Source organism: Silurus meridionalis, chromosome 20, assembly GCF_014805685.1.
Source record: "Silurus meridionalis isolate SWU-2019-XX chromosome 20, ASM1480568v1, whole genome shotgun sequence".
Classification (NCBI taxonomy): Eukaryota; Metazoa; Chordata; class Actinopteri; order Siluriformes; family Siluridae; genus Silurus; species Silurus meridionalis.
This window is the reverse complement of record NC_060903.1, coordinates 9369227-9486272: the sequence shown is the minus strand read 5'-3', so window position 1 is coordinate 9486272 and position 117046 is coordinate 9369227. Positions and strand designations below refer to the sequence as shown.

At 36.8% G+C, this 117046-nt stretch overlaps 5 protein-coding genes and 1 pseudogene across 9 annotated transcripts; 3 read left to right on the top strand and 3 right to left on the bottom strand.

Moving 5' to 3' along the window:
• Positions 1–14910: 14910 nt before the first annotated feature.
• ap1s3b (adaptor related protein complex 1 subunit sigma 3b) lies at positions 14911–25590 on the top strand. Its single transcript, XM_046876694.1, has 5 exons — positions 14911–15058; positions 19911–20089; positions 23862–23970; positions 24354–24491; positions 24827–25590. Exons 1-5 carry the CDS (start codon positions 15056–15058, stop codon positions 24860–24862), a joined length of 465 nt encoding a protein of 154 aa, XP_046732650.1. The 5' UTR covers positions 14911–15055; the 3' UTR covers positions 24863–25590.
• Positions 25591–25808: 218 nt separating this feature from the next.
• scg2b (secretogranin II b) lies at positions 25809–28702 on the bottom strand. Of its 2 annotated transcripts, none has more exons than XM_046876692.1 (2): positions 28547–28702; positions 25809–27941 (listed from the first exon to the last, which is right to left on the bottom strand). In XM_046876692.1, the coding sequence occupies exon 2, from the start codon at positions 27934–27936 to the stop codon at positions 26182–26184; it is 1755 nt and encodes a 584-aa protein (XP_046732648.1). In that variant the 5' UTR covers positions 27937–27941; positions 28547–28702; the 3' UTR covers positions 25809–26181. The 2 variants fall into 2 exon arrangements, with proteins under 2 accessions (XP_046732648.1, XP_046732649.1); XM_046876693.1 differs by lacking the exon at positions 28547–28702 and adding an exon at positions 28075–28223.
• Positions 28703–52404: 23702 nt separating this feature from the next.
• gbp2 (guanylate binding protein 2) lies at positions 52405–63624 on the bottom strand. 2 transcript variants are annotated; one of them, XM_046876740.1, is made up of 12 exons: positions 63529–63624; positions 62301–62428; positions 60023–60219; positions 58162–58289; positions 57768–57877; positions 57497–57690; positions 55568–55810; positions 55183–55460; positions 54842–55054; positions 54595–54697; positions 53670–53863; positions 52405–53016 (listed from the first exon to the last, which is right to left on the bottom strand). In XM_046876740.1, the coding sequence occupies exons 3-12, from the start codon at positions 60207–60209 to the stop codon at positions 52795–52797; spliced, it is 1872 nt and encodes a 623-aa protein (XP_046732696.1). In that variant the 5' UTR covers positions 60210–60219; positions 62301–62428; positions 63529–63624; the 3' UTR covers positions 52405–52794. The 2 variants fall into 2 exon arrangements, with proteins under 2 accessions (XP_046732696.1, XP_046732697.1); XM_046876741.1 differs by lacking the exon at positions 62301–62428 and having other exon boundaries at positions 63529–63605.
• Positions 63625–63855: 231 nt separating this feature from the next.
• Positions 63856–72029, top strand: LOC124403130 (guanylate-binding protein 1-like). Its single transcript, XM_046876742.1, has 11 exons — positions 63856–63990; positions 65335–65539; positions 65935–66062; positions 66357–66466; positions 66547–66752; positions 68484–68726; positions 68850–68998; positions 69110–69241; positions 70000–70212; positions 70327–70429; positions 70634–72029. The coding sequence occupies exons 2-11, from the start codon at positions 65356–65358 to the stop codon at positions 71023–71025; spliced, it is 1860 nt and encodes a 619-aa protein (XP_046732698.1). The 5' UTR covers positions 63856–63990; positions 65335–65355; the 3' UTR covers positions 71026–72029.
• Positions 72030–75677: 3648 nt separating this feature from the next.
• LOC124402697 (guanylate-binding protein 1-like) lies at positions 75678–84092 on the top strand. Of its 3 annotated transcripts, none has more exons than XM_046875855.1 (11): positions 75678–75941; positions 76787–76984; positions 77756–77883; positions 79178–79287; positions 80209–80420; positions 80593–80835; positions 80942–81090; positions 81685–81825; positions 82112–82324; positions 82531–82633; positions 83467–84092. In XM_046875855.1, exons 2-11 carry the CDS (start codon positions 76801–76803, stop codon positions 83901–83903), a joined length of 1920 nt encoding a protein of 639 aa, XP_046731811.1. In that variant the 5' UTR covers positions 75678–75941; positions 76787–76800; the 3' UTR covers positions 83904–84092. The 3 variants fall into 3 exon arrangements, with proteins under 3 accessions (XP_046731811.1, XP_046731809.1, XP_046731812.1); XM_046875853.1 differs by having other exon boundaries at positions 76784–76984; XM_046875856.1 differs by having other exon boundaries at positions 75680–75941; positions 76784–76984; positions 81685–81816.
• A 13210-nt stretch (positions 84093–97302) lies between these two features.
• LOC124403246 lies at positions 97303–116316 on the bottom strand (annotated as a pseudogene).
• Between the last annotated feature and the right edge of the window lie 730 nt (positions 116317–117046).

Sequence of the window (117046 nt, the reverse complement as noted above, 5' to 3'; positions counted from 1 at the left end):
GCACATGTCCAGGCACGTCTTAAATTTGCCAATGACAATTTGGATGATCCAGAGGAGTCATGGGAGAAAGTCATGTGGTCAGATGAGACCAAAATAGAACTTTTGGATCATAATTCTACTAAACGTGTTTGGAGGAAGAAGAATGATGAGTATCATCCCAAGAACACCATCCCTACTATGAAGCATGGGGGTGGTAGCATCATGCTTTGGGGGTGTTTTTCTGCACATGCAACTGCACTGTATTAAGGAGAGGATCACCGGGGCCATGTATTGCAAGATTTTGGGGAACAACCTTCTTCCCTCAGTTAGAGCATTGAAGATGGGTCGAGGCTGGGTCTTCCAACATGACAATGACCCGACGCACAAAGCCAGGATAACCAAGGAGTGGCTCTGTAAGAAGCATATCAAGGTTCTGGCATGGCCTAGCCAGTCTCCAGACCTAAACACAATAGAGAATCTTTGGAGGGAGCTCAAACTCCGTGTTTCTCAGCGACAGGCCAGAAACCTGACTGATCTAGAGAAGATCTGTGTGGAGGAGGCCAAAATCCTCCTGCAGTGTTTGCAAACCTGGTGAAAAACTACAGGAAACGTTTGACCTCTGTAATTGCAAACAAAGGCTACTGTACCAAATATCAACATTGACTTTCTCAGGTGTTCAAATGCTTATTTACAGCTGTATCATACAAATAAATAGTTAAAAAAATCATACATTGTGATTTCTGGATTTTTTTTTTTAGATTATGTCTCTCACAGTGGACATGCACCTATGATGACAATTTCAGACCCATCCATGATTTCTAAGTGGGAGAACTTGCAAAATAGCAGGGTGTTCAAATACTTATTTTCCTCACTGTATATACCACATTATATATATAAAATCACATATATAACCAAATACTCTTTGCAGGAGAACTCCAGATGTTTTCAAATATTTATCTGAGGAAGAAACCAGGAGGTAGTTTCATTGTACATTAGTAATAATCATTTTTGCCTGATGTTCCTCTACATACGCTTAGATACAGCAAGATGGATATTTCATGTTCTGCATCTCAAATTAGAAGTTGCTTCTCTGAGTGATACATTATGTATACAATTAGACAAGTGACGCAAATAGGCATTCTAATAATAACACCTTTAATACAGATTTTAAAAGAAATAAAGCCTGTGCTTCCCATTTTAACACTCAGAGGGTAGGGAGCATTAAGCTAAAGAGAATTGTATTAAACTTTTACTTTCTATCAATCCACTTTAACGAGGAAAAATGCCCCGCTGCCAGGTTGGATGTGCTAAACGCGTGAGAGAACAGCTTCTGTTCGACTCTGTTGCTAAGCAACATGTGGCCCAGAGAGCCACAGGGTGACTGCTGGATATCAGAGAGTGATGATGATGACCTTTATCCAAACACTCGCTCTCAACCTTTTCTCTGTGAAAACTGAACAATCACAGCATCTGTGGATGTACACGTTTCTCTTCTTTAGAGGCAGCAAGTTGTGATGACGTAAGTCTGGGCTAAAATACATCCCAGCATCCATTTCTCCATGATGCACCAGGTAGATGTAGGTGGATTGATATGACAATATATAATGTTATAATAGTCTTTTTTTATAGCACTCATAATATAGGTACATGTAATGGATTAATAATTGATGAATGCATATAGTTTTTCTAATTTGTGTTTTCCCATTATTTGAAATGTAAAGGAGTTATTATGGGTTTTTTTAACTAGCACAGTTGTCTCCTCAACTCTGGCAGATAGCATCATAATTATATATTGTTTAGAATCGCAAATCTTTAAGAATGCAAAAATCACCCAAGATCTGTCTGATCCAAGCAACACTGCTGCTCTGCTTACTCTATATCTAATCATAGAAAGGTTCCTTGATAACTCAGAATTAAATTACAGTATTACTGGTTTGAAAAAACCCTCTGGCATGATGGACTTGGCTGAGCGTTTGCAGTCGCAGTGCCTCCTTTCTGCCTGATGATGAGGGACAGGCTGTAAATGGCTGAGCAGTAAGTGGACACACTCATCTGGCTTGCAGTGTCTCACAGGACCAAATCCACAGCCAGTGGGCTTTTCTTTTAAGGTGAGTGTGTGCAAAATAAAAAAATAGTGTGACCATAGTCCATGGAAAATAAATTTTAAGGCTCGAGAAGATTAATTACCAAATGTTCTCTTAACTTCCTTGACTTTCCTGACAATAGGGTTTCTCCTATACCGCTTGGGAGTCTAAAAATCAGCTTTTTCTTTGATAAAAATCTCAAATCACTTCTTGAGAAACTTATGTATTTGCTGTTTTTTTAACATAGCATGAACTTTAGATCCCAAATTTAAAACCCTTATCAAATGTTAGCACATATGGTCTATTAGCCAAAGACATCGCATGTCATTTATCTTCAATAAGTGCTGCATCCTGGCCAGATTTGCAGTAGATCTCGGGCCCATCCCACAAACAAGCGTTGTGAGGTCAGAATGCACCTTGGGTGTGACCACGATAAAGCAGAGAGTGGTGGATGCAGAGTATGATCCTGAACTCCTTTTGCTCTAATGTTTTCTTCTTTTTTGTATCACACCGTAAAAAAACACGCTGTTATATGGAATGTCTATTCTAAATTGCTCATGGTTATGAACATGTGCATGTTTTCCTGTGATGTATTGGCATCTCATTATGTGCTTCCATGTTGCCGTTTTTTATATGTCATATCATAGACAAATTTCACATGATCAATAATATGAAGAATTTTTTTTTTCAATACTTTGAATTAAGGATAATATTTACAGGTTATCCAAATTGTGTTTCATATCGGAGAGCAGAGTCAGCTCACCTGCCATTGGGGTAGACATACATCTCCCAGCAGGAAATCCAAATCTTCAACAATCTGCTGGAGTTCCTCACCAAGACCTCTCAACTTTCTGGGGTAACACCTGATTCCTGCTCAAGGTGGCTGAAGGTCATGATATATGCTCCACTTACTTATTTCAGGTTTTTCATACGTGTTCTGTAACTGTGCAACTGTGGATTCATTTAAAGGAAAAAAATATCTAAAGTTATTTTAGGAGTAAAACGAAAATGTAGGTAGAAAAGTGGCAAAATACTGTACCGTATTTTAAACTTTATTAAGGACACATGGTCTATAAAAAATATATATATATTTAGCAAGCAGAATAAACATAGCAATAATTATACAAAAAACAACTCAAACAAACAAAAGTCTGTATTTACATACAGACTAAAAGCCAGTATTATATATATATATATATATATATATATATATATATATATATATATATATATATATATATATATATATATATATATATATATATATATATATATATATATATATATATATATATATATATATATACTAATTAATAGAAAGAATTAATAGTGCTAGCGTTAGCTGCTAACCAGGGTGTGATAAGGATTCAAGATTCAGGATTTTACTTTGTTTTTTTAACTTATATTTCACTGAAAGTTGTATCCTTATATATATATATATACACTGAGACATGGCTGAACCCAGCGGGACCAGACCACGCCATCCAGCCGGCCAAGTTTTTCTCGGTTTACTGCATGGATAGAACACTGGAGTTGGGAATGTCATGAGGACGTGGAGTGTGTCTGATGGTAAACAACCACTGGTGTGATAGCGTGAGCATCATTCCCCTTTTACCCTCCTGCACACCAAATCTGGAACTACTGACCATGAAATGTCAGTTTTTCTATCTACCTCGGGAATTCAGCTTTGTCATAGTCAGTGCCATTTATATTCCACCTCTAGCGGATACGGACACTGCAGTATGGGACTTACATGAATCAATACCACTTCACCAAACACAGCATCGGGACGCTGCACTCAATGTGGCGGGAGACTTCCAACCTTCAGCGTGCACTACTGAACTTTCAGCACCACATCACCTGCCCCACCAGGCGCAAAAGGACACTGGACCACTGCTACACACAATTTAAGAACAGCTACAAGGCACAATCACGTCCACCGTTTGGGAAATCAGACCATGCCTCTATCTTCCTCATGCCTGTTTACGAACAAAGGCTAAAACAGGAAGCTCCGGTTCAGAGGGAGGTCGCGCGCTGGACTGACCGATCGGTGGCCGCTCTGCAGGACGCTCTGGATGACGCAGACTGGGACATGTTCAGGCACAGCTCTGATGACGTCAACATGTTTACGGAAGCGGTTGTGGGATTCATCGGGAAACTAGCGGATAATACGGTGCAGAAAACCACCATCAGAACATTTCCCAACCAGAAGCCGCGGGTGGATAAAATCCCGCTCCACTGCCTACAACACGGGGGGTCGTGGACGAGTACTAAGGCTGGGTTACAGTGGCTTACAGTGTTTGCTGAGCAGTGAAGGATGCAAAGCGGCGCTACGGGAGGAAACTAAAGTCACAGTTCCAACATGGTGGCTCTAGGAGCCTGTGGCAGGGACTAAGAACAATCACGGACTACAGAACAGCATCTTCTAGAATGGGGAATGTGGATGCTTCTCTGGCAGATGAGCTAAACATCTTTTACGCTCGCATCGAGGCTGCAGCTAACCAAGCTAGCGGCGCTAGCGGCACAAACAACATGCACGCCAAGAAAGCCGGAGTTGTAAACACGTTCACCACCTTGGAGCATGATGTGAGGAGGGCATTCAAGAGAGTAAATACCAGGAAGGCAGCAGGACCAGATGGCATCACAGGTCGGGTTCTGAAAGCCTGCGCTGACCAGCTAGCACCGGTGTTCACTGAGATATTCAACCTCTCACTGGAACAGTCTGTTGTCCCCTCATGCTTCAAACAGTCCACCATTGTTCCTGTCCCGAAGAAGCCCCAGCCTGCCTGCCTCAACAACTACCGCCCTGTAGCCTTGACCTCAGTAGTGATGAAGTGCTTTGAGAAATTGGTCAGAGACTTTATCTCCTCTACACTACAATGAGCCACCTGGACTACAAAAGGGAATTATACAAAGATGCTGTTTGTGGACTACAGTTCAGCGTTTAACATCATAATTTCCTCCACGCTCACCTCTAAGTTGGAGGTCCTGGGACTAAACCTTCCGCTGTGTCAATGGATCTCTAACTTCCTGACAGACAGACCACAAGCCGTACGGGTGGGAAAACACATCTTATCCACCCTCAGCACTGGAGCACCCCAGGATTGTGTTCTGAGCCCCCTGCTGTACTCACTGTACACATATTTCTGTGTGGCCACTTCCAACTCCACCACCATCATCAAGTTTGCTGACGACACTGTTGTGGTAGGCCTGATCTCCAACAATGACAAAACAGCCTACCTACAGGAGTTTAAAAACCTGGAGAGATGCTGCCAGAAGAACAACCTTCTCCTGAACGTCAGCAAGACTAAGGAGTTGATATTGGACTTCAGCACAAAGCAGGAGCGGTTATACTAACCGCTAAACATCAACGGGACTCCAGTGCAGAGAGTGGACAGTTTCCGGTACTTAGGTGTTCACATCACACAGGACCTGTCCATCACCTGGTCCTGTCACACCAACACCCTGGTGAAGAAGGCCTGGCAGCGTCTGTACTGTCTGAGATGCTTAAGGGACTTTAAACTACCCTCTCAGGTGCTAAAGACTTTTTATACTTGCATCATTGAGAGCATTCTGACGTGTAGCATCACTTCCTGGTTCGGGAACAGAACCATGCAGGACAGGCGAGCCCTCCAGAGCTCACTGAGCTCCCTAACCTGCAGTACATCTACAGCACGGGGTGCTGGACAAGAGCCAAGAAGATTGTGAAGGACCTCATTCATACCAAAAATGGACTCTTTCCTTTGCTACGACACTTAGATCACTTTATTCTCTGAACTGTCACTTTAACTGTAGACTTGCACAGCACAGTGCACTTTATACCACACAATACCACACACGTTCACTTTAAGGACAATCACATCAACCACCTTAATTTTCTACTGTTTTACTGTTTACTGTCATAAGCATCCTTGTATATACAGTTTTTTTTCTCATATATATATATATTTATAAATTTTTTGTATTTTATATAGTTTATATGGATGGGCAATCCGCTCTGTACAATCAAGGTCATGCTGCAAGCCCTACATGCCTTAGATGCCTTTCAAGATCCCGGGTTCCTGTCTCAGGGCCACATGTTGGGAGTTTCCGGTCATCGCGTAACACTAACAACGAATGCTTCCCTCACAGGTTCTGTCCAAGGTCTGTGGAGAGGGTCCAATCTGCTGTGGCACATCAATTGGACAACAACTTAGTTGTCTTTTATATCAACCACCAGGGGGCTAAGACTCAGGGAATGGTGGCTCCACCCTCAGGTGGTGTAGCAGATCTGGGAGAGGTACGGCAGAGCTCAAGTAGTCTTGTTCGCAACTCAAGAGACGTTGCACTGTCCCCTTCTGGTTCTTCCTTCAGCTCCAGACCCTCTAGGACTGGATACAATGGCACACCCTTACGCCTTTCCCCCGACAAGCTGCTTCTGGGAATTCTGGAGAGAGTTCGACGGGACAAAGTTTGCCTCGTCCTGGTGGCCCCACAGTGACCGGGCAGACCAGGGTTCATGGACCTGGTAGCCCTTCTTGAACACCTAGGAGATTCCTCTCAGGGAGGATCTTCTCTGTCAGGCAGAGGGCACAATAGTTTACTCCTGCACAGAGCTGTGAAGACTGTGGCTATGGCCCCTGAGGGTGCACAGCTCTGAGTTTCTGGTCTCTTAACCAAGGTGGTAGAGACCATTCTCCAATTCAGAGCTCCCTCCACGCAGTTGCATGCCGCTAGATGGCACCTGTTCAGTGTATGGTGCGATTAGTACCAATTGGATCCAGTTAACTGTTCAGTGCTGCAATTCCTTCAGGAACAGTTTGCCAAAGAATTGGCTCTGTTCACCCTTAAAGTCTACGCATCCACCATTTCGCCGTTGGCCAACGCATCCTGGAGGTTCCTCATAGTTAAGATGGTGTTCCACCTGGCCATTTCCTCACTTCAGGCCCTCTCTGTGGCCCCCTCATTTCTGGAGTTTACTCCAGGCATGGCCAATGCCTTCCTATACCCTAGAACAGGGTACGTCTGTAAGGTGCCCTTAATCATCCAACAACCTGTTATGCTCCCGCCATTCTATCCTCCTCCTTTTCAGGCCCCAGACCAGGAAAACCGGCTGTGTCACTTGCTTGCTCATTAGATACAGTATACACTTAGAAGGGATAAACTTCTAAGCACAAAACTTCATAACTTTTTTATCTGTATAAAGCTGCTTTGAGACAATGTCCATTATTAAAAGTGCAATAGCAAATAAAACTTAATTTAATTTATTTGAGTACTACATTTACATAGTCAAAGCAGGAAGCATTTCACTTTAACCACTAAAGTAAACCATAGTATGACTGATATGCTGATTTATTGACATACCGAAATACTGACTTAGTCAATACTAAATAATTCACTGACTGACTTATTTTGTGACTTACTGATGTTTTAATTACGTATTTACTGATTACATATGTACTTGCTGATATGCTTATACTGAAATAATATCTGACTTATTGGCTCTCTCAATCAACTAATACCAAGAAAAATGCTAATTTACTGCTTCATTCAATGACCATAATGGAAAAGCTATGAATTTCAGTATGAATAAGCCATTAATAACCACTCTGGGGTCTGTGCTGTTCTGCAGCAGAGGAAGTAAACACATTGTAAGGATATAAAAAATGAAACAAAGAAAAGAGCATTTAATACACACCTAAAAAAAAGGCAACAGATCCAGGTGATATAATGTACTATATTATTTGACTATTAAAAAAGAGTTTTGGACAGTTGTTAATGACTTTTGTACATGTAAATTATCAGTGATTACCATAAATAATATATAATATATTCCAATATACAAATGCAAAAATGCAAATAATGGCAATTGTCAACATTTTTTTGTTTTTGTTTTATTTTAATGTCAGTTATAATTGTAATTATTAATCATGTGGCACAAAACACAAATTTAGGTATTAAACATTCTGTTCAAGGGTAACAGTATACATACTGTTCATAACAGCATAATGATTGACACAAAGGCCTCACTGTGTAACTGTTATACCATCTTCTGAAGTTTCAATGTCATTTGATGCAAGAGTTGTAACATTTTGTTTGTCTTTATTGCATCTGCAGGCTTCTGGAATAAAACTTCATAAATGTCATTAGTTTTTCTGCTGTCACACAGGTTTTATGCACGTGTCACGAAGCTCTATGAAAATCAGGCTCAAGTGACTTTATATTAAGATTTCTACTCATGATTTTTTAAAGTAAATCCTTACCTTACCCAGAGTTTTAGTGGCAAATTATTTCTCCACACTATGACAGGTGACTTGTGTCTGTTCAACATACAACCAGCGTTATTGATCTAAAACCGAGGAGGAAAAACATTCAGCAGCTTTTATAGTCACATGCGAGACTTTTATAGTCTTTTATGTGAATTATAACTGCTTAATTTCCCAATTGCATGTGCATTATTGTTGCATTTTACAGCTTGTGCTCAGTGTTTTTTTTTTTATAGCAGCAGGACCATATTACTTTAACTTTTTCTACATTGTTTGTTATTCCCCAAATTCTCTTAGATGAATATGTTCTCCAGAATCAGATTTATTGGCCAAGTGTGTTGACACACACAAGGAATTTAGTTCCAGCTGTTTGTTACTCTTAAAAATACAGACATAAATAAAAACCTTTACATGACAAAACAGACACGACAAGACAAAAACAGACTATACAAGACAATACAGACAATAATAGACAGTGTGTGTAATAAATAGGGATACAGACCAGTAATGTACATAAAGTGTGGGAGTGCATGGTAGTGCAAATGACAGTATTGTGTGCCAGGTATGATTAGAGAGTTTACTATAAAACTTTCTACAGTATATAAAAGCAATAGTGTGTGCAACATATACAGATAATGTGATGACTGACAGTTCTGACAGTTCCAGCAATCCATCTCATCAATGTAATTCACAGTGTCCTACCAGAATGTTAAAAGATGAAAGTTCCTTCCTGAACAAAAATCTCAAAACTTCTGGGATGTAGATTTCCTAAAAAAAAAGAACATTAATTGAATCATGTTGTTCCAGCACTGATATTTTAATGTTTATATTACTACATCATTAGCAAGCCAAAAAATAATGACATTTAATAAAATCTTTTACAAAACAATCATAATGTCAATATTATGTACAAAAACTAAAACCTTTTGTTCATGAACAACAAAATAAACCCAGAACCTCCTAATCTTAATCAATATACCCAAAGAATATAGCAAATCTGTGAAGCATTACGTGTTCTGTACAACAGCACCTGTCTCCAATTTAATAATGCTGTAACAAACAACCTGCAAATCATGTGCTAATGAAGATTTATTTATTTAGAGATCTTTTAACCATATGGGCTTTTAATCAGGGTCGCATTAAAATGGAAATTGATTGCCATTTATATTATTAAGAGAATGCTTACATTCTAGAAATTTGGAAAGTAGAAATTTTAGAGTTGCTGCTATACTTACGATATTCAAAAATGTTTTTGCAACAATTCTAGAGGTAGGATTGTGATGCTTTTTACAAAGGACATAAATGTTATGTGCTTTTCATAATTTCTAGCATGATTAATCTCACTTCTTAGTGAAACTTCAAAAATTGATGATGATTTATCCTCGTTCACGTGGGTTGTACCCCCAAAGTATCCCGGACATTATTATTGGTATTGCATTTTTTTATAGATTTGTAATAGAATTGATAGGTTTATATCAGGATTAGTAGTGTTATTATTCAGTAAGCACACACTGTTCACACCCTCCCTGATGATATCCTTTTAGGGCTGCTACAGCTCTATCTTTATCATGGTGCACCAGGTGGATTGTTCCATTTCAAAAGAATTACAGAAGATAAGAAGATAAGAATCAGCATTTCCCAAAAGCTTTGTTTCATCAAGTTTAGATCAAATGCAATGGTAGCGAGAGCAAGTGATATATGCAATGCTATTTAACAATGGTCTTTGTGCTGCAATGCTTTGGGACGTTGAGCTCAGAGGCTTTCTCGGAATAAATCTTAAAATCCAGATTTAAATATCAGTCGAGAGTCCTTTATAAAACATATTTTTGTGCTTATTTAATTTAAACATATGTCTGAAATTCATCTTTAAAAAACAGATTTTTTAATTTTTACCTGTGATGTAAGATTGGACCATTAAATATGTGTTCTAAACTACGAGCAGAGTAGATCATATATTAATAAGCATGCAGTACAAAATAACTGAATCCAAAACCTCAATGGATTTTAATCAGAGGTGGAAAGTAAAGAATTACAAATACTTTGTTACTGTACTTAAGTGGATTTTTTTGGTATCAATACAGTACTTTACTTCACTATTTTTTTTTTTACTTTTTACTTTCACTCATTACATTTTTTACATAAATATCTATACTTTCCACTTCTTACATTTTTAAAACAGGCTTGTTACTGTTACTGAAATGTCGATATTTTTTATTTATATGATAATAATAATAATAATAATAATAATAATAATAATAGTAATATTAATGCATTTTATTTAAAGGCACCTTTCACAACACTCAAGGACACCCTACAATAAAATGAAATCATAAAATCAATGAAATGGCTTCTTTTCACTTAAGTACATGTCAGAGCCCAAACTTCATTACTTTAACTTAAATAAAAAAGTGTAGTCAGTACTTCAACTTTTACCCGAGTATTTTAAAACATAATTTTAATGTAAACTGTTTTTTTTTTTTTTTTTTTAAATAATAGATAAAGCTCAGGAAGCAAAAATACTTAAAAAAAATTATTACTTAATTTTTCATAATAAAAAATGAATTATTACATAATAATTTATTAATTAATTGGTAGAAGAATGCTGAGGATGGAGCCACCAGGAAGGAGGAACAGAGGAAGCCCAAGGAGGAGGTTTATGGATGTGGAAAGGAAGCGTAGCGGGTAGTTGGTTTGAAAGAGGCAGATATAGAGGACAGGGGGGTATGGAGACTGATGATCCTCTGTGGCGACCCCTAATGGGAGCAGCCGAAAAAAGAAGAATTAATTATTTAATATTTTTGGGGAAAAAAACTGCCTCTTGCTCTTAAATTTGTTACTTTGTTGACTGTTATTTAGATTGATTTTGGTGTTAACCTTCACTCCAATGTTATTACTGTTTCAAAAGATGAATCTCACAAATAGAGGAACTAATGTTCCTATTTTGCCATGTGGTTTTTGCAGGACAACAAATCCAGGCTTTTTTTTTACATTCTGCTTCTCATCATTAACAATTATTTCTCAACTGTACAGGTGCATCTCAATAAATTAGAATATCATTAAAAAGTTGATTTATTTTAGTAATTCAATACAAAAAAGGGAAATTTGTATATTATATAGATTTATCACACACAGGTGTTTCTTTTAATTTTTATGATTTTTGGCTCACATTTAACAAAAAAAAAAAAATTCCACCAATTCACTATCTTAAAAAAAATAGAATACTTCATAAGACCAATTAAAAAACATTTTCAATGAATTGTTGGCCTTCTGGAAAGTATGTTCATTTACTGTATATGTACTTAATACTTGGTAGGGGCTCCTTTTGCTTTAATTGCTGCTCCAATTCGGTGTGACATGGAGTCTGGAGGCATGAAGGTGATCAGTCTGTGGCACTGCTGAGGTGGTATGGAGCCCAGGGTTCTTTGACAGTGGCCTTCAGTTCATTTGCATTTTTTGTCTCTTGTTACTTGTTTTTGTTCACAATACCCTATAGATTTTCTAGAGGGTTCAGGTCTGGTGAGTTTGCTGGCCAGTCAAGCACACCAACACCATGGTCATTTAACCAACTTTTGGTGCTTTTTTTGGCAGTGTGGGCAGGTGCCAAATCCTGCTGGAAAATGCAATCAGCATCTTCATAAAGCTGGTCAGCAGCTGGTTCATTAAGTGCTCTAAAACCTCCTGGTAGACGGCTGTGCTGACCTTGGACCTGATAAGACACAGTGGACCAAAACCAGGAGATGAAATGACTCACCAAACCACCACTGACTGTACAAACTTTACACTGATCCTCAAGCAACTTGGATTCTGTGCCTCTCCTCTCTTCCTCCAGACTCTGGGACCTCGATTTCCAAACGAAATGCAAAATTGTCTTACCCTGTCATCTGAAAAGACGTCTTTGACCCACTAAGCAACAGTCCAGTCCTTTCACATGAAATAATAACAATCTCAGATAACTGATTATTATTCAATTATGTAGTATTAATAACAAACCTAACATTTCTCAATATATGTGCAATTTTTCAAGTGTTAAAAATACAATTAAAAAGTAATTTCACATCATAGATCCTTGCTAGCTTACCTTCTATATTTCATAAAAAGGGATGAAAGCAGTTCATTTAAGTATATCCTGCAAATTACTACTGGGTGTAAAGGGTTACAGTGAGTGTTCATTTGTGTTCTCAGTCCAGACCACACATGATTTCCTGAAGCGAATTATTTGTACTAAGCTGACTAGGCACATCAGTGAATACAGCAACTGCCCATAGTGTCCATATATATATATATATATATATATATATATATATATATATATATATATATATATATAAATAGTTTTATGTAAATAAATAAGTAAACAAATGAATAAATAAATGCCTCAAAAGCAGGAGAAGTATAAATGATATTACATTATTATAATATGCAACAGAAAGCAATGTTTATTTCAAACTTGCAAGAGAAATTATGTCTCTAATTTTTTAACAACACTAAGTTGGACTAGACTCTCAACTCTTAACTCCTTGCAAATGTATTATTATTATTAACAATAATAATATAATAATAGTAGTACCTGACATACTTGTTGACAGCTGAGAAGATCATCTGAGTCTCTCTTCATTCTATCACAGACACTTACTAGGAAATCGGTTGTTCGGCTGAAATCGGCGTGCAGTGAAAAGAAAAATTAATATTTCACCAAATCAGTGGATTAAAACTAAAGTAACGAGCTGGTTTTGAAAATGTAAGAAATAAAAAGTACGGATATTTGTGTAAAAATGTAATGAGTAAAAGTAAAAAGTTGTCTGAAAAATAAATAGTGGAGTAAAATACTGATACCAGAAAAATCTACTTAAGTACAGTAACAAAGTATTTGTACTCCGTTACTTCCCACCTCTGTACTGAGCTGCTACAAATCTAAACTCAAACTCAAACACACACTCATACTCATTTCACACACATTCATGCCTTTAACACCACCCATTCTATATTATTTTTTTATTATAACTATATAACTGCTTACAGGCTGTTTTTTTCACATCTATTTACTGCTGCTCTAGCTGTTTTGCACAATATTTTGTGTTTACATTTTGTGTTTACTCAAAAGTACACTACTGTATACAGTTCTCCTTTGCACATTGTACTGTATAATATACAGTGGGTTTACCAGTCTGCACTATTTTGTGTTTTGTGTATTTGTCCCACACTGTCTTTTGTTATCTGTTTGCACTGTCCTTTGTCTGCACTGTTTGCACTTGGTTGCACACGATGCACCACATGTGGTGAGGACAACTTACTTTAGTCATTAGCTTTGTGTTCTCGTAGCTCTATTTTGTTTTCTGTTGTTTTCTGTAGCACCAGGGTTTCTGGAGAAACATTGAGTCATTTCACTGTGTACTGTGTCAGCTATATATTATTGAAATGACAATAAAGCTTTTTGACTTGACTTGTCCATTTCTTTGGCAAACCACACAATGTTACCACAGATAGACATAAGCCCAGTTTCTTTCCACAGTGCCTGGCCCAATCTTACAGGGTCACAAACGTCTACTGTAGTTTTGACTAACGCCCTCTAGAGGCCACACAATGCCAGCTACTTCAATTATATACTGATGCTTATATTCAGGTAGCTTAATTTTCTAGACTGTTGTAACAGACAGATGATTAAATAATAATAATAATAAAAATACAGGATAAGGAGACTAATGAACTGATTCCGTCATTTAAATTGTATATTCAGATTCCATCCTTTTTCTCATTTTCTCTGTCAATGTAGATTGCATTCATTTTGACATTTTTCTGTCTACTAATTCAAAGCAAAAAGACCTAGCAACATTAAACTTTAAAATCTTACAAGGAACTGTATGAGCAATGTGATGTATGACTCATTTTCACCTGATGAGCTTCATGCTGTGTGATGAATATTCCATTACAGCATGAAGCAGTGTTTGGTGAGGCCATTGACGCCATTAATTGACAGCCGAATAAATCACTTTAGGGTATAATATGTATGTAAACATTAAAAAAGACATTAAAAAAGCATGCAATGTAGGTCAATGTCCAGTTTAAATCAGTGTCTTGCAAACAGAAGTGCTAAATACCAAATAGCAACAACAGCAACAACAAATGATAGTTTAGCACTAACAACTAAAAAACAACAACAAAAAAGTCTATAGAGAGTAATAAGTAAGTATAATATATGTGTGTGTGTGTGTGTGTGTGTATATATATATATATATATATATATATATATATATATATAGAGAGAGAGAGAGAGAGAGAGAGAGAGAGAGAGAGAGAGAGAGAGAGAGAGAGAGAGAGAGAAGAAGCAGAAGAAGAAGAAGCAGAAGAAGAAGAAGAAGAAGAAGAAGAAGAAAGGTTCGGTTCGTTTGTTTTACCTGAAATACCGCCGCCCTCCACACCTTTAAACAGGTGCAGCACCGGCACCTCAATGACGCAATAAAGCGTGGCCGCGTTCAAACACCTTCCTCTATCCTACACACGCGCGCTACATAAATCATACAATCCCGGTTTGACGCCCTATGTAGCGCTCTTTAGTATCCAGCAGGGTGTAGTTTGGAATAAGGCTCTGGACTCTCGTGCAGAGGAGGAGTTCCGCACTTTCTGTTTGAAGCATTCTGGGAGAGAGAGAGAGAGAGAGAAAGACAGCGATGTGTCCGACAGAGCAGCGCTTCATCAGAGCCGACAAATGAACTAACTTTTAACTTTACTTTGTGTATTTTTTTTTCCAAAATGGTAAGTAACTAAGCTCTTTTCGACATTTATAGTTAGTTACTGGGGTTTATTATGTATTTTCTGACTGTCTTCAGCCTGCACCTGTTCTTACCAGGTAGCTGTTGATTTACAACTTCCGGTTTTATTTAGTCGCAGATTTACGAATGTTTTATTTATGAAAAGAAGTTCATGTAATCCGTATCGAGATTAGATAAAGGAATAAGTAATTATTCTGAGTGTATTATTAATGACTGGATCTTGCTTTTTTTTTACCTGTGAGTAGGAGTAACAACACGCTGCAGTAGATAAACGCTTCCGTGAACTCAGCACTTTTCCAGTGAAACTGGTTCCATCATATTGGAAGCCTTATTGATATTAGTGCTATGGGACTGAGACAACTTCAGCATGTCCTGCCTTTAGCTGATCTCCTAAACATTCATCTCAGGCCTTTATTTATCTTCATTTTTATCACTATGAAGTTCCATCTGTCCGAGAAGTAACGCTTTTTTTGTGTTATTTTTATTTTTGTTAATAATTTATTTTTGTTGTGATCACTTGTTCATATTGCTTGGTTTGGGCTGCAGGTCTTCTGAGTAAGGTCATTTTCTTACACTGAAATTCTATACTAAGTGAAAAATACTATGTTGTTCAAGTGACTCTTAACCTTTAAATCAACATACATCTATAGCTGATGATTCTATGGCTTATTGAAGACCTGCAACTTGTATTAGATGCTCACATACTTTAGACATGACAGGTAGCATCTAATTTGAGGATTTTATATGAAGAACAGTCGATCACCTCTGCATATTGCGTTAAAGTATAAATAGTAAAATGTTGGTTATAATATAACATTTTAATCATTATTATTATAACTTGAGATTTCACATGCATCATCATACACACTGGTGCCCATTAACAGTGTGTGTGCACATACATTTATTTGTGTGTGTGTGGCTTTAAACGAAATTCCTTCATCAGCAGCAGCAGATTGTGTACCTGACTGTAGAGTACTGAAGCACACTCCAGTTCTGCTTTATACAGGATTGTCAAACTCTCCTGAAGCCTCCTAATGTCAGATTTACACTGTATGATGTGGCCTGATGTTACAAATCTGGTTCAATGCCATTATGACCAAAGACATTCGACAACAAAGCTCAGTGTGAACACTGCTATGATAGACATCACTCACCACATCTCCTAAATGTTTATCCCAGTCTTGTTTTTTTCTTAAATTTTTAATCATTATCACTAATCACTTAGTGATCACTTAATCACAATCACTAATCACTTAATCACTATTAATTTTATCTTTAATAGAAGTCACTTTTTGGTTTTTTATTTTTTTATTTTTTTCAAACATCTGTTCTTATTGCCTGGTTTTGGCTGCAAATCTCCTGAAGCCTGCCTTAGCCTGTTATTTTATCATTAAGCTGCTCTGTGTGATTGGAAAGAAGTACACAATGTATGGCCAAATGTTTAACTTCAACAACCAAAAAAATCCAACATCCCCCCCCCCCCTTCTTTTTTTTGTCTTCAAATAACCTCTACTTTTCTGAGAAGGCTTTCCAATAGATCCTGGAGTGTGTCTTTGTGTTCACCAGAGCATTAGTGAGGTCAGCCAGTTACTGTATGTTGAAAGGACACAGCAGTGACTAAGAATTGAACTTACTGCCATTATGCATAACATTCTGCCAGAGGTTCTGAAACAGCTCACATGTGCTTTTGCATTCAAAAACACAAAAAGTATGAGCAAGGGCCATTCTATGATCAAATGAAAGACAGTTGAAGGGCAAAAGCCAGTACAAATATTGCTGCTTGTTTTTGCAACTGGATCCTCCTCATGTCTTATAGACTTTCTATAGATCTCTATGGACATGATAGTAAGGTACACAGCCAGGTGTTGAGGTTGAGCTTTGTGCGTTTCAGTTTTTCAGTCGACAACAAAAAAAAAGTGTGAGCACCACTATGACCATCTTAAAACACACCAATATAAGGACGTCATGTGATCAGACAAAACGCAAGCAGCTGTTTACTTGTTTCAGAGCTCCATTTTTCTTTCCGGATCATGACCTACTGTAGCAGAATGGGGTTATTTTGAATGTTGTTTGACTATCATCATCATCATCATGTTATATGACCTGAAGAACATGCTATTGCACATGTAATCTGTACAGTACTGTAAATAGAAATCCTAAAAGAGAGCTCAAACCACAAAAAATGCATTAGATCCAGTAAATAATAATTATGAAGAGTTTTCTTTTGTTAAAGTACTATTATATTTAAGCTTCTGAGCTCATCAGAGAAATGTGAAGTGTTCTTTGTTGACTTCTTTTATTTAGAAATCCTTTACTCGTTAATTTGCAAACTAAGCCAGGATGTGTAAATCTGTGTGTTTTATTGTGATAAATTACTGTAAGAAAAGGCACTGCATGGGCATGTGGTCCTTCTGCACATGTAAGCAATTTTTAAACAGCGTGTGCGTGCGTGTGCGTGCGTGCGTGTGCGTGTGTGTGCGTGCGTGTGCGCGTGCGTATATAAACAATAGAGGAAAAAAGGAATTGAGAACTTTGTTTATAGACAACACCGTCACTCCCATTCAAAGCATTTACATGTGGGCCATGGTGTAATTTGTTTATGCCTCCGAAGACGGAAAGCTACGCCAAACTTCTCTTCCTCTTGCCTGATATTAAGCTATAATGTCCTATTTAGCTTTTTGTCTTCTAAAAGTGAAAGACTGATGCCTGTGTGTATTTTTTATCTTTTTTCATCTCAGTCCATTGACCGAGTGTGGGCCGTCTTTTTTCTTTGAACATATATATTATTTCAGTTGATTTTTATTCGATTGCCATCATATTGCCCTATTGCTGCATCTGGAATTAATGTAATAGAAATTCAAAGTTCTTGAGGCACCTTTGAAAATAGTTTGTTGAAAAAACAGTGGCGGCTGTGAAACCACTTATTTAGTTAATGCATAGTGAATGAATGGCCACTAAACGTTCCTGTTTATTTGCATTTTCCCCAGGTTTACCTAGTACCTAGTAGTCTAACAATCATTAACAATAGTTTCCAGCCCCCTCCTCCAACCCCAGCCTCAGGCTACAATGTATAGGTTTAGGTGTGCCAAGGGTCTTTCAACTGCATTGAAAAGTCTGTACAGTCTTCAGTTTTTTGTTGCTAACAGGATATCACTATATTCGTCTGTCCGTTTGTTTAACTTTAGTAACTACTTTAGTTTGCTCAGGGTCACTGTAAATTGAGAGCCTATTTTATGAGGACTGGTCTCAAAAGGTGTAGGTTTAAGGTTATTTCGTCATAGGGCACTATGCATGCATATTCACGTTTAGTGCCACACTGACCTACTGACATGTTTTTAGTAAGAAACTGGAAATAGATGACCGATGAACTCAGGATTACACCAGGAGCAAGGTGCTGTGAGGCAGCAGTACTCCTGTACCACAGTGCCACTTTAGAATTCTTTTTATATGATCCCAATAATATACATCTTAATAGAAAGTTTCATTTAATCACGTGTTCTTTATGTAAGTCATATGGAGATCAGTATCTAACAGGTTCTACAGCTTCCTCCTACCTTCCAAAAACAGGACACTAGAATGATTTGTTATATTATATTGGCCGTAAGTGTTAGTTTGTGTATACATGGAGCCCTGTGACAGACTGGCATCTTATCCAGGGTCTATTCCCCAGATCATGTCTAGTGTCCCCAATATAGCTCACTTTGACCCTGACCAGAGAGTAAAGGAATCAGTAAATTCAGTTTTTTCTTCTAGCAAAGTCTTTTTCATTTTGCTATATATTGCCACAACAATATACTACACTCATTGGTCATTTTAATAGGAATGCCTACCTGGGTCACCACAAGGTCAAGATTCAATTACTGTTCACATTTAAAACAGATTGTGGGGGGAAACTCTGTGACTTTAACTGTGGCATAGTTCTTGGTAAAAGATGAGCTGTGTGTTTTGAGAAACTGCTGATTTAGAACACACAACATTTTCTACACAAAGTTAACACAAAATGGTGCAACAACAACAAAAAACATCCTGTGTGTGGAGGATCTATTTATATGAATTGCATCTTTCCTGACAATTAAAACCAAAGTGCCCATTTTCCTCTGGCCTTTCTTATTAATACAGCATTTTCATCTACAGAACTGTCACTCATGCAGAACGTGTTTTCAGATCTTTCTTTATAAACTCCAAAACCTGTTTGTGTGAAATGGAGATAAGAATTTTTTTGAAATACTCAAACCAGCCTGTCTGGTACCAGCATCCATGCCACAAATGTCACACTTTTTCTTTATTCTGATGTTTTATGTGACTGTTAACTACATGTTTTCTTTTCACTGCTGACACATGATTGGCTGATTAGAAAACTGTGTGAATAAGCAGGTGTATAGATGTTCCTAATAAAGTGGATGGTGAATGTCTACCAGTTTTCCTATAAAGTTTTTCTGTGAACCTTAAGATTTTTTCAAAGTAACTCCAGGACTGTTTAAAGCCTTAGCAGCAGTGCTTACTCAGTGCTTTGCTTTTTTGGTTACCAGATGTTTCACAACTCCTCCTCTCTGTGCTTAGTCAGTGTATATAAGCCAGAATTCTGCATTATCCACAACTCGCCTGACAGTGATGGCCACTTGACTTTTACTTTAATAAAAATAAAAAAAAAGATAAAATGCATTGTATAACTTCTTGTATTAATGAATGAAAGAATTGATTGTTGAAGTTTATCAGTACACAGCACTCATTACACACGTTCAAATCACAGAGGATAAATAATGACCTGTATAGATGTTTCTTAATTTATTTGTCAATATATTTTCTTTTTTGTCTTTATGTGGTGTGTTGGGTAGATGCGTTTTCTGCTGCTCTTTAGTCGCCAAGGGAAGCTACGGCTGCAGAAATGGTTTTTGCCACTGCCTGAGCGAGAGAAGAAGAAGATCATACGGGACATGACCACGATGGTGCTGGCTCGAAAACCACGCACGTGCAACTTCCTGCACTGGCGAGATCTGAAGATTGTATATAAGAGGTGAGGAGGATCCAGTTGGAAAAACAAGTAACAATGTCTGTACTGGCTTTGTTTTTAAAATGTCTTTCCATTTTTTAAAGAATGGCCCTTTTTCATACTTCTGTGTTTTTGAATGCAATAGCATATGCTGTAACGTTTCAGTTTTATCAAACAATAGCAGTAAATTCAACTCTAGGGCAAAACTAACGTTGCCCATTTTACTTGGGTGACGGGAAGCATTTTGAGAGGCAACATGTATCCAGCATTTCAAAGAGGCTGACTAAAACAACTGGCCATAAATAGGCCCTCTCAGTTTGAATAAACAGGTTAAATATCTGTTGTCCAGCAAAACGATTTTGACAAATATATAAAAAAAAAAAAAAAAGTGTGTGTGGGAGACCTGACCTGTTGCTATGCCTCTTTTACATTAAATGAGCGAACTACTATAGATGCAGTGGTTCTAGAAAGTCTACACATTCCTGTTAAATTTACAGGTTTCATAATGTAAGAACTGAAACCAAGATGAATTACCTCTCATCGTTTTCTACTTTGGTGTGATATAACAACCAACTGAAACCGTTTAAATGGAAAAACAAGTAGATGAAACGGTGAAATAATCTGGTTGCTTAAATTTGCACATCGTTTTAAAATGAGGCATGTGACCGTGTTCAGAATATAAAAACATTTAAACTTAAGCTGATAAGCCCGAAATTAAGATTTTCTGGTTTTATTTGATTGCTTGTCTGCTAAGAGCATGCATGTACAGGATCTCAGTGTTGCAAGGTATAAAACGGCCTAATGGCTGTCATCATCATTTTTGCACAAAACCTGCAGGCCACAGCTGAAATATGAAAAAAGTTCACCTTCGTGCAAGATAATGATTTGAAGGAGAAATAGCAAAGGAATCAGTGTAGAAGTACAAGGTCACTGTTTTAAAATGGTCCAGTCAGAGCTGTGCTTTGAAAGCTGGTTTGGTTAATGTTTGTTTATTGCTCCTGCCAGTCTGCCCCTTTTAGAGAAGTGGGTAACTTTGAGATGTCCAAATAGCTGTTGTAAACCACTAGTGACAAAAAGCATTTCTCAAACACAAAAGTAAGAGTAATAAGACAAGAGTACAAATAATAATCCAGTTAACTAATAGCCAAGTTTGTTGTTTTCCATGAAGCCAATTCAGAAACTTGGCTCCGATGCCAAGGCCTGACATCATGGTAAAAAAAAAACAAAAAAAAAAAAAACACACTCACAGACCACTAAGAATCATTGTTTTTTTTTTTTTTTCAGAGCTGACAATAATCCCTTCATGTCCTACACAGCCTGCTCTCTCCACTATTGTCCTCACCACAGACACACATTATAACTCACTGCTCTCATTTGTAGCTGTCCCAGGATGAACTTACTATTACGAAATATTTCTACAACCTTAATCCAGTTAGTGGTTTTTGTATGATAATGGATGAGTTGCTTTTTTTTATTTGTACAGTATAATGTTTTCTTCTTTGAAAGTATCTTTTGTGCAGTGCAACTAGGCATCTGTAATGACAATAGTAGCTGTTCATAGTTGTGACCAGAATGCTCAGTATTATTTTTACATCTTTTCAAAGTTATTCTTGTGTTTGTTGCTCCCCTTGTTGCCTTTTTCCTGAAGTGTGTTATTGCTTCATCAGAGCTTGGAACTGTCATGTTTAACCTCCAAGCATTTGAGGTACAATGCATACGTTTTCCTTTTGTAAACAACAAGCATTTAACTGTGATGAATGAATGCACTTACCTTCTCAAAACAGTGAACTGTTTAGTTAGTGTTATAGCTATACCAAGTTAATATTTATTTATGTTTATTGATCTAAAGCAAATATTAAAGATACAGAATAACTTAATTAATAGTAAGAAGCAGAACTTTGTTTATCGCTCATGTTGCCAGCAGCCTTGACATCACATCCTAAACTGTTTTTCTTTCTAGTTAGTGCTTTATGAGATATGATCTTTTGCATGAATGAAAAAACTTGTAAAAACGATTGTCTATTTTTTTTCTTCATATTAGACATGGATCGTGTTTTAATTGACCCTCAGTGATATAGGAAAAAGATACCAGCTGGGTAGAGGGAGGCCACACATGCTCTTCTTTGACATCACATGAGTCCAGCCATAACTGAGTCAGAGGGCAGTCACTTGGAGGAATGAGTTATCCAGCCTTTTTTAGCTAATAAAGCTGCGAATGATTAGCAAGCGATTTATTCAGACTCAAGTGTCTTAGAAAGAGCCTCTATCGGAGCCATTGTGTATGAGGACATACAGTTCAGAGCCACTTCTTCTGGCTGGTCAGCTTGGAACCTTCAGCTTATGTTGCAATAAACCAGAAATCCTGCCCAATATGAGGCTTCACAGATGGCCTGATTCATTTATTTGAAGTTAGTGTGGGTGGTAGGTTATTTGCTCACTAGGAGGCTCTCAGGATGTGGCTGAATGAGTGAGTTACTCATATGTCTAGCTTTCAGATCATGCTGTTAAATTAAATTTAGCTTTTGATTGGTACAACAGTCTAAGCTTTCATCCTATAATCAAGAGTCCAGGTAATATGTTGGCCCCTATGACTGGGGGTCTGAGACTACATAGTTAGACTTGTTCTCTTGTAAACGATACATTAATTTTAATATTTATTCTTGCTGTTGTCTGTATTGAGGACAAACCTGTGGCATTTTATTTGTATTTTTCCTAATGTCAATGGAACGAAAGCATTGACCAAAGAGCATACATAAGTGCACAGCTGCCATTCAGGGAAAAAAATTTCTCAGCATCATATTGATATTACAAGTAAAGACAGAAGACAGCATTCTGCTGAACCCGTGTTGAAGCTGCCTGAGGGTTTTTTTTTCGTCTTCCTGTTCACTTTTGATGTTCCATTCATTCAAATGAGACTCTCCAGGCTGACAAGTACAGGAAAAAAAGTATAATAAATACTGCCTAAATTTCTCTGTTTACCATTCTCCTGCTTCTTGTCAGACATTCAATATTACACACTGTTTATTCATTAGCAGTCTGTAACCCTTTTTCCTAAACACAGCCAGCGTGTGGTCACACCCTCGCTGCCACATGTTGATTTTTGCCACATCTCAACTCAACGAGCATCTAACATTTGTTCATTAAAGCCTGACAAAGTTTTTGTAAGAGTGTACTTTGCCTATAGACATTTACTGTCTGTTAAGTTGATCAGCTAGAAATACAGCAGTGTGTGTTAGGGCTGGAACGTATAACTCGAATACAAAAAAGCATCAAGTCAAACCATTTGCCTTTGTGCTTCATTTAGTCCATTTAACTACACACAGAGCACTGTGTTTCCCCATGGACCATTCTTACTGATGCTCCATCCAGTAAACTCTGGACCGCCTTGGGGTCTCATTTATAAAAATGGCGTACGGACAAAACGGGGCTGGAAACGTGTGCATGCCACTTTCCACGTAAAGGTTGTGCCTTCTGTATTGCCAATTCCCTTCTCGCATTCTGTGTTTCCACATTGTGCATATGAAGGGCTGAGTTCACTTACAGATGTGCACTTTCTCCTGTCAAGGGTTTTTTTTTTTTTTTTAATAAATCACAACCTTTGCATGGAAAGTGGCAAAATATTACTGTTGTGTTTACCTGTTCAGGCGTCTCATTTATAAATGTGGCTTACGCACATTTTCAGCTTTGTTTTGTGCGTTCCTCACATTTAAAAATGAGACCCATGAACAGGTAAACACAAACAACAGTAATATTTTGCCAGTAATGCATAATTTATAATTTGCTGTTGTGTACACAGGTATGCCAGTCTGTATTTCTGCTGTGGTTTGGAGGACCAGGACAATGAACTATTGGCTTTGGAAGTGCTGCATCGATATGTTGAGCTGCTGGATAAGTACTTTGGCAATGTAAATACATTACTTACTGTTATGTAGAATATCACCATGACCATCCACATCTTCATACAACATATGAAGTTATTTAACCTAATGTATGTGAAAATAATACTAAGGATTTTAAAGCAGAGATGCATACCCTTTTCCTGGATTTACACTTTTTCACAATGTAATTCCTGTCCAAAGTCCTGAAAATTGACCTTTTATTAATCACAAGACCTGCAAATGTGCAATTGCCTAAAACATTTTAATCAGGATATTCTATTCAGAAGATTGTTCTTCTTCCTGGGAGGGAGTGGCACATATCAGAGTGATGAAAAACAATTCTCTTAGCTTTGTATAATAATGTATAGTTTTGACATTTAAGAAAAATTTATTTGCCCCTCTCCCCACAGGTGTGTGAGCTGGACATAATTTTTAACTTTGAGAAGGCGTATTTTATCTTGGACGAGTTTCTGATGGGGGGAGAGATACAGGAAACATCGAAACAGACCATCGCTAAATCCATTGAGGCTTCAGACATGCTGCAGGAGGTGAGAGATTCACTTACGCACAGATCTCGCATCGAAGTGTAACGGTCCTGACAGGCTGAAAATGCTTCACAATGCCTTGGAAAAGACCTCAGACCACATGCTATTTTATTATTTTTTCATTTAAATATTTATTTATTTTTATGTGCAGCATGAATGCGTATACTGTAATTGAGCAAGACTGCTTTTTTATTAATACTGGCTTAAGGATTTCTAAGCAATTACTATAAATGGTACACACCCACTAATGAGTCTTGACAAAGAGCTTAATGCAGCTGGACGATTGTAGAACGTTTGTGAATGTGAATTTCACTGCAATGTTAATTTCTTCTCTCCAGACGATGGAAGAGTACATGAGCAAACCGGCCTTTTAGCATCTTCTCGATGGAAACAGCACTCATCAACGCAATGAAAGGAAAAATACAGGTCTCAAACTGTAACACTCACAAACAGATCATGGCTTACACAAGTGGTTGCACTTTGCCAATAGAAGACAAGAGGATATGAAGATGCTGAAAAATGTCTGTATGTGAAGGAAATCTCTTGCTTTAATACATCGGGAGGAAGCCTTTTCTGTTTGTCTCCAGTCACATGTCAAATTAAAAAAAAAAAATAGTTCTTACTTACATTACGTACTTCTGCAGTGGTTGTTTGGTATATTCACGACTATAACACTTTTTTTAACCCTGTAGAGATCATTTGTTACTTGAATAGGTTGATTTAAAGTCTTATAGATTTGGGAGAATTTGTGTAAGGAACACTGCACAAGTCTATTAGCAACAACTTACTGTTGTTTGTTAGAAGACGTTTGCACGGCTTTGCAAGAAATTTCATTATACACGTTCACTTTATCCTAGGTACTAAATTAATGGGTTGAATAGCAATAATTCTACTAAACCTCAAACTAATGTAAAGTGCCTACTTTGTGATTGTCTCCTACACATTTTTAATGGTTATGGTGTGTCTTATCAAAGAAGTTATAGAAATTTAAAAAGGTTTGAAAAGTGATTTTATATGCAGTGACTTGATTACTTGCAATTATGCTCTAAGGAATAAATGATGAAATCTGTTCAATATTGAAATTAAAATGTATTTTGATACATCCCTGTTTTCGTTCTCGTTCATGCCGGAGCTGTCCAAGTGCTGACATGACGTAATGCAGTGATGCCGAAAGAAGCTTTCCATTCATGTTTTCACGGCGGCTTGGTGTTGAAGAAACATGGCGTCACGTTATAGGATACTGATATTTATCATGACATTAAATTTGAAATGGTATTAAAGGCTGGTCGTGGTTAATAAGTTAACACAATACAGCGAGAGGAAAAATAATACAGTAATGCTTTATTAATCTTTGCGTCATTTCACACTTCAGAACAGGTACAAAATGACATCACATCCATCTTTGTCTAATAATGATATAGCTCTTACGATAGGACTATACCAAGCTCCGGAGTGCTCAATATAAGGGCACATCATACTAACGCACGGTGCAAAAATACACTTGAAACACTAAGAACCCAAAACAGACAAAAAATAATAATAATTTACTCTTGCACATTTGTATAGGATATATTATGTACATCATATAGAATTTAATCCTAAAGCACTTTACGTTGGTTAATCTTGAGGAAATCGAGGCATTTGTAAGGAGAAACGTGGGGAATGTTGTTCCCATGTGGTTTATTCTTACCCACTACATCCCAGAAACCAGTTTGGTATGATGCTCTTTCTCTCCTTCGGTTACAGACTCGGGGATCTGCTGCTCAGACTGCTCCTGGATCGCGATCTCGGTCGGTGTTTTTTGCTGCACTTCCGCCTGGTCTTTTCCCTGCGTGTCTCTTTTGGAGGGCGCGCCCTTCCCCGTGTCCACCTGGTCGAAGAAATCTTTCATCGCCTCCTCGTAAATGTCGTACGGAAACGATGCGTTAGAAGAGTCCAAAGCTCTTTTGCGGTCTGATGAACTGCTGTCAGGGTACTCGGTTAAAAGTTTCGCGGCGAGAAAGGTGGCCACTTCATCTTCATCCACCGCGTCGTCGTAATCGTCCTTCCGTTTGCTTGGCGCTCTGTTCAGCTCGGACACCGAGAAACTCCCGCGTCGTCCGTTCGGAGTGAAATATCTCGATATGGGCGTTTTATACGGTCTCGGTTTGACGAAGTACTTCGCGTTCTTGTTGGCCAGGTTTCCCAGACCCAGGACCTTCAGAATGTCTTCGGTTTTGACATCAGAGGGAATGTCGCCGACTGTGACTTCCGGTTGGCGCCCGTTATAATATTTGATGACGCGGCTCCGGTAGCGAGGGACGCTGGGTTTTCTCGCCACCTGCTGTTCGGGTAAACGCTGCTGCTTCCGAGTTTCCTCCATAAACAGCATGCCGACCAAATCCTCAGGCGGGATTTGGAGCTTCATAGAAACGGCTGAGAGCAGCTGCTTGATGGCTCTTGGGTCGAGCAGAGAGGGCATGTTCAGCAATCTTCTCCTTCCGCTCTGCGCGTCTGTCAGGTCTCTCTTCTGCGCCTGATCGCTCAGTTCCATCACCTTCAGCAAGAAGTAGTCCACAAGTTTGGTGTCGTCATCTGCATTATCGCTAGATTCGAGTTTAGGTGCGGCTCGTCTCTCGATCGCTTCACGCGCCTCCTCGCTGTCTTCTAAGCCCCTGTCAAACTCTTCGTGACTGCCCTTAACCATCTCCTCGGTCTCGACCTGCTCCTCTAACGGCACCCAGTCCTCTCCCCCGGTCACGTCTTCATACGCCAGGTTCCGTGGTCTGTACACGCCCTCGTCATCTTCCTCCTCATTCTCCTCCTCTGTCTCGTCTCTCTTCAGGTTTTGAGTAGACAGTTTCCCGAGCTCTTCAAAGATAGAGCGCATGTTGGCCAGACTCTGAGGTGTGTACTGCTCGTTCAGGTCCTCAGTGGCTCGTTTGTTGCCCCGGACGTTTTCCTCGTCCTCAAACATTAGTGGATATTTCTTGTGAGGTCTTACCACGGCGCCGCTCTCCGGCGCTGGACTTTCGGCTTCAGTCGCCGGCCGTCGGCTTTTGTGAAAGCGGCGCTCGTTTGTGGTGGCCAGCGCTCCGTCTGAGCTTTGCTCCAGGACCCTGAGCAGAGCTCTAACCCATTCTGGTGCTTTATTATCGGGCCAACTTGCAGCGTCTTCGCGTAGCGGCGTGTCCTCGTCCCGAAGTGAAGCGAGCTGCACCAGAAGCCGGAATTTGTCCACTTCGTCGTAATCTCCAGTAGGACCTTCGGAGTCGTCCGTGCGACGTTTCAGACTCTCAATGTACTCCAAGGCTTTGATCATGTCAGAGTTTGGGCTCAGGTATGCATCTTGGGTGCCGGTTCCGCCTCGCAGCCGGTGATGACGGGTGACGGAGGCGCCATGCACGGCCACGGAGTGGAGGAGAGAGACCAGGACAAGCGCTGAGAGCTTGCTTAATGAACGCGTCATGCCGCCTGAATGAGAGAAAAATACAGAACAAAAAACAAAACAGACTCAATATAGTTACAACGTCAACAAGCACAACAGCAGGATCGTGAGAATACAATCATTTTCAGAAATTCACAAAAATCACAAATCAGTACTCACTTCAGGCTCCTAACAGCACCGCTCAGTATGAGTGGTGTAAAAGATTTATTCCCTCTCCACAAGACCAGGATCCTCAGAGCAACACGACTCAACCGTGCATCATCATAACATGTTTATAAGCGACTACAGTAGCCTGGTGGATGACTCACAACCCCCTCCCCCCGCCTCTCCACTTATCCCCCCCCCCCCCTCCGGTTGTCAAGGTAACCTTTTACTTGTGGCTACCGTCATTCAGTTAGAGCGATATTTTTGTTCACGTTTTCTTTCACACGTTGTCAAATATTATAGAAGAATAAATCAATCAATAAGTCAAATTAGTGTAACATCAATACACAGTAAAATCGCAGCTGAGCCACAGTGATACAATGAAAACAGTAAGGTAAAAAAAAAAACAGGAGGTTCTCCATCTTTGTTATGGCTACTTGCATTGATCCTTTTGCATAAATCAGAGTCACGACGTCGATCTCCTTACCTTGGTTTTTATTTGTTATGAGTGGTAGGAGCTCAGAGTTTGGATGAAAGCAAAAAGAGCATTTCCCCCGCGCGCGTCTTTGGCGTGTGCCTGCAGGCTCCGGTTTCAGCACCGGGACAGCTCCCTCGCGCGCTATATGAGGCAACACCTGACCGCGTGCGTCATAGCCATCCACGTAATGCACGGCCCGGTCCCTATCTCTCAGAGTGAACCGAGAGAAAGCTGAGGAGCCGCTCTTATTTTAAGCTTTTCAGAGACTTTTCTCCTTTTCTGTTGCTTTATTCATGAAGGTTTGCTGCTATTTTTGGTTTCAAGCTGCAGAAACAATGCAAAGGAGGGAAAGTGAAGGGGAAAACTGGTTTTTCTTTAAAAAACGTGACAACCATGCATGCAACTGGAGAAAAAAAAATGTTTGACAATGAGGAGTTGTTGAAATGACAAATCCCACACAAGCATGTCTAGTGTTTCTTAACAGCACCTCGGTTTTTATTTTGAGAAGAGCCATTTTAAGATTGTGCAATGCGTTGTGTTTTCATTCTGACGCGCGGGAGTCATGGAGTTAAATCCTCTGGCGATGACTCACACACGCACACACACAGAGGGAGCGACAGAGTCTTTCTGGCGTATCCATCCTCCGCAGTGAGAAGAAAACGACTGATTAATGCTGTGGTGATGACAGAGTCTCTCACTCTGTCCAAAGAAATCGACAGAATCTCGGCATGGATCAACCAGACAGTTATTGCGCAATCCTCAGGTCGAGGTCAACAATGTTGCACCCCAGGAGAATAGCCTCAGTTAAAATATCTGTACACTCTGCAGAAAAAAAGTATTTATTATAACAGAACCCCCTCCTTACTGCTTGCCGTAAATACGCAATGTAACATACAATTTAATAACCAAAAGAGCAGGGCAGGTTGATTTGTAGATTGCCGCTGCACAATTATCTGGCTTCCTCCCATCACAAAAACGTTCCTGTAGGTTATAGGTGGACTGACTATGCTACATTTCCCCTAGGTGTGAATGAGTGTGTTTGTGTGTGCGCAAATGTGTGTGTGTGTGTGTGTGTGTGAAAATGATAGGGTTAATCAAAGAAGTTGAGTCCTCATGCTGTGTGTCAGGTGCAGAAGCTGCTTCAAAAACCAGAAACATGAATGCTGCCAGCTTTGCTTTAGAGGCAGAAGCAGAAGGTCCGCTTGTCAATGCTCAGACCATACGCCTCACGCTGCAACAAGTCTGTTTGCATGGCCATTGTCCCAAAAGGATGCCTCTTCTAAAGCTGGCTCACAAGGAAGCCCGCAAACAGTTTGCTGAAGACACCCTGTTCAAGAGCATATATTACTGTAACCCTGTCCTCTGGTGTGATAGAAATATAATAAAACCTCAGATGGTTTGGCTCAGATGGTATCCAGCATGTGTGGTGACACCCTGATGAGGAGTACCAAAAAAGTTTTATCTTCCTGCAGTCAAGCATGGTGGTGGTAGCATCATAATGTGGGGCTGCATGAGTGCTGCTGGAACTGGGGAGCTGCAGGTCATTGAGGGAAACATGGATTCCAACATAGACTGGGACATTCTGAAACAGAAACAGACCCCTAAAACTGTAACACACAATGTGACACTATTCATAACTTTTAAAACATCATGCAAACGCATACAATAGACATAACAAACAGAGTATTTGCCATATTATCGGCAAACAAAACTATATATGCAGCATGCCACTTTGCTCCTCTGATCCAACATTGTATCCTTGTTAGAGCAACATTCCCCACAAACCAACAAACCTTCCTAAAAACAAAAAACTGTGACTTTTTGGCCTATATTAATAACGACGGCCTTTCGGATGGTATTTGAAGTTGACTTGTTTGACTTCTATCTACAGGTACTAAGACATGTTGCATTAATTATATATTTTAAAGCTACTAATATCACAATATAATTAAATATTTTACTAATATTAAAAAAATGTTTTAATTATTCTAATATAATCATACCTTAAATGTTAGACTGTTTGTCAAGTGTTTCACTTAAGATCGTTATTATGAATTGCGTTATTCAAAACCTTTCTGCATTTTGCATGCAAGACTTAATTTACTGTTATTGCACATTTGGAACAAAAGCTCAATTCTTTCCGTTATCAAAGAAATATGATTGTATATCTGCAGAACTACATTTCAATATATTATTATTATTATTATTATTATTATTATTATTATTATTATTATCATTATTAATGATAATAATAATAATAATAATAATAATAATAATAATAATAATAAAGTAAAATGGTTATATAAGCCTATATCAGTCCTATATGTATTTTATTATTGAACAGAATTAATAATGGTTCAAAATATGCAGATCTATTCATGTACTGTGCTATCTGGCCATTATTTGGATTATTCTGCTTAATCACATTGCAATCTCACGTCTCTGAGATAGTGTCAAATAGTGTACAGTTCTTTTAACAGTTAGAAAGCAAAAAACTATAGAAATCACTAAAAGAAAAGTGATATGGTAGACATTTTTTACAGCCTTTTAATACAATCTTCTTCAACACAAAAATCATGCCAAGCCTTTCTTATGGTTAGATAAAGTAGTAATTTCAGCATTTCTGCATACACTTGTTAGCCTTTTGCACTTGCATGTTTGTTTTAAATATTTAGTTGAAAGGCTCATTTTGATACAGCCAAGATGTGTGTGAACTGTTTGAAGCGAAAAACAGATGGAAAGGATCACAGTCAACATGAATTCATTCTTAAACAAAATAGCACAAATTATATAGCAGTAAATTCAGCATAATACTTGAAAAAGGCAAATGTGTTACTTAATGAAAATGAGATGATTAAAAAATAATAATAATTTACAATAAAATGTCTGATTACAGATATAGCAAGTTGGATGCCAATCAATTTAATCAATGGCAGCACCTCCTCCTGCATGTTGTTATGCATATCTGTTTGCAGTATATGGTCAAACCCAGTTTGAGCTATCTGAGCTCTTGGGATGAGTGAAAAAGGTAAAGAAATTGACATGACTCACCAGCGCAAAGCCCTGAGACCAATCGCTCTTCAGCAGGGGGATTAGAGACACGGTTAGAAGGTTGCTTGAATGGGGCAGGATAAATCTGTTGTGCTTGAAATAATAAAAAAAAAAGTCTCATTGACAACAGCGAATCAGTGCTTCCTTCCAAAGATAAGCCTGATTTTACTCAAAACCTGATTGTATTTCACATGAATAAAATGTGGTACAATCTAATTGTCATTTGTAACATTTCCTGAAGTGGTGCAAGTTTACAACGGTTTTCTGTTTTCATTATTTAAATGGAGTATAATTCACTCAGAATGGCAGATGAAGCCGATGAGACAGATGCAACTGTATGAGTACCTATTCCAGGACCCCCATGAATGCACACATTTACTCAACCCAAATCCTGACGTTTATTACACCCTTTAATCATTTGTATGCATCAGTTTAAAATTGCCCTCATGCCCAGTCAGTTCATTTCCAGTGTAAATCATGGATATGAGAATGACTCAGAGGCATTGTTCTCAATGGAGCTGATTATAAATAGCTACTGTGGAGGTGTCGTTGTTGTCATGTTTACTGCTTTATTTCTTTATTATTTTTTTACACTCTAATGCATCTGATAGGCAGAGATGTATGTGGGTGGGCCTACTGGGGATTCTCTTAACACAGCCAAGATTTGTGTTAACTGTCTAAAGCAAAGAACAGATGGAGAAAGCTGCAGTCTTTTCTTAAATAAAACCCTTAAAAGGAATTTCAGGGTGATTAATTACTGTCACTTGCCAGCAGATTACAGGGTGTTGATTTCTCCAAACACAGACAATGACTAGAAAAAAAATAGTCTTAGTGACTGAGCATGTGAATTACAAAAAGGAGATGTTCCAACACATAACACCCAGAGCTATCAATCTAATCTTTGTTCGAGAGAGATAAGCTAGCTAATTAACAAGTACACTCCGCAGAGGCTGTAACACTGTTGTCATGGCAACACCGTGTACAAGTGAACCCTTTTTACATATCAGCACAAGTGGTTTTTTTTATTTTTTTTATTTCTATTTTTTATTTTTTTATTTTTGTTTTTACAAAAAAAACTAGTGTGAAGAACAAAGTAGTGATTATCCCTGACAATCCTGGAATAGTCATTCCTAATCAGTCCTGTATCCGGGCTGTATCAGCTGCATCAGGTCATAATTGGCAAAAAAAGGTTTTCTTGTGTATGTCATACTCAATGGTCCATAAGTCAAATGTCATTAACTTTAGGCACGAAAAATTTCCATTTGCACTCATGGACAAAAAGGGCATATATGTCCTTAACAATAAATCCTTGGTAAGAAAATGAACTAGAATTGAACAAACACATTTCTGAGATCTCCTGTGTTAACATTCAATTATTTATTTTTGCTGCAGTGAACATTTGAACATTATCTTCTAATGATTATGTTATGGTTTATGTCTTGGTGTTTCACAATTACTTATTAAAACGATTTGCATTATGATTTGCACAAATGATTTGTATCTGCTTCTTCTAAATCTAAATTGGGATAAAAGAAATGCTGTGTGGTTATGTGCCATGCCTGATCTGATTTCATCCCAGGCCTGATAACAACGTCAGCAGGGAGCAGGGAGAGATCAGTATTTGATTAATTCTTGTGCAGTAGTGTACATGGTGACAGATGAGAGCAGCAGAGAGAGAGATAGAGAGAGAGAGAGAGAGAGAGAGAGAGAGAGAGAGAGAGAGAGAGAGAGAGAGAACATGTAAACAAATGAAAATGAGAGAGTGGAAATGGTCTGATATTATACACTTTAAAGTGCACCTCTGGCTATATTTAAGTACTGATGTGCAAAAGTTTGCATCTTACTATGTATGCTTAACTTTGAATATGTCATATGTAATTCGGCAATAGGGCAATCTGATATCACTATTATTGATGTATATATTATAATGTACAACCTCAGTTTAAAAAAGAATGCAATCAATTGTAAACCTCATAAGTATTTTATTCACAGTAAAGCATATCAAATGTTTATACTGAGGAAATGCACTCTTTCTAAGAAAAACATTATCTAGTTTTGGATTTGATGCCTGTAACATGCCTCAAAAAAGTTGGGACAGGGGCAACACAAGGATGGAAAAGTAAGTGTAACTAAAAAAAAAAACAGCTGGAGAAACAAACAATCTGCAAAAAAATACATGTGCAAATTATAGAACAATTTCAGAATAATGATCCTCAAAATAAAATAAAAGACTTTGAATATCTCATAATCTACAATATCTGGTATTATTTAAAGATTTTAAGAATCTGAGGAAATCTCTGTGCGAAACGGCAAGGACAAAAACCAATATTGGATGCCTGTGACCTTCCTGGACAAGCATGATTCTGTAATTAAAATCACTACATGGGCTCAGAATTACCTCCAGAAATCATTGTCTGTGAACACAATTTGCTGTGCTGTCCAAAAATGCAGGTTAAACTTAATTAAACTAAATAATACTAAGTATTAAACTAAATTATTCAGAAAAGAAGCCATGGCATGTCTGGCTTTGTATAAGAAGAGTCCAGGTGCTGAACTGACTTGCTTGCATTACAGCCCTTTTACCAACTAAAAACATTTGCCACATCATAAACAAAAAATACAGCAATAAAACTCAGGACTGTTGAGCAGCTTGAATTCTGTATCAGACAGGGCAATATTCCTCTCCCAAAACCCCAGCAACTCCTCCTTTCTCATTTTCTTAAGATGCTGCAAGTCCTCAGCTTAAATATGCGATATATATTTTCTATGTTCTAATGTGAAGAATTCTGGGATTTGCAGATCACTGCATTCTGTTGTTATTTTTACATTTTACAGATTCCTAAAAAATTTTGGGGAATTAGGACTGTGTTATGTTAGAAACAAAAAACATGATAGTGAATCTAATAAAACCAGCAGTAAGGCTTTAACACCACCATTTCAACATCACAGGTAAAAAATATCCAGCACCCAAATAACATCTGGTCGGCTGTATTCACCAGGAGAGTGTTTCTCTGATGCCATGTTGTGTAGTTATGCTACGCTGCCCACGGCCTCATCATGCATCCCCCTTGCTAAGGCTGTTTCACCCTTTTTGTTAAATTAAATGATTTGTCTTTGTCTCTCTTCCATTTTTTCTGTCTCTCTAACTTCCCCTTTGTTTATGGCTCTGTCTTACTCCCTTTATTTCTCCTATTTAATTACTCATTCAAGTTAGACCTTTGACTGTGGGGTTCATGATGTGCTTCCTGGAATGTCAATTAAAGACAACCATGTAGCATTCAACAAATGCTTCCCATATAAATATCAGCATTCTATAGGTACAACTGAGCTTCAGTTCAAGGCTTTGTGTTTATGCAACAGAAGGAGAGAATGAGAGAAAAGGGGTGAGGAGAGAAAGACCAAATTATAAAAAAAATACCATTTAGTGGCGATGACTCATGGCTAAAACATGAGCAAAAACATGAGGGATTGTATTTTGTGCTTGTGGTACCTGCATTTGTGTGTGCTAAAGAAAAATTAATTAACATGACATTATATTTATTATACAAACAAATAGATGATTATGTTCCTGGACAATCAGCAAAACAGGCACATGCAGCTTATCAGCACACACACCTTTCTGCCCTTCACTCCCTCTACATGCCTCCCTCTTGTTGCTGTCTCCATGGTGATCCCCATCTTTTCTTCTGTTTTCTATCATCTTTTCACTCATTGAGAGGTGAACTGAAAGACAGCAGCAGGTGGATTCTAATGAGGAGACTGACATTCTCTCTCTCTCTCTCTCTCTCTCTCTCTCTCTCTCTCTCTCTCTCTCTCTCTCTCTCTCTTATAATTTGTTTTTGTCTCTTTATTATTCTTTGTACCTCACCACAATCTTTGTTCTCTCTTTTAGTCATGTGGGAGACAGACACCATAGTTGTTATAATGTAGTGTCAGATATTTAGTAAAACATTCTGTCCCTCATGTAAACTAATATTTTCAATTAAAGTTTCAAAGCTGCCACTTTTTTAATGAATGTTTATTCCTATTATCTTATTTCTGTCATTTATATCTTATGCATGCCTTATGTTTAGATTAACCATTCAGTGAAATTAAATTAGTAAATCAAAGTAGATGTTAAGTGGTCACTTTAAAAACAAAGGTCCTTTGCATTCATACCTTCATGCAGCCTGCTTCTGTCTCTCTCTATCTCTCTCTCTGACTCATGGTCTGTCTGTGACGCATTTCCTTACGCATGTAAGAGAAAGAATAGAGAGAGAGAGAAAGAGAGGGAGAGGAGAGAGAGAGAGAGAGAGAGAGAGAGAGAGAGAGAGAGAGAGAGAGAGACTTGAGAAAAAACTGCCATACTGTCATTCACCTTGACAAACAGCCTTACCATCTCTTTAATAAGGTGCAATGATTCTCAGTGACCAGTCTAAACCAGCCATGGTTTTCTGTTCTAATGTATGATATATTTAAATAAAAAAATACTGTAGAATACTCATACGCTTTAGCACCCTTTAATATTGTAGATATATTTGGGAAAGTGTTGAAATCTGCAGTAGTTTGTGAGCAGTTCACAGTCATAAATTAAACAAAGATAAGATTAAACAGATGCCTTGATCATTTATGGATACCAACAATGTTGGAATATGTTATATAGAGTTTTCAATGTTGATCTTGAGTAGAGCATCAGAAAAGCATTTGCAAAATTAGTAGGGTTGGCATACTATCTCATCTCTGTCAATATTTTTAACAGCAATCATGGATGCAGTTAGTGATTACCTTAACTGAAAGAACACGAATTTACAATTTGTAAACTATAAGCATGTCTCTATGAAGCAGAGCAAAGCTGTAATAAATCATTGTTATCACTATTATGTTGTCCATCAATATATTGATGATGAGCTAAACCATTTTCAGCTCCACTATGTTTCCCTGCACAGTGCAATCACTGTTCACAATTCAGAATCAGTTCAGAATTATTCTGGTTTTGTTCTTTCTCTTTGTGCCACGATAGTTCAAATGGGATTTCAAATATGCTCTGCCTATTAACATTACTAGTTCTCATGAAAAGATGAATTGAATTTAAAAGCAAGCAAGCCATTATGAGTTCCCAAAGCATTTTAAGATAGACACATATATAAAACAGATAGAAAAAGGATATCCATCCTGGATGAGGCATTCAATACTTTTTCCATGTTTTATGTGATATAGCAAACAACATATAGTAAAAATAAAATTATTTTAGGAATATGTAACCTGGTTGCAAAATTGTAAACATCCTTTTATTATGGGCATGTGACACTACTTAGTATTAACCACATTTAAACTTATGTTTAAGAGTAATGATCATATACTGTAGCTGTCCTGAATAAAGTAGATCTTATTTATCCCAAATAAATTCTTTACATGTGACAAAATAACATCTCTTGTATGATTAACGTCTGGGCTATGAAGTAGAGTGGCGAAACCTTTCTCATAAAAAACACTTCAAACATTCACTACAAAATAATTTCTGACAAGAATAAAAAACATAGTTATAGAAGTGTATTTTGCAGAATACTAGCAGGCCTCTGTTATAAAATTGTAGATCTTCCAGCATATTAACAAAGTAAGTCAACAAAAGAATGGTTTCAGAAGAAAAAAATATATTGTAATGGACAAGACAGACCCCCGATTTAAATCCTTTTGAAAATCTGTTGAGTTACTTTGATAATCCTGTGCACAGGAGATCTCTATGCTATAGATCTGGACCATTTTTTTGGCAAGTTCCTTTTTCTTTCCTAAAATGCTTTAATTGGTTCTGTTGTTGCTATTGTGGATGCTATTTTATTTTACAATGATAAAGATCTAGAATGATTGATTTTGCTTTTATTGATTTCTACACTAAGAAAATCTGCAATTTTAACAGAGGATAAAATAAGTTTTTTGGTTGCTGAATTTCTTTTAATAATGATAAGTTCTTGCAAGCACGACTGATTGGTCTGGCAAATCATTTTCAAGGTTAACTCCCACTCAGAAGTTCAAGAACACGTGCTACCACCAACACAATACACTGCAGAGAAAGTAAGGTTCTCATTCCTGTCAGAGTGTGAGCTAGAAGGATGTTAACGCCAAATCCATTAATGACGCATGTTTCATTCTAAGTAGGTACAGAGATGGGAATATACAGTGAGGCTTCCTTCAGTATCCCATTACAAAACAGAGTTCCATTATATTCTACTCCAAATCAATAACTTTGTGAATGTGTTAAAATTGCTCTGTGCTCTTTAGCAGATCAACAATGACCCAAGCCAAGGCATAGATCTTCTAATTAAATATTAAACAGGGATTTTGCAAGAGTCCATTTATACCATAGTGTGTGATTGCATATATTGTTTTCATATCTTGAAATAAATCTGTTTTTATAAACTATTCCCTTTTTCTCAGATGCCACCTTTTTGTCATATTATGTATGAGTATATGTGTATATGTTTGCACTTGTGTGTGAAGCTATGTGATGATGCTGCTTGCCTGTAGATCCTTTGCCTCTGTGCCCCCTCCTTTCCTGAGGAGTGGCTATAAATACCTCACAGTGATGATTCATCTACCAGACGTAATAATCTCCCCAGCCACACACACCCTTCTTTATGCACAATCAGACTCAGAGTAGTCCTTATTTAGGCATGCTTTACACTGTGTAGAGGTAAACACCTTGTTCAATAGAATCCATCAGTAGATGCAAATCATGTGCTTAAATTGGGTGTAAACATACTTTTCTTAATAAAGCTATTTCTGATTCTGATTCTGATTTTGATTCTAGTCAGGAGACCAGATAGATCTGCATTTGTATGGGTGTATTGACAATGGGAGCAATATTAAGAAATAATGGCCACCTATCCGGACTTATAATTACCATCTTTTCCATTGATAACAACTGAACAGTGCAAATACAATTTGTTTATTTGTCATCGCATTACTTAGGTCATTTGCAGATGTGGTCAGATGCATTCTGTTGGACGTTCTGTTGTCTGGAGGCCAAATTCTGGTGTGTCTCACTATGTGCATAGCATTTGACTGTGTGGGTGGATTGGTAGTTGTGGTAGATTTGGCAACCCTACTTCTGACGTAGAGTGATCACTACCGGTCATTGGAGACACATGAAAATGCCAAGTGTGAATGGTTATCAATCTCGGCTGGAGCGTTAAAAGCCATGTGTGTGCAGTTGCTATTGCCATTCAACAAAGTATGTCACAGGATTCTTGCTCCTTGCTGAAAATGTTAGAATGTCATTAGATGTAACCCACACAAATGATGTGATCTCATTAATACAATTTTGAAACAAATATTGAAAACAATCTCTAACATTTTTCAACATCATTATGAAATTATAGATTTTTTAAAATATGTTTTTTCAGTTTGTATAATGATATAAAGAACATTCCAGTGGCATTAGAGAATGGTTAGAAACGTCCATAAAATGCTTAAAAAAATTACTAGTGACATTTTAAGTGAACAATAATGGATCGTTCTACATGAGAGCCATTAGTTGAATAGATAATTGTTTTCTGGGGGTAATGTACAGGTCATGTGATCACTAGTTTTTCCAGAATTTGATGTGTAGCTATATGACGCCCCTACTCCATGCATTTAGAAGGAAAAGTGAAAATGGTAAAGTATATGCCTAATACACCATAACTTAATATTAATTAGAAATTTTCAATATTTAGAAATATATTTATATATATTTAGAAATATTCCTCAAAACACTCATCTAAAAATGTTCATGTGCCTTTTTTAATGGGTCAATCTGAAAATTTTCCAGATATGAAAATTTACATCTTAAATTAATGTGCCTGAATGTATTTTAAATTAATACAAATTTCTTTTAAATCCATATGCCATGTGGAATTAAAAGATTCGCCCCTTTGTGAGTAAGATCAGAGAAAGCTTAGCCAAAGATTTAACACTTAATTAATTAATTTAATTTAGTATCAGAATGCATTTATTGATAGAGTTGATCTTCCTGATCTGTAATCTTGTTACATTCTAATGCACAGCTTCGAATCACACAAATAGAATAAATAATCTCACAATCAGCTGCTCAGCTGTTCCATGGGCAGGTGTGTTTTATCCCTTCATGATTTTACTTACAGGTAAGTTCTAGAGTTGATTTCCAGTTTGAAATTAGTTCATTAACTGGTGCACTGATTCCTCTTTAGGGACACAAAACCCCCCAGAAAACAAATGAAGTGGATGACAAAAAAGTTATTTCCTCTTTAAAAGAAACTACTTCATAGCAGTTTCACAGATCAACAACATTGTAAATAAAGATGTCAATATATATATATATATATATATATATATATATATATATATATATATATATATATATATATATATATATATATATATTGTTTCTGCACATTTTTCATTTTTCAATTTGCCAATTTGCACAATCCTACAATTTGCACCTGCAAAATCTATCTAATTCTATCTATCTGCTAGTTAACCTCTATAGCCATCTATAGATATTTTGTCTATTTCCTATCCTATAAACAAATATATAGTATCAAATTGCAGCAGAATGATAGGAAGATACAAATATGAAGAAGAAAGAATTTGTATTTTGTTTATGTTCTCAATATAAAGGTGACAATGTCAACATTGTACTGAACTAATAAGAATTATAATTGAAATGAATCTTTCATGGCCTGAAGTATTTCACCTGGTCTAATAGTGTATGTCTTTGTCCCTATCCAACTTATTTAATGTACCAATTTTGGCCTTAAAACTGTGAACCTGGCAACCTTGTTGTGACTCACAGGGGGTGTGTATGAAGTCACAGCTGCTTATGTCAGTATCACTGTCTTTTTTCCTAAATCCTGTTGTTCTCAACACTGAGTCTCATTGTAGTATCTCAATGCATGTGTAAGGTTTATTTTACAGGAATGCAGAAATGTGTTGTACAGCGTTTGAGGGAGTCTAATAAAGCTGTTTCACATGGAGAGACAGACCATCATGTGCTGTGTGCATCAGTGGCTGTGTCCTATTCTCTAAAGTTGAAGCACAGAATAAGGCTAGCATGAAATCAACGCAGACTGATGATTGAAGTAAGAAGCTGGAGAACAGCACAGCAGAAGCACTGAGTGCTATACAGTCTGTTAACATTTGGTATGTTGGTTTAAAAATACTTTTATTCTATGCATTCATATCTTTTTTCTCATGAATGAATTTTTTTTTGTAATTTATATTTATACAGTACAAAGTCAAAAGACATTGTATGTACAAATCTGACTTGGATTTGTTTAATTTTTTAAATTACAGAACAAAGCCAGATACATGAAAAGGCATTTGATTGTCATCTTATTTAAGTACTGATGACAAAAACATGTATAAATACCCATTGGTCCAGCATCAGGCTTAGATTAAGGTGATGCACAGGTAAATGAGTCCCAGCACTGCAAAGCTTCCAGTGTTGGGTCTTCTAACAAAGCTCGTCACTCTTTTACGGCATTCGGCAGATACTCTTATCCAGAGTGACTTACAGCTGATCAGGGAAGATTTAAAGACCTAGCAGCTTGCAGTGGTGGGGTTTGAACTAGAGACCTTCTGATCCAAAGTCCAATGCCTTAACCACTGAGCTACCATTCATTCTGCTCCAGGAGTCCAACAAAATAGCTGACCCTGTGCTCTGTCCCCAACTTCTTACCAACCTAGGCTACTCGAAGAAATTAATATCCCTGTGCTGCACTGAATATGTGACAAATAAAGTCTGTTTCCATCAACATTAAGGCTCCAGGACATTAACCAGGTTTTGAACATTTGCGTAAGTTACTTATGCATTTAGGAACAGCGCAGTGAAGTGCTGTCATTGCTCATGATCTTATCAGGACTTTTTGAAATGCTACTATACTGTACAGTTCAAAATGTGAAAACAGGTGTAACACTCTTTACAGTGTTTACATTTACAGCTGCACACACACTGGTTATAGATGTGCAGCTTAATGCAAGTGTGTTGAAAGCAAATTATGACATTATGATCACACCAATTATTATTTTTACCACATTACCACAGGACTACATACTGACATTTATAGAAAAATGTATTACAGCATTTTGTCAAACAAGATATTGAGATATGTTCTGCTATTAAAGCAATAATTACCTTTTTTCGTTATTATCTTTTTGATGAATAAACCAGAAATTAATTTAAAGGAATAAAGATATTTATACAATCACCACTCATGAGACCAGGTGGCATGTTAGAATTCTCAACTAAAGAATTTAGATAACATTGTAATTTATTTTAGTCTATTTCCTTCTCACCTTTTAAATTAATTCCTGCTACCACCAACACTTGACATGTTCCTAAATTGTATTTAGAGGAGGGTTACAGTCAATATTATTGATTAATATCGATGTAAGCCAGTGTTTAGCAGGATGAAGCAGCACTACAGAGTGGCCTGTGAAGAACACAGCCGATTACTACTCCACAAATGTGCTGTAAATAGCGTTAAAATCAGTACAATAATGTGTATGTGGTGTGAATAAAGCATATCTATAGACAACGTGTGACAAAAAGGAGCCAAACAGTAATGTTCTGTGCCATTTAATTACATGAATCACAGATGTGTTGATTACTGCTTTCCTCCCACTTCTGTGTTTCAATATGTTCAAACATTGCTTTCAGGAGCCAGCAGAGTAATTTCCATGCCTCACATCACGGCTGATGTTGATGAAGGCCAAATGGTGTTAAACATGAATCACTGTTGATAAAACTAATTATATGGTATCAATTTTTCACCACCCAGCATTCTTTTCCTTCTGTATTTTCTTTTTTCTTTAATATCCATGCCATTGGTGCATCTTGATATTCTCACCAAAATGCATTTACTGTCAGCATGAAGCCTTCGTTACCATGGACACTGGGACTTGCTCAGAGGAGCATCTTGTATGATGGGTGAGAGTTGGGTACAGACTCACTCTGTCAACCAAGGTCACGCATGATGTGCAGATGTATTCAAATCACTGCATTTTATGGCATTTCTTATGAGATTTGATTTCATTTGAGATTTCTCGGTGTATAGATTTTATACACTATATATCCAGGATTTTTTATGCAAACAGCATGTGTGGAATATTTTGTAAATAAAATTCTTAGAAAAATTGTTTAAACACCGAAATGGTTAACTAAGAAAACTACCACAGAGTGGACAAAATCAAACAGATAAAAAGCTGCTACATGTCTGTCTTTCTACATTTTTATTACACAAACCCAAATCTTTGAGATTAAAATTGATTTAACTCTGAGACTAAGACTGGAACATCAGTATGTGAAGTTTGTAGAAAAAAAGTTCACATACTGATGTTCCAGTCTTAGTCTAATTTTTTCCCTCAATTATTCAGCACCGGGAACTCTCCATGTGCTTTTATTTCCAATTCTCAGGTTTCTTTAAATTTCATATAATGCAATTGAAAGAAGCCTGAGAATTGGGAGGAAAAGCACATGGAGAGTACCCGGTGCTGAATAATTGAGGACAGTGAGGTCCTGACTGACCACAGCCTGACTGTGCTGTGCCAACATATTGCATAGTTAGAGAAAAATGTTAATACAACACCAAAAGCAACATTGACAGTTTGAGATGTTTAAGACCACACTGAAGATTTGAGACTTTTTTGCTCATTCAAAATAGCGAATATCAGAGTTTAGAATTTTTTATTTTCAAAAGAATAAATTTAAATGTTCAATCATACACACGCCAGACAATCCTGCTCTATCTATGGCCGTGAAACAAACTGTTGCTTGTTTCCAACTGTTATCACCAGCTACCGATCATGCTTATTAAATAAAAAACAAACAAACAAACTAAAAAAAACCCAGCATAAACTGTCGAAATAAGGTGATGGGTCACAATGGGCTGCCAGTAAGTTTCTATGCATCTAGGGATAGATTTTATGAAAGTCTTTAAAGATGTACTGTATTAAAGAACAGCATTTTTTCTCAAATATATTTTAAAACTTAGTGTTGCAATGACAGTAAAGGGTGCTATCTCACACATTGCTCCAAATCTGTTTATTTGGGCTGATGTCTGCTGACTGTGTATATGTGGATATCATATGATTTCAAATCTTTTCATACTCAACAAACAATTCCGTAATCCCATGTCCCAGAGGATGAAGCATTTGTGGGGCATTTTTTTTTTTCTGGAAAAAACAGTTTAATACAGCATAAAAATGTTTCATCATAATACAAAGGTGATACATCAGAATAATCATCATATAATTCATCAGAATTTGTATTAATTTGCGGTGATCTTCAATGTACAGCAGAGATTATTTGATTATAAGTGTATTGTTATATTGCATTGTTTGATTGTGCTTAGTTTACTTATGCTACATTAATAAATCATTGTACATCTGGTAAATAAAAGATTCCGATTCTGTATTATTCGATATGTTGGCATATTCTGCCCTCTAGTGGCATTAAGAATGTAAGATTTATAAGGGTGGTGATTTTAAGGACTTGCAAACTTAAGCTGTATAAAAAAAAAATGTATAAAAAAACTATTACTGACCAATTCTTCATACTGTATATTCTATATACTCTACAACTACATACTGACCGTGAATTAACAAAACGGTTCACTTCATTATAATTAAAACTGACACACTGTAATATGAGGGGTCACATTGTGTAGATCAAATGTGTGCTGATAAAAGTGACATAAATTTTTTTATTGCAATAATAATAATAATAATAATAATAATAATAATAATAATAATAATAATAATAATAATAATAATATTATTATTATTATTATTATTATTATTATTATTGTCAAATGAATTACTTCTGAAAAATTACTTCCAAAACAGAAACTTTTAAAGTGTATGTAAAGAAGTAAGACAGATCATGGTAATTCAGGGCAAAACAATTTATACAACAATAACACATGTTACACAGTTCCCAAAAAACAATTGATTATAATTATTATGATATAGTAATGATACTAAATAATGCTCATTCAGCCACAAAAGCAAGCAAAAATTTGCATTTTCATTCTTGTCATTCAAATAGACTTGCTTATATACAGTGAGGAAAATAAGTATTTGAACACGCTGCTATTTTGCAAGTTCTCCCACTTAGAAATCATGAAGGGGTCTGAAATTGTCATTGTAGGTGCATGTCCACTGTGAGAGACATAATCTAAAAAAAAATCCAGAAATCACAATATATGATTTTTTAACTATTTATTTGTATGATACAGCTGCAAATAAGTATTTGAACACCTGAGAAAGTCAATGTTAATATTTGGTACAGTAGCCTTTGTTTGCAATTACAGAGGTCAAACGTTTCCTGTAGTTTTTCACCAGGTTTGCACACACTGCAGGAGGGATTTTGGCCCACTCCTCCACACAGATCTTCTCTAGATCAGTCAGGTTTCTGGCCTGTCGCTGAGAAACACGGAGTTTGAGCTCCCTCCAAAGATTCTCTATTGGGTTTAGGTCTGAGACTGGCTAGGCCATGCCAGAACCTTGATATGCTTCTTACAGAGCCACTCCTTGGTTATCCTGGCTGTGTGCTTCGGTCATTGTCATGTTGGAAGACCCAGCCTCGACCCATCTTCAGTGCTCTAACTGAGGGAAGGAGGTTGTTTCCCAAAATCTCACAATATATGGCCCAGGTCATCCTCTCCTTAATACAGTGCAGTCGCCTGTCCCATGTGCAGAAAACACCCCAAAGCATGATGCTACCACCCCATGCTTCACAGTAGGGATGGTGTTCTTGGATGGTACTCATCATTCTTCTTCCTCCAAACACGCTTAGTGGAATTATGACCCAAAAGTTCTATTTTGGTCTCATCTGACCACATGACTTTCTCTCATGACTCCTCTGGATCATCCAAATGGTCATTGGCAAAGTTAAGACGTGCCTGGACATGTGCTGGTTTAAGCAGGGTAACCTTCCGTGCCATGCATGATTTCAAACCATGACGCCTTAGTGTATTACCAACAGTAACCTTGGAAACGGTGGTCCCAGCTCTTTTCAGGTCATTGACCAGCTCCTCCTGTAGTTCTGGGCTGATTTCTCACCTTCCTTAGGATCATTGAGACCCCACGAGGTGAGATCTTGCATGAAGCCCCAGTCCGAGGGAGATTGACAGTCATGTTTAGCTTCTTCCATTTTCTAATGATTGCTCCAACAGTGGACCTTTTTCACCAAGCTGCTTGGCAATTTCCCGTAGCCCTTTCCAGCCTTGTGGAGGTGTACAATTTTGTCTCTAGTGTCTTTGGACAGCTCTTTGGTCTTGGCCATGTTAGTAGTTGGATTCTTACTGAATGTATGGGGTGGACAGGTGTCTTTATGCAGCTAACGACCTCAAACAGGTGCATCTAATTTAGGATAATAAATGTAGTGGAGGTGGACATTTTAAAGGCAGACTAACAGGTCTTTGAGGGTCAGAATTCTAGCTGATAGACAGGTGTTCAAATACTTATTTGCAGCTGTATCATACAAATAAATAGTTAAAAAAATCATATATTGTGATTTCTGGATTTTTTTTTTAGATTATGTCTCTCACAGTGGACATGCACCTACGATGACAATTTCAGACACCTCCATGATTTCTAAGTGGGAGAACTTGCAAAATAGCAGGGTGTTCAAATACTTATTTCCCTCACTGTATCTATTCTAGCTACTGTAGATTTTTGTTTTCTAAACATTACCCTTTGTAGTCCCAAAAAGTCTCTTTTTTTGTCTGTCATCTATGTTCTTTTAACTGCATTCCCTCCTTCTTACAGCTCTCCATATTTCACACTTTTTAATATATGGTTCTTTCAACTCATTGCTGTACAGGGCTCTCATCATGACTTTTCTGCTACTCCTTTTCTGTTATCACCTCACTTTGGTATAAGTCTCTAAGCAGGTGTGAAATGTCTTCTTTCTTGTAATGGTGTTCTCTTTTTCATCCTTAAGCAAATCACTTGCTTAATGCTTCTGCAGATCGAGCTGTCTGCCTATTTCTATCTGTCATTAAGGCCTTCTGCTAACAAAATAATTTTTTTAATGTAGGTTTTGCTGTAACACACGAGCACACAGTGCACATACACACTAAATACTGTATAGCAACAACCCTATCTATAGCAACATACATACAACAAATAAATGCATTGCAGTCTTCATTAGGACAAATCTATTGAAACTACTTAAAGAAGTGTGTGGAAGAAGGAGACAAATGACATCAAAATTTTATAAGATGAGCGACATTTCTTTCATCTTTCAGCATAATCAAGTTTGTTATTGTTTATTTTTAGTCTTAAATCTGATGTTAACACAACTGGGGTTGTGTATTGACATTATAGAAGTACAAGGTGGAATCCTTAAATTTTCATCAGCAAATAACAGAAGATTACACAGAAATAATTCAAATTAGAGACAATACAGGTAAACTAAGGAAAGGGTTTAGATTACAAATATATATATATATATATATATATATATATATATATATATATATATATATATATATATATATATATATATATATATATAGGTCTTTTTGAATCAATTTGGAATTTCTTTCGGCGAGCGCATTTATTTTTTAAAGGGTTTCTGAGAATGGTTGGTAGTTTTTGGTGGCACATTTAATTCTGAACAGATTATTATTGAACTCTAACTATTTCATCATTTTTTTATTGTTTTATTTATTTATTTTACCATCAAATAATTCATGATCTGACATAGGGTAGTATTACCTCGATAAAAGTCCATATGAAAGCTGCAGGATCAACGTTGTCTCATTGATATTTTAGCCAAGTTGGCTTATTCCCTGAAACCCTAATACTTTGTTCACATGAGGTAAAATGAGGCAAATCTTTATGTAAAACAAGCTAAAAAAAAAAAAAAGTGAATGTGTGTGTGTGTGTGTGTGTGTGTGTGTGTGTGTGTGTGTGTGTGTGTGTGTGTGTGTGCGTGTTTGTGTATGTGTTGTACCATGTTCTCTGACATTATTAAGGGAAATTAATTCAAAGCGATTATAATGGTCAGTCACATTAAATTATAATTAAGCAAATAGCAGAACAATGGCACTTTAGAGTGCATGTATGGTATTTGAATGCATTTTACCTACAGGCAGTAGCATTTCTTTTCTTTTTTTAACTTAAACCCATGTGTAAAAAACATAAGCAAAGCAGACAAAAATGTAAAGCCTATATTGGTTTGGTGAGTAGTATTAAATAATAGTTTGCTATAGTGAGTACTATTGTAAACACACACTTATAGGAAGGTATTTGGTAAATCTAAAGGTTACATCAATATTTATGCACTGAAATAATTTGTAGTCTTCGGCTTTACAGATCGTTGTAGGCTTTCCATTCAGATTATCAAAATCTCCTGTGTGTAATTCAGGCTTATTTGGAATAAAATAAAATAAAAACATTGTATGGAGCTGTGCAATTCTCTTGTATGCTTATAGGTTATTGAGCAAGTAATTATATCACACTTAAATTACAATGTTTATCATAATAATCTCTTCAGTTTCAGATTCAACTGCACTATTTTAAATGCACACTAACTTTACCTGATTACTTTGAAAACTCTATAGTTAAATTCAGAAAAGTAGTCTAAGCTGAGTACACGCATTGCAAATAAATATTTAGTACAAAATTTGGAAATACAAATGAATTCAAAGTCAATTTTACGGTTCTTTGTTACGCCCATTAGCTGTGATCATTAAGGTAAGTAATTCAATTATTTTACATACTGAATTAAATTGACCATATACAGTACAGCCAAAGCCAGTGTTGAAACAAAACTATGCAAAAGTGCAAAAGATAACACAATGCACAGCTTACTTATATAAATGTTACTCTTCTCAACCTGAATCAAAATGCCTGTAATATGAAAATGTGTTATGTTTCGAGATCGTTTGGAAAATCATAATCAACATTAATTGTTTGTGTCTCACATTTATTGCAAAAACTATTGAGGTTCATTACCTGACAACTGCCAGGACCATTCTTAAAATATATAATGGTTATAGTATATTCTGCAAAAATGCTGGATGACTTATTTTGTATTCTATTTGGTACTGATAATTTAATCGAGAATGGTAGAATGGTAGAATGTGTGTGCATTTTGTTCTTCACTTACTGTTGATGGCAGTTTTCATTTTGCAGTCAGTATCTCAAAATTCTTTCTTAGTTGTTAAAAAGTAATATAGTATCTACAGTAAGCAGCTGTCATAGCAAAATAATAATAAAACTTAATGTATATAACTCAATAATAATTAAAGTTTCATTTGTGCAAATGTAGAGCTCTCTGTCTGCAGAAACATTTTCACTTGCAAATGTGTATTAATTAGCTGTGAAAATAATCATACAAAAAGCTTTAAAGTCGGTAAAGGCAGGCTGGGTTCTAGTCCCATTTTTAAAACGACACACTTAAACTAAGAACTAGAGGATACTGAAATTAAAAATGAATACAAACAATATCAGCAAACTTGTTTTTTTATTACGCCTTCTTCCAGGTAGGTTCAATCCCTTGTATTTTTTATCCATGTTGCATGTTTTAGACATTAATTGTCTTTTTTTGCAGAGAGTGAGCTTTAATTTCCATATGTGTTTTTATCCAGTTTTACAAACTACAAGTTTGTTTGGTGTATCTGCTCCTGTTGCTCGAGACTTCTTCTATGTTAGCACGGCTAAAACCTGGCTAGAGGCTCAGAGCTACTGCAGAGAAAAACATACTGACTTGGCAACTGTAGACAACATGAGAGAGATGCAGTCATTGATAAAGCAGGTAGATTTTTTCTATACTGGTGATGTGTGGATTGGACTGAAAAAGGGAGAGGGGTCTCGTTGGGGCTGGTCTATGGGAAATTACACTGTTCAGCAGTACACTATGCTTCAGGGAACAAAGACATTGTTTATAAATGAATCTTGTGGAGCCATCAGTCCAGATGGATACTGGTATTCTCTTAACTGCATATCCTTACAGCAATTTATCTGCTATGATGGTGAGTTAAAATAGACTTTTTAAATAGCACACTATCTTTTTCAAAGTAGGTTTGCATGGTTTATAAAGTAACTTAAGTCTTGTATTTCAAGGTCTACGTGTTAAAACAGAGTGGGCAAATTATTTGGCATAAACATGCATAAACATGTCATTATTACAACAAAAAAAAGTATATATATCTTAATATACTTAGGTAGGTTTCCAAGTTAATACTGTGGCATTTTTTTAAAATAACAGAGTTTTAATACAACATTAAAAAAAATAAAAAAAAGTGTTGGCTACATCATGAATTACTTATAATTACATGACAAGTTTAATAAAATGAAATTTTAGTGGAATTACATAACGATAAAATGTTTGTTTTACTGTTTACAGTGTTAGTGATCAATTAACTGATTCTTTGTTTGCTTTGCCATAAATTGTGGCATATTGGATTTCAAGCCACCTTGTACATCCTTTTTGGAATGCTGGCTTGTGCTTGGTCTCAAATTTACTTCATTGCAATTTATTTTTAAAACCAAATATCACAGATTACACGTTACAGAATTATGTATTTACTTGATGTTGCTCTGTGCCTGTGTCTGTATGTGGGCAGACTACAACCAGGAGTTCTATTCGGTACCATACAAATTAATTTGGAGAGAAGCTCAGGATTATTGCAGATATTGGTACACTGACTTGGCGGGCATCCACAGTGCATCTGAACAGCAAGCGGTCCTTAGCCTTGTCCCCAGAGATTACCTGTGGATCGGCTTGTTTAAAGATGACTGGAGATGGTCAGATGAGACCACTTCCTTTTTCCGATACTGGGGAAAAGGAAAACCACTTAGCCTGTTTAACATCTCAAATTGCGTTGTCATGCAGATGAATGATAACGGGATGTGGGATGATTCACTCTGTGACAGAAAGTTGCCATTTGTGTGTTACAAAGGTCAGTTGTGTGTTTTGCTACTATTAAGAGAAAAGTGTATTTTCTGTGCACTTGGATATAAATGTCCACTGCCACTTGAATAGAACCGTCATTGTCAGTATAAATGTTTTGCATGTGTTAACAATAAATGTTGTAGAGTATCATATCTATCATGCCTCACCTTAATTCGAATTATTCATTGTTTTTTTTATGACTTTACAGTTACTACACCTAAGAAAATACAAATAGTAAAACTTAAGGTGAGAACACAAAAAATGACAGATTTGAATGACGCATCCATGAAAGCAAACATTTTAAAGATGGTGAGTTACAATGCACCCCACTTTTATTTATCTATTTTCCCTCTCAGTTATACAGTAAGAGCCTAGAGAATAGAGTATTGTAGAGAAAAGTTCAGTTAGTGATTATATTACTAACACTGTAATTACACAACCTTTGTGTATTGTCTGCAAGACTGTAGAATAGAATGTGTAACAATATGCATTTATAATTCCTGTATTTATTAGAATTATGTCCTTTAAGAAGTTGGTAAGCAAGTTGCTGTACACTACATACCCTGATCAAAATGGTTTGAAATGTCAAATGATGTTTTGTAATACATAATGTAAGACTTGATTGTATTTTCCTTGTAGTTTGAAGGAAAGTTGGAAAAAAAGAAAATGATCAATTACACCCTTAGCTGGAGAGAGAATGATGGAGTCGTCTTCCATCCAGAATCCGATAACACACAGCAGAAGAATATATCTGATGAGCTATAGATAATTTTATCATGTATCTGACTCATTGCTGTTTAATATTGTATGCTTTTCTTGCAGTTTTAGTTTTTCCATATTTACTTGTAGCTTATAGAGTTCTAAGGACATGTGAGTGCATTTGGCTACAGGAAACATTCAGTTTTGCACTGAAAGAACGCAATTTATTTGCAGGTATAATATATATTTTTTTTACAATACATAATTATCATATTCTATACATTCTGTAGATTTATTAATTCATTTATATCGCTTTTAATAATATACCTTGTCCCAAAGCAGATTTACTGTGATAAAGAGGTTATGAAACCAGGGAAAAGTTTAATAATGCACACAAGCTGTAATTAATAGTTTCGTATTGGAATTACATTGAAAATGTGTAATTTAATGTATTTGTAAATTGTGTTTCCTGTCGTCTAGTATGATTTATAACTTATTATTATAACTTATTTTATTTAATATATTGCGTATTGTTAATGTACTTTTTCGGTGATTTCCTAAAACTAAAAAAACTAAAAAAAAAAGTAAGAAGATAGTCGACATATGAATGTTTCATTTTGCATAATAATAAAATAATGCAAATGGGGGAATTGTTTTTGTTGTATACATATTGAATATTAGTAAGTACATTTATTAACTATAGTAATATGAGAATTCAGACAATCAATAAAGGCATTTATTTTGTAACTGACAAAAAGCCTGAATCATTATCATAAAATTTGTGCCTTCATGATTATGAATCAAGGTAATCTGAATGGAAAATCTGTAATGAATTTAGTAAAGTTAATAAAATGTACTTTAGTACCCAACATTAATTCAAATTACCATCAGACCAGATCACAGTAAACCAGAATACCAGAAGTAGAGTAAATAAAGTGTAAATAGAGTATAAAGAAATAGTATAAATTAATTGGAAATGAATTAATAAGAAAAAAAGGTATATCAATATGTCAACAGTAAAATGGCTCTTGGTCAATAAAAACCGTGGATTAAAGGAAAAGACATGAGGACAGAAAGATTTTAACAATGTTGTGTGTCCAGAGTATCGTAAGAATTGTTAGTAAGAATAATTACTTATTTATGATAATTATTCTTATACTTTTTCTCCATTTCCCAGAACAAGATCTTAGGAATAGATTAGGCTGAAAAATAATTTAGAAATAAAACTGGAATTTATTTTGTAAATAGTAAACAAGCACTGCATAAAAAAAGAGTTACAAATATGCTCAGCAACCTAACAATTAACAATCAAGTATTTTGGGCAGATTTGAAGCACCCATATGATGGGATGATAATATATACTGCTGGACAATAAATGAGCCAAGCTCAAAAAAGCTAAAAATGAGTAAGAATTGAACAAACACACATCTGAGAGCTCTTGTGCCACTATATTCACGATTACTTTTGCCACTTTGATCTGTTTGTCTAAACAGACCACAAAAAAAAGCTAAAGTAAAAAAAAGCTGCAAACAAATTTTCCTAGTTTAAAATTGGACAGCAAATAATCAGAATTGTGTGCAGCACAGTGTTAAAAAAATAATTATTAAATATATCGTGAAAGAAAAGATATGCCAAAACCAGCAGCTTTTGGGATGAAGCCAGGAAGGAACAGACTTGCTGCAATGCCTACACCATCTACTATCTTACTGAGTGTAGACCGATTTGACTCGTCCTCGCTCTTCATCTCTTCTTTCAGACTTTCAATCTCTTTATTCATTTGATCCGCTCTCTCTGCAAATTCTTTTTCTAACAGAGCCTTTTGTTCCTGTAACACACATGCACACACAAAGAAATCTGAATAAACACATACATTATTGATTTAATTATTTATATTTTCTATTCCTCAAAAAATGTGGCCATTTACTTTATTCACGATTCTTCTGTGGTTTACTCCTACATATCTGCTTGTGCTTTTTTTGATTATACCTATCCTTGCCCAAGGTGATTCAACTGAAGGCATGGCTGGTGATTCAGTAAACTCCCTGCTAAATCTCAATGAATCTGCATCCATGATCTTTGGAGAGGCAGATGACAAACCACTTCTCATTCAGCACAATCTTAACTGAACAGTGCCCCACTGAGGACATTTTGTTGACTACACTGAAGCCACTTTATAAAAATCCAAACATTCCCTATTTAAAAACCCCATTTCACCTGTTTTCTAATTAACTAGCACTTACTTTCACTACATTTTTATATTTTCAACCGACATACATTTTGTTTTATATTTATGAATGCCTTTTTATTTTCATTCAACTTTGCTCTGTCAACTTTTTGTTTGTGATAAAGAACCTAGTGTAGAAAATAAAAAACAAACAAACAACAGAACTATTAAGGTTTGCAATGAAAATTAAAATTTTAAGAAAAAGAGGCAGTTAAAGTTGTATTCTGATAATGCTGATGTCTATTATAACTTACTTTTACTTTAGCGTTTAGCACTCGTTCGTTGTCTTCCTTTGCCCTCTCCCTTTCTTTCTCCAAGCGTTCCAGCAGCTGGTTCATGTGCTGTTCATAGGTATTCTGCTGGTCCTTTAAAGCCTGCTCCTGAAGTTCCTTCATTTCCTGTAATGATTTGTTCTTCTGCTCCAAAATCTCCCTTCGCAATCTCTCCACTGAGAAGCACATAAACAAATATGTACATAAACACTATATTAGTTATAGTTCTATATATTAGTATGTTAGAATGGACATCTATCTGATATCACTGAATATCTGTTTATCATACATTCAGTAATCTGAAAAACAATTATTTTACCGAACAAACACTGATAAAATAATAATAATAATTGTAACTGTAAAGTAAAAACGTTTGCCAAAAAGAATTCAGAAGAGACTGGTATTTGACCACAAACAATAGTGGAACTCTCTGACCGAAGCAGAAAAAATATACATGAACAAATGGACGGCAGGGTGTCAATATGACATGAACCAAATCTGATAAGGATTGGACAAAACTAGGATGAGTAGCAATAATGACGGTTAGATATAAGAATTTTTGCATATTATTGTAACTGGCATATGCTGCAAAGAGTCAATCGCTACATTCTTTTGTGCACAAGATATATCCAAAATTTGGTGTTGATTGCTAAATTGGTGTTGTAGGAGAAATTGCAAAGAAAAGCACTAATTAAATGAATCTAAATGGGCAAATATATACAAAGTAATATAAAACTTATATTAGCAGCAGTGGCAGCACTTGGACCAAATGAAACCCTAGTGGGCCAAATTTTGTGCTATAAGTCTGGTTTAGACCTGTTTAGTGTGTGTATTTTTTGCACTAAAACGTGCAGTCAGCATAATCACAACATGAGGCATGTGTTTGTGTGTGTGTGTGTGTTTGTACCCTCTTTGTTTTGCTCTGCATCTGTGAGGCACTGATCAGCTAAAAGAATATTCTCCCCAAACTTCTCCTTCTCATTCAGAAACTGGCTCAACACTTCCTCACTCTGTAAAACACACACACACACAACAACCCCCCACACACACACACACACACACACAGAGAGACTTTCCTCATGCATTGCTTAAATAATTATTCACATTTTTCTATTTTTGCTCAAATGAGAAAGAGACTGTATTAGAAGTCATACCATCATCTGTTTGTGTGTGCGTGCTTTGTATTCATTTGTTAAGCTCTGTAGTTGATCACGGTACTGTCTGTATCCTCCAGGGCGCATAAAGGAGCCGTCACCTATAGCCTCCTCCAGAGGAGTAAACACTCGTTTCAGCTCCAGCTTACAAGCATTCAAACATTCCTCACGATTCTGACCACACAGATCCTGATACACAACCTGAATCTCTTCCTTGAATAGGATAGTGTGTGAGAGAGAGAGAGTGAAAGAAAGAGGGGGGGGGGTGTTTACAGACTACTTTAACTGTTCTGTATGTATTTGTGTGTGTACTGCATGTATGCTTTATGTTTGTAAGGTACCATAAGCTTCAGCTGTGCTTTTTGCTCAGTGTCATTGAAGGAAGTCCTGATAAAAACATCAATAGCTGCTGTCTCTGCTTTTCTGTGGATGTCTGATAGCTCAGATGGGTCAAGTGGAAAGCACACTAACTCAAACAGCTGACTCTGGTAAGCCTGCAAGCCCTGTTCTACTGCCTGTTTATTCTGGATCTCAGCCAAAGTATTCACTGCATTTTCCAGACAAGGAATCTGGCCACTGCAAATTGCCTCCACATAAACCTCAGCCAGACTGCCCAGAGCTGACAAAACAAACAAAACATACTCACATTTTAGAAACAAACATTCACAACATAACAAAAAAATGTGCTTTTTATACAGATTGCTGTTAGAATTGGTGTTTACTGACCACTGCCACTGAGCACCCGGCCTCCTGTTAAGGTTTTTGGTTTGGTATTTCTAAACACATAGCTGCAGAACTCCTCAGCACGAAGCAGAAATCGTTCGTCAAGATCTGTGTCGGACAACTCCTCCATCCTTGACAGTTCACTATCTCCAGCTGGCCGTGGGAATACAAAACATCGCCGTTCTGCGAAAAAGTGACGCAAACACCGCCTGGGCAGGTTGAACTTCTCAACTTTTGATGAATTACCTAGAAATTGAAAAAGGTTTAAAATTAATTTGTACATTAAGGTATACATTATACAAAGGTGTAGACATGTTCAAAAAATCTGCTTCTTCCATTCATTTTAACATCTAAGTTAGCATGAGGTAGTTTTAATCACAAACATTTTGGAAAGAAAAAAATGTGTCATTTTCTGTCCCCTAAGAGTAAAGCACCTTGGATTTAGTCAATACTAATATTAGTAGGGTTTAGAAATACTAAATATAAATATTCAATAGATCACTTTATTCATCCCATGGAAAAATATACTTTTTAGTTAGATAAAACAGCATAGAATTAACATAAACATAAAAAGCTTAACTGCAATGTAGACCGTTGCTATTTATGTTTTAAAATCTGATTATTTATGTACAGTATTTGTAACAACATTTGATGATTTTGCTCACAAAACTGACAAACATTTCAATTATTATGTCTGTTCATCATTAGTGAATGCCGAAATGTAAATAGTTAGATTTAAAGGTAAATTTTTTGGCCAGTTGGTACAAATCCTTTTCTCCTTCCTTAGTGTCCAACTTCAAATACAGCTCCTCATATTCCTTTGCCTTTGCTTTTGCCACATCCCTCTTTACCTGCTGCCGTATCTCCTTGTACTCCAGCCTACTTTTCTCATCTCTCTGCTGATCCCAATTCTCTTTCTCCTTATGCTCTCCTGCACTTCCTCATTCCACCACCATGTCTCTTTGTCTTCCTATCTATTTCCAGATGTCACACAAAGTACCTTTCTAGCTGTCTCCCTTATCAATTTTGCAGTAGTTGCCCAATCATCTAGCACCTCTTCACCACCACCAAGTACCTGTCTGACCTCTTCCCTGAATTTCACACTACAGTCTTCCTCCTTTAGTTTCCACCATCTTATTCTTCTTTCGGTTATCAATCTCCTCTTCTTCTTTACTTCCAAAGTCATCCTACAGACCCCCATCTGATGTTGTCTAGCTACACTGTCCCCTGTCAACACCTTACAGTCTCCAATCTTCTTCAGGTTGCATCTACTGCATAAAATGTTGTCCACCTGTATGCACCTTCCTCCACTCTTATACGTCCCCCTATGCTCCTCCTTCTTATTAAAATGTGTTTTCAAAACTGCTTTTTCCATCCTTTTAGCAACATCTACCACCATCTGCCCTTCCACATTCCTCTCCTTAAGGCCATACCTACCCATCACCTCCTCATCACCTCTGTTCCCTTCACCTACATGCCCATTAAAGTCTGTCCCGATCACCAATCATTCATTCCTAGGTACAACTTCTACCACTTTATCTAACTCACGCCAGAATTTTTTCTTCTTCTCCATCTCACAACCCACTTGAGGAGCATAAGCACCGATGACATTTATCATCACCCCTTCAACTTCCAGCTTCACGTTTATCACCCTATCAGAAACTTTCTTCAACTCCACTACACTCTTACTGTACTCTTCCTTCAGGATCACTCCTACACCATTTCTCTTTCCATCCACACCATAATAAAACACTTGAAACCCACTGCCAATGTTCGTGGCCTTACTTCATTTCTCCTACACATCTCCTTTCCTTGCTCCAAAATAAGGTAAATAAATTACCTACATAAAATTATAGCAGGTCAATATCTTATCCTTTAGAAATGACTATTGATTCAAAGATGTTTGAAACCATAGCACCTATCTTTGCTCACCAGCTTTAAGCTCCAAAGCACCTTCCAGATATTCATCAGCTGTGATGGCCCTGCCTTCCTTCTCCAGCCTTAGTGTGAAGTCTCGTACAGTCCAGATGAAGGAAGGAAAAACTCGCATAAATTCTGCTGAGTCATCATGGTCCCTACTTTTCGTTGCTTTTACTCTAATGTTCTCAGTCAGTTCTGTCACATAGCTGCAGGGTGCATTGCTCAAGAAAACGGCATTATCGTGTGATTGTGTACTGTATGCGTGGTATTCACTAAAGGATACTGTAGCTTTTCAAGTGCATTGTTGTCAATAACTCCCAGACTGTTGTAGACCAGAGTGCTACTGAGCAGGACAGCCAGGCAGAAGATCCATGTGTCATGCTTTTCATCACCCTAAAAAGTAATTTTAAAGGTTATTGGTGTGCTTTAATTATTTTGTCACAGCTCATCAAACTCTATAAATCTGGTTCTTTTTCTTCAACCATCAGTAGATCCAATCATTCTATATACTGCATATATACATATATATTTACACAGATATATTTGAATATACAGGATTACCATTTATGTGTAAAAACTCATACGAAAAACTCATAAATCCAGTTTTAAAAATGAGGCCCAGTCTTGTCACAGCGGATGGTGGTGGTATTGTTGTGCAATTAAGATGATAAACATACCTTGTGCACATCCCCGAGTCCCTCAGTGTCCAGTAGCACAAGAGTATGTCCTTGTTTAATGGGGTGTGGAACACACCACATCCAGATGCCTTTAGTTTTTGACTCTATAGTGCTGCCCAGAGCAAAGCCTAAAATGATCACAGAAATATTTCACACACAATAATTACAAGAATTTCCATTTTTATTACAAATCCAATGAGGGGAATTTCTGCAATCAGAAATGCCTTGTTAATGAACAATCAGAAAAAAATGACTATGCTGGTTTGGGCTGACAGGAAGTATATGGCTTGTGTAGTGTGGTTGTTGAAATTTCTGTTCATTCAGCCACAAGGGTATCAGTAATGTCAGGTACTGATGTAGGGTGAGGAGCCCTGGGGTACAGTAGTTCCAATTTATCCCAAAGGTGTTCAATAAGGTTCTATAGTATGTACATGGAGCTGGCGTTGTGCACTGGGGCATTATCATGGTGAAACAAGCTTGGGACTCCTAGTTCCAATAAAGGGACCACAACCAAAGGCATCCTATACCATTGTGTGAACTTTATGGTAACAGTTTGGAATATAACAACATTTGGGGTAAAAAAGTCAGGTTCCAATACTTTTCCCACTCTTTCACAATTTGAGCATGAAGAATCCTGGCATTGGCATCTTGGAATATGCCAACGCGATCATAGAAGAAAAAAAATCTATCGATGGATAAACCTGGCCATGGCCATTAGTTAGTCAGCTAACCTCAATTTGTGGCTAAACATAACATTGCTAAAACTAGACCTGACCAAATAAAGCAACATTCATTCAAAAAACTGGCTACACAAGCTTGTACAATAGACACTATTCAGAATAGGTGCATCACTTTATCTTCAGTAATGTCTTCTTATCCTAATATACCAATTACTTTGAAACAGTGTAAATCTGTACTAATCAGACCACATGGTCTTTTACCATTGCTCCAGAGTCCAACCCTTATGGCCCCTATATATTTTTTTTCCTGATTAGACTCACTGATAAGTGGTTTCTAAACACATCTGTTTAGTCCCAAACCCTTTAGTTTTTTTTACACTGTTAGAGTGGAAATGCTCTTGCGTTCATTATTAAACAGTTGTTCATTGTGAGTTGTACAGTTTATACAACTTATAGTAAGAAGCATCGATTGCATTTTACTTCAGCAAAATTTTTATCAAATAAACTCCAAACAATGACTTTGCTATATGCTTTCAGTATCCTACTTTGTTCTCTGCCCCTGACAGTGTATTATTTGTATTATTTAATAGAGACACTTGTTGTTGTGTCTCTTGGTCCCATTTTCAGTTTAAAAACAAGCGCTGAGCTATTTAAACTTGATTTCTAATCTCTTTATCACACCTGTTAGCTAATGTGCACCTAATTTTTACATCAAAACAGCAAAATAATGTGATTTTTCTTTCACACAAACCCAATTGTCATAGAACAAATTAGAAAGAGATCCTAGATAAATAAAAAAACATTATTACATTTTCCCAAAGTGATTGGCAGGCACAAGGAGCAAGGAAAAAAAAGCTCCTCTTTTAATCTAAATTGTAGTCCATAATTCACTTATTACAGAATTCAAGATTTACTCACACAGGACAAAGGCTAAACATGCAACATATTAGGACCAAACCTGGTATCCTGTAGTTGTTTTTTATTTTTTATTTATTAATTTTTTTTTTACACTGTTTGGAATTTACTTAGCGTTGCAGAAACTGCTAAAACAGTCACTGCACAAGTTTTCTGGCAACTTTCTGTTAATGTAAACACAAGGTTATAAAAAGAAGTATGTGAACATTTTAGGGTAAATTATCCTGTCAGATGTATTATTCTATAATTCACATTTTAATTCTTACCGGTTTGTTGTCCTGCTAGGCGGTTCATGAGGTAAGACTTTCCTGTGCGGTAAAGTCCCACCACAGACACTACAATAACTGGTTGAGTGATCCCCTCCAGTATCTCTTTAGATTCCTTTACAATACATAGGCGTCCTTCAGAATCGCTGCTAATGAGGCATACTGGCCCTTCCATGGCTTTGGACATCTGAACCTCACTGCAAAACAACACATGAAAATAATTTTTGATTCCAATACAACACCAATCTACCAAAAGTGCTCCAAGGAAGGAAAAGTGTGAAAATATAGAGTCATGGTCAAATATGTAAAATATATAAATGTACAAAAACATATAATACACATAAATGTTTTTTTAAATAATATAACAAATAATATAAACCATATGAACTTATATGTGAATTAATGATAAATAAAATTGCAGTTGATAAATTTTAATACTGCACATGAATTGCCCTGAAGGATACAGTGGAAATGGTGTCTGCACCCATGAAGCCAGTTTGGCTACATACCTCTTCATTGTCACACCCATTGCTGCATATTTCTGGAAAAACATAGTTGCTATATAATAATCTAGGCCAGGGGTCACCAACCTTTTTGGAACTGAGAGTTACTTCTTGGGTACCGATTAATGTGCTACCAGTTTGATACACACTTCTAAAATAACAAATTTGCTCAATTTAACTTTAATTATGTGTTATTATTAATAATTAATTATATTCATCTATATCTAGTCATCTATATTTTAATATTGTCATTTTTAAATTCACACCAATGCAAGTGTGATTTTGTCAGGGAACCACCAGCCACACCTCCCTCCAAGGCTCTAACTCTCTCTCTCAGCCTCGCCCTGCTCTAATCACCTACACCTGTTCCCATTACCGTTCCCCTTTATAAGCTCCCGATTTCACCTCACTCACTGTCGTATCTACTTGTTGCCATGAGAGATCTACCGGACCTCCATGCTCCATGCTCCAGAGGAAGCGCTCAAGATAGGTTTGCCTTTAACGGTACACATTGCCGATCATCCCTTGACTACCTGCATTACAAATTATACCCGCATTAGGGATTATACCCGCTCTCCAGTTCATACTTCTCCTCGACTCTGCCTTGTATATGTTCAGACTAAATAAAGGAAAGTTGTTTAGCCATACTCCGGTTTCCGACCTTGGTCTATTTGTGACAGATTTAAAAAAGAATAGCAACAACAAAAATTAGCACCACTTACCAGTGAGCTGCATCTATAGTGAACTATTTTTTAGAAAAAGCCCGCGGGCGACTCATGTGGTCCTTGCGACCTGGATGAAAGTTGTTCTAGGCTTTTCTGATCAAATCCTATGTGCATTCATTTTTAATACAGCAATTTTTACACTGGCTTAAATGCTATTTTTAAATGCTATTCTAAGATGGATCAGGTCAAGACTGTGTATTTAATAGTGAAAGTACAAACAACAATAACAAATTCCTCAAAAGAAATTGAAATGTATAATTATAGCTAAAATGATTACTGTAAAAATGTTTTTAATTAACTGTAAATAAATTAACTATCAATTAACTGTTATAAGTAATGTCTGCCGTCATGACTCCTCCTTGGGCACTCTTGGCAGCAGATAACATTACACAGTTGTATGTTAGGATCCTTGCTAAAAGATTTATGTCATTCTTATCCTTGGTGTCTGATTGCTTTACATATAATCAACTGCTCTAATAATATTTCTTACAACTTCAAATTGCACACTGAGAGAATTGTCCTGGTCATCAAGGTCCAGGCTCCTTCTCCTTTCTTTCTTCCTTTCAAAGTCGAGAAGTTGAGTACAAATCAGGACAAAATTATAACTAATATAGTTGTGGAGGCATTAATGAGCTGTGTTTTTCTTTTTTTAAAGAAGTAGAAGATTAAGAACCAAGCATGAACTTTTGAGTTGGCACAAGTGAGTCCAAGTGATTCTGCCTATTGATTGTAGACATCTTAGTATACAAGCTGGTGGGGCCAAAGATGGACAAAACATTTTATAAATAGATTTGGAGACACGTTCATTTCACGAACGTCAAGAGATTCCTTGAGTGACGTACTAGTAATTCCTAGCTCTCTGATTGGACAGGAGGCGGGTTTTACTCACTACTCACTCACTGTAATCTCATATTTGCCCCGGAGCCGGTTAACAGCACAGAGAGTCAGTTGCCACGGTGATGTACCCAGAAAGTGGAAAAGTTACCTCGCTAACAATACAGTCCTGAACCATCATGTAACACACGAGATAAACCAGATGTAGTAACTCACATATGATTGCAGGGCAGTTGGGATCATTCACAGCCAGACCCGGGTTCAGACTTCAGGGTTCAGTGTTTCCGCTCTCTCTATCTGACTCTGATCTCGCTAGGTGCAATGTGTGCGGGGCGGAAGTGAAACTATGGAAAACCAAAAAGGTCATAAAGGAAACAAAATTTCTACAAAATAAAAAAAGCCCCATTAAGGTGTTTATAATGCGTCTCTAATCCTTTTAGATGACCAAAACATTTATTTATGTAACTAATGTGTATGATACTGTTTAAGGTTGAATATTGTGGCGAGGAACAGAAAGAATTAGAATCAGAAAGAGTTTTACTGCCAAGTATGTTTGTGTTTATACTACACCAGTGCATCAGTGTTTACATGTACAGTATTTATTACAGTATTATAGCGACAATTCATTTGCACTAATAAACATCTGTACTGGTCGGTGTAGCAGTGCCACTGTGCCTATTGTCTGTTTTACTACTACTACTACTTTTATTAAACTAAATCTAGAACTGACCTGCTGGCAGCAGCATGTGTAGATAGACATCCTGTGATGTTTATTAATATAACAACATGGTTACAATTCATTTTTTCTTATGCAGTTCATAATGTGAAAATAATAATTTTCATTTTCTTGAGAATAAATAGAAAACACTTTGGTCAGTAATTAAGGCTGATTCGATTTTTGCAAATAGTAGTAGCCCTGCAGTTTTTTTTATATTCACTAGTGCTCATGGTTTCACTGCTGCCTTGCCTGCCAGTCTATTAATGTGTGGCAAAGTGAAGCTTGATTTATTATAATTATTTTTTATTATTATTATTTTTTTGGGCTTGTAGTGTGTGCGTGGAATAGTCATATTTAATGTCCTTTTTATTTATTTGTCCTTATTGATCTTTGCTAGATTTAGTAACTTGCAGTATATATCCTGCAGACGCGACATGCATCCTTGAAATAAATGTTTGGTTGAATAATCGTATCCTGGTGTATATAGGAGTCACGCAAATGAACACAGTAATTACAGTATATCACTAATCCATAATGCATGAATGGAAACTAATTTACTCTTCGGAACAATCTGAATGTATTTGAAATGATAACATCGTTATATATATATATATATATATATATATATATATATATATATATATATATATATATATATATATATGTGTGTGTGTGTGTGTGTGTGTGTGTGTGTGTGCTATTATTACTTATAAATCAATCGCTTACCTCGGCAAATGTAGCAGTCGATGCAGCGCTTTTTGTTTGGTGAAAGAGTCTGTGTGCAAACCAACTGAGCTCCGTGCCCCTTAATATAGATAGCGGTCTCAAAGCGAAAGTGAAAGTAACGTGCTCGCTTAGTTACGATTGGTTGAGGTTTATTATAAATAATAAAATGTCTATCAGTAAAAAGCATGCGGTATATTATTTACGGAAAGCTTCTCAAAGCGTGAATACTTTTTCTCACCTAGATGTTGAAGCCATAAAAAACCCATTCTGTTTTGTTTACTGATGCATAAGGACAGGATAATAATACCTCACCAGAGCTGATTTCCCGGAAAACCAGGATGTTTATTGGAACGTTTGGGCGGTTCGATCCATGCCAAAAGTTCACTCTATAAAAAGCCCTCCTTCTCTGTTTCTGTGTTTATCCAGTGATCTAAACAGCTTAACAGCAAGTGAAAGCAGAAGGTAAGTCTTCTTAGTTGTTGTTGTTTTTTTTTTAAATAAAGATTGTTTAAATACATTTTATTGTGCATCCTTAAAATCTGTGAATGAGTTAAAGGAGCAATCAATATTTAATACAATTATTATTTTCCTATAACCTAAATCAAAATAAATGATCATTCATGTGAATGAATTGGTCATTTTAAACAGAATTTAAACAAATACAATTTTTTTTTTAAATTAAATGCTTTTGTATGGTTGCATAACATTTAGATGCAAAATGGCTTCAAATTGGATTTATAACATACAGGAGATAAATAGAACATTTATATAATTTTTAATATGCAAATATGCACTGCTTTGGGACAATGTCCATTGTTAAAAGCCAAAAAAATTGAGATAAATATATTGAAAAAAAAATATTTTATTGTTTCCTACTTTAACATAATGGAATGGCATACTGAACCAGATTATCAGGTTTCTATTATAGACTAAAATCAGAATAGGGAGAAGTTTCTGTTTCACCTCTCCTACTGTATCTGCCTGCCTCACCTGGTTACCGTCTTGTGCGTGTGCACAGACAGATATTTTCAGCAAAGTCACACAGTCAGATTTGTTATTTTGGCATTAAATTCTACTCATAGGCATTATATAAAACTTTGCTCCTCTTTATTGCAACTTCCCCAGCTGTTAGAATGTCTAAGATAATACATTAGTTATATACATACACTGGCCAAAAATTCTTGGACACCAAAATGTCTTAAAGTGGCAGTACAATTTAAATCCACTGAAACAGAGGGTTCTGATCCAAAGTGCACAAAAGCAAGTGTAATTCTAACAGCCATGTTTCAGTGGAAAGATTTTTCAGAAATGTGAAAACTGTTATAACAGCAATAAGGAGAACTTTTTAACCAATAGTTTTGAAATGGGATGTTCAAAAATCACATATGGGTGTGTAATCAGGTATCTTACAGGTGTCTTATCTTATAGCCACGCAGTGTATGTGTTGTTTTATAAACACTAGATAATGGTCCATTCATATGGAACAAGCATCAAGCTCAATGAGACAATTGCAGCCAACAAAATTAGCGAGGTGGAAGCTCAGTGGTTACGGCATTTGTCTTTGGATCGGAAGGTCACAGGTTCAAATCTCTCCACCATTATGCAGCCACTGCTGGGTCCTTGAGCAAGGCCCTAAACCCTTCCCTGTTCAGTTGTAAGTCGCTCTGTATAAGGGCGTCTGGCAAATGCCATAAATGTCAATGTAAATGTAAAATGATTCATATATACTTTATATAAACTGTATATAAACAAAAGCAGTCAAATTTTAGCATATTATTACAAAATAATAATATTTATGATTTCTAGACTCCACAGCTAGATAGAATCATGTGCAGCCCAATGCAAGAGCCTATGTGTTTGGTGGAAAATGTGAATGGTTCACTGAATGTAAATGAGGAAGCCAGTAAATACCTGTCCAGGAACAACCAGCCAGTGGTGGTGGTGTCTGTGGTGGGCCTCTATCGCACAGGAAAGTCATACCTCATGAACCGCCTGGCAGGAAAATCAAGAGGTAAGTTTTGTTTTTATGGCTTTTTTTTTTGACTGCTCTTATCTTTTGATTAGATTTGACCAGTTTCATCAAATGGTGCTGGAATTATATGTTTATGATGTAGAACAAAGTTATTTGTATGACAAATAAGCAAACAATAAAACCATTGCCAATACCAATAAATGGGGAATTTAGCAAGAAATCACAATAGCACATGTACAGTAATATTGTTAAAAATTGCCACAAGTGCAAATATAAGAAGTACAATTAACATAAAACTTGGTTATATACAAACAGAATGGGATGTTCACAAGAAGGGTGGGATCCAAATTGGCTTAATGTATGTGTGCACATCTGTCTGTCCAATTCTTTGTGTGTCAATAATGATCAATAATGACTACTGTGGATGTTTACAGGCTTTGCTCTGGGTAACACCATTGAGTCAAAGACTAAAGGTATTTGGATGTGGTGTGTTCCACATCCTTATCAACAAGGACATACTCTGGTGCTGCTGGACACTGAGGGACTAGATGACATTGACAAGGTGTTAACAACATCTCATTAGCATCACAGTACATGCAATTTCCTGCTAAAATAAATAAGCACATTATACATTTGCATCCTTATCATATTACAAGGCAACGCAATACAGATAGGGAAAAAATGCGCTGGTCATATATAAAAAACAACATGTAATAATTGCAAACGCAAGCAATAAACAAAAGACTTTATGACAGTAGCTAAGTAATTAAAGCTAGATTTTTTTTAAAGCTAGAACATTAGCTCTAATCTATTCGAGTGCATATGAATGTAGAGTATAATGTTTGATTTGTTTTAGGGAGACTCTAAAAACGATGCCTGGATCTTCTGTCTGGCTGTTCTTCTGAGCAGCACTTTAGTCTACAACAGCCGAGGAACCATTGACAACAATGCAGTGGAAAAATTACAGTATCCTTTATGCATAGACATAGTCTGTAAGTCAGTACTATATATTTAGTATTTATGCATTATTCCTTAGCATGCTGCAGCTATGTCACCGAGCTTTCAGAGCAGATTAAGATCAAATCTTCTTCAGCCAAAGAAGTCGAGGAGGAAGACGAAGAATTTCAGTTTGTGCAGTTTTTTCCTAACTTTATCTGGGCAGTGCGTGACTTTTTACTGGTGCTGGAAACTAAAAAAAAAGGTCCAATGACTGAGGATGAGTACCTGGATTTTGCACTGCAGTTGAAGACAGGTACTGAAAGTCTGAATACTGAATGAACTATATCAGTGATCCCCAACCCCCAGGCCGTGGACCAAGAACAAAGCGACAAAGAAGAGAAAAACTTGGATATATTTTATAGTCAATGTACATCTTGTATAGCAGTAAAAAACTCAACATACAGCCATTATTGTCAAAATAGCTTGAACATGTCAAAACTATGTTCAAAGTGTCAATATTTTGTGTGAGCACCATTGTTATCTAGCACTGCCTTAATACTTCTGGGCAGGTTCTTGCGGGGATCTTTTTCCGCTCCTCCATAATGACATCACAGAGTTGCTGGATGTTAGACACATGGTACTTCTCTATCTTCTGCTTGAATATGCCCAACAGGTGTGCTCAATAGGGTTCAGATCTGGTCAAATACTTAGCCACTCCATTACCTTTACCTTTAGCTTCTTCAGCAAGGCAGTTGTCATCTTAGTGGTTTGTTTGGGGTTGTAATTATGTTTGAGAAGCTTCAGAATGTCACAGTACATGATGGAATCCATGTTTCCTCAATGAACCACAGCTCCCCAGTATAACTCATGCAGCCTCGGACCATGATTCTACCACCACTAAGCTTGAATGTAGCCAAGACAAAATTTTCCTAGTAATCCTCACCAGGGCATTACCATGCATGCTAAACACCATATAAGCCAAACAAGTTTATCTTAGTCTCAGCAGACCTCAAGACATGGTTCTAGTAATTCATGCTCTTGGACAGATTATCTTCAACATTCTTTTCCGCTTCAGAATGGCCTTCCTTCTCCGATGACAGCTATGCAAAATTACTTGTTGCAGTGCGAGGCTTATGGTCTAAACACTGACAGGCCGAGCTTCTGCTTCTGCAACCTCTAAAGCAATGCTGGCAGCGCTCATGCATCTGTTTTTTAAAGCCAGCTTCTGCACCTGATGCACAGCATGAGGATTTGGCTTCATTGATTAACCCTTAAGAAGGACTGTTCCGAATGGAAACTGTCTTGGAAAACCTCTGTATGACCCTGGCCTTACCGATCATCTTTAAGCCTAGGCCATCTTTAGGAAGAGCAACAATTCTAATTCTCAAATTCTCATATGTTCCTTGCCATGAGGTGCCAGGCTGAACATCTAATGGTCAGTATGAAATAATTGTTCTTAAAGTTTTAACTGCTCTAATACTAGATTTTTATAATCAAATAAAAATGTGTATGGTGCTGTCAAGCAGACAGAAACATAAACACGATAAATAGGACATTTGACTTTGCATGGTTACACAACAAACAGCTGTTATCACTTAGTGTGTACTCACTTTCATTGCCAGCTATTTTGACAATAATGGTTGTATGTGGAGTTATTTTTAGAGGAAAGTAAATCTATACTGCTGTACAAGCTGCACATTATGTTTGATTAAGTTGATGACTTTGACTTAGTTGAGTCTCTTCAGTGTGAGCCTGTTCCAGCAATTATTTGTGCAGCTATCACTACCTGCTGTAGAGCCTTACAGTCAATTGCTGCTTCCAAACCAGACTGTGATGGAGGTGGTGAAGGCGGTTTTGATAGCATACATATAGAACCATACATATAGAACCATTTAATTATCGTGCAAGAAACTGCTATATACATATATATATATATATATATATATATATATATATATATATATATATATATATATATATATATATATATATATATATATATATAAAACATTTTTTTTTTTTTTTTTTTTCTTTTGCATTACAGGTCTTGGTACAAAGATCACCAACTACAATCTTCCAAGGCAGTGTATTAGATACAATTTTCCAACCCGGAAGTGTTTTGTTTTCCCGTTTCCTGCATCCCAAGACAAAATTGTTCATCTCAAGAGCCTGGATGAGAACGACATTTGTCCTGACTTTCTGACTGCCACACAGCGTTTTTGTGACTATGTTTTTAATGTAAGCAAAGTTAAAATGGTTAAAGGAGGATACAAAGTCACAGGGAAAAGTGAGCATTGCATTATTTCTCTCTTAACATTATTTTTTATTATATACATCTTTATTAAACTGATCTGTTAATGTTAATGGTGTGTGTGTGTGTGTGTGTGTGTGTGTGTGTGTGTGTTAACAGTGTTTGGTCACCTTGTGCACTCATATGTGGAGACAATCTCTAGTGGGAATGTCCCTTGTCTGGAAAATGTTGTGCTAGCCATGGCAAGGATAGAAAATGAGGAAGCTGTCCAGGAAGGCATTAAGCTGTACCAGAGTAGTATGGAACAGGTAAAGCGCACACACACACACACACACACACACACACACACACACACACACACACACACACACACACACACACACAGAATCTAATCTAGTGTCATTAAAATCTTTATGCAGGTGAAAAGTTTGTTTCCTGTGAGTTTTAGTGAACTTTCTGCAGAGAACAAAAAGATCAGTAACATGGTCAACACTGAGTTCATGAAGCGCTCCTTCAAAGACAAAAATGGCGAATACTTCAAGAAACTGATGGTGAGTTTTGGACACACACAACCCAAATCCATGCTTTACAGTATAATTTCTGTGCTTGGGTTACTTCAGTTTTCTCCCACTAATGAAAAACATGATAGTATGAATATTGTCTGTTTCCCCTACATGTAAAAATATATTGTGTGTATGGTGACAAGGACTAGTGACCAGTGTCACCAGTATAAGCACTGAAGCCAGCAGCATAAGGCTGTTAATGACAATGACAAAAAAAAATAAAAAATCAGTAAATATTTACAGATATTAAATAGGCACAAAATTAGATCAAGTCAAGTCAAGAAGCTTTTATTGTCATCTCAATCATATATAGCGGACGCAGTACACAGTGAAATTAAACAACGTTCCTCCAGAACCCTGATGCTACATTAAACAACATAAAACAACAATCACAGAAACAGAAAAACACAGGGCCAAGGACTAGTAAGTGTCCTCGCCACATAAAGTGCATGTGTGAAACCTGGTGCAAACAGTGCAAAGACAACACAAGACCGTGCAAGACAACACAGGACAGTGTGAGACAATACACAAAACACAATATAGATCCACCAGTAAACCTTTTGTAACGAGATAAAGTGAACAGTAGCAAAAATGTAAACAAAATATTTTGCAAAAAAACAAATAGCAAATAAGCTTTTGTTGGCCCTGATGTACTGTTTGTACCGAATGTACTGGATGTACTTGTTGGCCCAGATGTACTGTACTCCTCTCATTCTCTCACTAAATTAAAACTACTGTGTTTTCAGATGGCAGTAGACAAACATTATGCTGAACTAAGTGTTCTGAACATGGAGGCATCAGAAAAGAAATGCCAGCAGATTCTGTCTGATCTATACAAGGAGATAAGTGAACGTATACAAAATAGAGACTTTTTAAAACCTGGGGGATATAAGCTCTACTGTACACACAGAGACAATATCATCCTACAGTATCACAGTCAGCCAAACAAAGGAATCCAGGTAAATGCAACATATCTAAAAATACATGTATGCACTTGGCCTGGGTGTAAAAATCCAGTTCCCCACTAAAAAGTAATTTGGTGCTATATGCATGTGTATGTTTTCTGGGTAAAGGCTGATGAAGTGCTAGCGAAGTTTCTGAGTGGGAAAAGTGAGGAGGCGAAATTAATTCTCCAGACTGATGAACAACTGACTGAATTTGAGAAAAAGATTCAAGGTAAGTTGAGTATAACCATATAATTAATAAAAATCTATAACATACCTGAAATATTGTGTTTTAGGACTTTTTAGTGTTGATTGATTATTTGATGAATTGGTTGATTTTAACTGGTTAGATTCTGGTTAATAGATTGAGAAAATATCCTTTTCTATACTTTAATTTCTTTACTTTTTCTTTTTCTCCTTTGCTGATGATGCACAGAGGAGAAAGAACAAGCAGCTTTTTTACAGCAACAGTGCAGAGTAGAACAGGAGAGAAAGATGGAGGTGGAACGACTGTTGCAGGAGGAAAAAGAGCACCATGAGCAAATGGTACTGCAGCTGAATATAAAACTTGAGGAGGAAAAGTTTCAGCAGCAGCAGGAAGTGGAGAGAGCCATTGAAAGCAAACTAATTGAACAGAAAAAACTTTTGATAGATTTTGAAGAGAAAGCCCATCTAATGGGTCTGGAGATTGAACAACTTAAAAAAGAAAAGGAGGAACTTTCTCACAGTTTTTATAAAGATTATTTCATTCAGGTTCTGTCGATAGCTAAAGAATTGTTTTTGATGTACATGCAGTATAAAGCAATGCCAAAACAGATATCAATGTAAGAAAATCATACTTTAAAAAAGACCACTAACTAAATATAAGCAACACCAACATTCTGTAATAAACTGAAAAATATTAGAAACAGTAGGTTTTTAAAAGTACATCTATATAAGCACATATATATTTTTTAAGTATATATTCTGTATATTTTAGTACATTGCTTTTAATAATTCTTACCTGTAATTCCTGCTTCCTATTCAAAATGACGTTTAAACAAAAATAATATAAAATGCACTGCAAAATTGTGTTTACTTATAGATGGATAGAAAACAAAATGTTTGTTATCTTGTCTATTTTTTAAAGGCAATATTATAGTTTGCACTGGTCGTGTAATTCATATAATAAACTTTCTTTCGGCTTTTCCCGTTAGGGGTCACCACAGCGGATCATCCGTATTCATGATCCGCATGTTCGTTTTGGCACATGTTCATATAATGAATCATATAATGTATTTGTTTAAGAGGACAAAATCCAAAATATTTTATGTCTGTTGTCTGGCATTAAATAAAACCATGTTTATATCAAACACCAAAATGGAAAAAGATTTTGATCTCTGTAACTTTGACTATGGCATGATTGCTGCTGCCAGATGGCCTAGTTTGAGTATTTCATTGCTGATCACCTGGGATTTTTACACGCACATTTCTCTAGACTTACTAAATACAGACAGTTTAGAAAATCATACACACAGTGAGTAGAAACAGATTTTGGTGACAGCATCATGAACCTTAGGACCCAGCTTGCTTTGTATCAGCAGTTCAGTCTGAGCTCATCTAATGGTTTGAACTGGAAATAGATGAAAATAAATTGAGAACCTCATTGTGTCCACAGGCTTCCATGACTGAAACAAGTGCCTGACTTCATCAATGCTTGTGGTTGAATGCCACATTTAAACCACAACCACATTCAAAACTCTAGTGGAACCCTTTTTCAGCTTAGTATATTTGTAAAGCGGAACTAAATCTGGAATGGGATGTTAAAAAAACCACATGGGTGTAATGGTCAGGTGACAATAAAAACTTTGGCATACTGCAGTGTAATTGTTTTTATTTTATTGTTCGATAGGGAAAGTTGAGGAAAATTAAGTAGAGAGCCACATTCTTTCCGTGTCTTTACAGAGAATCCTATTCCACATATGTAATAACCAAATTATTTTATGTTAATTGCAGTGAATTTGTCTTTAATAAGTGTATTTAAGGTCACCAGAAAGAAAACTTTTTCATCAATACTCTCACATTATTCTTACATTTACAGTGATAAAACAATGAATATATATATACAGTGGAACCTCGGGTTACGAACGCCCCGGCATACGTATAATTCAGGTTACGAATCGCAGTTCATCAAAATTTTTGCCCCTGGTTACGAACAATATATCGGGATACGAACGTCGCTCACCAAAAAATCGCAGGCAAGTTGGTTGTTTTTGCTCTATCCACGCAGCTCGTCACATCAGTTAGCGTCCTGTGTCCCTAGCGAGAGCATCGTGTTACTTATCCGCTTGAACTTTTCCCGGCAGCAGCGTAACAACTCGTTAGTTGATGCTCGTGGAATGATGAGATGGACAACATTAGCCGATGCATAACCACTTTACTTGTTTTTATGAAGATAGATTAGCAGGGTTACAGTCTTTTCCGAAGTACAATACCCATAATGAATTTCACTCTGGACTTCAATACCAACTGATAGTAGCCTTAAAGAAACAGCTCTCATTTTCCCTCTAATGCAACAATTGTCTCAGCGTTCGTGTTAATAACACTGTCTTTAATATTCTATAATATAATATATAATAATATATAAATAATATAATATAATAAGATTCTCCTTCCAAACAATAACTCTCCCTCCTCCCCTTCTACGAACGTCGTCTCCTGCAGCGAGTCTTCTCAAAGGGAAAGTACCCGGTACTTTTATGTGGTATGATTTTAATATAACATGTTAAAAGTAAATAATATTAGTGAATATTGGCTTTATTTTTATTTAAGTAATATTTTTGGTTGTCCAGAACGAATTACCGAAGTTTCTGTTCATTATTATGGGGAAATTTGTATCGGGATACGAACTTTTCAGGTTACGAATAAAGTACCGGAACGAATTAAATTCGTAACCCGAGGTTCCACTGTATATTATAACAAGTAAATAACAAGTAAATATTCAGTTTAATGTGAAAGTGAAAATAAAGATGCAGATTGCAAGGATCTACACAAATATAACTGATGAAAGTGTGCTGTTAATAGTTCATGGAAACATCATAAAGACATATGTCACATGTTAAAGATAACATAAATGCAAGCTTCATTTAAAAAACATTACTTATTTGGTTCTTTTTATTTGGTCACTCTAAACAGGGTACTGCTTTTAGATTAGAAGATGCCTTCTGTGCACAAACTAGTTGTGGCTTATTTGGATGCTATGATTTTCTAAACTTTTCTTTTACTTTCAACTTAGTGTTTATTTATATGTATAGTGTGTGTGTTTTAATCCTGATTCTTCAAATAGTTAGAATTGTGGTTGTAGTACTTAATAAGGCAAAGGAAATAATTATGCACTACAAATTTATTTGCCTTGCTCATGTTCCCCTTCAGGAACTTGAGCTGCGTCAATAAGGCTTTGGGAACGCTTCCGCATTGTCCACCCTCTGAATAACGTGTGCAATCCGGCCAATATAAAGAGTGGTGTCACAGGGGGTTGATGTCATGACCAGGAAGCTAAAAAAAAAGCACATGGAGTGAAACGGGCGCTATCTTCTGTTTTTTTTTTTTTTTTTTCAGGAAGCGCTCTGTGTGTTGTCCTTATGGTAAATGGCAAAAAAAATTAAATAAATGAAGCAACTTTCGTTCATGCATTCCTCCCTGCCCCAAATCGGCTGTGCAGATTGTGCTCACATGTTGATGATTGATCGTTTCGCTCCTCATTGTTCTGGCCCCGCTTTCGCTAAGGCAAAGCGGAGTTCAAGGACCTGGGGTAACTAACTTTGGAGCTAGTGGGCAATGCTTATGTCTCAACAGGTCAAGCCGCAGGCTGTCTGCACACTATGCTGTGCTGTAGGCCGCCTGGAGCTGACCTGCTATGGTAGCTACACGTGGGAGACATGTCAGGCTGTCAGGAGGTCCAATGGCTCCCCTGTGCGAGAGACTTAGCTCTTAGGGCAACTAAAGAGACCGCTAGGGCCATTAGCCAGTCCATGGCTGCTCTTGTGTCTACTGAAAGGCACCTGATATCTCCAAAATCGCTCTCGCCCAACCCAACCTTGCAAAAAGCAGTATGCTTCCCCTGCTAGGGATCCTGTGTGACTCTCAAGGCCATAGCCCTGTGAGCTTACAAGTCTGAGGACTGTCACCTTCAATAAAGGAGCTTCAGCCAAAAAGTCCTGATACAGGACTATCTGGGGCCTCTCAGTATACAGTGTCTGCCCCGCCACTGCGCTATCAGGGAGCTGGTTTGTTAACCCTGCAACTTTCAGTACTTCAGGGCATGGCCAGCTCCAGCAAATGCTCTCCTCGGGTCCTCCCGGTAACGTAGTGAGTTTGCTAGCTTGGAGGAGGCCCCTATAGCTGCACCAGGGCATACCAGAGGTCAGTCTCAAGAGACTGATTTCCTTCAGAGATAATCTAGCAGCCCAGAGGTTCCGCCAGACATGTCTCGGTGGGTCCTGCTCACTATAGACAGAGGCTAGTCAATTCAGTTCGGGTCTTGTCTGCCCCGGCTTATGGGGTGTGCCCCACCCTGGTGGGGCCCGAGCAGGCTCTGGTCATTGAATTAAAAGTAGATACTCTTTTGTGGAAGGAGGCCATCGGAGTGGTCCCTGTATCAGACAAAAAGCCCGGGTTCTACAGCCGGTACTTCATAGCTCCCAAAAAGGACGGAGGGTTGCGTCCTTTACTGATCCACGTCAGCTGAACTGCTCACCTTTAAGACTCAGGTTCAAGATGCTGACCCTGAATCAGGGTCCCAAATCAGGTCAGAGGACTGGTTTGTCACAATAGATAAAAAGGTATTTAAATTTGAATGTACAGTTTATTTGAAGTCTCCATTAATATATATATATTTTAATGCAGGTTCCCACTACCTTGAAGCAAAAACAAAGAAGAATTTTACAGCTTTATTTATGTACCCTGAAAGATGGTAGGACTATTCGAACAGTGGTTGAGGATTTGAGAGAACAGGGTATAAGAATAGTAAAGGAAAGAGATGTCTGTCCACTTTGGCTTTGAGCGTCAGTGTTTTGAATCTGATGCAGACAGCTACAGGAAGCCAGTAAGGTTATGTGCAAGAACCCAACAAGGATTCCTTTTTTTTTTTTTTTGTTTTGTTTTTTTTTTCCCCAAATGTTATTTTCAATAAAAAGGCAAAAAATAATGGCAATTTTTTTTTACTATTAAAATATTAATGCATTGTTCTACTGTCTATTATCTGGAAGTTAACTGAACAGGATTGGGGTTTTATAAACAACATACTGTAAAGTCAGCATTAAAGGTAGTTGATGTTTGCTTATGTTTGCATGCACTCTGCACGTGTTTAAGTGTGCACAGGGGACGCAGTGAAAGCGAAAGTGAAAGTTGCCTGCGAGGGTTTTTTTTTTTTTTTCATTTAAAATAAAACTAATAAAATGCGTTGCAAAGTTCAGAGAACGAATCAACTATATGGTAAAAGCAAATTCATAAATAGTTATTAAACATGATACAAATACCAGCATTATCCATACGGAATTAAACCAATGCTGCTGGACCTTTAGATAAGTTTATGTCTGTTGTGCACCCGAGACCAGTATGATTTCTCGGAAATGCACGAATTACAATACACAAAGCCATAAACGCCGGATGATTGGGAGTGTCCACACTTACTTTAATACTTACTGAGTGCATCTCCACAACAGTTTGGTTTGCATCCCTAGAGCAAGTCACGGCTGGACAATAAGGTACGTTCCTTTTTGGTTACATTTATGAATAAATACTTTATACAGTAAAAATCTTATAAAATATTATAGTTTATCATTCAGATTTTGGATTTTTTTCAATTTGTCTGAGGAAAAATGGTTAATGATTTCATGACAAAAAAGTAAATAAATAAATACAATTATCAACTGTATAACAACATACACCTACATGTATCAGGAAAAGTAATTAAAATTAATGAAACTTAACTAAATGATTCATACATATAATCCACTGTGTGTCTTCAGATGGATTAAATCCTTTACAAAGATCACTGCATGCCTACTGTATGTGCCATGCCTATGTGAATGCCATCCCATGCCCATAGCAGCACAAGAGGAAAAATGACTTAAAAATGACTTTAAAATGTTTTGCCTATTCAGGGTTTTCAGATACAAAAGAAAACTACATCTTACCACTGGTGTAATAACTTAATATCTAGTTTGAACTAATTTGCCCAGTGACAAGGACTTCATGATATTTCTTCAGTCTGGGATTTGGCACTATTGTGAGAAAGAAAGGTTTAGGAAATAGTCATTTGAAAGGAAAAATGTCCTTTATTAATGGTGCTCAATTAGTTTCACTTTTCAGTTGCACTTTGCACACATAAACACGGCTGTCTGTGTTCTGCTTTCTCTTAAAGGTCAATCCATGTTTGTAGATTTGATTTTTTCATGTATTAACAACTTTACCAGCATCCTCCTGTAAACCTAATCTATTCAAATTTGGGCTTTAATAATGGAGGATTTAATCATGCTTACAAATGAACTGCTTTGTGCATTTGCAATTTTGAAATTGAAATGTGAAATGTTCAAACTCTATACAGCAGAGCCTGAGAAAATCATGTGCAGCCCAATGCAAGAACCTGTTTGTTTGGTGGAAAATGTGAATGGTTCTCTGAGAGCAAATGATAAAGCCATTCAGTACCTGTCCAGGAATAACCAGCCGGTGGTGGTGGTGTCTGTGGTGGGACTCTATCGCACAGGCAAATCATACCTTATGAACCGCTTGGCAGGACAGCAATCTGGTGAGATTTGTTTTAAATGGCATTTTCATTTGCAGTTTGCTCAAATTTTTATAGACTTTGTAACTGTTACTTTCCCACCTTGGCTAGGCCTAGGGGAGTGTGGGAACAATAAATCCTTTTAGTTGTTGTGAGTTGTTTGGACAAAAATCAGGACAAGAGTTTAGAGTAGTTATTGCTTTAATGGTCAAGTGCAGTAAGGTAACAAACAATTTCTAGAAGTATTTCACATAGTCAAGAAGACTAGACTCACACCAGCAAAGTACCATGGACATGAACATAAGAAAAAGGTCTACTCTAGGCTGTATTTTGGAAACTTAACCCAACTAACATACAGCAACAGACTAGCTGACTACACTAGGCTATCCTACCAGAAAAATACAATGGGTGGCACCTGACGTCTACCTAGGGTGTCTAAACAATGGCAAAACCTACGTGGTGGAATGTAGGTGCGCGCACATTCTTACCTGTTCTCAAACCAGGTAAGCTAGTATAACAGAGACAACTAGCAACTAGCACAAATAGCAACCAGCACAACTAGCAACACCTAACAGTAACACTGTCTTGCAGGATTTTTTTGTTTTTACTTTTTTGCTGTTTGTGAATTTGTGTGTTAATTTAAACAAAAACATAGTATTTCTTTAATAGGTCATACATAATTTGTAACTGTCTGGACTAGTAGAAGAGTGCACTCTCAGCCCAAAATGTCTAGCTTATAAAAATATATTTTGTTCTTTAAGAATAGTAAAGATGACCACTGTTTACCTTTTTTAGGATTTGCTCTGGGCAGCACCATTGAGTCAAAGACGAAAGGTATTTGGATGTGGTGTGTTACACACCCTCGTAAAAAAGAGCTTACTTTGGTGCTCCTAGACACTGAGGGACTGGGGGACGTTGACAAGGTGAGGATACCAATAGCAACACAGTACATGCACATTCTTTTGATAAATATATTGCATTGGCTGTATATTTTAAAAGCCCTTTTGTAAAAATGACGTGCTGGATGACCTGCAAAAATAATATTTAATCTATTATCGCCTATTTTTTTTGCATTCAAGGATTCAGGTCAGAAAAACACATAGACCTGAGATATGGGAAACAGAACACAAAGTTTTAAGCAATAAACAGTCATATGTTTGTATAACTTAATAAAAGATTGAATCATAAACACAGCCAAACGATACTGAAGAACCATGTTTACTGACAAGAAGCTGCTAAATTAAAACAAAACCTGCCCCTGGGGGATGAGAAATATGCATTCTAGAGAGATTATAGGAATGTCGTTAAATATAAATTATATTTATATATCTTCTCAAGGCACAATAGTATAGAAATTAAACTTTAATGTACTTTTGGTAGCTAATTTGACAATAATGGCTATATGTTAAGTTATTTTCAGAGGACAGTAAATCTGTGCTTCACATACAAGCTGCAAACTGACTACTCTAAAATATATACAAGTTATTCTAAATTAAAATAGGTATATTTCTAAAACAGTTTTACCTTAATCTTAAACTGTATTGGTCATCAACAGTGCAAAGTAATGGAGATTGTGTTAGAGAAGTGAAGAAAAGAGTGCAGGCAGGGTGGAGTGGGTGGAGAAGAGTGGCAGGAGTGATTTGTGATTTAAGGGTACCTGCAAGAGTGAAAGGGGAAGTTTATAGGACTGTGGTGAGACCTGCGATGTTGTATGGATTAGAGACAGTGGCATTGAGTAAAAGACAGGAGGTGGAGCTGGAGGTAGCAGAGCTGAAGATGTTAAAACGAGTTTATTAGTGGGTCTGTGCATGTAGGACATTTTGGAGACAAGATGAAAAACACGATTAAGATGGTTTGGACATGTGCAGTGGCGGGACATGGGGTATATCGGTAGGAAAATGCTTAGGATGGAGATGCCAGGAAGGAGTAAAAGAGGAAGGCTAAGAGGAGGTTTATGGATGTGGTGGGGGAAGACAATGCAGGCAGTTGGTTTGAAAAAGGCAAATGTAGAGGACAGAGTAGTATGGAGACAGATAATGCACTGTGGCGACCCCTGAAGCAAGCAGCCTAAAGAAGAAGAAGATTGGTCTATAAGTACAATAGTATTCTGTTAGAAGAATTTAGTTCTGTAATTCAGGCTTAAGTGATTCATTTGGATGAGTATAATATTCTATAATATACACATATCTGTCATGTATAATGTTTGTAATGTTTTAGGGAGACTCTAAAAATGATGCCTGGATCTTCTGTCTTGCTGTTCTTCTGAGCAGCACTTTGGTCTACAATAGTCGTGGAACCATCGATAACACAGCAGTGGAAAAACTACAGTATCTTTTTGTATAAAACACAATAAACATATATAGACATAATCATTCAGTCAGTACTAAAGACAGACAAATATAGTCATGTGGAGAAGAACTTTTCTTAATACTGTGCTTTCATTTTTGGGGGCCTAAATAACAATTCTGTGGTGTTCATAAGCTTTCATAAACATAAATGTAATATCACATCCAAAACAAACAAAAAAGCGTAATCAATTTCCAAAAAAAAAAAAAAAAGGAATACCAACTTTCAGATATTTACATGCTATAGTTAATGTAGGTGAACAATCAGCAACATTAATTTGAAATACAACTTATTTCTGTATGAATTTCAGATTTTCTCATCCTGTTGTTGGCCAACTCTTCTTCCAACTGTGCATCAGTATTGATGTTTTAGGGAATTAGTTTATGCCACACCCGATAGTCATTGAAAATACAAATCATTAGATTTAAGCAAGTAGAATTTGGTGTGAACTTAATTGGTTGGAATGAAAACCTGCACCCACACCAGCCTTTTGTATTAAAAATTGGACACCACTGGTATAAGGGGTTTGGGGTGATCTACTGTGGTTTGGCATTGTATATTCCAATTTTTTTTGGAAATAAATGCATTGTTCAGTGTAGAAAGCCAAATATTAAATTGATGGTGCTTACCCTTCACTTCTTTCTTCCCAATTGGTTTTTAAAAGTTTTTAGGGGGAATAAATTCCCCATGTTAAAATCTGTTTGAGATGTTTTTTTTGTTAACAAAGGTTATTTATTGGATTATAGTTTTTTGTGTGCACACATTTATTTATTTATTTGTTTGTTTATTATCTTTAATAAACAAGAACATAATAAACAACATAATTGTCTCTTTAAAAATTATAATATTTTTCCCCCAGAAAGATATCGTTCATTGAAGCATCATTCCTTAACGTGTTGCAGCTATGTCACTGAGCTTGCAGAGCAGATTAAAATCAAATCACCAGCATCCGAGACAGAGTTTGAGGAGGAGGAAGAAGAGGACTCTCAGTTTGTGAGTTTTTTTCCTAACTTTATCTGGACGGTGCGTGATTTTTCTCTTGAGCTGGTGCTTGAGAAAAGAGGTGAAGTGACAGAGGATGAGTACCTGGATTTTGCCTTGCAGCTGAAGAAAGGTATAAATGACATTTTTGTCTGAGATATTAAAAGAAGGTGTCCCAATGTCTACTTTGTAATAACTAATGTTAAATGCTAAAAGCACTAAGGCACAAAACATTTACTTTAAAACAATTATTATATACTGTATGTAATATAAACAGAACAAATGATTATTGTTCTCTATTGCAGGTTTCAGTAAGAAGGACACCAATTATAATCTTCCTCGGCAGTGTATTCGAAACTATTTTCCAACCCGGAAGTGCTTTGTTTTCCCGTTTCCTGCATCCCAGGAGAAAATGGCTCAGCTTGAGAGTTTGGATGAGAGTGACATTTATCCCAAATTTATGAATGTTACACAGTGTTTTTGTGACTATGTTTTTGCTGCAAGCAAAGTTAAAACAGTCAAAGGAGGACACAAAGTCACAGGGAGGAGTGAGCATTAATTTACTTTTCCCTTAAAATTGTTTACGTGTATAAATGTTTTCAATAGTGTTTCTTTTTTCAAATGTGTTTTTTGTGTGTGTTTGTTTGTTGACAGTGTTTGGTCACCTTGTGCAGTCATATGTGGAGATGATCACTAGTGGGAAAGTCCCTTGTCTGGAGAATGCTGTGGTGTTAATGGCAAAGATAGAAAATGAGGCAGCTGTGCAGGAAGGGATCAAGCTGTACCAGACTGGGATGGAACAGGTGACAAACAAATCATACACAAAGGATGCAACAAAACACTTTTTTTGTTAAGAAAGCATTATATATTGGGGGATTAGGGGTAGGGATAAACACTTTTCCTTCCTTGGACCACTTTTGATACTGACCACTACAGATCAGAAACACCCCACAAGAGCTGGAGGTTTGGAGATGCTCTGACTCAGTCATCTAGACATTAAAATTTGGCCCTTGTCAATCTCACTCTAAATCCTTGTGCTTGCACATGTTTCCTGCTTTTAAAACATTCATTTTTGAGAACAAAATGTTCACTTGCTGCCTAAGATAGCACTTTTGCATGTCGCTCTGGACAAGGACGTCTGCTAAATGCCGCAAATGTAAATATAATATATCCCACCCACTAACAGGTGCCATAATGAAGAGATAATCGGTGTTATTTACTCACCAGTCATAATGTTATAATAATAATAATTTTATGTATGTATGTTTGTATGTGTAAAAGCAAGTTTTGTGAAACATTAAAATATTGTATGTTCCTGAACCAAAGCCTAATATATTTTTGTATGCTCTGAATACAAAATAATTGCAATTCTTATTCTGATGTTAATATTATTACAGGTAAAGAACTTGTTTCCCCTCACTGGGAATGCACTTTTTGTTGAACATCAGAAGCTCAGCAACATGGCCAACACTGAGTTTATAAAACGCTCCTTTAAGGATGATGAAGGGAAATACTTCAAGAAACTGATGGTTTGTTTTGCGAGTGCACACACACACACACACACACACACACACACACACACACACACACACACACACACACACACTCTCTCTCTCTCTCTCTCTCTCTCTCTCTCTCTCTCTCTCTCTCTCTCTTGCTCTCTCTCTCCAGGTAAAATCAGATATGTTTTTCATTGTATACTGTATGTGTTTCTTTGTTAGATTTTATTTTAATAAAATCATTTAACTATGTCTGGAGTTCCAAAATGTATTTGTTTGTTGGATGTTTTTATTACTTCTGAATGTGTGTTAACTGTGTTTATAGGAGGCAGTAGAAAAGCACTATGCTGAGCTACTTTGTCAGAACATAGACGCATCAGAAGAGAAGTGCCAGAAGATTCTGTTTGATCTTTATGAGGATATGAATCAGTGTGTGCAACAGGGGGAGTATGCAAAACCTGGAGGATACAATCTTTATTGCAAACACAGAGACAACCTCTTTGCTGAGTACCACAGGCTGCCCGATAAGGGGATGCAGGTAATAAACACACACACACACACACACACACACACACACACACACACACACACACACACACACACACACACACACACACACACACAGTGCAGATACAGATACATGTGTGTCTTAAAGTGTACATCAAATTTCTAGGAAGTGATCAAATATAGTTAATATAATGGCCACTAATACAGGTGTATGTACTGTATATTTTCTGTCTGAAGGCTGAGGTGGTGTTGGAGAATTTTCTGAGTGGAAAAAGTCAGGAAGCAACATTAATTCTCCAGACTGATGAACAATTGACTGAAAGTGAGAAAATTATTCAAGGTAAGCTGGAAGCTGTAGTATTACCAAATGTATAAACGAAAGTATATATATATATATATATATATATATATATATATATATATATATATATATATATATATATATATATATGACCAGCTATGCAGTTGTTAGAAACATGCCTACTCTCAGTAATGCTGGACTTAAATATGGTTTAAATACTGGGAGGTGATTTATCTTCTGGAGAACATGTACAATGGTTATGTGTGGATATTTTGTTAGAGGATGGATGCTGGATGGTTGCAATCACTAGATAATGTTATAGAGAAACAATATATTTAAGTCCTGCCAAAAACCTGTCACTTTGCTTTGTAATTAAATTATTGTGGTAGAGTGAATGGAATGATGGATAAAGAGTTTTTTTTATTATTATTGTTACACAGGGAAAGCCAACCATAAAATCAGATTTCAAAATGACACTCAGCCAAATAGATGAAGTTAGCAACATGTAGTTACTATAATGTTAGCTGGCAATGTTCCATGATTTCTAGTAGTTAAATGGATAAGAAAAAGCATTAGCAGACAAGCATGATTTTCTTTATTTGTCAGAAATCTGGACTGGTTGTTTAGAGAGAAGTTTACTAATACATAAGTTATACATTTGCACATTAAATGCTGCCTATTATAGTTTTGCTAAATCAATGTGACAATACAAGAAAAATATAATACAAAGATACAATAAAATGCAGTTTCATTCTACAAAGCACAAAGCATACTAATAAACTAGATATTCACTCGTTTAAGTTTTCTATTCTTTACTTTTTTAATTGACTCTGTCTTTCTCTTTCAATGGTCCCTTTCATGGTAATGCACAGAGGAAAAAGAGCAAGCAGCTCTGTTAGAGCAGAAGTATAAAGTGGAACAGGAGAAAAAGAAGGAGGTGGAACAACTGATGCAAGATCATGAACAGCACTATAAGCAAATAGTACAACAGCTGGAGAGGAAGTTTGAGGAGGAGAAGATGCAACAGCAGCAGGAAATAGACCAAGCACTGGAGAGCAAACTGAAAGAACAGGAGGAACTTGCACAGAGAAAGTATGAAGATAAAGTCCAGCTGATGGAGCTGGAGATTGAGCACCTTAAAAAAGAAAAGGAAACACAGTCTAGTGATATTTTTAAGGATTATGTCATGCCTCTTGTAGACACTGCCACAGGTGTGTTTTCTACAGTCCTCCAGTATAAACTAAAGAAAAGCATCTATAAGAATTCAAAGACCTCAACCCAGATTCCACCACAAGCTGAATCAAAATGAAGTCATCCAAAAAATGTTTTAAATATCTCAAACGTAATTATGGAGTTAGTTTGGAATTTAATCATCTCAATATACTTTGTCTTTTTGGTACTGTTTTGTGAGATTGTTTGCACATCTCCTTATTCTTGCCTTTACGCCTTTGCCTAAAGAGTTATACTGCTTGTTTATTAAAGACTGGATTTTACCGCACTTGTATCTGTTTGTTTGAATTTCATGACAGTTTGTTATAGGGTTCCTCAAATATAAAAAAAAAATTATCCCTGGATGTTTATTGTCACACACACCACCAAAACATTTTAACAAAAATATATGATTAATGTCAGATTGCAGATGATAAGGTGGATTTTATCTACATGTATAGAGTTTTTAAATCAATTGGTCAAGCCAGTATAAACTTTTGTTGTAGAAAACATGATCTCCCTAGTTTATACATGAGAAGTTAATTCATGAGTTTCTGACAGGTAATTACTGTTAGCACAGCAGTATGAATAAGGACTAATGAACATGTTCATCATGTAGCTCCTATGCACCTATCACATGCCCCTGAAACAGTTATTTATGGAGTCTGTGAGGAAATGTTTCTTTAAATCTCTATTAATTTAGAAATACTGCCCATTAGGAAATTGAAAAAAAAGCCTTAAATATTATAAGCATTTGTCTGTAAATAGTGTACAATGTTTGACATTTTATTGTCCATAGTACAATGCATTTTCCCTCAAGGAACCAGAGTCTGAATCAATGCATGGCTGGGCTATAAAATAATTTATGAATTATTAATTAATTATTACATGTGTTTGGGAAATATTTAATCAAATCTGCATATGGATACAAAACTATATACACAATTAATAATAAAATAAATGAATAAACAATAGTTATCATTATTTAGATAAGTGTATTGTTAGAGTTAAGATGGACCTCATACTGGTTCTCTAAACACATTCCTATGTTGTTTGTTCAGTGTCTATAGGGTCTTTATGACGTGAGTATGTAAGGTATACAGGAAGTCTTTATCTGGGCTCACACATCTCCAGTTATTATGTCTTCTTGCCAATCAGGAACAGTTTTAGTTTTTTTCCAGTGTGTATATATAATTGTCTGTTATCTGCATTAAACTGAAAAAGAACATATGATCCATTCTGTGTGCTGTGTGTTTCATGGGCATCGTAGATCGCATGGAAAACCTCTCCAAGAATTAGGTTTTGTTTGAGCGTAATAAAAATCTATAACATCAAATATAGAGGGTTTTTTTTACTTCTTTATCTGTTTAATATGTGAATGTGTGTACTCAGGCTTGCAAATATATTCAATATATATTCATATATTCATATGAATCTATCTATCTATCTATCTATCTATCTATCTATCTATCTATCTATCTATCTATCTATCTATCTATCTATCTATCTATCTATCTATCTATCTATCTATCTATCTATCTATCTATCTATCTATCATCTATCTATCTATCTATCTATCTATCTATCTATCTATCTATCTATCTTGGGGCACTGAAAAGTCCATAAGTCATACGATGTCTCAGGTTACTTGACTGCAACCCTTTTCTTTGAAAAAGCGCAAAGGAGATGCTGCGATTCATTAATGCTAGCGGAACATTCTTCTCAACCAGACTGCCTGTTAAGCATATGAGTAGCATGGGAGCCCAGACAAGCCCGGAGTAGCATGCACATTTAAACTATAGAACCTAATAAACGCGTGCAGGGAAGACCTGCCTGAGGTGTCACATACTTGCTGTATTGGGACACCTTTTGCTAGAGCCTTGGGGGAGGCAACACCCTGGTTGAATGGAGCCTATCTCCTAGAGGTGAGGCTTGACTGCACACCTAATAAGCTAGGGCAATTGCATCCCGCACCCAATATGACATAATTTGCTAAGTGGCAGTCATACCCAGGTACCCCCATAGCATATGACAAGCTGCTCTGACTTATGCCACTGACTATTGTGGTGGATGTAAATCTAAAGAGCATGTACTGAACACAATAGGCAAGGTCTCTCCTGGTCTAGTGTCGTAAAAGGCGGAGGGCAGAACGTTTCAAGAATGACTGGATGGATAGATGAAAGGGAAACTTTCAGAAGATAATTAGGGGAAGGATGTGGAATAGCTTTGACCAGCCCATGGGGAAAGTGTAAGCAGGATGGTGAGACTGACAGGGTGCACAGGAAAACTATATACCCCTGTGCCTTTGTACTAGAGATCAGCTCCTGCAAAATACTGCCCCTCTCCTGCAAATTTTTTTTTTTTCTCTCGCTCACACAAGTTTTGTAGAGACCTGTGCATAAGTAGTTTTTATTTTATTATTTCCTGCTTCTTTTTTGTTTCACTTGATTCCCTTTTGAATATATTTTTAATGTTTAGTTTTTAATTGAGTTTGACTTTTTGTGTAAATGATAAACATAGACATGAACTAAAATGATATATAAAAAATAAAAAAAACAGGCCAAGGTTTTGTTGTGTTGTTATGTTCCTTTCTTAAATAATAAAAAAAAAATATCTGTAGCACATAGTGATTCTCCACTGTCATTCGCTTCAGTCTACCATGCATAACCCACGTGACCAGTTGCCATTGTTGCTTTTGTGCAGTAGATAGAGAACTTTTTTTTTTTTTTTCGGTTATTTATTATTTTTGCTAAAACAATTTTGCAGGAGTCCCGTGAATGATTTTGTTCTCCCTCAACCCGCACACACAAGACTATTTTACCGCACGCACCCACATTCACCAATTAAATCCCGCACTGCACTGGTTTGTGTTCGGCCCTGAGTGCAGGTCTCTACTTTGTACCAACAAATGACGAATAAATCAACATTGTGGGTACAAAAATGTGAGATGAATATGGTTTATTCTATAGAGAGCAGGATAAAATAAGAGGGGTCAAGATTGGGGTCCTCCCCTTGGCCACCCAACAGAAATCTGTAGTCCAGCTTGGAGCGTCTGGGGTTCTCTGGCTCCTCATTTAAGTCAAGCCTTATTTAACCCTGGCCACCACACAAGTCACCATTTTAAGTAATTTCTCAAACATATTGCCATTACTCGAGGATTGTTCAGAAGTGGCAGTCTCAATCTTCATATTGATGGAGGCAAGACAAAATCGTGTCTTTGGCTCATTCTGAAGAAGTGATGATGTTGCAACCCTCCTGCCAGGTCCTCCTTGCTCTCCAGTACCGCCAGGCTGACTCTTCGCTGTCCATACCGCCCCTAATGGCATTAGCATTAGGATCGATTGCACTTGCTTGTGCTTGGAATGGGGCCCGTTGTTACACTGTATATGAAGTCATTTGCCTAATTACATTCAAACAGGGGCTAATTTTAATTGGACATAATAAGCATTAGCATAATTGAATAATATTAGCAATATCATGTGTCAATGTCTATTTGGATTATTTGACTACCATAGCAACTTGCCAATTATTATTTCACTGACCACAACATGCTTATGAATGTTTGATATTGAGATATTTGATATTGATATTTGATATGCAACAAATGGCTTTGGTTATGCGTTTGGAATACTATGTCTCTGGTATCTTTTTAGCCACAATCTTTTTTTGGAAAATGCGAATACTGCAAACAAAAAACTGAGAAGAAGGACTCTTCCCAGACCGTGCTGGATGATTCACCGAAACATTGCGAGGGTTGAGGCAATGGTGTTTCAGCACATCACGGAGACGATTTTAAAAACAATATATGCCAAACTCAACCCTCTAGGTGAGTTGGTACATACTTACTCTCAACAACTGGAGAACTGCAAGACTCTGCTGGATGAGGCCGAATGAAGAATCACCTCAGCGGAGGAGTTAAAGTTACAGTAGCTGAAAGTTTGAAGGCCCATGTTTTTACTGATTACGTAGACGATTTAGAGAACAGAGGACAACACAAAAATATTCACATTCTCTGGCTATCTGGCTAAAAATGGATCCTGGAGTTTCTTCACTTGCAGATAGGGTTGCCAACCGTTCCTTATAATACAAAATCATCCCGTATTTAAGACATAAAAGCAGTTTGTCCCATATAATCTACATGTAGTGTAGAGGTGTATAGTGGCTAAATGTGCAGTTAATGTCTGTGCAAGGTATTGCTATGTACAGTTGCTGAATTAAGGCGTGAACTTATATATGTACAAGAGTTGTGTGTGTGTCTGTTTATGCATGTCTATGTATGTGCGCTTGTGACAGAGAGAGCTCTCTGTCATTGGGTGTTGCTATGTTACCTGGATGCTAGCTAAGCTGACATCGTGGCTGTGGGAGGTTTAAGAGATAGTTTAAACTCTTGACACAACAAAGGAATCTGTGCAACTGAAACAGTTGTTCCATGTCAGAAGTTAAGTTTTTTCTTTCTTTTTTTCACAACTGGGACTAGTTGCCATCTTGAACTACTTGCTGTAAAGTTAAGCATCTCCAAGCGCTCTAGCTTTCTGTGCCTGTATTCTAATGCCTTCCGTCTGGAGGCATTTTCAGCTTTAAACTTTACATGCAGTCTATCTTCTTCTTTTCTTTCTATTCATGCTTATAAGCTTCTGCTTCTTGTTCTGATATTCTCCTTTTCTCTTTAACCTTAAGTCTTTGGAGTTCCTCTATTTCCCGTTATTGCTGTTGTATTGTATTATTGTATGTTGTATTGCGACATAAGTTATATTTCTAAAGTCGCTTTGGTTGCAATTTCTATAGCGGATTTCGGCTTCTTGTTTCTTAATAACATTCTTGTAACACTAACATCTTAGTGATTGCAATTCTGCAATACGTCTTCAGATGTACTACATCGTTGTTTCCCGATCAGGCTATGGTAACACTAAACATATTAGTAGGAGGACCAACAAAATCTATCAAGCACTGCTGATTCAACACTTTATTGCTTAAAGATAGCAAGTTTCTTTTATTTTTAATTTTAGAATTCAAGATATTTTGGTCAATTAATTCAGAATTCCTTGTTATGGGACTTGAGTTAGGGTTAGGGTTTAGGGTTAGGGTTAGGGTTACATCAGCCTACATCAGAGGACTAGCCATATCTTTTCTAAAACAAAAATAATGAAACAAGTAGAAAAGCAGGAATGCATAGAACTTGAACTCAAAATAGCTACCTAAAAACACTTTCTTTCGGCTCCTCCCATCAGGGGTCGCCACAGCGGATCAAATCTGTCAATTCTCTAAAGTTTCCCATTGTTGGATAAAATTCGTAATTATCTAATTAGATGGTCAGATCTTCCTCTTTCCTGGCTTGGATGGATTGCAGTTTTTGAGATGAATATAATGCCCAGGCTTATCCACTACAGATGATACCCATCTTATTGCAGACTAAAAGAATAAGATACAGGTACTTCTGGGGGCTTGGATTTGCCAAATGATAGAAAATACCAATTGGTCTGTCAGCTAAGATTTATAGCCAAATGGATTAAAGAGGACCATAAATCTATTTGGCTTGACGTAGAGCATTCACTTTGTTCTCTACAAAATATATTATTTGTTAAAAGTTTCAAGGTAAGTAAGGCATTATGTGACAACAGAATTGTATGTGGTACATGGAAAGCCTGGTCTATTATACCTTAGATAGAGAACAGAGCTGACTGCCTTTATTGCAAATGGGGGTTAGGGAAGAACACCAGTCAGCTCTGTCAGTCAGCTTGGTGGTTTGTTTACTGCAGGTAAAGTTTACTTAAGTCTTTTGAAGATTTGGTTATTAAATATAAACTGATCAGATTTAATTTCTTTAGATGTCTTCAAGCATGTGCCAAATCAAATATGCGGATCACAAATCAGAAATTCAGACCGGCTCGGTCAAGGCCCGGGTTACCAACGACCGCCACAGGTATTGTTAGCCAACAGGGTAACGGTGGAAATTGGGCTACTGTTGGCTGAAGGAGGAAAAGGAGATTAGGAAGATGTCTACAGAGGCGGCAGGAAAAGGAGAAGTGTAGGGGAGGAGAGGTTTGGTTGGTACTTTAAATGTTTGTATTATGACTTGTAAAGGAAAAGAGGTAGCTGATATGATGGAGAGGAGAAGGGTATATATGTTGTGTGTTCAGGAGACCAAGTGGAACTGGAGTAAGGCCAGGAAGTGGGTTTAAACTGTTCTCTTATGGTGTGGATGGAAAGAGAAATGGTGTTGGGGTTATTCTGATGGAAGAGTACAGTAAGAGTGTAATATAGGTCAAGAGCGTTTTTGATAGGGTGATAAACGTGAATTTGGAAGTTGAAGGGGTTATGATAAATGTCATCAGTGCCTATTCTCCACAAGTGGGTTGTGAGATGGAGGAGAAGAAAAAAATTTGGAGTGAGTTAGATGAAGTGGTAGATGGTGTACCTAGGAAAGAACAATTGGTGATTTTGACAGACTTTAATGTGCATGTAGGCGAAGGGAACAGAGGTGATGAGTAGGAGTAGGTGATGAGTAGGTATGGCATTAAGGAGAGGAATGTAGAAGGGCAGATGGTGGTAGATTTTGCTAAAAAAATGAAAATGGCAGTGGTGAATACATAATTTAAAAGTAAGGAGGGTCATAGGGTGACATATAATAGTGGAGGAAGGTGCACACAGGTGGACTATGTTCTATTTAGGAGCTGCAACCTGAAGGAGATTGGAGAAGCTAAGGTGTTGGCAGGGGACAGTGTAGCTAGACAGCATCGGATGGTGGTCTGTGGGATGGTTTTGGACTATGTGTGTAAATGAGAGGGAGCGCAGTGGAGTGATGCAGTTGCAGGGAGAAAAGGTGGAGAAGGTGGAGGAGTACCTGGGGTCAACAGTGCAAAATAATGGAGAGTGTGCTAGAGAAGTGAAGAAACAAGTACAGGCAGGGTGGAGTGGGTGAAGAAGAGTGACTTTATAAAAAAATCATATTTCACACACAAGTGATCTTCATTACAAGGCTATAATTTAAGGCTTTGTGGACCTACACAGAGCACTACTAAAGTCAATTAATTTCTTCATTAACTACACAACTCATAGCTACATTACAACACTGTATTTCTGTATTCCATTTTATGTTGTTTCTCCAATTTGCCCCCTTAGAAAATAATCACAACAATCAAATGTATTTGATGGGAACACCTGCTCTTTGTGTAATAACCAAGTTATTTGCAGTTAAGTGCAGTGAATGTATCTTTAAAAAGTGTATTTGTGTTGGGCAGCAGAGAAAAATACTTTTTCATCAATATTTTGTCATTTATTCTTACATTTACAGTGATAAAATAAGTAAAAGAAAGTTTACCGTTTACTATTAAAACCTGATTAAAGCAAGGACAAGCAAAAGAATAAACAAATATAACTGGTTCTCAGACAGGATTACAATGGTGCTTTACATAAAAGATTGAAGAGTGCAAATGGAAACAACAGGCTATTTAGGTGCTGAAGGCCTGACACAAAACAGCCTGAAATAATAGAATAATCTCAACACAGGCTCCCAAAAGAATACACAATTCTAGCATTGAATGGGACACACACTGTTCCTTTTACAGTACATGGGCAAGCATTTAAGTAAGAGCAAAACAGATTTCAAACAGATTTATTGACAATGTGAAATCAGCTTAAGAATCAGTTCTCAGAAGAGAACTGTGACATGATGAAGGGTATAAAAGCTTTGCATATTGCAAGTAGAGCATCTCCAGGATCTGTTTTTTACTCTAGACTCTGCCTTTTGTACACAAACTGTTTGTGGCTGATTCAGATGCTATGATTTTCAATACTTTCCTTTCACGTCCAAACATTTGCCTTGCCGATGTATTGCAGAGCGGATATTTTTCTTTTTCTTTGTACTTCCTTAAATTGACACAGCAAAATGGCAAATACAATATGGCTATCTTTAATGATACAACTTAGCTTTGCCTAAAAATGTTCAGACTCTTTGGATGGTTGATACAATAAACAATAAAGGCAGGATAGTATTTAAACAACCTTCATGTTAATGTTCAGTACTATGAATCAGTCTCAATGTTTACATCTCGGATTTGTTTAGTATAGGGTAAATGGTCCCACCCTTACATGTTTACTTTCAAGTTTTTCCATGATGGAAGACCTAGCCACTTTATGTTTCAGGATGTTCATTTCCTAATTTAACATTATGGCCTAAAAATTGCCCCTCAAAAGAGGCAATTTTAGCTTTTAGACTTCAAACAGGTTTATTGACATAAAGTAAAAATTAGCATAAGACTCAAAAGAGAACTGTGACATGATGAAGGGAGTCGCAGCTCTTCATACTGCAAGTAGGGTGTTGGCCTGTTTAATGTGAAAGTGAAAATAAATATGCAGGCTGCAAGGATCAACAATAAAATTACACTGATTAAAATGTGCCGTTTATTGTTCTAAGAAACATATCATGAAAATTAATTCAGAAACAATACAATTACAAGTTTCATTTCATTTCATTTCAAACTTCATTAATTTGGATAGTGTAAACAGTGACTGCTGTTAATTTAGAAGATACACCTTTTGTGTATAAAATTGCTATGTCCTATTTTTCATGCTATTATTCCCTTTCCTATCACTTTCAAGTACAAGACAATTATGAAACAGGCTTTCTTTTAATGTTCATTATTTAGAATAAGCCCCAGTGTTTGCATCATGGATTTGTTTATTCAAGAGTACATGTTCCCCTTTTTAACCTTCTGGCTTTTTCATTGCATAGCTAGTCAGATTCCCAGAGACAATGTAGAGAACATTCAGTAAATAACTACAGCATAGTAACTAATTCTCTGTGTTCTCTTTCTCTCTCTCTCTCTCTCTCTCTCTCTCTCTCTCTCTCTCTCTCTCTCTCTCTCTCTCGTGCTCTCTTTTTCTTTCTCTTTGCCTCTCTGTTTTGTGTTATTGTTCTCATTGTTAAAAGCACAATAGGAAATAAAAGAACGAGACGTGTTGAAATCGATCCTCAGAACACTGCATATACCCTGTATACAGGATATACCCTGTATTTTGAAGTATATTATAGCTATAGTATATTAGGACTTTACGTGAAGTTCATTCCACCACCTTGATGCAAGAACAAAGAAACATTTTAAAACTTGTTTTTTTTGTACCCTGTGAGATGGATGGACCAGCTGAGCAGTGGATGAGGATTTGAGAGAATGGGGTACATTGAGGGTTATTATAAGATCTGTAAAGTCAAGAGATGCCTGTCCACTTTTGGCTTTGAGCATCAGTGTTTTGTATGTGATGCAGACAGCTACAGGAAGTCAGTAGGGTTTTGTGGGAGAACCCAGGAAGGATCTTTAGATATTGTCTGTACATTGTGCACCAGAGTGTGATTTCTCAGAAATTCACGATTTACATGAAGCTACACCCGCCGGATGGTTGGTTGGTATTGGCCTTTAAAACTTACTGACTGCACCTCCACAACACTTTTGTTTGTATCCCCAGAGCAAGTGAAAGCTGGCCAATAAAATACGTTTTTGCTTGGTTACATTTATAAAAAAAATAATTTATACAGTAAAAATATACAGTATATAATGCATATTTACATTTTTTTTATTGTGCCTAAGCATAAATGGTTAATAAACTTATACCAAAAGAAATTATTTTGATAATCAATTATTTTTTCGATTAATTGGAAAACATTTATTTATTTTACTTGCTGTTTGCTTATTATAACTATATAAACACTAATTAATGGTATGTATGCATAAAGATGTCCACAAAAAATGCAAAAACATTAAGAGTTTAACTATCTTTACTTTAGACATTTTAAATTTTAAGTGGCTGCTTTGTTTCTCTCTCAAAGATCAATCCACATCAATACTTATTACTGTAGATACTGTATAGATTTATTTGCACTTAAAGCATTTACTGAAGCGAATAATGTGCATAGGCGTGCAGATAGCGAGCGACAGAACTTGAGAACCGCATTTTTAAGTATATTGTGTATGTACAGCTCAAAGAGAACTAAAATATGAATGATTCAGTTATTGACGGTTTTAACATGATTGCCATTTGAATATTACTGTAGAGTTTATATTGTGCTATAGTTCATATAATTATTTAAATGTTAGTCTGGTGAACATAAAAAAATGTTGACAGGTAAAAACACTTATTTTATATAATTACAACAAGCAAGGCAGAAGACAACAAGTAGTATAGCTAACGTGGAAGAGACAGAGGGAGTCAGTGATGTAAACATGACTGAGAACAGAGACATTCCTGATTAACTGATCATCATCATCATCATCATCATCATCATCATCATCATCTTTTCTCTGCTTGTGTTCTAAATGGTGGTTGTTTAGCCTGGATTTATTAATTAGATAACAACATTCAAATTTTGTTTCAATATATTAATATGATGTGAGGTCCACTTACCAGCATAACACTAAAACAGGTAGAAGTAATGGCTAGTTTTTACTTAAGTACAATTTCAAGCACATACTTCTTTACTTTAACGTGAGAAAAAAATTGTAGTCAGTATTTCAACTTTTACCAGAGACTTTTAAAACATGAGTATCTGTAAGTCAACTTAAGTGAAGGATGTGTTTACTTTTGCCACCTCTGCCTAGGAGACATTTCATAAACAATTACCAACATACCAAAATGTAAAACTAATCCAATCCAAATAGAGCTTTAATCATGCTTAAAGTACATCATAATTAACTGGTTTTGCATTTGCAATTAAACAGGTAGAATTTGGTGTCGACTTCCTTGGTTGGAATGAAAACCAGCTGGTACAAGCTTTTTGGGGTGATTTTGCTATTCGGTACTGTGTTTTTGGTTGCATTGTAAGATTGAGTATTTTCTTTTGAAAGAAAGGCATTTTTAGTGCAGAATTTTGTTATTTCTAATAAAAAAAACAACATACTAAAAGTCATAATCCTTTATCTGGACAGTGCGTGATTTTTCTCTTAAACTGGTGCTTGAGAAAAGAGGTGAAGTGACAGAGGATGAGTACTTGGATTTTGCCCTGCAGCTGAAGAAAGGTATAAATAACATTTTTGACTGAGATATTAATAGAAGGTGTCCCAATGTCTACTTTGAAACCTTAAATGCAGAAAACACTATGGCACAAAACATTACTTTAAAACAATTATTATATACTGTATGTAATATAAGCAGAACAAATGATTATTGTTCTCTATTGCAGGTTTCAGTAAGAAGGACACCAATTATAATCTTCCACGGCAGTATATTCGAAACTATTTTCCAACCCGGAAGTGCTTTGTTTTCCCGTTTCCTGCATCCCAGGAGAAAATGGCTCAGCTTGAGAGTCTGGATGAGAGTGACGTTTATCCCAAATTTATGAATGTTACACAGTGTTTTTATGATATTGTTTTGGCTGCAAGCAAAGTTAAAACAGTCAAAGAAGGACACATAGTCACAGGGAGGAGTGAGCATTAATTTACTTTGCCCTCAACATTGTTTGTGTATAAATGTTTTTAATAGTGTTATTTATTTATTAATTTTTTTTCAAATGTGTTTTTGTGTGTTCGTTGACAGTGTTTGGTCACCTCGTGCAGTTATATGTGGAGATCACTACTAAAAAAGTACCAGACTGGGATGGAACAGGTGACAAACAAATCATACACAAAGGATGCAACACTTTTTTTTTTGTAAAGTAAGCATTATATATTGGGGGATCAGGGGTAGAGATCATCACTGTTCCTTCCTTGGACCACTTTTGATAGACACTGAGCACTGCAGATCAGAAACACCCCTTGTCAAACTCACACAAAATCCTTGTGCTTGCCCATGTTTCCTGCTACACATCAATAATTAAATCAGCTTTGTTGGCAAGTCAGCAAGCTAACTATGCGCTAACCAATACATGTACAAAATAAAAATGAGCTGTGTTATAGTAAATAGGCTAGCTTTATGCTGACAAATATGGGTGATTAATACAGCTAGTCATGGTTAATAGCTAACTCTGTGCTAATAGTGTGTGAACAGTAAAATTATTCATGTTTGCTTGTGAATGTTATGTTAACCACTGATTAGTTCCGGAAAACAAATTATACAAATGCTTTTAGCTGCAAGCGGTTAATAAAAAAGGGTTGATCTGTTGCTGATAACCATCATAACTAGCATTACATTTCTACCAAACTGTGTTGAAGATAAATTTGTAGACAAGAAACTGAATGAGCAACTACACTATTAGCTGGAGATTTCATTGTTTGTTATCCATAATCTGGCAATGTGCAGCAGGAGAACATAAATGATAAGTGCTGAATCATTTTCAAAGTTAAAACCTGTGCAGTTATATAATTAGCCAATTAATGCAACAGCACAATTCATAAAACCATGCGTTTACAGGTTACAAGCAGATCAAATAACAATTGGAAAAATGTGGAAAAATTGGGAATAATTTCATTGACTTTAACTGTGGTATGGTTGTTGGTGATACAAAGATTCAGAATGAGTATTTATATTGAGCACTTATCTTGAGGATGTTTCCTTGGAATTCTTACACAGACAACATGATGTTATCATGATATGACAATATGGCATGCAACATGGTAATCAATAACCTATAAGAAAGCCACCATGCCCATCACTAACAAAGAGATCATATAATGAAAATATTGTTTTTTGAACATTATGAATATTTCAGCACCTTAAACTATTAATTAAAAAGATAACATACTTATATATTTGTTTTAATTAACAATACAGCAGGATACCACGGCCGTACCTTTCAGTGTTTTGAATAATTACAAAATCAAACAAGTCGACTCCTTCCTACTGTTCATCTGTCTTTTAAGATTTACAATTTCACGATTCATTTTATTCGCTTTTTCATTAAATCCTCTTTCCAACAGGGCCGCTTGTTCCTGTAAAACACACACACACACAAATATATATATAAGTAATTTATAAGTATTTAAGTTTATAAGTAAATATATGAAATATTTTACGTACCATTGTTTAAGCAAACATTGTTTCTTTATTATTTTAATTTATTATATCAGGGTTTAATAAAATGGTAAAAACATAAATTTTATGATTTTATCACTTATTATTCTGAATATTTTAATTACATAAGATTATGACATAACATTAGCATAATTAATTTGAATAATGCATTTTCTGGGAATAAATGTTAAATATTATTACATTTCTCCCAAACTGTGTTGAAGATAAATTTATAGACAAAAAACTGAACGAGCAACTACACTATTAGCTGGAGATTTTATTGTTTTAATCCAGAATCTGGCAATGTGCAGCAGAAGAACATATATGATAAGTGCTAAATAATTTTTAAGTTAAAACCTGTGCACAGCTATATAATTATCCAATTATGTGCAACAGTACAATTCATAAAACCATGCGTTTACAGGTTACAAGCATATCAAATAACAATTGGAAAAATGTGGAAAAATTGGGAATAATTTCATTGACTTTAACTGTGGTATGGTTGTTGGTGATACAAAGATTCAGAATGAGTATTTATATTGAGCACTTATCTTGAGGATGTTTCCTTGGAATTCTTATACAGACAACATGATGTCATCATGATATGACAATATGGCATGCAAAATGAAAAACAATAACCTATAAGACAGCCACCATGCCCATCACTAACAAAGAGATCATATAATAAAAATATTGTTTTTTGAACATTATTAATATTAAAGCATCTTTAGCTATTAATTAAAAAGATAACAAACGTATATTTTTTAAGTTAACAATACAGCAGGATACAACGGCTGTACCTGTCGGTGTTTTGAATAATTACAAAATCAAACAAGTCGACTCCTTCCTACTGTTCATCTGTCCTCTAAGATTTACAATTTCACGATTCATTTGATTCGCTTTTTCATTAAATCCTCTTTCCAACAGGGCCGCTTGTTCCTGTAAAACACACACACACACACACACACACACACACACACACACACACACACACACACACACAAATATATATAAGTAATTTATAAGTATTTAAGTTTATAAGTAAATATATGAAATATTTTACGTACCATTGTTTAAGCAAACATTGTTTCTTTATTATTTTAATTTATTATATCAGGGTTTAATAAAATGGTAAAAAACATAAATTTTATGATTTTATCACTTATTATTCTGAATATTTTAATTACATAAGATTATGACATAACATTAGCATAATTCATTTGAATAATGTATTTTCTGGGAATAAATGTTAAATATTATTGAACATATTTAACATGAAATTTTATTTGTGGATAAAGTGCACTTTATCTATTTTATATATGTATATGTAACTAAATTGTGTGAAATATGTCTGCAGATCTTCATGTTTGTGTGCATCCGCTAAAACATAAGTGACTAGAAAGTCTACTCTGGGTAAAACCAAAAATGTGTCAGTGCTGTGTGTTTCCATTCCTGTGTGCTAATATTGATTAAAATTTTTACTACATGAATTTTGTCACTAATATTACATAAAATAATTATTTACACAGACACGGTAGAAGCAATCTTGAAACTTAAAATTTTGTCAGGATTCGCCACAGTTAAACATGCAATCCTGACCACGTACATAAAAGAGCTGAGCATAGACTAACCTTCTTTTTATGTTCTGCTTCAGTGAGGCACTTATCAGCTAAAAGTATATTCCTCCCAAACTCATCCTTTTCTTCAGATACTCAGTCAACACCTCCTCACTCTGTAAACACACACACACAAATATATATATATATATATATATATATATATATATATATAAGTAATTTATAAGTATTTAAGTTTATAAGTAAATATATGAAATATTTTACGTACCATTGTTTAAGCAAACATTGTTTCTTTATTATTTTAATTTATTATATCAGGGTTTAATAAAATGGTAAAAAACATAAATTTTATGATTTTATCACTTTTATTATTCTGAATATTTTAATTACATAAGATTATGACATAACATTAGCATAATTCATTTGAATAATGCATTTTCTGGGAATAAATGTTAAATATTATTGAACATATTTAACATGAAATTTTATTTGTGGATAAAGTGCACTTTATCTATTTTATATATGTATATGTAACTAAATTGTGTGAAATATGTCTGCAGATCTTCATGTTTGTGTGCATCCGCTAAAACATAAGTGACTAGAAAGTCTACTCTGGGTAAAAACCAAAAAATGTGTCAGTGCTGTGTGTTTCCATTCCTGTGTGCTAATATTGATTAAAATTTTTACTACATAAATTTTGTCAGGATTCGCCACAGTTAAACATGCAATCCTGACCACGTACATAAAAGAGCTGAGCATAGACTAACCTTCTTTTTATGTTCTGCTTCAGTGAGGCAATTATCAGCTAAAAGTATATTCCTCCCAAACTCATCCTTTTCTTCAGATACTCAGTCAACACCTCCTCACTCTGTAAACACACACACACACACACACACACACACACACACACACACACACACACAAATATATATAAGTAATTTATAAGTATTTAAGTTTATAAGTAAATATATGAAATATTTCACATACCATTTTTAATTAAACATTGTTTCTTTATTATTTTAATTTATTATATCAGGGTTTAATAAAATGGTAAAAAACATAAATTTTATGATTTTATCACTTTTATTATTCTGAATATTTTAATTACATAAGATTATGACATAACATTAGCATAATTCATTTGAATAATGCATTTTCTGGGAATAAATGTTAAATATTATTGAACATATTTAACATGAAATTTTATTTGTGGATAAAGTGCACTTTATCTATTTTATATATGTATATGTAACTAAATTGTGTGAAATATGTCTGCAGATCTTCATGTTTGTGTGCATCCGCTAAAACATAAGTGACTAGAAAGTCTACTCTGGGTAAAAACCAAAAAATGTGTCAGTGCTGTGTGTTTCCATTCCTGTGTGCTAATATTGATTAAAATTTTTACTACATGAATTTTGTCACTAATATTACATAAAATAATTGTAATATAGTATTATTAGTAAATGATTGGTGCTGATATTTTCAATTAGAAATGTGTATAAAATATGTATAAATAAGGAGTAAAATTTGGTTTGTGATAGTACTGATGTCATTTATTTGTTACCCTAAGTTTAGCCTCCAGCACTCGTTCATTATTCGCCCTTTCTCTTTGAATCTCTTCATCCATACGTTTCAGCAGCTGAGTCATGTGCTGCTTATTAGTTTTTTGTTGGTCCCTTAATATCTGCTCCTGAAGCTCCTTACTCTTCTTTAAAGATTCAATCTCCCATTCTAGTGCCACTTTTTGTAAACGCTCAACTGAGTATAGAAATAAAATAATTATTTACACAGACACGGTAGAAGCAATCTTGAAACTTAAAATTTTGTCAGGATTCGCCACAGTTAAACATGCAATCCTGACCACGTACATAAAAGAGCTGAGCATAGACTAACCTTCTTTTTTATGTTCTGCTTCAGTGAGGCACTTATCAGCTAAAAGTATATTCCTCCCAAACTCATCCTTTTTCTTCAGATACTCAGTCAACACCTCCTCACTCTGTAAACACACACACACACACACACACACACACACACACACACACACACACACAGACAGATTGCTACTCTAGTTAATTGATGTAATTGAGGTTATTCTGAATTACATGGTTATTAGGGATTGTTTAGACAACAAGGAAAATAGAGAATGTATTATCTGGCTTACCATCCACTGTTTGTGTGTGCGTGCTTTAAAAAGATATGTCAATCTCTGGAGATGATCACGGTACTGTTTGTATCCTCCAGGGCGCATAAATGAGCCGTCACTTATAGCCGTCTCCAGAGGAGCAAACACCTGTACCAGCTCCCTCTTACAAATATTCAGACTTTCCTTACGATTCCGATCACACAGATGTTGATACACAGTCTGGATCTCTTTCTTGTAATGGAGATAGACAAACAGTGTGTTCGTATAAAATGTTTGTGTTTGTATAAAAAATATTTTATTATTTTCATCATTTTAGAGACTAATTTGATTTCTTTGTATGTATTTGGGGGTGTACTACATGTATGCTTAATGTTTCTAAGGTACCTTAAGCTTCAGCTGTGCTTTTTGCTCAGTGTCATTGAAGGAAGTCCTTATAAAAACATCAATTGCTGCCATTTCTGCTTTTCTGTGGATGTCTGATAGCTCAGATGGGTCAAGTGGAAAGCACACTGACTCAGACAGCTGACTCTGGTAAGCCTGCAAGCCCTGTTCTACTGCCCGTTCATTCTGAATCTGAGCCAAAGCCTCCACTGCATTCTCCAGACAAGGAATCTGCCCACTGCAAATAGCCTCCACATAAACCTCAGCCAGACTGCACAGAGCTGACAAAACATCGCCGTTCTGCGAAAAAGTGATGCAAACACCGCCTGGGCAGGTTGAAATTCTCAGCTTTAGTATCAGAACCTAGAAAATTAAAAAGAATAGTGTTTTAAATATATATTCTACAATGACTGTCATATCAGTTGTTTAGATGTTTTTATAGAAACCATTGTCGGAATAAGTGATGGTTCCAGTTCAGTTCTGTGTGTTGAGAAGCCTGAAAAAAACTGTTGCACAGTCTGGATGTCAGTGCCCAAATGCTTCGGAACCTCTTCCTGATGAACAATAAATTTAAGGATAATGAGATACTATGAAGAATGGCTGTTTTTACTAACCAGGTTTAAGTATCAATGCGCTTTCCAGATATTCATCAGCTGTAATGGCCCTGCCATCCTTTTCCAACCTCAGCATGAAGTCTCGCACAGTCCAGATGAAGGAGGGGAAAACATGCATAAACTCTGCTGAATCATCATGGTCACCACTTGTCTGTGCGTTCACTCGGATGTTTTAGTGAGTTCTGTCACATAGCTGCAGAGGACATGTTAAAGAAAATGGCACTAGATCAGCAGTTCTAGCAGTATCCACAAACATATTCATTAAGGCATGCAATAATACTTCAAAATACAAACAATGTAAAAGTATGTTAAAGAAAGGACTAGGGGACAATACTGAGTGTTTGTTGTGTCTGTGCAAATTTCTGTCGACTCAAAGTATTTATGTGCATAGTATACAGTGTGTAGTGCAAAAACTACTGAGGATGTTCAGAACGTTGAGGAAAGTCAGCACTGTTACCCCCCTGCAGCAGCTTTTTGCAGATGTTAAAGGATGCCAGCCTTCTCAGGAAGTACAGCCGGCTTTCCTGTACTCCTACTCCTGTCATCTCCTGGTACAGCCAACAATAGTAGTATCTTGTGTTTGTGTACTATATGCTAGTGGTATATAGTAAAGGATACTGTAGCTTATCAATGGCATTGTTGTCTATGACCCCCATGCTGTTATATACAAGAGTGCTACTGAGCAGGACAGATAAGCAGAAGATCCATGTGTCATGCTTTTCATCACCCTAAAAAACATAAAAACTTATATAACTGTAATTCAATCTAATCAATAGCAATAATTTAGTTATTATTGGTTTATTATATGTTTTCCACAGCTGTTAAAATTGCTCAGCAATAATTTAGTTATTATTGGTTTATTATATGTTTTCCACAGCTGTTAAAATTGCTCAGCAATAATTTAGTTATTATTGGTTTATTATATGTTTTCCACAGCTGTTAAAATTGCTCAGCAATAATTTAGTTATTATTGGTTTATTATATGTTTTCCACAGCTGTTAAAATTGCTCAGCAATAATTTAGTTATTATTGCTGAGCAATTTTAACAGCTGTGGAAAACATAATAAAGATGGTAAGGTAAAAAAGAATAGAGATACTGTTGACATGATTGTTATGGGGTTCTTCTTGGTTCTTCTTGATGGAGATATTGTCCATACCTTGTACACATCCCCGAGTCCCTCAGTGTCAAGCAGCACCAAAGTGTGTCCTGGTTTATTGGGATGTGGAATGCACCACATCCAGTGAGAGGAAGCTGATATGATAAAGCAGAGAAAGGTGGACATGTTGTGTATTCACGATTCTAAGTGGAAGAGGAGTAACGGCAGAAACATTGACAGTGGTTTTAACTTTTCTACTATGGTGTGGATAAAAAGAGAAATGGTGTTGGGTGATCCTGAAAAAAGAGTAAATTAAGAGTGTAGTGAAGGTGAAGAGAGTTACAGTGATGAACGTGAAGCTGGAAGTTGAAGGGGTGATGATAAATGTCAGTGCCTATGCTCCACAAGTGGGTTGTAAGATGGATGAGAAGGAAACATTCTGGAGTGAGTTAAGTGGTGGAGAGTGTACATAGTCAAGAAAGATTGGTGAATGGAGCAGACTTCAATGGTTGATGAAGGAACAGAGGTGATGGAAGGTGATGGTTAGTTATGGCCTATAGGAGAGGAATGTGAAAGGACAAATGGTGGTAGATTTTGTGAAAATGATGGAAATGGCAATGGTAAATACTTATTTTAAGAAAAGGAGGAGCATAGAGTGACATATAAAGCACACAGGTGGATTCTGTATTCTATGCAGGAGATGCAACCTGAAAGAGATTGGGAACTTTAAGGTGTTCTCATGGGACAGTGTATTTAACCAGATCGGATGGTGGTCAGTAGGATGGTTTGGAGTTGAAGAAAAAGAGGAGGAGAGTGAGGACTGAAAAAATAAGATGGTGGAAACTAAAGGAGGAAGAGATTCATGGTATGAGGTATGAGATTCAGGGAAGAGGTCAGACAGGGGCTGGATAAATAGGTGGTGGTGAAGAGGTGCTGGATGATTGGGCAACTACTACTCTACTACTAAGTGATAAGGGATACAGCTAGGAAGGTGCTTGGTGTGACATTTGGAAAGAGAAAAGAAGACAAAAGGAGGAATAAGTAAGTACAGGAAAGCATAAGGGAAAGTGATTGGCGAAACAGAATTGGCATAGGCAGAGATAAAAAAAGTAGGCAGGAGTACAAGGACATGTAGCAACAGGTGAAGAGGAATGTAGCAAACGCTAACAAAAAGGTATATGAGCAGTTGTATAAGAAGCTGGACACTAAGAAATTAGAAATAGATTTGAAACCGATTAGATAAGCAGAGGGATCGAGCTAGGAGGATGTACTGCAAGTTAGGGCAATAAAGGATGCAGATGAATATGTGTTGACAAGTGAGGAAAGTGTATTGAGAAGGTGGAGAGAGTATTTTACGCAGCTGATGAATAAAGAAAATGCGTGAAAGGAGGTTGGATGATGGGGAGGTAAAGCAGAAAGTTCTTAGGATTAATTAGGATGAAATTAAGAGGATGAAGAGTGGAAAATCGGTTGACCCAGGTGACATACCAGTAAAAGCATGGAGATGTTTTAGGAGAGATGGCAGTGGTGTTTTTAACTAGATTGTTTAACATGATTTTGGAAGGTGAGAGGATGTCTGAGGAATCAAGGAGTGTGCTGGTCCTGATTTTTAAGAAAAAGGGAGATGTGACATCAAGGGAGACCTGCAGTAACTACAGGGGAATAAAGTTGATAAATGACATCATGAAGTTATGGGAAAGTGGAAGCCTAGTGGAAGCTAGGCTGGAGGGAGAGGTGACCATCTGTTAGCAACAGTATGGTTTCATGCTGAGAAAGAGCACTAAGGATGCAGTATTTGCTTTGAGAATATTGATGGAAAAGTATAAAGAAGGTCAAAAGGAGTTAAATTCCGATAAGACGGAGATTTTGTTCATCGGCCCAAAAACCAGTATACAGAAGCTCCAGCATCTCAACCTGCATTTAGACGGATGTTCTGTAACCACTATTTCAACGGTAAAAGACCAGGGAGTTATTTTAGACAGCAACTTGTCTTTCAAAAATCATATCAACCAAGTTACAATAACAGTCTTATTTCACCTTAGAAATATTTCTAAGCTAAGAAACATGTTATCTATATCTGATGCAGAGAAGCTCCTCCATGCGTTCATGACCTCCAGAATAGACCATAATAATGCATTACTAGGTGGATGTCCTGCATCATTAATTAACAAGCTTCAGTTAGTTCAGAATGCGGCAGCAAGAGTTCTTACAAAGTCAAGAAAATATGAAGAAGTAGATGCCGAACTCGCAAACATCCCGTACCATCTAGGGACATACCAGTGCCAATTTGATCTCACTACATGTGTGGAGATTTGACATTGGACCTCCTGTAGTGTTTAAAGGCTCTGGCATGGAGAAGCTAGTGCTGGATCTGTGATGATCACAAATGTTGATCCTCAGTAGCTCCTAGTTTTATAACCATAATAACTGCAGAAAGAACATTACTTATAATCTTATACTCCAATACTCATGTTGGTTCTCACTCTCCAGTGTTCTGTATTGTTGCAAGATTTTTGATCAAACACTTGATGTCACCCAAATGAGGATGGGTTCCCTTTGAGTCTGGTTCCTTTTAAGGTTTCTTCCTCAAAACATCCAAGGAGCTTTTCCTTGCCACAGTCACCAGAGCTTGCTCATCAGGGATAAATGCACACCATTCACCGTGACTGTTGATTTCTGTAAAGCTGCTTTGAGACAATGTCTGTTGTGAAAAGCGCTATAAAATAAACTTACTTGACTTGACTCTCTTGGTACAAAAGAGTGCCAAGAGAGCAGTTGTGGTATTGCATGAGGAAGTCAGATGTGGCAGAGAAGTATGTGTGGGTGGTCCAGGACAGTGTGACTGCAGTGAGGTGTGCAATAGAAGTGACAGACTGGTTCAAGGTGGAGGTGGGATTGCATCAAGGATTTCTGTTTGCAGTGGTGATGGACAGGTTGACAGGTGGGGTCAGATTGGAGTCTCCATGGACGATGTTGGTAGATGATATTGTGATTTGTAGTGAGAGTAGGTAGCAGGTTGAAACAAGCCTGGAAAGAAAGAGAATTAAAGTCACTAGTGGTAAGACTCACTATATATGTCTAGTATAGTATATGTCTAGTAGACAGGCACATATGTCCATGATGAAGTTCAGGTGCCAGCAGCAGACAAAGCTTGAGGTGGACCACCACTGTGTAGAAAGACCAGACAAAGCATGGAGCGAGCCTCCTGTTGGCTGCCCTCGGGGACCGGTCTCTGATGGACACCCTGCCTTTCTTGCCTGAAGTGATGATACTGAAGGAAGCCTTCTGCGCAGGGATGGTGTGACGCCCCTTGCAGAGAACAGCGGTGGTGCAAAGATCAGCAACAGAGCAACGCCCTCTGCGGAGACCAGTAGCTGAGCGAAAATCAGGGCCAGAGCGATGATCAATGCCATCAAGGCCCTCTGCATAGACCATGACTTCAGTGTAAACCAGGGGCTGGGCGAACATCTTGGCAAAGCCCAGGGGTGGAGTCACGTTGTCAATGAAGCCCGGGGGCAGAGCAATGTAGTCAGCAAGGCTCAGGAGTGCAGCAGTGACCTTGAGCGAAAAAGAAAGCCAAACAACGTACTATGACGAAACTGGCAAAAAAAACTGTGTGATATTTTTGGCACAGCAGGCGGACTGGGTGGAGCTCGATGAAAGACCAGTGGGGAACAGGGACTGGAGGCACAGCCATCTCAGTATGTTGTCAAAGGCTGTTTGACATGCCATAGATTGGGGATGACTTTCCGTAAAGTACTCCGTTCTCTGCTCGTCCAAAATTCGAACCGGTAACCAGGGTAGCCAACAGAGATCCGTGACAGGGTTATGGTCCAGTAAATAATGCAGGCAGAAAAGCAATACAAATCTCAGGGACATGAGGAGCCAGTAAGATAATCTGGCCCAAAGTTAATGTCTTTAGTGTCATTAAATACTTGGCAAAACAGGAAAAATTAGAAGATGGCCACGGACAAGTAAGTGCACATTGCAAAACTGGAAGTGCATGCTGAGAGCCCAGAAGAGCCTGACAGTATATGTGTGTGAATAAGAGGAAGGACAGTGGATTGATGCAAGGGGTAGAAGTGGTGAAGGTGGAGTGGGTGAAGAAGAGTGGCAGGAGTGATTTGTAAAAGAAGGGTATTTGCAAGCATGAAAGGGACAGTTTATAGAACTGGTTTTGAAACCTGCTATGATGTATGTTTAGAGAAAGTGGCATTGACAAAAAGACAGTAGGCGGAGCTGGAGGTGGCAGAGTTGAAGATGCTGTGGTTTTCATTGGGAGGATGGACAGGATTAGAAATTAGGTTATTAGAGGGACTGCGCAGGTAGAAAATTTTGAAGACAAATTGAGAGAGGCTAGATTAAGATCATTCGGTCATGTGCAGAAGAGGGAAATGGGTATATTGGAAGAAGAATGCTGAGGATGGAGCTGCCAGGCAGGAGGAAAAGAGGAAGGCCAAGGAGGAGGTTTGTGGATGTGGTGAAGAAAGACATGCAGGTGGTTAATTTGAAAGAGGCAGATGTAGAGGACAGGGTGGTATGGAGACGGATGAGCCGTTTTGTGAAGAACAATAATTGGAGTAGTCGAAAGAAGAACTTGTCTTGTGCACATAGACTGAATTTAAAGATTTGTAAAAAATAACTAAAACTTTACTGTTAATCCACAAGCATTTAGCTGTCAATTGGCAGGCCAGGATTATTTTAGTGACTTTGCTCTTTGAAACTTATTCATCAAAATAAACTAATCTTTTATTAAGTCATATAGTTAATTTTGTTCCTTTGATCATAAATACAATAAAATGTAGCATTTTCAACAAGCAGATCCAAAACACATCTACATGCATGAACTATATCTATAGTTCCATTAGTTTATATATGGATATATAATTGCATAGCATATATCAGAGACACATGACAAAAGAATGAACAACTGATACAGGAGATCTCACAGCTAAATGGCTAATCAGATCAGTCATGTCATGAAAACTGCAGGAGACGTTGTTAAGAAAAACAATTGGAGAAGGTTATACAACATAACAAATCTTTAAACCTTTCTTGGGGCACAAAAAATATATATATTACATAAAATTGTAAAAATAAATTTGGCACAAACAAGATTTTGTAGGTTCTGTAGTCTCGGGATACGCTTAAATTCCTTAATGCTTTTGGATCCCTTTATCATTCTGTTAGCTACTGTAATGCTTTCCATAAAGATTTATTATCATGCATACCACAATGGCACAGTTTTAGAGAAATACCCTTTGACTGCATTTGTGAAAGTCTTCTGACAACTTTATAAGAATGTAAAGACTAAAGTTAAGAAACATGTTATGTTAGGCTAATGTAAGATTAAAATAGATTGCTGGATGTATTATTTCAGGTTTCTGCATATTGACACCTTTGCTAGATCCTTGGGGGAGGCAACACCCTGGGTGAATGGAGCTCCTAGAGGTAAAGCTTGAGTGCACACCTCATAGGCTAGGGCAATTGCATCCCTCACCCAATATGACATAATTTGCTAAGTGGCAGTCATACATAGGTTTTGGCCCCCATAGCATATGACAAGCTGCTCTGACTTATGCCACTGACTATTGTGGTGGATGTAAATCTAAAGAGCATGTACTGAACACAGTAGGCAAGGTCTCTCCTGGTCTAGTGTCGTGAAAGGAGGAGGGCAGAAGGTTTCGAGAACGACTGGATGGATAGATGAAAGGGAAACTTCCAGAAGATAATTAGGCGAAGGATGTGGAAATGCTTTGACCAGCCCAGGGGGAAAGTGTAAGCAGGATGGTGAGACTGACAGGGTGCACAGGAAAACTATGACCTCTTACTGGCCGGCTGAGTGTGGTGAGCCACTCCCCAGTCCCTAACAGTGAGATGCCTGTCCACTTTTGGCTTTGAGCATCAGTGTTTTGTATGTGATGCAGACAGCTACAGGAAGTCAGTAGGGTTTTGTGGGAGAACACAGGAAGGATCTTTAAATATTGTCTGTACATTGTGCACCAGAGTGTGATTTCTCAAAAATTCACGATTTACATGAAGCTATACCCGCTGGATGGTTGATTGTGGTCACAGCCTTTAAAACTTACTGACTGCACTTCCACAACACTTTTGTTTGTATCCCCAGAGCAAGTGAAAGCTGGCCAATAGGGTACGTTTTTGTTTGGTTACATTTATAAATAAATAATTTATACAGTAAAAAAAAAAAAACTTTAACTTTATGATTTTATCACTTATTATTCTAAATATTTTAATTACATAAGATTATGACATAACATTAGCATAATTAATTTTAATAATGTATTTTCTGGGAATAAATGTTAAATATTTTAAAGCATATTTAACATTAAATTGTATTTGTGGCTTAAGTGCACTTGACCTATTTTATCTATATACACACAACTAAATTGGAAGTAATCTGGAGAGGTAAATTATCAATTTTGTGAAATATTTATGCAGATAATTCATGTTTGTGTTCATCTGCTAAAAACATAATAGATATAAAATAGCTGTGACCAGAAAGTATACTCTGGGTAAAAAAACAAAAAAAAATGTGTCAGTGCTGTGTGTTTCCATTCCTGTGTGCTAATATTGATTAATGTTTTTACTACATAAATTTTGTCACTAATATTACATAAAATAAGTTATTAATATAGTTTTATTAGTAAATGCGTGGTACTGATATTTATAATTAGAAATGTGTATAAAATATGTATAAATAAGGAGTAAAATTTGGTATGTGATAGTACTGATGTAATTTATTTGTTACCCTAAGTTTAGCCTCCAGCACTCGTTCATTATTCGCCCTTTCTCTTTGACTCTCTTCCTCCATACGTTTCAGCAGCTGAGTCGTGTGCTGCTCATTGGTTCTTTGTTGGTCCCTTAATATCTGCTCCTGAAGCTCCTTACTCTTCTTTAAAGATTCATTCTGCCGTTCTAGTGCTTCTTTTTGTAAACGCTCAACTGAGTATAGAAATAAAATAATTATTAACACAGACACAGTAGAAGCAATCTTTGAAACTAAAAATACGTTACATTTTTGTCAGGATTCGCCACAGTTAAACATGCAATCCTGCCCATGTACAAAGTTCTTCTCTTATCACTGTAATTTGTAAAGAGCATTAAAGAGCTGAGCATAGACTCACCTTCTTTTTTATGTTCTGCTTCAGTGAGGCAATTATCAGCTAAAAGTATATTCCTCCCAAACTCATCCTTTTCCTTCAGATACTCAGTCAACACCTCCTCACTCTGTAAACACACACACACACACACACACACACACACACACACACACACACACACACACACACACACACACACACACACACACACACACACACACACACACACACACACACACACACACACACACACACACACACACACACACACACACACACACACACACACACACACACACACACACACACACACACACACACACACACACACACACACACACACACACACACACACACACACACACACACACACACACACACACACACACACACACACACACACACACACACACACACACACACACACACACACACACACACACACACACACACACACACACACACACACACACACACACACACACACACACACACACACACACACACACACACACACACACACACACACACACACACACACACACACACACACACACACACACACACACACACACACACACACACACACACACACACACACACACACACACACACACACACACACACACACACACACACACACACACACACACACACACACACACACACACACACACACACACACACACACACACACACACACACACACACACACACACACACACACACACACACACACACACACACACACACACACACACACACACACACACACACACACACACACACACACACACACACACACACACACACACACACACACACACACACACACACACACACACACACACACACACACACACACACACACACACACACACACACACACACACACACACACACACACACACACACACACACACACACACACACACACACACACACACACACACACACACACACACACACACACACACACACACACACACACACACACACACACACACACACACACACACACACACACACACACACACACACACACACACACACACACACACACACACACACACACACACACACACACACACACACACACACACACACACACACACACACACACACACACACACACACACACACACACACACACACACACACACACACACACACACACACACACACACACACACACACACACACACACACACACACACACACACACACACACACACACACACACACGAGGTTATTCTGAATTACATGGTTATTAGGGATTGTTTAGACAAGAAAGATTATAGAAAATATATTAGCAGTCTTACCATCCTCTGTTTGTGTGTGCGTGCTTCGAAAACATTTGTCAAGCTCTGGAGTTTATCACGGTACTGTTTGTATCCTCCAGGGCGCATAAATGAGCCGTCACTTATAGCCGTCTCCAGAGGAGCAAACACCTGTTCCAGCTCCAGCTTACAAGTATTCAGACCTTCCTTACGATTCCGATCACACAGATGTTGATACACAGTCTGGATCTCATTCTTGTAATGGAGATAGACAAACAGTGTGTTCGTATAAAATGTTTGTGTTTGTATAAAAAATATTTTAATATTTTCAATCATTTTAGAGACTAATTTGATTTCTTTGTATGTATTTGTGTGTGTACTGCATGTATGCTTAATGTTTGTAAGGTACCATAAGCTTCAGCTGTGCTTTTTGCTTAGTGTCATTGAAGGAAGTCCTGCATCATTAATTAACAAGCTTCAGTTAGTTCAGAATGCGGCAGCAAGAGTTCTTACAAAGTCAAGAAAATATGAAGAAGTAGATGCCGAACTCGCAAACATCCCGTACCATCTAGGGACATACCAGTGCCAATTTGATCTCACTACATGTGTGGAGATTTGACATTGGACCTCCTGTAGTGTTTAAAGGCTCTGGCATGGAGAAGCTAGTGCTGGATCTGTGATGATCACAAATGTTGATCCTCAGTAGCTCCTAGTTTTATAACCATAATAACTGCAGAAAGAACATTACTTATAATCTTATACTCCAATACTCATGTTGGTTCTCACTCTCCAGTGTTCTGTATTGTTGCAAGATTTTTGATCAAACACTTGATGTCACCCAAATGAGGATGGGTTCCCCTTTTGAGTCTGGTTCCTTTTAAGGTTTCTTCCTCAAAACATCCAAGGGAGCTTTTCCTTGCCACAGTCACCAGAGCTTGCTCATCAGGGATAAATGCACACCATTCACCGTGACTGTTGATTTCTGTAAAGCTGCTTTGAGACAATGTCTGTTGTGAAAAGCGCTATAAAAATAAACTTAACTTGACTTGACTCTCTTGGTACAAAAGAGTGCCAAGAGAGTCAGGTGTGGCAGAGAAGTATGTGAGGGTGGTCCAGGACATGTATGAGGGCAGTGTGACCGCAGTTCGGTGTGCAATCGAACTGACAGACTGGTTCAAGGTGGAGGTGGGATTCCATCAAGGATTTTCTGTTTGCAGTTGTGATGGACAGGTTGACAGGTGAGGTAAGATTGGAGTTTCCATGGACTATGATTTTGGTAGATGATATTGTGATTTGTAGTGAGAATAGGTAGCAGGTTGAAACAAGCCTGGAAAGAAAGAGAATGAAAGTCACTAGGGGTAATACTCAGTATATGTCTACTAGACAGGCACATATGTCCTTGAGCCGTGGCATGAGGAAGGTCAGGTCCATTGGCAGACAAAGCGGGACTTGAGGTGGACCACCACTGTGTAGAAAGACCAGACAAAGCATGGAGCGAGTCTCTACCGAGCGAAAATCAGAGTGGTGAAGGTGGAGTGGGTGGAGAAGAGTGGCAGGAGTGATTTGTGATAGAAGGGTATTTGAAAGCGTGAAAGGGACAGTTTATAGAACTGTTTTGAAACCTGCTATGATGTATGTTTAGAGAAAGTGGCATTGACAAAATGACAGGAATGGTAGGTTTAAAGATGGTGTGGTTTTCAATGGGAGGATGGACAAAATTAGAAATTTGGTTGTTGTAGGGACTGCGCAGGTAGGACGTTTTGAAGACAAATTGAGAGAGGCTAGATTAAAATCATTTGGTCATGTGCAGAAGATGAAATGGGTATATTGGAAGAAGAATGCTGAGGATGGAGCTGCCAGGCAGGAGGAAAAGAGGAAGGCCAAGGAGGAGGTTTGTGGATGTGGTGAAGAAAGACATGCAGGTGGTTAATTTGAAAAAGGCAGATGTAGAGGACAGGGTGGTAGGGAGACAGATGATCCGCTTTGTAGAGAACCCTAATAGGAGTAGTCGAAAGAAGTTGTGCACATAGACTGAATTTAAAGATTTGTAAAAATAACTAAAACGTAACTGTTAATCCACAATGATTTAGCTGTCAATTGGCAGAACAGGATTATTTTAGTGACTTGTTTTTTGAATCTCATTCATCAAAATAAACTAATCTTTTATTGAGTCATATAGTTAATTTTGTTCCTTTGATCATAAATACAATAAAATGTTGTATTTTCACCAAGCAGAATATATTTCCATTAATTTATATATGGATATATAATTGCGTAGCATATATCGGAGACACATGATAAAAGAATGAACGACTCGGACAATAAGAGTTGCAAGGTAAACTGCACAATTCTGTTTCCAATACATAGCCTATGGACATTTTGCAACACTTTGCTCATGCGAGTCTAGTAGAAAATTAATAAATCTCTCTCATTAAAGACGTGTTCAAATTGAAAGAAACGTTCATGAACAACCCATCAGTACAAGTCACTACAGCCAGCTATTTTATCTTTTGATATTACAAACATAATAGTTACATTTTTTACTAGTACATCTGCATAATATATAGAATAAATTATCCCACCACTTTCTTTTAACAATCTAAATTATTACATTTTTGAGAGCTCCCCCTATATATATATGTTAAACGGGGTACACTTGTCTTTAACTTTAAACGTACTTGGGCTCAACTGTTAGTTTAAAAATTGTATCTTTGATATGGGAGATCTCACAGCTAAATGGCAAATCAGATCAGTCCTCATGTCATGAAAACTGCAGGAGACATTGTTAAGAAAACCAATTGGAGAAGGTTATACAACATAACAAATCTTTAAACCTTTCTTGGGGCACAAAAAAAATAAAAAAATAAATATGGCACAACCAAGATTTTGTAGGTTGTGTAGGCTCGGGATATGCTTAAATTCTTAGGTGCTTTTTGGTCCATTTATCATTCTGTTAGCTACTGTAATGCTCTCCATAAAAGCACAAAATTCTAATTTATTATCATGCATACCACAATGGCACAGTTTTAGAGAAATCCCCTTTGACTGCGTTTATGAAAGCCTTCTGACGACTTTATTAGATGTCTTTATTCAAGTGAGATTAAAATAGATTGCTGGATGTATTATTTCAGGTTTCTGCATATTGATTCTTACCTGTTTGTTGTCCTGCTAGCCGGTTCATTAGATAAGACTTCCCTGTACGGTAGAGTCCCACCACAGCCACTACAATAACTGGTTGAGTGATCCCATCCAGTATATCTTTAGCTTCTTTGACAACACGTAGGCATCCTTCAGAATCGCTGCTAATCAGGCATACTGGCTTTTCCATTACTTTCAACATCTGATTATCACCAACAGATAACAACACAACACAACTAAAGTTTTGATGCTACCAATGCAAACATAGCATATTTCACATATACAGTTTATTAAATTATATACATACATACATACATACATACATACATACATACATACATACACACAGACACACAGATATATACACACTATTCACGATTGTTCCCTCCTTGGACCACTTTTGTTAGATACTGACCACCCCACAAGAGCTGCAGTTTTGGAGATGCTCTGACCCAGTGTTTTAGCCATCACAATTTGGCCACTGTGTCATTGTGGTTATGTGTGAAATCGCATAGCCACTTCTGTTTTTATGACAGTCTAACGATATGGATTCTATTGAGTTTTATGTACAGCTTCAAGAGTTTCTGTTAAAAGAAGAAAATCCTAAATATTCTGCATATCCAGAGAGTAAATGAATAAAGGATGGACGGAATAAAGACATTTCTTATAGTATGCTGAAATAAGTAGAACGGTTAAGTAGAACATATCTTTAGAAAGTTTAATATTTGTTTAATAAGTTTAATTTTATGCTGTCTCTTTATTTTTGAAAATTTTGGTCTCTTTTTGTCTTGGCTCTCCCTCTCTACACACCGTGTTTATCCCCAAAACCCCACCCCCTTTCACCTGAACTCACTCATTCAAGTAACATAGAACTTTAACCCTTACACATTACTGAACACTACAGAACATTGTAACTTAATTGGTGTCCTTAAGCATTGTGAAGGTGGCATCACGTCCCAGGCAAGCGCTCCGAACAACGACAACCAGGGGGGTGCTGGATGGACAGCTCCATATCAGCACCCGTGTTGTGGAAAGCTGCAGAGCACATGGCAGCGGGGCGGAGTGGCATAACGAGGCACGGCTGGAAGCTCATGACGAGAACGCTAAAGCAGCGACAGCGGCAAGAGCAGCGCGAGCTACAGCCGCAAGAGCAGCGCGAGCTACAGCCGCGAATACGCCGATTCTCTTCCGACGACTGTGTAAAGAACTCTACGTGCCGAGGACACCGAGCACCCACTCGCACAGACAGGTTTGGGTCTCAGCTTTCCTCGGACGGGCCGAGGCCGCGAACAACACCCATTTGGGACGGCGCTACATTGGTAGCTCCAGCTGGCACGGCATTAAGGACCAATTCGCAGTTCCATATAAAATTTAACTCCTTCTTTTCTCCGGCACTCCTGTAAAACTATAAATAAAGAAATCTTGTGTTTTTTTTTTTGTTTTTTTTTTTTTCTTTGACATTCAGCTCTCTGGTGTGTGCGTTCATGCCAGCACGCGAGCGAGGCGCTACAGCATTTAATGACATTACAGTAATGTGACCATGAAAATTTTTTTTCCAAGAAATAACCCTTCTCTTTCTCTCCTCTCTCTCTCGTCTCCCTCACACCAGCCATGATTCTTTTTAAAGGTAAAGTGCAGGTTCATCTGTTTTATTTTTTACTTTATTGTGTACTAATCATTGATATTTGTTTCAGATATGGAACAATTATGCCTGAGCTCCTTCCTATATTATGCACATAGTAACTTCATTACGGTTATGTTTTATTCACACATTTATATTGTTTGTAATTGTCTTGTGGAATTTTATCCATTTAATCGTTTTACATGCTGCATAAACAATTTATTTTAAAGACAAAATAATATTGCCTATTTAAAAAACAAAATTGTATTTATATATACATTTTTTTTAAAAAATCAACCATTTAAAATGTAATAACAAACACTTAAAATACATACCTTATAACAGTTGCTTGCTGTCTAGTTGCAAACCGAATCTGTTGGCAGTCAGCAGGTTATAAAGGGCCACTCCCCAGACTTGTGTGGACCAATATGCATGAGATCAGGAAAGACGGGTGTTTTCCAAGTTACTTTCATTTTTCATGAATTTTCATAAATGAAACTAAATTGCTTGACCATTAATACTTATTATAGGATTGGGCCTAGTTAATTTACTTTTACTTTAAGTTTGATTAAGAGGAGTGGGTAAGAAGTGGTGGCTTATTGAAATGGGTAGGTATGGAGGCATAAAGGTAGCAAAATTTTATTTAAAATATAATATAGAAATGTATTTCCATTTTATATATATATATATATAAAAGTTTGGTGTAAAAAGAAATGAAAATGTAATTTTATCATTTTAATTTGCCATTTCCAACAGTAGTTATATGTAAATGACATACTAATTTGAATGTTTTATAAGTGAAATTAAAATGTATAACCCAAATTGATTTGATAAGTTTAACATGTCCATCAGAAATGGTAGCAACATGATCAGTTACATGTTATTTGTCCTAAAGGCAAATATCAGCAGAAGTGTATTACTTTTGGAGCGTTCAAAACATGGCAGCTGCAGATCGCTGGCAGATGAAGTGGAGCATAAACAGAAACATTGAGGTGTTTCTGAAGATGTTTTGTTACAAAACGAGCCTCAAAACTTTTTGTTACCACCTTGTATGGTAATAGAAAATGTAAATTTAAATACAGAAATATTTTGCCATTTGAATATTGCATTGTCATTTTGCATGTTACATTTTAAATACAATTTTGCTACCTCTATGCTTAAATAGTTGAGTTGATGCTAACAAATTTATACAAATGTCCCAACTTTTGTTGATTACTTACAAACCCTCTGTCAGTATTACACAGTGTTAAAAATAATTGTGTTACCCACTTCAATAAAGTTTGTACAGTGCTGTACTACAGTAAGTAATATATTGCAGACTAGTATAAGCCTTAA

What these genes read in the sequence shown, in the direction of transcription:
- LOC124403130 (XM_046876742.1), top strand. Translation starts at nt 65,356, where the DNA reads ATGTGCAGCCCAATGCAAGAGCCTATGTGTTTGGTGGAAAATGTGAAT. An exon ending in GACTAGATGACATTGACAAG is followed by an intron (nt 66,063 to 66,356) that starts GTGTTAACAACA and finishes GATTTGTTTTAG; the next exon opens with GGAGACTCTAAAAACGATGC. An exon ending in ATACAAAGTCACAGGGAAAA is followed by an intron (nt 68,727 to 68,849) that starts GTGAGCATTGCA and finishes GTGTGTTAACAG; the next exon opens with TGTTTGGTCACCTTGTGCAC.
- LOC124402697 (XM_046875855.1), top strand. Translation starts at nt 76,801, where the DNA reads ATGTGCAGCCCAATGCAAGAACCTGTTTGTTTGGTGGAAAATGTGAAT. An exon ending in GACTGGGGGACGTTGACAAG is followed by an intron (nt 77,884 to 79,177) that starts GTGAGGATACCA and finishes GTAATGTTTTAG; the next exon opens with GGAGACTCTAAAAATGATGC. An exon ending in AAGTGAGAAAATTATTCAAG is followed by an intron (nt 82,634 to 83,466) that starts GTAAGCTGGAAG and finishes GGTAATGCACAG; the next exon opens with AGGAAAAAGAGCAAGCAGCT.
- scg2b (XM_046876692.1), bottom strand. Translation starts at nt 27,936, where the DNA reads ATGACGCGTTCATTAAGCAAGCTCTCAGCGCTTGTCCTGGTCTCTCTC.
- ap1s3b (XM_046876694.1), top strand. An exon ending in TGGATAAGTACTTTGGCAAT is followed by an intron (nt 23,971 to 24,353) that starts GTAAATACATTA and finishes CTCTCCCCACAG; the next exon opens with GTGTGTGAGCTGGACATAAT. An exon ending in CTTCAGACATGCTGCAGGAG is followed by an intron (nt 24,492 to 24,826) that starts GTGAGAGATTCA and finishes TCTTCTCTCCAG; the next exon opens with ACGATGGAAGAGTACATGAG.
- gbp2 (XM_046876740.1), bottom strand. Translation starts at nt 60,209, where the DNA reads ATGTCCAAAGCCATGGAAGGGCCAGTATGCCTCATTAGCAGCGATTCT. An exon ending in AATGCACTTGAAAAGCTACA is followed by an intron (nt 57,691 to 57,767) that starts GTATCCTTTAGT and finishes TGCACCCTGCAG; the next exon opens with CTATGTGACAGAACTGACTG. An exon ending in AAGCACAGCTGAAGCTTATG is followed by an intron (nt 55,055 to 55,182) that starts GTACCTTACAAA and finishes ATCCTATTCAAG; the next exon opens with GAAGAGATTCAGGTTGTGTA.